Source organism: Scyliorhinus torazame, chromosome 8 (genome assembly GCF_047496885.1).
Source record: "Scyliorhinus torazame isolate Kashiwa2021f chromosome 8, sScyTor2.1, whole genome shotgun sequence".
NCBI lineage: Eukaryota > Metazoa > Chordata > Chondrichthyes > Carcharhiniformes > Scyliorhinidae > Scyliorhinus > Scyliorhinus torazame.
This window is the reverse complement of record NC_092714.1, coordinates 8,781,065-8,925,243: the sequence shown is the minus strand read 5'-3', so window position 1 is coordinate 8,925,243 and position 144,179 is coordinate 8,781,065.

Genomic DNA, 144,179 nt, shown 5'->3' with positions numbered 1-144,179 from the left:
GTATGTGTGTGTATCTGTCTGTATGTGTGTATCTGTCTGTATGTGTGTATATGTCTGTATGTGTGTGTATATGTCTGTATGTGTGTATCTGTCTGTATGTGTGTATCTGTCTGTACTGTGTGTATCTGTCTGTATGTGTGTATCTGTCTGTATGTGTGTGTATCTGTCTGTATGTGTGTATCTGTCTGTATGTGTGTGTATCTGTCTGTATGTGTGTATCTGTCTGTATGTGTGTGTATATGTCTGTATGTGTGTATCTGTCTGTATCTGTCTGTATGTGTGTATCTGTCTGTACTGTGTGTATCTGTTTGTATGTGTGTATCTGTCTGTATGTGTGTATCTGCCTGTATGTGTGTATCTGCCTGTATGTGTGTATCTGTCTGTATGTGTGTATCTGTCTGTATGCGTGTATCTGTTTGTACTGTGTGTATCTGTCTGTATGTGTGAATCTGTCTGTATGTGTGTATCTGTCTGTATGTGTGTATCTGTCTGTATGTGTGTGTATCTGTCTGTATGTGTGTATCTGTCTGTATGTGTGTATCTGTCTGTATGTGTGTGTATATGTCTGTATGTGTGTATCTGTCTGTATGCGTGTATCTGTTTGTACTGTGTGTGTCTGTATGTGTGAATCTGTCTGTATGTGTGTGTATCTGTCTGTATGTGTGTATCTGTCTGTATGTGTGTGTATCTGTCTGTATGTGTGTATCTGTCTGTATGTGTGTATCTGTCTGTATGTGTGTATCTGTCTGTACTGTGTGTATCTGTCTGTATGTGTGTATCTGTCTGTATGTGTGTATCTGTACTGTATCTGTCTGTATGTGTGAATCTGTCTGTATGTGTGTATCTGTCTGTATGTGTGTGTCTGTCTGTATGTGTATATCTGTCTGTATATGTGTGTATCTGTCTGTATGTGTGTATCTGTCTGTATGTGTGTATCTGTCTGTATGTGTGAATCTGTCTGTATGTGTGTATCTGTCTGTATATGTGTGTATCTGTCTGTATGTGTGTATCTGTCTGTATGTGTGTATCTGTCTGTATGTGCGTATCTGTCTGTATCTGTCTGTATGTGTGTATCTGTCTGTATGTGTGTATCTGTCTGTATGTGTGAATCTGTCTGTATGTGTGTATCTGTCTGTATGTGTGTATCTGTCTGTATGTGTGTATCTGTCTGTATATGTGTGTATCTGTCTGTATTTGTGTATCTGTCTGTATGTGTGTATCTGTCTGTATCTGTCTGTATGTGTGTATCTGTCTGTATGTGTGTATCTGTCTGTATATGTGTGTATCTGTCTGTATTTGTGTATCTGTCTGTATGTGTGTATCTGTCTGTATCTGTCTGTATGTGTGTATCTGTCTGTATGTGTGTATCTGTCTGTATGTGTGTATCTGTCTGTATGTGTGAATCTGTCTGTATGTGTGTATCTGTCTGTATGTGTGTATCTGTCTGTATGTGTGTATCTGTCTGTATGTGTGAATCTGTCTGTATGTGTGTATCTGTCTGTATGTGTGTATCTGTCTGTATGTGTGTATCTGTCTGTATATGTGTGTATCTTTGTGCTGACTTTGAGCTTCATTTTAGTGCAAATGTGAGAGTTTTGTGATTGAAGGAAATTAAGGGTTAATTTCTGTCTAAAGTCTAGTCTTTCTTTTATTTAGTAATTACCTTAAAAGTTGCTGTTTGGATTGGAAGGATTGCCTTTAAAGCAGGGTTGAAACAGACTTGCTTGCAGCTGCAACTTGTTAATTAGATAACTGGCTTAAACCCGTTTTCAGAGGCTAGAGTCAGACAGTCTCACAGTGGGCAATCTGACAGTGCTGACTTCATTTGCACTGGAGTGCTGACCTTGGGCTGCATTGGAGTGCTAAAATGGGAGTTTTGTGACTGAGGGAGTGGGGTGAGGAGGGAACAAGGTCCTCCTTTAATTTCCGACCTGTCCTCAAAGATCGTAGCTGGGAGCTTACAAAGAGCGCAGCTGACTGGTGTAAGTCCTGATGGGTATTTTTCAAACTTGATTGAATTGTAAGTCATTGTTTTAGCAAGGGTAGGGACTTAGATGATTTTTTAAAAAATATAATAGTCTTCTAAAGTTTTAAATTTAAAGGTTTTACACATGCCAGGAGAGCTCAGAGCCATGGTTTGCTGCTCTTGCTCAATGTGGGAATCCGGGAACATTCCAGTCCCCGGGACCTGCATGTGTGCAGGGAGTGTGTCCAGCTGCAGCTCCTGGAAGCTCGGGGTTCCGAGCTGGAGCGGCGGCTGGAGGCACTGCGGAGCACCCTTCAGTCTGAGAGCATTGGGGATCGCGCATATAGAGAGGTGGTCACACCGCAACTGAAGGAACCTGAGGAAAGAAGGGAAGTGCTGACCACCAGGCAGTCTAAGCGAAACAGGCAGGTGCTTCAGGAGTCCCCCGAGGACCAGCCGCAAATCGGTATTCCATTTTGGAGGCTAATGAGGGTGTTGGTTCCTTCAGGCAGTGCTTTCAGAGTCAAGCTCCTGGCACCACCGGCAGCTTATCTGCACAGGAGGGGAGAAAGAGAGGAAGAGCAATAGTAATAGAGAATTCTATAGTCAGGGGAACACATAGGCACTACTGTGGTCATCAATGTGACTCCAAGATGGTGTGTTACCTCCCTGGTGCCAAGGTCTGAGGTGGCACTGAACGGCTGCAGGGTATCCTGAAGGGGGAGGGAGATTAGGCCGAGGTCATGGTACATGTTGGTACCAATAACATCGGTAGAAAGAGAGATGAGCTCTTGCATCCTGAATTCAGGGAGTCAGACAATAGACTAAAAAGCAGGACGTCTTGGGTTGTAATTTCTGGATTACTCCCAGTGCCACGTGCTACTGGGTACAGGAATAGGAGAACAGCGCAGGTGAATGCATGGCTTAAGAGTTGGTGCAGGATGGAAGGCTTTAGATCCCTGGACCATTAGGACTGTTTCTGGGGAAGGTGGGACCTGTACAAGTGGGAAGGTCTACATCTGAACCAGAGCGGGACTGACATCCTTGCTGGCGGATTTGTGAGTGCTGATGGGAGGAATTTAAACTACTTTGGCAGGGGGAGGGGCGCAGGCTGATAGCAGAATAGGGACACAGTATAACATAGACAAGCAATCAGCTCAGAGTGAATACAATGGTAGTAAGGTTCAAGGGAGTAAGACAATGCTGGATGGCCTCTACTTTAATGCCGGGAGTATTACAGGTAAAACAGATGAGTTAAGGGTGATGATTGACCCGTGAAATTGTGATATAGTAGCCATGATGGAGACATGGTTCAGGGAGGGGCAGGATTGGCAGCTCAACATTCCAGGATATAGAATCTTCAGGCGAGACAGAGGAAGGGGCAAAAGTGGAGGAGGAGGCATTGTATTATCAGTTAACGAGTCAGTTACTGCAGTAAGGAGAGATGATATCTTGGAGGGGCATCAAATTAAGCTTTGTGGGTAGAGCTTAGGAATAAAAAACGGACAGCCACATTGCTAGGTGTTTATTATAAACACTCAGATAGTCAGTGGGAAATTGAGGAGCAAATATGTGCACAATTCGCAGAGATGCGTAAAAATAATAATAATAATATTCTTTATTAGTGTCACAAGGAGTTTAGACAGGGATCATGATTGGCACAGGCTTGGAGAGCTGAAGGGCCTGTTCCTCCGCTGTATTGTTCTTTGTTCTTTGTGACAGAACTCTTTGAAACTGATTAATTTGTCAAACATGATTTCTCATTCACAAAATCATGCTAATTCCATCACAATTAATTCTAGCATTTTCCCAATGACAGGTGTTAAACTAACTGCCCATAGTTCCCTGCTTCCTGTCTCCCTCCTTTCTTGAATAAAGTAAAGTCGCCAGAGTCTCAGGTGACCATGGGCTGCTTTCCCCTTTGAGGGGGAGAGCTGACTGGTGGCGATTTAACCTGACGACACAAAGGTTGGTGGAATTGCGGATAGCGATGAGGACTGTCAGAGGACACAGCAGGGTTTAGATCGTTTGGAGACTTGGGCAGACAGATGGCAGATGGAGTTTAATCCGGACAAATGTGAGGTAATGCATTTTGGAAGGTCTAATGCAGGTAGGGAATATACAGTGAATGGTAGAACCCTCAAGAGTATTGAAAGTCAAAGAGATCTAGGAGTACAGGTCCACAGGTCACTGAAAGGGGCAACACAGGTGGAGGAGGTAGTCAAGAAGGCATACGGCATGCTTGCCTTCATTGGCCGGGGCATTGAGTATAAGAATTGGCAAGTCATGTTGCATCTGTATAGAACCTTAGTTAGGCCACACTTGGAGTATTGTGTTCAATTCTGGTCTCCACGCTACCAGAAGGATGTGGAGACTTCAGAGAGGGTGCAGAACAGATTTACCAGAATGTTGCCTGGTATGGAGGGCATTAGCTATGAGGAGCGGTTGAATAAACTCGGTTTGTTCTCACTGGAACGAAGGAGGTTGAGGGGCGACCTGATAGAGGTCTACAAAATTATGAGGGGCATAGACAGAGTGGATAGTCAGAGGCTTTTCCCCGGGGTAGAGGGATCAATTACTAGGGGGCATAGGTTTAAGGTGAGAGGGGCAAGGTTTAGAGTAGATGTATGAGGCAAGTTTTTTACGCAGCGGGTAGTGGGTGCCTGGAACTCGCTACCGGAGGAGATGGTGGAAGCAGGGACGATAGTGACATTTAAGGGGCATCTTGACAAATACATGAATAGGATGGGAATAGAGGGATACGGACCCAGGAAGTGTAGAAGATTGTAGTTTAGTCGGGCAGCATGGTCGGCACGGGCTTGGAGGGCCGAAGGGCCTGTTCCTGTGCTGTACATTTATTTGTTCTTTGTTCTTTGTTCTTTGGGGGCCGCCACACCTCAGGCAAGGTTGAATGCAGGCATTTCAGATATATCGTATTCTATGTATTTGGTGCAGTAAGGGTTAACAGTCTGGGTTGGTGTGTATGATTGCTGCAGTCATGTTTAAAAAAATCCTGGTTTGAAAGGCCGGAGGCTTTTTGGAGACAGAGTTGCAATCAAAGCATCGTAAAAGTTGGGCTAGGGACTTTTATTTCTATAAAAAGGGTACCCTGGGGATTGGATAATTAGTGACATTGTGTTTGGTCTTCGTCAGATGCTATAACTAATAGGAGGAGCTAGGGCTTTACCAGGGCTCTAGTAGGCAGACAGCGTTTAGTTTCGGATGAACGGTGAGCTAAGAAGCAGTTTCTGAAGAATACAGCCAGCAATTCAGCATTATTCTGATAGGTCTCTTTCTTTCAAGCAGTCTCCAAAGATCTTGCTCTCTCAAAGTGGTTTATCGAAAACATCTCTTGACAGCAAGTACTCCTGGGTTGGTTAACTGTATTTAAAAGTGAATTTTGACCTGAGATGGACTTTGCTTAAGTGGAGATAAAAGATAGCAGTTGGGAGCATTTGATTGTACTGTTAAGCATTGCTTAATGGTCAGTTGTAAACTACTTACACTGTGATGCTCAAGTTAGCAATATTGCGTTGGCAATGAAGTTTGTTTTCCTGTCCCATATCCCTATTTGTGCGTGGAATCAATCCTGGAGCGAAGTATCCTTTCCTCACAGTCTTACAAATTAAATAAAATATTCGGATTTCTGTTTGGTAACCCAGCAACTATTGGGGTCTGGTCCAAGATTGTAATAGTGCACCTTCATGAAAAGCATCAGCTGGTACGGGAATTGAACCCATGCTGTTGGCCTCACTCTTCATCACACGCCAGCTGTCCGGCCAATTGAGCTAAACCATATGGATGCTACAGTTGCAGTTTTCCTGGGACTTTGGTAGAATCTAAGGAATTTTGGAAGATTGCAATTAATGCGTCCACTATCACTGCAGACATTTCCATTAAGACCCTCGGATGCAGGTCACCTGGTCCAGGAGATTGTCAGTCTATAGTCCGATTCATTTCCTAGTGCTTTTCCTCTAGGATTGCGATTGCTTTATGTTTCTCCCTCTCTTTTGCCTCCTGATTATCGATTATTCTTGGGGGTCTTTCTGTGTCTTTTACTGTGAAGACAGATAACTAAATACTCGTCCAAAGTCTCTGCCATTTCTTTGTTTCCCGTTATTACTTCCCCAGTCTCACGCTCTGAAAGGACCAGCAGTCCCCTTCACAACTCTTTCCCCGTGTCCGTGGGAAGCTTTCGCTGTCTGGGTTTTGTACATTTCTTGCACTTTTCTCTGACACGCCACATTTTCCTCACAATCATTATTTTTAGTCATCCTTTGTTGGTTTCTAAAAGCTTCCCAATCTTCTGACCCACCACTAACTTTTGCAGCGTCGTACACCTATTTCAATTTGATGCCATTCTTAACTTCCCTGGCTAGTTACAGATGGTGCATTCGTGTCCTGTAATGTCTGTTCGACTGCCTCACATTTTAGTTGATTTTCCCATTCCACTTTAGCCAGATCTGCCTTCCTGCCATTATAATTGCCGATATTTAAATTCCAGCCAGTGGTTTGACATCTCTTTATCTGCCTTACTAGCCACATCTTCAAGAAACTAATAAGTTTGTTCTATTTCCATAGTCTGATTTCCAAGTGCATTGTTACAACTTCCCTTATGAATAGGTTCCAGCATGTTCCTGATGACTGATGTCTGGTTCACTGGTCCGCAGTTCCCATTTGCACTCTCCCCCTCTCTCCTGACTCGCAGTCTTACCTTTACCAACTTTCAATCAGTTGGGACTGTTCCAGAATCCAGGGGATTGTGGTAAAATCATAGCCAGAGTATCCTCCGTCCCTGCAGCCACTTCTTTCAGAACAGCAGGGTGCAGGGTCCTGGGGATTTGTCAGCTGCCAGTGCCATAGATTTCTCTAAATGCCTTTCCTCCGCTGATGTTAATTACTGAAGGTTCTTCACTCGAATTAGCTCCTTGGCTGGCCTCGATTTCTGCTATGTAACTTGTGTCTTCCACTGTGAAGGCAGACACAAAAACATTTGTTCAACATCTCTGCTGTTCCCTTGTTCCCCATGATAATGCCTCCCCTCTCTGCCACTTTGCACCAATGTTTATTTTAGCCGCTCTCCTCTTTTTCATATCTTGTAAGTCTAAACCCTCAGCAAGAAGAAACACACAAATATGTACACATTGTTCGAATAGCCCGTGCATCAGTCAAAGGGCTCATTTTATTTTGACTGCCGATAGTCCAGCAGGATGAAACACGGCGATAGATGGAGGACGGAGATGACCTCGGATGTGACTTACCAGCCGCGTCCCGCTGGAAGCGGGATGGGAGACCTCTCCTGGGATCCCCGCCAGCCATTATGCCTTGTGGGATCTAACCAGATCCCGCGAGACGGGGCGATCTGGATGCCGCCCACAATGGGCGGGACCCAGTCTCTCACGGTTAACTGAGTTTAAGAACCCACTGAGCCATGCTGACACCGGATCGAACGACCACCCAGCATTTATCGGCCTCTCGAGGAGACCCTAACCGAACGCCGGTTAGTACTGCTCCCCACAAACAGGAACCAAGTGTACCAACAATTGGGGGGGGGTCTCCCAGGCGATTGAAGGCCCCTAGGTAGTCGGCCTCTGGCCAGGCTGGCACCCTGGCACTGCTGATACCACCTGGGTACCCTGGCAGTGCCACCTGGGCACCCTGGCAGTGCCACCTGGGCACCCTGGCAGTGCCACCTGGGCACCCTGGCAGTGCCACCTGGGCACCCTGGCAGTGTCACCTGGGCACCCTGGCAGTGTCACCTGGGCACCCTGGCAGTGTCACCTGGGCACCTTAACAGTGTCACCTGGGCACCTTGGCAAGGTGATCAAGGTTAAGAAGGGTGCTGATGGTGGCACAATAATTCAAAGAACAAAGAACAATACAGAGGAACAGACCCTTCGGCCCTCCAAGCCTGTACCGGTCATGATACCACCCTTGGCCAAAACCCTCAGCACTTCCTTGTGCCGTAACCCTCTATACCCATCCTATCCATGTATCTAATTCGCCCCCCCCACCCCCAGACAGTATGAATCTGACCCTATTTCCAGTTCTCTCCAGCTTTGACAAAGAATCATCCAGACTCGGAACGTTAGCTCCATTCCCTCTCCACAGATGCTGTCAGGCCTGCTGAGATTGTCCAATGTTTTCTGTTTCGTATCGATAAGTGAAGTTTCTTGTGAGTTGCACCTGGGTGAGCTGCCCTCTTTATGGTTCCTCTTGCCTCTCTTTCTGGATGAATTTCACTCTTGGCCGCGTTTAACAGTGAGACATGAAGCTGTACATCTGTCATTCAGGGGATCATCCCCAGAAACTAGCAGCAGAGCACCATATTTCACCAACAGCAGGGCTCACTATCCAATCACGTGAACAACTTTCAAATAACCGCTGTAACATTTCAGGGGCCCATTGTCATAAATATTTTGACGAATGTTTTCATTCGTTATTGGATTCATTCAAAATCCTCTGCTACAGATAATAAAGGGTCTGGTTTAGCTCACTGGGCTAAATCGCTGGCTTTTAAAGCAGACCCAGGCAGGCCAGCAGCACGGTTCAATTCCCGTACCAGCCTCCCCGAACTGGTGCCGGAATGTGGCGACTAGGGGCTTTTCACAGTAACTTCATTGAAGCCTACTTGTGACAATAAGCGATTTTCATTTTCATATTAAGACACACGTCAGACACACATATAGATCCTGGCTATAGAAAGAAAGGTGACTGAATTGAGAGTCACTGTCTTGGAATCACTTTTGAACAACTTCCTGTTTAATATCAACTTGGAGATTGCGTCACCAACGCCAGTGTCTCCTCCATTGGTGATGTGCCATCAATTAACACAAGACGAGTAGCGAACGAAACTGTGGTTTTCATAAGCTAAACCGAAAGCCTCCTGGCCACTGATCCCGAACTGGGGCAGGGCCGGAGGTCAGCCACCTTTATACTGAGCCCAGGGAGAGGCGGAGCCAGCAGGCAGTGGTTTACCACAATACATGTAGTACAGTAACAGTTTACCACAATACATATAATACACTAAAAGTGGTTTACCACAATTGGTCTGCTTTCAACATGGGAGAATCTGGAAGGTTCCTTGAGGTACTCTTGTGTAATAATAATCTTTATTAGTGTCATAAGTAGGCTTACATTAACCCTGCAATGAAGTTACTGTGGAAAGCCCCTAGTCACCACATTCCGGCACCTGCTCAGGTACACAGAGGGAGAATTCAGAATGTCCAATTCACCTAACAAGCACGTCTTTTGGGACTTGTGGTAGGACTTCTGGATAGGGCAGCACGGTGGCACAGTGGTTAGCACTGTGGCTCCACAGCGCCAGGGTCCCAGGTTCGATTCCCTGCTGGGTCACTGTCGGTGCGGAGTCTGCACATTCTCCCCGTGTGTGCGTGGGTTTCCTCCGGGTGCTCCGGTTTCCTCCCACAGTCCAAAGACGTGCATGTTAGGTGGATAGACCATGCTAAATTGCCCTTAGTGTCCAAAAAAGGTTAGGAGGGGTTATTGGCTTACGGGGATAGGGTTGAAGTGAGGACTTAAGTGGGTCGGTGCAGACGCGATGGGCTGAATGGCCCCCTTCTGCACTGTATGTTCTATGTTCTGTGAAACCGGAGCACCTGGAGGAAAGCCACGCAGACACGGGGAGAACGTGCAGACTCCACACAGACAGTGACCCAGCGGGAATCGAACCTGGGACCCTGGCGCTGTGAAGCAACAGTGCTAACCACTGTGCTACCGTGCTGCCCATCCTTAATATCCTGTTTTTATCAGCAAACATCAATCTAGAATTGCATTTTAATCCCTCATCTGCGATCATTTATTTCAATCGATAACTTTTGCTGTGGATCTACATCAAAGGCTTTCTGAAATCCAACTTTGATGTCAACTGTACTTCTATAATTATAATATTGTATCTGACGATCAGATAACGTTATTCAAGGAGTTATTCAAAAATAAAATAAACAAATAAATTCCTTTTGAAGTCTGCATTAGGGCAGCACAGATATACATAATGTATGCTTGGAGAATGCCAACATGGCATTACTGATAGGAGACACAATAGTTAAGGGGAGAGACAGGCCACGGACGTGATTTCAGGATGGTATGTTGGTACCAGGGTCCAAGATGTTAGAGTGACTGCAGAATGGGGATGTTGGTTGATTGCACAAATGTTCAGTACCATTCTCAGCTTTCCTAATGCTGAAGCAATCTGTACCCACAACCAGCACGATCTGGGCAACATTCAGGTTTGGATTGCTGTGCAGTGTGGGTGTCACACCCCATTTAAGTGCCAGGCAGTGGTCACCTCCGACAGGAGAGGGTCTATCTAACCATCTCCCCTTGACATTCAAACACCAAATCCTTACTATTAACATCCTGGAGGTTACCACTGGCCAGGAACTGAACTGGACTAGCCACATAAATACTGCAGTAGATACATGGGGACACCACAAGTTGTGCTGGAAGTCACACATTGACTTGACTTGGAACTATATCCTATATCCCCATTCTCTCATCACTGCTGGGTCAAATTCCTGGAACTCCCTCCCACACAATACTGCGGGTGTACATTCCCCACAGGAACCCGAGTGGTTCAAGAAGATGGACTGCCACTCAGGGGCAATGAGGGATGGTGCCAGAAACACTTATACCAGGGAGTAAAATATCTCCAATAGAGAAATGAGACATTGACTCAAGGTGATGAGAATGTGAAAGCGATCAACAGTAGTTGAAGCAAGTTGTTCAGACATTTTCAAAAGCAATCTAGGCAGGTGTGTGAGGGCAAATACAATAGGCATGGTGCTAGGCTGAGATGGAATGGGAGAAGACTCACGTGGAATACAAACAACAGCATAGACGAGGTGGATTGAATTGTCCATTTGTAGTGAGGGGTTTGAGTGACTTGTAGCACTTCCTGACCACTAGTTCCAACAGGAAGGCCTGTAGGAGAGATGGCCAACAAGGAATCCGTGTGATTGAGAGCTATACATTCCATGGGTAGGGAAAGTGGTTTAGCCCCAATAAAGCATATTGTAAGCTCTTTTATCATTATTCCTGCCTCCAATTGTCAATTTAGGGGCTAACAGAACGGTGGAGTCAAAGGCCATTTAAAAAGAAAACTGGGTTTCACTGTAGTAACCGGGGCCAACATGGGGTTGGCATCATTGGGGTCTTCAGGGACTTCTACGAGGAATTGTACCGATCCGAGCCCCCACGGGAGGAGGGAGGGATGGGCCGTTTCCTGGACCAATTGAGGTTTCCAAAGGTGGAAGAGGGACTGGTGGCGGGACTGGGGCCCCGATTGGGCTGGAGGAGCTGATCAAAGGGATAGGAAGCATGCAGGCGGGGAAGGCACCGGGGCCGGACGGTTTCCCGGTCAAGTTTTATAAAAAATATATATGATCCTGTTGGGCCCGCTGTTAGTTAGGACCTTTAATGAGGCAAGGGAGGGGGTGCTTTACCCCCGACGATGACCCGAGCACTGATCTCCTTGATCCTGAAGCAGGACAAGGATCCCCTGCAATGTGGGTCTTACAGACCGATTTCCTTGCTAAATGTAGATGCCAAGGTGCTGGCGAAGATCTTAGCCACGAGGATTGAGGATTGTGTGCCGCAGATCATCCTTGAAGACCAGACGGGGTTTGTGAAGGGGAAACAGTTATATATAGAAATATAGTATATAGAATTTACAGTGCAGAAGGAGGCCATTCGGCCCATCGAGTCTGCACCGGCTCTTGGAAAGAGCACCCCACCCAAGGTCCACATCTCCACCCTATTCCCATAACCCAGTAACCCCACCCAACATTAAGAGCAATTTTGGACACTAAGGTGCAATTTATCATGGCCAATCCACCTAACCTGCACATCTTTGGACTGTGGGAGGAAACCGGAGCACCCGGAGAAACCCACGCACACACGGGGAGGATGTGCAGACTCCGCACAGACAGTGACCCAAGCCGGAATCGAACCTGGGACCCTGGAGCTGTGAAGCAATTGTGCTATCCACAATGCTCCCGCGAATGTGCGGAGGCTTTTGAACGTTATCATGATGCCAGCGAGGGAGGGGGAGGCGGAGATAGTGGTGGCGATGGACACTGAGAAAGCCTTCGATAGGGTAGAGTGGGAGTACCTGTGGGAGGTGCTGAAGAGGTTCAGGTTTGGGAGGGGTTTGTCAGGTGGGTTAGGCTGTTGTATGAGGTCCCGATGGCGAGTGTGGCCACAAATAGGAGGAGGTCCGAGTACTTTTGGTTGCACCGAGGGACGAGACAGGGGTGTCCCCTGTCTCCCCTGCTCTTCGGACTGGCGATTGAACCCCTGGCTATGGCACTGGGGGAGTCGAGGAACTGGAGGGGGTTGGTGCGGGGTGGGGAGGAGCATAGGGTGTCGCTTTATGCGGACGACCTGCTGCTGTATGTGGCGGACCCGGTGGGAGGAATGCCAGAGGTAATGAGGAACCTTATGGAATTCGGGGACTTTTCGGGGAACAAGCTCAACATGGGGAAGAGCGAGCTGTTCGTAGTTCAGCTAGGGGACCAGGAGAGGGGGATTGGCGAGCTCCTACTAAAAAGGGCGGAGAGGAGCTTCAGATATTTGGGGGTCTAGGTGGCCAGGAGCTGGGGGGCCCTGCATAGGCTTAACTTTACAAGGCTGGTGGAGCAAATGGAGGAGGAGTTCAAGAGGTGGGACGCGTTGCCGCTGTCCTTGGTGGGTAGGGTGCAGTCAATCAAAATTACGGTGCTCCCAAGGTTTTTGTTCCTGTTCCAGTGCCTCCCCGTGTTTATCCCGAAGGCTTTTTTCAGGCGGGTTAACAGGAGTATAATGGGGTTTGTGCGGGCGCGTGGGACTCTGTGGGTGAGAAGGGTGTTCCTGGAGCGGAGTTGAGATAGGGGGAGGCTGGCGCTGCCCAACCTCTGTGGGTACTACTGGGCCGCCAATGCGACGATGGTGCACAAGTGGGTGATGCAGGGGGAGGGGGCTGCATGGAAGAGGCTGGAGACGGCGTCCTGTGTGGGTACGAGTCTGGGGGTGCTGGCAACGGTGCCGCTGCCGCTCCCTCCAAGGAGGTATAGCACGAGACCGGTGGTGGTGGTGGCCCTCAAAATTTGGGGGCAGTGGAGGCGGCATAGGGTGGAAGTTGGTGCCTCGGCGTGGACCCCATTACAGGGGAAGCACTGGTTCGCCCCAGGAAGAACAGGTGGAGGGTTTTCGGGGTGGCACAGGGCAGGGATACGAAAGTTGGGAGACCTGTTTGTGGACGGAAAGTTCACGAGCTTGGGTGAGCTGGAGGAGAAGTACGGGCTCCCCCCGGGGAACACCTTCAGGTACTTACCGGTAAGGGCGTTTTCCAGATGGCAGGTGGTTGAATTCCCGCGGCTACTGCCACACACAGTACAGGACAGGGTGCTCTCGGGGGGGGGGGGGGGGGTGAGAGTGGGGAAGATCTCGGAAACTTACCAGGTGATGCAAGAGAAGGAGGAGGCCTCGGTGGTGGAGTGGAAAGGTAAGTGGGAGGAGGAGTTGGGAGAGGAGATCGAAGAGGGGACGTGGGCAGATGCCCTAGGGAGGGTGAACTCTTCCTCTTCGTGCACGAGGCTCATCCTCATACAGTTTAAGGTGCTGCACATGACGAATGTGATATAAAATAGTTACTTTAGAGATATTAGTTACTGTAATGTAGAGATAGGCCAGTCTCATCCTGGTGAGTTCACAGACAAAGGATTTCAGACCGCATGGCAAAGCAAGGAGGAGGTGTGTCCAGCTACGGAGGGGAAAAGGATGCTGGATAATAGGGGCCAGAGGAAGGGATTGTAAGTGAGCCAATTAGAGTGTATGGCCAGGTCAGGAGGGGTATAGGATGACCTATGGGAATCGTGTCTGTGAAACTTGATGCCAGTTGTGTGATTAGTAGAGATCCCTTTGTCCTACAGACTCACTTGATTCCAGAGGTGTACGAAGCAAGATGTGTTTTGTACCGCTGTGAACTGAGAAAGACTTGCAAGTCAAATAAAATAACTAATGCTGTACCTGCAAATCCATCTCGACTTTTATTGAGGCCAGACTGACGGGTAAAGAAATTTGGAATTTGTCACACAGGGCACACATGACCGGGACAAGGACGAGCCGGTTCTTTGGGGGTGAGGACAGGTGTGTTAGGTGCTCAGGGAGCCCAGCAAATCACACCCATATGTTCTGGGCATGCCCAGCACTGGAGGAATTTTGGAAGGGCGTAGCGAGGACGGTGTCGAGGGTGGTAGGATCCAGGTCAAACCGGGCTGGGGGCTCGCAATATTTGGGGTGGCAGAGGAGCCGGGAATGCAAGAGGCGAAAGAGGCCAGAATTCTGGCCTTTGCGTCCCTGGTAGCCCGGCGAAGGATTCTCCTTCAGTGGAAAGATACGAGGCCCCCAAGCGTGGAATCCTGGATCAGCGATATGGCGGGGTTCGTTAAATTGGAGAGGGTGAAATCCGCCTTGAGAGGGTCGGTACAAGGGTTCTTTCGGCGGTGGCAACCGTTCTTAGACTTTCTGGCAGAACGATAGATATTGGTCAATGGCAGCAGCAGCTCGGGGTGGGGGGGGGCGGTTTACTTTATTTTTGTTTATGTTATTTACACTGGAGGGTCTGAGGGGGTGTATACACCTGTTGTGTTAAGCTGGGGTGTTAATGTTAATTTATTATTTATGTACAGGGGGGGAGGGGTTTGGGGCTTTGCTTTTTTAGATTGTGTTTTGTACTTAACCCTGTTGGGTTCTTTTTTCTTTCTCATTTTGTTATTGATATTTTATGAAAACCTTTAATTAAAATTATTTTAAAAAAAATAAGTGTGGCACACCACTCGTTGTCCGGGTTAATGCTCATCACTGGGAGTTGTTTCACCTTCTTCGCTGAAAGCATCGTATACTTGGTGATGATGCCCACCCGGAATGGGGATGTGAGGCCCTCGGTGTCGGAACCTGGAACCATGTCGCAGTCGGAGTCTGCAACGGGTTGCTGTACTGATCGGACGTTCCTGCGCTGCGACTGGGATCGCTGTGTATTGTTGAGCAGACCTGCACAGGGCTGCGTAGTGGCCAAGCTTGCCACACTGGAGACAGCGTCGAGATTTTACGGGACATTGCCGCTTTAAATGGGCGGAGCCACAGTTGTTGCACATCATGGCATCGACGTCAGGACGCTCCGTGCTCCACCGCGCATGCGTAGTGTGGTCGAATGATGTGCGCACCTGCACAGTTCGGTCGTCGACCTCGCCGTCCCCTTGGTCGGGTGCGCATGCGCAGGAGGCCTTGACAAGCGCGTGAAATGGCCGCCCTCACCCAGACTCAGGCCTTGGAGCTGTTTTACGGCCTGCACCCGCTCCGCATCGTGGGGGCCTTTCCGCGCCATCTCTGCCGCCTTGATATGGGAGTACCGGTTGTTAGCGTGCTCGTGGAGGACGCAGGTTTCGATGGCGATGGTAAGGGCGAGCTGCTTAACTTTAAGGAGCTGCTGGCGAAGGGGATCGGAGTGGACCCCGAAAACGATCTGGTCATGGATCATGGAGTCTGAAGTGGAGCCGTAGTTGCAGGACTGCGCGAGGATACGGAGATGTGTCAAAAAGGACTGAAAAGGTTCATCCTTACCCTGCAGCCTCTGCTGGAACACACAGCGTTCAAAGCTCTCGTTGACTTACATGTCGGACATCAGCAGGACAGTTTTAAACTTTGTCTTGTCCTCGCCTTCAGCAAAGGTGAAGGAGTTGAAGATGTGGATAGCGTGGTCCCCGGCTGTAGGGAGGAAGACAGCGATCTTCCTGGCATCCGATGCGGTTTTGTCAAGATACAGCTGAAACTTCAGCTTGAAAGTCTTCCAGTTCGCACCGAGGTTGCCGGCGATGCGGAGCTGCGGGGGAGGGCGGACGCAGTGCATGTTACCGGATGGCTGATCGCTGGTCAAAGGCCGACTATCTCAAGGTGGGTCCGTCAAACTCGAGCATGACTGCAGCTCCTCACAGACCGCATGGTTCGGTTGGAGCAGCAATTGGATGCACTTAGGAGCATGCAGGTGGCGGAAAGCGTCATAGATCGCAGTTATGTAAGTGTGGTCACACCCAAGGTGCAGGCAGAGAAATGGGTGACCACCAGAAAGGGCAGGCAGTCAGTGCAGGAATCCCCTGTGGTTGTCCCCCTCTCGAACAGATATACCCCTTTGGATACTGTCGGGGGGGATAGCCTATCAGGGGAAAACAGCAGCAGCCAGAGCAGTGGCACCACGGCTGGCTCTGATGTTCAGAAGGGAGGGTCAAAGCGCAGAAGAGTAATAGTTATAGGGGACTCTATAGTCAGGGGCACAGATAGGCGCTTCTGTGGACGTGAAAGAGACTCCAGGATGGTATGTTGCCTCCCTGGTGCCAGGGTCCAGGATGTCTCCGAACGGGTAGAGGGAATCCTGAAGGGGGAGGGCAAACAGGCAGAGGTCGTTGTACATATTGGTACTAACGACATAGGCAGGAAGGGGCATGAGGTCCTGCAGCAGGAGTTCAGGGAGCTAGGCAGAAAGTTAAAAGACAGGACCTCGAGGGTTGTAATCTCGGGATTACTCCCTGTGCCACGTGCCAGTGAGGCTAGAAATAGGAAGATAGAGCAGACAAACACGTGGCTAAACAGCTGGTGTAGGAGGGAGGGTTTCTGTTATCTGGACCACTGGGAGCTCTTCCGGGGCAGGTGTGACCTGTATAAGATGGACGGGTTGCATCTAAACCGGAGAGGCATAAATATCCTGGCCGCGAGGTTTGCTAGTGTCACACGGGAGGGTTTAAACTAGTATGGCAGGGGGGTGGGCACGGGAGCAATAGGTCAGAAGGTGAGAGCATTGAGGGAGAACTAGGGAATAGGGACAGTGTGGCTCTGAGGCAGCGCAGACGGGGAGAAGTTGCTGAACACAGCGGGTCTGGTGGCCTGAAGTGCATATGTTTTAATGCAAGGAGCATTACGGGTAAGGCAGATGAACTTAGAGCTTGGATTACTACTTGGAACTATGATGTTGTTGCCATTACAGAGACCTGGTTGAGGGAAGGGCAGGATTGGCAGCTAAACGTTCCAGGATTTAGATGTTTCAGGCGGGATAGAGGGGGATGTAAAAGGGGAGGCGGAGTTGCGCTACTTGTTCAGGAGAGTATCACAGCTATACAGCGAGAGGACACCTCAGAGGGCAGTGAGGCTATATGGGTAGAGATCAGGAATAAGAAGGGTGCAGTCACAATGTTGGGGGTATACTACAGGCCTCCCAACAGCCAGCGGGAGATAGAGGAGCAGATAGGTAGACAGATTTTGGAAAAGAGTAAAAACAACAGGGTTGTGGTGATGGGAGACTTCAACTTCCCCAATATTGACTGGGACTCACTTAGTGCCAGGGGCTTAGACGGGGCAGAGTTTGTAAGGAGCATCCAGGAGGGCTTCTTAAAACAATATGTAAACAGTCCAACTAGGGAAGGGGCGGTACTGGACCTGGTATTGGGGAATGAGCCCGGCCAGGTGGTAGATGTTTCAGTAGGGGAGCATTTCGGTAACAGTGACCACAATTCAGTAAGTTTTAAAGTACTGGTGGACAAGGATAAGAGTGGTCCGAGGATGAATGTGCTAAATTGGGGGAAGGCTAATTATAACAATATTAGGCGGGAACTGAAGAACATAGATTGGGGGCGGATGTTTGAGGGCAAATCAACATCTGACATGTGGGAGGCTTCAGTAAGGCCTTTGACAAGGTCCCTCATGGTAGACTAGTACAAAAGGTGAAGTCACACGGGATCAGGGGTGAACTGGCAAGGTGGATACAGAACTGGCTAGGCCATAGAAGGCAGAGGGTAGCAATGGAGGGATGCTTTTCTAATTGGAGGGCTGTGACCAGTGGTGTTCCACAGGGATCAGTGCTGGGACCTTTGCTCTTTGTAGTATATATAAATGATTTGGAGGAAAATGTAACTGGTCTGATTAGTAAGTTTGCAGACGACACAAAGGTTGGTGGAATTGCGGATAGCGATGAGGACTGTCTGAGGATACAGCAGGATTTAGATTGTCTGGAGACTTGGGCGGAGAGATGGCAGATGGAGTTTAACCTGGACAAATGTGAGGTAATGCATTTTGGAAGGGCTAGTGCAGGTAGGGAATATACAGTGAATGGTAGAACCCTCAAGAGTATTGAAAGTCAAAGAGATCTAGGAGTACAGGTCCACAGATCACTGAAAGGGGCTACACAGGTGGAGAAGGTAGTCAAGAAGGCATACGGCATGCTTGCCTTCATTGGCCGGGGCATTGAGTATAAGAATTGGCAAGTCATGTTGCAGCTGTATAGAACCTTAGTTAGGCCACACTTGGAGTATAGTGTATAGTTGAGTCTGGAGAAGGGGGTGTAGATAGCCTGGGTCACATTGTGATCCAAAAAGACGAGGTGTTGGGTGTCTTAAAAAATATTAAGGTAGATAAGTCCCCAGGGCCGGATGGGATCTACCCCAGAATACTGAAGGAGGCTGGAGAGGAAATTGCTGAGGCCTTGACAGAAATCTTTGGATCCTCGCTGTCCTGGGAGTGTTTGATGGGGACAGTGTAGAGGGAGCTTTACTCTGTATCTAACCCCGTGCTGTACCTGTCCTGGGAGTGTTTGATGGGGACAATGTAGAGGGAGCTTTACTCTGTATCTAACCCCATGCTGTACCTGTCCTGGGAGTGTTTGATGGTGACAGTGTAGAGGGAGCTTTACTCTGTATCTAACCCCGTGCTGTACCTGTCCTGGGAGTGTTTGATGGGGACAGTGTAGAGGGAGCTTTACTCTGTATCTAACTCCGTGCTGTACCTGTCCTGGGAGTGTTTGATGGGGACAGTGTAGAGGGAGCTTTACTCTGTATCTAACCCCGTGCTGTACCTGTCCTGGGAGTGTTTGATGGGGACAATGTAGAGGGAGCTTTACTCTGTATCTAACCCCATGCTGTACCTGTCCTGGGAGTGTTTGATGGTGACAGTGTAGAGGGAGCTTTACTCTGTATCTAACCCCGTGCTGTACCTGTCCTGGCAGTGTTTGATGGGGACAGTGTAGAGGGAGCTTTACTCTGTATCTAACCCCGTGCTGTACCTGTCCTGGGAGTGTTTGATGGTGACAGTGTAGAGGGAGCTTTACTCTGTATCTAACCCTGTGCTGTACCTGTCCTGGGAGTGTTTGATGGTGACAGTGTAGAGCGAGCTTTACTCTGTATCTAACCCTTAGCTGTACCTGTCCTGGGAGTGTTTGGTGGGGACAGTGTTGAGGGAGCTTGACTCTGTATCTAACCCTTAGCTGTACCTGTCCTGGGAGTGTTTGATGGGGACAGTGTAGAGGGAGCTTTACTCTGTATCTAACCCCGTGCTGTACCTGTCCTGGGAGTGTTTGATGGTGACAGTGTAGAGGGAGCTTTACTCTGTATCTAACCCTTAGCTGTACCTGTCCTGGGAGTGATTGATGGGGACAGTGTAGAGGGAGCTTTACTCTGTATCTAACCCTCAGCTGTACCTGTCCTGGGAGTGTTTGATGTGGACAATGTACAGGGAGCTTTACTCAGTATCCAACCCCGTGTTGTACCTGTCCTGGGATTGCTGGTAGTGACAGTGTAGAGGTAGCTTCACTCTGTATCTAACCCCGTGCTGTACCTGCCCTGGGAGTGTTTGATGCAGACAGTGTAGAGGGAGCTTTACTCTGTATCTAACCCCGTGTTGTACCTGTCCTGGGATTGCTGGTAGGGACTGTGTTGAGGTAGCTTCACTCTGTATCTAATGCCGTGCTGTACCTGTCCTGGGAGTGTTTGATGGGGACAGTGTAGAGGGAGCTTTACTCTGTATCTAACCCCGTGCTGTACCTGTCCTGGCATTACTGGTAGGGACTGTGTAGAGGTAGCTTCACTCTGTATCTAACCCCGTGTTGTACCTGTTCTGGGAGAGTTTGATGGGGACAGTGTAGAGGGAGCTTCACTCTGTATCTAACCCTTAGCTGTACCTGTCCTGGGAGTGATTGATGGGGACAGTGTAGAGGGAGCTTTACTCTGTATCTAACCCCGTGCTGTACCTGTGTTGGGAGTGTTTGATGGGGACAGTGTAGAGGGAGCTTTACTCTGTATCTAACCCCATGCTGTACCTGTCCTGGGAGTGTTTGCTGGGGGCAGTGTAGAGGGAGCTTTACTCTGTATCTAACCCCGTGCTGTACCTGTCCTGTGAGTGTTTGATGGGGGCAGTGTAGAGGGAGCTTTACTCTGTATCTAACCCCGTGCAGTATCTGTCCTGGGAGTGTTTGATGGGGGCAGTGTAGAGGGAGCTTTACTCTGTATCTAACCTCGTGCAGTATCTGTCCTGGGAGTGTTTGATGGGGGCAGTGTAGAGGGAGCTTTACTCTGTATCTAACCCCGTGCTGTACCTGTCCTGGGAGTGTTTGATGAGGACAATGTAGAGGGAGCTTTACTCTGTATCTAACCCCGTGCTGTACCTGTCCTGGGAGTGTTTGATGGGTCAGTGTAGAGGGAGCTTTACTCTGTATCTAACCCCGTGCAGTATCTGTCCTGGGAGTGTTTGATGGGGACAGTGTAGAGGGAGCTTTACTCTGTATCTAACCCCGTGCTGTACCTGTCCTGGGAGTGTTTGATGGGGACAGTGTAGAGGGAGCTTTACTCTGTATCTAACCCCGTGCTGTACCTTTCCTGGGAGTGTTTGATGGGGACAGTGTAGAGGGAGCTTTACTCTGTATCTAACCCCGTGCTGTCCCTGTCCTGGGAATGTTTGATGGGGGCAGTGTAGAGGGAGCTTTACTCTGTATCTAACCCCGTGCTGTACCTGTCCTGGGAGTGTTTGATGGGGGCAGTGTAGGTGGAGCTTCACTGAGTATCTTTACTCTGTGTTAGCTGTGCCTGGCCTGGCAATATTTGCTGACAATGGTTGAATTACCAACTATGCTAATCCCTCGCACCAACGCCTTTACTCAAGTTAACCCTGAAACGTCTCTCTGTTAAATGCGCCAATATGTTCCTCTGACGGTTTCTGTCATCTTTCTGCTTCGCTTTTACTCAATTGTTTTTCCATAAACATTAATAAAACCCACTTTTCCCTTTTTTCTGAGGCAAGAAATGAAATTTGAAGTAATGAGGATTCTTTAAGATCTCCTTCTTTTGAAGTTGAACTGGCCTCCCATCCCTTCCCTTGAAGGAAAGGAATTCGAGGCTGGGTTTTGAAGTGAGGAGCTGACCCCAATATTCTGTCCAAACCAATTAAATACAGGCTGAGCTTTGTGCTTTGAGCGTAGTCAAAAATGCTACCCTCTGGAATTCGGGAATACAGAGTATAATGTAGAGCACACATGAGAAGGTGGACCCACATTCATTAGAGTGATGATGGTGGTTAACACAAGGAGACTAAGGACTATTTGGCAGGCATCAGCCTAACAGTTGACACTCCTCAGGCACCCCAATCGTAATGAGCTGGTTTTCAAAATCAGCACATTTAGAAATTCAGCTTGTTGGGACTGCTCTCTCCTATTTCCATTCTTACCCATCCAGTAGCAGTCAACGTATCTCCAGCAAGGCTTTTCTCCCCCACTACTGAACATCACACCCTCCCCAGCCATGTGTGACGGACGCTCAGGGCACAGAAGGTGGTGGGCTTGCATATCAGTGCGAACTCTTTGATTGAGTTCAATCATCAAACTCTCCCTGCTCTGCACCAGAGCCCGACAAGTACACACATAAGAATATGTGAATTAGTAAAAGTAGGCCATTCGGCCCCTCGAGCATGCTGTGCCATTTGAAAAGATGACGACTGATTGGATTGTGGTCTCAATCCCACTTTCCTTTCTACCCCCTGTAGAATACATTCTGACATAGAAAGGATTAGCGTCCGTTCATGCGTGTCCTCCGCGTGCTCCACCCTGCGATGCTCGAGGGGATTGGTGCCTTCGCAGATGCCTCTTCAGTTTGTGCGTTCTCAGGCAATCGATTCCCACATGTCAGTGGGGATGTTGCATTTATTTAGAGAGACTTTCAGGGTGCACTGGTAGCATTTCCTCCTACCTCCTCGTGATCACTTACCACTGCAAGAAACCTCAATGAGAGGAAGCGGACTGCAACGCCATCCTGTAATTCCAAACTGCGTTTAAAGCACCACCTCAAAGGACAAAGCGGCCTACGGTCATCTGGGACGATGGCGACTTTACTTACTAAAGTCTGTGTCAATCTATATATTGCAGGCAGCGCAATAAGTTCTTCCTCATTTAAGAGTCTCAGGTGGTTTCAAACAACATCAGGCCTTCAAACCCTTTCGGTCAGCTGCCTGAGTGATGGATCCTGGATAACAGTTAACAACTCGTCTCTAGGCAGAGACTTCCTGTTTTATTTTAAACATGTTGGTTATTTATCATGTTGGGTTTGACCACAAATTTGTCTGGAAGGCATAAAATCCAACACTGCAAGCAGAACGTGCAGAATTCAGGGACCAGATTCGAGCCTCCTCTCACTGGAATTGTCCATAACCTTCTCACCTTCTCCCTCTGACTCAGGGGAGGTTGGGAGGGGCCAAAAAGGAATTGCTGTCTCCGCATCCCCCCCCCTCCCCTCCCCCCAAACATATCCCATCTGTTGTCTGTGAAGCACTTTCAAGCTTTCTGACCACGTGTCTTTAAAATGCACGCAAGCCATTCGAGCTCAGATCTATTAATCATCGGGCATAATGGATTATTGATCAAATAATCGTTTATTTTGCTTGGCCTTTATTTCCACTAGCGCAAGTCAACACTTTGAAATATTTTCACTGAGATCTCTCCGCTTGAAGAGGGTTTTATCTTCGAGCGCCGGTCCCCGCATTTAAAAAAAAAGGGACAAAGAGGCATTGGAAAAGGCGCAAAGGTGACTGATGGGGATGGTGTCCGAACTGAGAGCTTTTACCTAGCAGGGCAGGCTGAACATGCTGGGGCTCGACTTCCTGGAAAAGCAAAGGCTGAGGGGGTGGCCTGATACAGGACTTCAACACTATAAAGGGGTTCAAGAGGGAATGGGCAGGTGGTGGTGGTACCCAGAGAGTGATACAAATGTGCAACCACAGAGAGAGGTTAAGACGAACAGTATAAATGCATTGGAAGGAAGCTGGATACACACATGGGGGAGATAGAAATAGAAGGAAATACTGATAGAGTGAAATGAGCTGGACTGAAGGAGACTCGAGTGAAGTATAAAAATTGGCTTGGACCAATTGGGCCAAATAAGCTGTTGGTGTTGTGTAAATTCTACAATGACGCATTCCTGCTACCATCAGGTATAACCATCCACAGCAGTCTGAGTCAATGCCACTCCATTTGGAGATTATTCCTGGATACATTCTGCGACTTTCAGAACAAAGTTGAATTATCTCCGGTACCGGTGCTGAAGTAATTGTTGCCAGTTTCTGACAGTGGGGGCTCCGAAGCCTGATTGATTACTATTAAGCCGTAAAAAGTTTATTGCAAACTTGTCAGCCCGTACAATTCAAAATCAATACAGACCGCAACAAAGGTCTCTTAAGGAGCGCACTATGAAGCAAAAAGCTCTTAGATCAGATGAAAGGAAGTCGGCCTCACTCGCACACTCTGAATATAAATTCACATCGCGTTAATCGACAGCTTCTGTTTCTGAAAATCTCGCTCCTTTTTAATTGAAACTGCATGCAGCTAATCTGTGTGTGTGTGTCTGTGTATGTATGTGTAAGTGTGTGCAGGGTAGCACGGTGGCACAGTGGGTCAGCCCTGCAGCCTCACGGCATCGAGGTCCCGGGTTCGATCCCGGCTCTGGGTCACTGTCCGTGTGGAGTTTGCACATTCTCCCCGTGTCTGCGTGGGTTTCGCCCCCACAACCCAAAGATGTGCAACGTAGGTGGATTAAACATGCTAAATTGCCCCTTAATTGGAAAAATAAATGAATTGGGTACACTAAATTTTTTTTTTACGTGCGCGTGTGTGTGTATATGCCTGTATGTGTGTATATGTGTGTGTATATGTGTGTGTGTATATGTGCGTGTATGTATGTTTGGATATGTGTGTGTATGTATATGTGTGTTTGTGTGTGCATATATGTGTGTGTATGTTTATGTATGTGTGTGTGTATGTGTATTTGTCTGTGTGCGTGTCTGCGTGGAAATGTATTTGTATATGTGCATGTGTGTGTGTGTTTGTGTATAGGTGTTTGTGTGTGCCTGTGTGTGTGTTTGTTTGTATGTGTGCGTGTGTATATGTGTTGGCGTGTGTCTGTGTGTTTGTGTGTGTATATGTGTTGGTGTGCGTATGTGTGTTTGTGTGTGTGTCTGTGTGTATATGTGTTGGTGTGTGTTTGTGTGTGTGTATATGTGTCTGCGTGTGTGTGTGTCTGTGGGGCACATTTAATTCATCATATAGAAACATGAATTGTGAGGCTGCACATGGGTGTTTAGATTAAAGTCATAAGATGCAATCGGCGTAATAATGAATTGCAATTGGTTAAAAAAAATCTCCAGAGATTTCCCTTTGTATCAGCTATAATTGGACAAGGAATGAGAGGTCTCTGATTTTTGATGGGTTGAGATACCTCAATAGTCAGGCTGTGCATTGGGTGAATTTGTCTTGGCAGAATTGTAATGAAATCGAGCACCTTGGGGACCCCAAATGCAGGTATTTTGCAGCTGGAGAGTTTATGTTGTGTTTTGATGTGGGCAAACGCACTTGCTTATTTCACAGAGAAATGCAGAGCACTTGCAGCTCTCAAACAGTACTGTCTGCCCATTCTATCCCCGCTGCAGTTTCTGCTTCACACGAGTCTCCCCGCTGTCACTCCACCCCTCCTCATCTCGCCCTCTCAGCCTCTCCTGCTATTCCTTCCTCGCTCTTCTACTTATTTAGCCTCCCCTTAAATTTACGCTATTGCGATGTTCAAAATTACCCGGAGTTTTGATGAATTAGAAAGGGAGGAACTGTTTCGACGGGTGCTCGAGTCGGTAACTAGAGGGCGCAGATTGAAAATAATTGGCAAAATAACCCCAGAGCCGGAGGGGAGGTTTTCCACGCAGAGAGCTGTAATGATCTGGGACCTGCTGCCTGAAAGGGTTGTGGAAGATAATTCAATCGTCATTTTCAAAAGGGAATTGAATGAATACCTGAAGGATGAAAAATTGCCGGGTTTGGGGAACGGACAGGGGTGTAGGACTACCCAGCTGGATCTCCCAAACAGCTGGAACAGGTGTGATGGGCTAAATGGCCCCCTTCTGTTCTGTGTGAGTCTACCATTCAAACCAACTGTTACTTAGTCCAAGCCTTGGCTGTGATACATCTCTCTGTCAGTAATATCCACTCGAGATTGCAGATGTGGCCATCTGTAGTGCGGCACAGTAGCGCAGTGGTTAGCACTATTGGTTCACAACGCCAGTGCCCCAGGTTCGATTCCCGGCTTGGGTCACTGTCTGTGCGGAGTCAGCACATCCTCCCCGTGTGTGCGTGGGTTTCCTCCGGGTGCTCCGGTTTCCTCCCGCAAGTCCCGATAGGCATGCTGTTAGGTGAATTGGACATTCTGAATTCTCCCTCAGTGTACCCGAACAGGCGCCGGAGTGTGGCGACTAGGGGCTTTTCACAGTAACTACATTGCAGTGTTATTGTAAGCCTACTTGTGACAATAATAAAGATTATTATTATCTTACCAGTAGATTAATAAATCTGGATGTTCACCTGCACTGCACGCCTTGTCACTTTGTCCAGACATGTTTCATGCCACGCAGATTGGAGTTTGTGAAAGGGACAAGCCATTACATATCTCCCACTCACTCCAGCTGAGGGATCGCACTAACTTGGCACGCAGGTAGTCATAGAATTATAGACTTCCAACAGTGCCGAAAGAAGCCATTCGGCCCATTGAGTCTACACTGACCCTTTGAAAGAGCAGTCCGTCCAAGCCCACTCCCTCACCCTATCCCAATAACCCCTTAACCTAACCTACAAATCTTTGGACACTAAGGGGCAATTTAGCACGGTCAATACACCTAACCTGCACATCTTTGAACTTCGGTCCCGAGGCGTGGCACCATGCAGACGCTGTGACAGATAAACGGACATCGCGCGACAATCACCAGGTAGGAATGTTCCCTTCCAGTCGGGGAACACTTCAGCAGTCAAGGGCATTCAGTCTCTGACCTCCGGGTAAGCGTTCTCCAAGGCAGCCTTCAGGACGTGCGACAACGCAGAATTGCCGAGCAGAAACTGATAGCCATGTTCCGCACACATGAGTACGGCCTCAACCGGGACCTTGGATTCATGTCGCATTACATTCATCCCCCACCATCTGGCCTGAGCTTGCAAAATCTGTCCTGGCTTGAGACAATTCACACCTCTTTAACCTGGGGTTACCCCTCTCTCCAGTTGCATAGTCTGGACTTGTAAAGACTTAATTACCTCACATTCAAAGTATCATCTTGCATCATTTGCTTTGTCTTTATATGCTGTGTTTGTGTAACCTACCTCTTCACTCACCTGATGAGAACTGTACAGAACTCTGGCACGGCCGCATTTGGAGTATTGCGTACAGTTCTGGTCACCGCATTATAGGAAGGACGTGGAGGCTTTGGAACGGGTGCAGAGGAGATTTACCAGGATGTTGCCTGGTATGGAGGGAAAATCTTATGAGGAAAGGCTGATGGACTTGAGGTTGTTTTCGTTGGAGAGAAGAAGATTAAGAGGAGACTTAATAGAGGCAGACAAAATGATCAGGGGGTTGGATAGGGTGGACAGTGAGAGCCTTCTCCCGCGGATGGAAATGGCTGGCACGAGGGGACATAGCCTTAAACTGAGGGGTAATAGATATAGGACAGAGGTCAGGGGTAGGTTCTTTACGCAAAGAGTAGTGAGGCCGTGGAATGCCCTACCTGCTACAGTAGTGAACTCGCCAACATTGAGGGCATTTAAAAGTTTATTGGATAAACATATGGATGATAATGGTATAGTGTAGGTTAGATGGCTTTTGTTTCGGTGCAACATCGTGGGCCGAAGGGCCTGTACTGCGCTGTATTGTTCTATGTTCTATGTTCTATGAAGGAGCTACACTCCGAAAGCTAGTGATTCCAAATGAGCCTGTTTTACTTTAACCTGGTGTTGTAAGAACATAGAACATAGAACATAGAACAATACAGCACAGTACAGGCCCTTCGGCCCACAATGTTGCACCGAAACAAAAGCCATCTAACCTACACTATGCCATTATCATCCATATGTTTATCCAATAAACTTTTAAATGCCCTCAATGTTGGCAAGTTCACTACTGTAGCAGGTAGGGCATTCCACGGCCTCACTACTCTTTGCATAAAGAACCTACCTCTGAACTCTGTCCTATATCTATTACCCCTCAGTTTAAAGCTATGTCCCCTCGTGCCAGCCATTTCCATCCGCGGGAGAAGGCTCTCACTGTCCACCCTATCCAACCCCCTGATCATTTTGTATGCCTCTATTAAGTCTCCTCTTAACCTTCTTCTCTCCAACGAAAACAACCTCAAGTCCATCAGCCTTTCCTCATAAGATTTTCCCTCCATACCAGGCAACATCCTGGCAAATCTCCTCTGCACCCGCTCCAAAGCCTCCACGTCCTTCCTATAATGCGGTGACCAGAACTGTACGCAATACTCCAAATGCGGCCGTACCAGAGTTCTGTACAGCTGCAACATGACCTCCTGACTCCGGAACTCAATCCCTCTACCAATAAAGGCCAACACTCCATAGGCCTTCTTCACCACCCTATCAACCTGGGTGGCAACTTTCAGGGATCTATGTACATGGACACCTAGATCCCTCTGCTCATCCACACTTTCAAGAACTTTACCATTAGCCAAATATTCCGCATTCCTGTTATTCCTTCCAAAGTGAATCACCTCACACTTCTCTACATTAAACTCCATTTGCCACCTCTCAGCCCAGCTCTGCAGCTTATCTATATCCCTCTGTAACCTGCTACATCCTTCCACACTATCGACAACACCACCGACTTTAGTATCGTCTGCAAATTTACTCACCCACCCTTCTGTGCCTTCCTCTAGGTCATTGATAAAAATGACAAACAGCAACGGCCCCAGAACAGATCCTTGTGGTACTCCACTTGTGACTGAACTCCATTCTGAACATTTCCCATCAACCACCACCCTCTGTCTTCTTTCAGCTAGCCAATTTCTGATCCACATCTCTAAATCACCCTCAATCCCCAGCCTCCGTATTTTCTGCAATAGCCTACCGTGGGGAACCTTATCAAACGCTTTGCTGAAATCCATATACACCACATCAACTGCTCTACCCTCGTCTACCTGTTCAGTCACCTTCTCAAAGAACTCGATAAGGTTTGTGAGGCATGACCTACCCTTCACAAAGCCATGCTGACTATCCCTGATCATATTATTCCTATCTAGATGATTATAAATCTTGTCTCTTATAATCCCCTCCAAGACTTTACCCACAACAGACGTGAGGCTCACCGGTCTATAGTTGCCGGGATTGTCTCTGCTCCCCTTTTTGAACAAAGGGACCACATTTGCTATCCTCCAGTCCTCTGGCACTATTCCTGTAGCCAATGATGACATAAAAATCAAAGCCAAAGGTCCAGCAATCTCTCCCCTGGCCTCCCATAGAATCCTAGGATAAATCCCATCAGGTCCCGGGGACTTATCTATTTTCAGCCTGTCCAGAATTGCCAACACCTCTTCCCTACGGACCTCAATGCCATCTAATCTATTAGCCTGGGGCTCAGCATTTTCCTCCACAACATTATCTTTTTCCTGAGTGAATAATGACAAAAAATATTCATTTAGTATCTCGCCTATCTCTTCAGACTCCACACGCAACTTCCCATCCCTGTCCTTGACTGGTCCTACTCTTTCCCTAGTCATTCGCTTATTCCTGACCTATAGAAAGCTTTTGGGTTTTCCTTGATCCTTCCTGCCAAATACTTCTCATGTCCCCTCCTTTCTCGTCTTAGCTCTCTCTTTAGATCCTTCCTCGCTACCTTGTAACTATCCATCGCCCCAACTGAAACTTCACACCTCATCTTCACATAGGCCTCCTTCTTCCTCTTAACAAGAGATTCCACTTCTTTGGTAAACCACGGTTCCCTCGCTCGGCGCCTTCCTCCCTGCCTGACCGGTACATACTTATCAAGAACATGCAGTAGCTGATCCTTGAACAAGCTCCACTTATCCAGTGTGCCCAACACTTGCAGCCTACTTCTCCACCTTATCCCCCCCAAGTCACGTCTAATGGCATCATAATTGCCCTTCCCCCAGCTATAACTCTTGCCCTGCGGTGTATACTTATCCTTTTCCAGCATTAACGTAAACGGCACCGAATTGTGGTCACTGTCCCCAAAGTGCTCTCGTACCTCCAAATCCAACACCTGGCCTGGTTCATTACCCAAAACCAAATCCAACGTGGCCTCGCCTCTTGTTGGCCTGTCAACAAACTGTGTCAGGAAACCCTCCTGCACACACTGTACAAAAAACGACCCATCTAATGTACTCGAACTATATCTTTTCCAGTCAATATTTGGAAAGTTAAAGTCTCCCATAATAACTACCCTGTTACTTTCGCTCTTATCCAGGATCATCCTCGCCATCCTTTCCTCTACATCCCTAGAACTATTTGGAGGCCTATAGAAGATTCCCAACAGTGTGACCTCTCCTTTCCTGTTTCTAACTTCAGCCCATACTACCTCGGAAGATGAGTCCCCATCTAGCATCCTCTCAGCCACCGTAATACTGCTCTTGACTAGCAGCGCCACACCTCCCCCTCTTTTGCCTCCTTCTCTGAGCTTACTAAAACACCTAAACCCCGGAACCTGCAACATCCATTCCTGTCCCTGCTCTATCCATGTCTCCGAAATGGCCACAACATCGAAGTCCCAGGTACCAACCCATGCTGCCAGTTCCCCTACCTTATTTCGTATACTCCTGGCATTGAAGTAGACACACTTCAAACCACCTACCTGAACACTGGCCCCCTCCTGCGACGTCAAATCTGAGCTCCTGACCTCTATACTCTCATTCTCCCGTACCCTAAAACTACAATCCAGGTTCCCATGCCCCTGCTGCATTAGTTTAAACCCCCCCAAAGAGCACTAACAAATCTCCCCCCCAGGATATTTGTGCCCCTCAGGTTCAGATGTAGACCATCCTGTCTGTAGAGGTCCCACCTTCCCCAGAAAGAGCCCCAGTTATCCAGAAATCTGAATCCCTCCCGCCTGCACCATCCCTGTGCAGGGATTCTGTGCAGACTTCTTACTGTGCCCATCTTTGGACTGTGGGAGGAAGCCAGACCACCCGGAGGAAAGCCACGCAGACACGGAGAGAAAGTGCAAACTCCACACAGACAGCCACCCAAGGTCGGAATTGAACCTGGAACCCTGGTGCTGTGAGGCAGCGGTGCTAACCACTGCGCCACCGTGCCGCCTCATCTGACACGATCTGACCTCTGTTCACAAACTGTCAGGTGGCAGAACCACCGGGCTCAGTGTCTTCTGGTAGCGCCGCTGAAAGGTAGTTGACAGGAAGAATCACTGAAACTCAGCCCCCATTCATTGGAGGGAGTGAATGGGCATCTGAAATCTGACACCTGACATTGGGGTTCAGGGTCTAATCTAGTTCCATTTGCCGGGGGGTCAGTCTAAGAATATTACAATCATGGCTCTCAACTTCATTTTCTGTCCTTATCACAATAAAATGGAAGCTGCCTTTCTGTTCCAGAAGTTTCTGAATGGCTCCACCAATCACAATTGAAAACAGGGGCTGACACAGAATCCCAGAGAGCTGATTGGCTGCTTGCCAAGTCCATCAAAATGACGTCACGGGTCAAGCCACAGAGCATACTGAATCAAAATGCCTGCCCGGCCACTCCAAATAACAGCCGGGTGGGGGGTGGGGGGTGAGGGGCATTCAGTTCAAAACCAAAAGGCTGCAATTTAAAAGCAAGGTTTACAATTCTGGGACAGCCAGCAAGGCAGGAATTAACCACGGAAAGCAAGGATTGGAAAGAGGTTCCTTACAGTACGTATCAAGGAATGATTGTGCAGGAGATGCAGACTCTTTGCAATGCCACACTTTAATTGCCAGAGAAGAGGGCACCCAATGACAGGGAGAGAAGCAGGAGCAGCAATCATCACAGCAATAGGGGAGGTGGTGCTGGACCTTACGGAAAATGAGTGCAGCCGGTGCATTGGTAGGAGGCGAGATAGGAGGCAGGCCTTGGGGTGGTGAGACTGAAAGGGGAATTCTTTGCAATTGAAAGAGAGGTGTGTTGAGAGGGTTGGGGAGGGGAGGGTTAATGATGTCTAGGATGCTGTGCAGAATGGGCCATTGATGTTTGAGGTTTTGAATGCTCTCATGAATTGGGAAGTAAAGACTGACGCCATGTTGAAAGTTGTAAAATGCAAACAATGTAACATCTCACATTGCTTGCAGTGCTTCCAATGCCGACATCCGCCTCTACGGTTGAGGACTCTGGGTCTGTACTCGTTGGAGTTTAGAAGGATGAGGGGGGGATCTTGTTGAAACTTCCAAGATACTGCGAGGCCTGGATGGAGTGGACGTGGAGAGAATGTTTCCACTTGTAGGAGAAACTAGAACCAGAGGACACAATCTCAGAATAACGGGACGATCCTTTAAAACAGAGACGAGGAGGAATTTCTTCAGCCAGAGGGTGGTGAATCTGTGGAACGCTTTGCCGCAGATGGCTGTGGACCCAAATCACTAAGTGTCTTTAAGACAGAGATAGATAGGTTCTTGATTAATACGGGAATCAGGAGTTATGGGGAGAAGGCAGGAGAATGGGGATGAGAAAATATCAGCCATGGTTGAATGACGGAGCAGACTCGATGGGCCGAGTGGCCTAATTCTGCTCCTATGTCTTATGGTCTTATGGTCTACGCACTCCCCTCGGAGGAAGGAGATGGCCTTAACCTTCACTATTTTTGTCTCCGACGCAGATGCATCATCGACTGCTGCTGCACAAGCCACACAAACCTCTGAGGAAGAAGAGGGAGCCTCAGAGTGTACAACGTCACACCCTTCCTCCACACCCAGCTCCAGCACAGGCACACTTTGCTGGGGCATCGCATCTCGGCAGTAAAACTGGGGAAAGTCCATCACACAAAGGTGGAACAGGCCACTGGCAGCCACCCACAGGAGTGCTGGGTGGGAGCCACATACTGATAAGCCTTTGCAGTCGTCCGTAAGACAGTAGATGCTAGACATCCAGGGCAATGTGTGTGGAGGGTTGGTGGAGGTACCGGAGAGGTTCTGTGTTGCGGTGTGGACTTTGGAGGTGTCCATTAAGACCGTGAGCACCTGTGGTCACCCATCCAAGAAGGTACAGCTTCCTCCATCGGCAGACTAGCAACCGTCTTGGAGAGTCAAACCCAGCAGATTACTGAAGCATTTACACTTCACCGACTTGATAGCTCAGAGGTCCAGATTTATTTAGGATCTCATCAATCTCTTGTGGATCCGCACATAGATGGCCTTGTAGATCCTGAAGAGGCCCTACTCTCTCCCTTGTTACTCTTTTTGCCCTTTATGTATTTGTAGAAGCTCTTTGGATTCTCCTTTGCCTTATCTGCCAAAGCAATCTCATGTCCCCTTTTTGCTCTCCTGATTTCTCTCTCACCTCTACTCCGACAATCTGTATATTCTTCAAGGGATCCACTTGATCCCAGCTGCCGATGCATGTCATGTGCCTCCTCCTTCTTTTTGACCAGGGCCTCAATATCCTCAGTCATCCAGGGTGCCCTCCTTCTCCCAGCCTTGCCCTACACTCTAAGAAGAATGTGCTTACCCTGAATCCTGGTTAACACACTTTTGAAAGCCTCCCACTTACCAGTTGTCCCTTTGCTTGTAAACAGGCTCCCCCCCCAATCAACTTTTGAAAGTTCCCGCCTAATAATCGAAATTGGCCTTGCCCAAATTTAGAATTTTAAATTTTGGGCCAGACCTATCATTCTCCGTAGCTATCTTAAAACTAATGGAATTATGGTCACTGGTCCCAAAGTGATCCCTCACTAACACGTCTGTCACCTGCCCTTCCTTATTCCCCAAGACGAGGTCAAGTTTTGCCCCTGTCTAGTCGGGCCATCCACATACTGAATGAGAAATTCCTCTTGAATACACTCAACAAATTTCTCTCCAGCCAAGCCCCTAATGCTTTGCCTGTCCCAGTCAATGTTGGGAAAATTAAAGTCCCCAACTATTACCACCCTATTGTTCCGGCAGCTATCTGTAATCTCCACAGATATTTGCTCCTCAATTTCCCGCTGACTATTTGGGGGCCTCAATTACAGTTCTATCAAAGTGATCTCACCCTTCTTATTTTTTAGTTCTACCCATATACTCAGTGGGCGAACCCTCGGATATATCTCCTCTCTGAACCGCCGCGATATTCTCCCCAAACAAAAACGCAACTCCCCCTCCTCTCTTACCTCATGTTCTATCTTTCCAATAGCGTCTGCAGCAGGATTTTCCGATCCCCTGCCAGGTCGGATAATCCCCGGCGGACGGCGGTAATCCCGCCCTGCCGCCGGCTGCCGTATTCGGCGGCGCAGGTTTTCAGGTGGGGTTGGAGTCCACGCCACGCCGGCTGGGTGCCGTTGGCAGCGGTCCCACCGGGAATTCTCCGGGCCCCAATGGGCTGAGCGGCCGTCCATTTTTGGCCAGTCCCGCCGACGTGGGTTACACATGGTCCCACACGGCTGGACCTGCAGGTAAGTCGTCTGGGGTGGTCCTCGGGGAGGGGGGGTGCGGGGGGGGGATCCGACCCAGGGGGCCCCCCCACGGTGGCCTGGCCCGCGATCAGGGCCCACCAGTCTGCGGGCGGGCCTATGCCATGGGGGCACTCCTTCCTTCCGCACCAGCCACCAGCCCCTGTCGGGCTCCGCCATGGCCGGCGCGGAGAAGACAACACTCTGCGCATGCGCCAGAATACGCCGGCCGGTCTGCGCATGCGCGGTACCACACCGGCTGTTCCACACATGCGCGAGATCGCACAGTCCCTTCGCCGCCAGTTGGAGTGGCGCCAACCCCACCAGCGCCCACCTAACCCCCGGAAGTGCGGAGAATTCCGCACTTTCGGGGGCTGTTGATGCCGGAGTGGTTGGCGCCGGTTCTCCCGTCGGCATGGGGACTTAGTCCCCGGAAAGGAGAATCCTGCCCCTGTACTCTGGAACTTTGAGCTGCCAGTCCTGTCCCTCCCTGTCCCATGTTTCAGTAATAGCTATACTATCTCAGTCCCATGTACCTACCCATGCCCTGAGTTCATCTGCCTTGCCCATTAGACCTCTTGCATTGAAATAAATGCGATTTAACTGCGAGGACTGTCGGAGGATACAGCAGGATTTAGATTGTCTGGAGACTTGGGCGGAGAGATGGCAGATGGAGTTTAATCCGGGCAAATGTGAGGTAATGCATTTTGGAAGGTCTAATGCAGGTAGGGAATATGCAGTGAATGGTAGAACCCTCAAGAGTATTGAAAGTCAAAGAGATCTAGGAGTACAGGTCCACAGGTCATTGAAAGGGGCAACACAGGTGGAGAAGGTAGTCAGGAAGGCATACGGCATGCTTGCCTTCATTGGCCGGGGCATTGAGTATAAGAATTGGCAAGTCATGTTGCAGCTGTATAGAACCTTAGTTAGGCCACACTTGGAGCATAGTGTTCAATTCTGGTCGCCACACTACCAGAAGGATGTGGAGGCTTTAGAGAGGGTGCAGAAGAGATTTACCAGAATGTTGCCTGGTATGGAGGGCATTAGCTATGAGGAGCGGTTGAATAAACTCGGTTTGTTCTCACTGGAATGAAGGAGGTTGAGGGGAGACCTGATAGAGGTATACAAAATTATGAGGGGCATAGACAGAGTGGATAGTCAGAGGCTTTTCCCCAGGGTAGAGGGGTCAATTACTAGGGGGCATAGGTTTAAGGTGAGAGGGGCAAGGTTTAGAGTAGATGTACGAGGCAAGTTTTTTACACAGAGGGCAGTGGGTGCCTGGAACTCACTACCGGAGGAGGTGGTGGAAGCAGGGACGATAGGGACATTTAAGGGGCATCTTGACAAATATATGAATAGGATGGGAATAGAAGGATACGGACCCAGGAAGTGTAGAAGATTGTAGTTTAGTCGGGCAGCATGGTCGGCACGGGCTTGGAGGGCCGAAGGGCCTGTTCCTGTGCTGTACATTTCTTTGTTCTTTGTTCTTTGTCTTTGTAATCTAGACTTCCCTTGCTCTCTGCCCTGCTTTCTCAGACCATCGGGCCGGTCATGTTTTGTACACTCTCCCTGTGTTTTATTTCTCTGAACCTCACTGGGCCCATTCGCTGAGTTCTCCACTGTCTCTATACTGAACCTCACTGGACCCATTCGCTGAGTTCTCCACTGGCTCTATACTGAACCTCACTGGACCCATTCGCTGAGTTCTCCACTGTCTCTATACTGAACCTCACTGGACCCATTCGCTGAGTTCTCCACTGTCTCTGTACTGAACCTCACTGGACCCATTCGCTGAGTTCTCCACTGTCTCTGTACTGAACCTCACTGGACCCATTCGCTGAGTTCTCCACTGTCTCTGTACTGAACCTCACTGGACCCATTCGCTGAGTTCTCCACTGTCTCTATACTGAACCTCACTGGACCCATTCGCTGAGTTCTCCACTGTCTCTGTACTGTGGCCCTTTTTGATTTTTGACTTTGGTTTCTCTGCCATTCACTTTTACCCTTGTTGCCTTCTGTTTCTGTCCCCACTTTACTTCCCTCCAACTTCCTGCACCAGTTCCCATCCCCCTGCCACATTAGTTTAAGTCTTCCCAACAGCACCCTCAGACATTGATTCCAGTCCTGCCCTGGACATTCCAGGTTTTTATTTCAATTCAAATTTCGCCATCTGCCATGGTGGGATTCGAACCCGGGTCCCCAGAGTGTTGTCTTGTGTGTCTGGATGACTAGACCAGTGACAGTACCACTAAGCGACCACCTCCCCGTTGCTACCTTGTATCCTCCTCCCTCTCCTCCTCCTCCTCCCTCTCCTCCTCCTCCACCCTCTGCTCCTCCTCCTCCCTCTCCTCCGCTTCTCTTCCGTCTCCTCTGCTCCTCCTCCTCCTTCTCCCTCTCCTCCTCCTCCATCTCCCTCACCTCCTCCTCCCTCTCCACCTCGCTGGGGAAGGGGTAGACCATTTAGGACAGAGATGAGGAGAAATGTCTTCCCGCCGAGAGGTGGTGAGCCTGTGGAATTCGTTACCACAGGAAGTAGTTCAGTCCAAGACATTGTATGGTTTCAGGAAGCAGTTCGATACAGCTCTTCGGGCGAAAGGGATGGAAGGATATGAGGGGGAAAGCGGGATTAAGCTATTGAGTTGGATGAAAGCCATGATCATAATGAATGGCGGAGCAGGCTCGAAGGGCCGAATGGACACCTCCAGCTGCTAATTTTCCTTTATTTCTATGTTTCTATGTCTACACCATGCCCACTAAGAATTATCTACATCATTTTTGGGAGGGCAATAAACGTTGGCCTTGCCAGTAACACCCACATCTCATGAACCTATCAGATAAAAAACCTCTAATTTCTCCACACTCCCCAAAATAGCCTTTGCAGCCAGGATGGTCCAAATGGCCTGCTTCTGCGCTGCAACAATTCTGTGGTTTGAATATCAATGCATTCTACCAACCTCCCAATTGTCCCGGCACCCATTTGTTTGAGCGGGGGAGGGGGGGTGGGTCAGTGAGGTAGAAGGAAGGGGGATTGAATTGACCCAAGTTGCACAAAGTGCATCGGGTCAAACTCTACGACAAACGTGACAAAGACCAGTTTTACTCTGAACCTGTATCAGCAAGAGCTGCTCAATGTTTTAGTGCGGCTAGGGTTGTTTTCTTTGAGATAGATTGCAGCCACCTCGACATGGATTTGAATGGTAAATACCCCAAATTTTGAGCAAGGCTTACGAGATTAAACAAACACAATTAAAAATCAAGTTAAATCAGATTTTTAATAGGATAATGGATTGAATAGATTTAAATGTGTTTCGTTTCATTAAATCTCATTCATGTAATCTCATCCCACAAGCCCCTGGGACATTGCAAATAACTGCAGTGCGAGAGAGTCCAATCAACTTGTTCTTTCTGAAACTGCAATCAAATTGATTAACAGGGAAGAGGTGAGTTTGGGGGGTGGGGGGGGGGGGTGTTGAATGAGGGTAAGTTCAGAGTAAACATCACCCACAACAGTTGTCCTGCGGTCTGATTGTCTGGTTTTGGGATGTGTCACGGGGTTACTATGTGCCCCCCGCCCCCCACCCCTCCCGCCGCTGGATCTGGCTTTTCTGACCTTTCTGTGAGACACAGGCCGGGAGAATTTGTACTGATTCAACACCTCATCACAGCTCCCCTGATGTCCCACGTCCCACTTTACCATCTGTCAGCTTAGTAGTGACGCTGGATTCACTCCACCGCTGTCACTTCTGAACTGGCCTGGCAACTTTGGTCATCAGTCAGCCCCACATCACAACGGTGAACACACTTCGGAAATACTTTATGGGCGGTAAAGTGCTCTGGGACATCCTGAGGTCCTCTTTTTGGGTGAAGTGTACACTTTCAGGTCTTTGGATATGATACATGAGACAATGAAGGGTGTTCACACTAACATGCATCCATTAGATTCTTTTCCTTTTGGTCTTTCCCTCTTATTCATTTTGTGCTCTTTGTATTTGTTGCAAGAATAAGGATAGCAGTCTTCGTCAGCGAGGAGTCTTTATTGAACCGGTCTCAGGATATCTGCCTTCAGAGGCAGCCTCATGGCGAAGTCGCATGACTACAGTAAGCCAGAGATGTCAGACTGGTTACATTTCAAAACCACATTGAGCTGAAGATACAAGCATCTCTATTTTCTTAGCGAACTAGTGACACATTTGCATGCACGAACTTATTATCCAACATACATCCACTGTTCTCATGCATGAACAATTGTTTGGTTTACTGGTCAGTCCCTACACATATCAATTTAGCTCAGTTGGCTGGACAGCTGGTTCGTGATGCAGAGCGAGGCCAGTAGCGTGGGTTCCATTCCCGTACCGGCTGAGGTCATTCATGAGGGCCCCGCCTTCTCAACCTTGCCCCTCGCCTGAGGTGTGGTGACCCTCAGGTTAAACCAGCATCAGTCAGCGCCCCCCCCCCCTCAAAGGGGAAAGCAGTCTATGGTCATCTGGGACTGTGGCGACTTTACTTTACACATGCATTGCACACATTCTCTTTAAATCATACAAGCCGGTTCAGGGAGCCCGTGCATGTTGACATTGCCTGTTCTTTTGCGAGTTCTGCCTTGTCCGGAATGTGTCAGTCCCGTGGCCCCTGTTGCCTTGGTGAATGTTGTTTCATTTTGGTTGTTGGGGACTCATGGACCTCTGGGTTTGATGATAGCTCTGCATTCAGTGAAGCTGGTGACCCCTGGTTGTGGCGAAGGAGCTGCTTCGCTCGTTGAGCGTAGATATCTGCGACTATGCCTGTATATCTGCTTGAGCTTTTCCAGCTCCTGCTTTGATTTGCCAACTGTGGAATTGTGACTCCTTCTTCCCTCCTGGTACCTTTGTCTTGTCCCTTGACATTTTTTTGGTCAGACCTCGCACAGCTTGGTTCATTGAAGAATTCACTTTATCGTGCGTTTTCAAAAGTATAGACTCAGCTGGAATCTTACTCTTCAAATATTCCAGTTCAGCTGTGAGGTGAACACTTTCCTGGAGAACATTTACCTTCAGCTCGTTACACTGGCGTGGCCGGCAACCATCTTGCGGTTTACTTGAATATTGGCCGGGATTCTCCCGCAATTGGTGGACAGCCCGACGCCGGCAGCAAGAGCGGCGCGAACCACTCCGGTGTTGGGCCGTCCGGAAGTTGCAGAATCCTCCGTACTTCCGGGGGCTAGGCCGGCGCTGGCGGGGTTGGCGTCGCACGAACTGGCGGCGAAGGGCCGCTGTGGGCCGGCGCGAGTTGGCACATGCGCAGAACCACCGGCGTGTTTCCTGCGCATGCGCAGGGGGTTTCTTCTCCGCGCCGGCCATGGCGGAGCCTTACAGAGGCCGGCGTGGAGGGAAAGAGTGCCCCCCACGGCACAGGCCCACCCACAGATCGGTGGGCCCCCCCAGGGTCGGATCCCCCTGCGCCCCCCCTGAGGACTCCCCTAGCCACCCTCCAAGCCAGGTCCTGCCGGGACGGACCATATCCATTGCACGCCGGCGGGACTGGCCGAAAACGGGCGGCCGGGGCCCGGAGAATTGCCGGGGGGGGGGCGCTGCCAATGGCCCCCGACCGGCGCGGTTCCCCCCCCCCCCCGAAAACCGGGGCCGGAATATTCGGCAGCCAGCATCGGAGTGGCGGGGCGGGATTCACCCTTGCCCCCCCGGTGATTCTCCGACCCGGTCGGAGAATCCCGCCCATTGTCTCTCTCTCTCTGGGTTTTCTGTCTCTCTCTCCCTGGAGTCTTGTGTTTCCCTCTCTCTGGGGTATTTTTCTGCCCTCTCTCTGGAGGCTTTTCTAATCTGTGCTGGCAGACTATTTGTCCTCTCGTTATGAGCATTGCGCCGTCACATCGCCTCAATCTTATTTTGGAGGGCTGCATTCTCAGATCTCCATGTTGAGCCCCTTCCCACATATCTGTGACGGCCATTATGTGGCATGACGCACCTGCGTCAATCTGACATTTCTTGTTCGCTTGATGCCTTCCCTCTGTGACCAACATTGTGACAATCACAAACCATTGTTGTCTATGGCCTTGACTGAACCAACTGTTGTTTGGTGTATCAGACGTAGCCACTGACATCTCTCCAGTGGCCATCCAAACTGACTTGTTTTGCTTGTTTCTGGACAAGCGCTTGTGTGTGGAATGGTTTTGTTCTGTGAAGTTACAACATTGCTACCCCCATGCTGAACAATCCTTCTCTTCCTGTGCCTGCTGTGCTCCGCAGTATTTTCACCCTGAGCTTTGTCTGCAGCTACTGAGCTCTTTCGGCCTGCACCATCTCTCAGCATAATGTATCTCCTGGTCTGCTCTGCCACAAATATGCTCCAGCGGGGACGTTTCACATTTCCCACATTTTGACACGTGTCTATCGCTTTCTTTAACCTGAGTTTCTCATCTTTCAGTCGACTTGCTTTCACTGAGGGGTGTCTCACACCTAGAACCTCCCATAGGGCGGCACGGTAGCACCGTGGTTAGCACTGTTGCTTCACAGCGTCAGGGTCTCAGGTTCGATTCCCGGCTTGGGTCACTGTCTGTGTGGAGTCTGCACTTTCTCCCGGCGTCTCCGTGGGTTTCCTCCGGGTGCTCCGGTTTCCTCCCACAAGTCCCGAAAGACATGCCGGTAGGTATTCTGAATTCTCCCTCTGTGTACCCGAATCGGCACCGGAAAGTGACGACTAGGGGCTTTTCACAGTAATTTTGTTGCCGTGCTAATGTAAGCCTACTTGTGACTCTAATAAAGATTATTATTATTAACCCCAATCTGATCAGATCATCCTTTAGCAGTCCAAAATCACATGATCCGGCTGGCTGCATTTCTGCATTCACTTTTCCCATTTTCACTTTGAACCCTAACGTTGAATACATAATGTTCATATGAAACATGAAAATGAAATGAAATGAAAATCGCTTATTGTCACGAGTAGGCTTCAATGAAGTTACTGTGAAAAACCCCTAGTCGCCACATTCCGGCGCCTGTTCGGGGAGGCTGGTACGGGAATCAAACCGTGCTGCTGGCCTGCCTTGGTCTGCTTTAAAAGCCAGCGATTTAGCCCAGTGTGCTAAGCCAGCACCTGGAACATTCAGTCAAGGTTCAAAATGCGCTTAGAAGGTTTTCAAAATCTCTGTTGTCTTTTATCTGTGCTGGTCTGTTAGATGGCAACCACACACACTGTGGCAGTCTTCCCCCAACACTGCTAATGTTATGGCCATTCTTATTGGTTCAAACTTGTTCAATGAGTCAGCTGCAATCTCGCAGTTTTACCACTGGAAGTGGAAAAAACTGTCTGAAATGCCACGTTTCACTGCGCAATTTTGCTGGAGATGGGGACGGGAAAGTGTACTGGGTCCAATTCACCTAATAGTGGAGAGCGGGGAAGTTCTCCCGGGGCCTGGGCTGCACGTTAGGGCTCCTCAGTTACTGTTAATAAACATCTGCGCTTGTTAGTTCCTGGTTGTCAATTATTGGAACCCAATACTTTGATGTGGAGAATAATTTATATCAGAACTGAGAATGAGTCAATACCGCGACTGCATGACTGCTGGATGACAGTATCCCAATCGCGTATGTAAATATTCACGTTGGTGTACAAGATGCTCACTCGGACCTGAGAGACTCACAATGATAAACATAAAGAGTGGGTTGTGGGCTGTTTGACAATCACACAACACCTCTCATCACAACATTGAGAAACTTGACAACACTGCAGGAGAATACAAGACTTTGACTGCCATGTTCTAGGCTGAGGCAGGCGGCCATTTTGTACACACGCAGTGGTAGAGTCGAGTTAGCGTTGGCGGGTTGGCCAGGCAAGTGTGAGAACTCTCTGCTCTTTAACTGGGTAGTGGGATGGTGGGGGCGAGGGGGGGGGGAGGGGGGCCGTGAGATTCAATTCCCCCCCCCACTGGGTGGTCCCTGGAGCACAGTCCGTCGTGTTCACCCCAGTCAAACTCAAGCAGCCACAGGAAGTGACCCCACAGCTTTCCCAGAACAGGGTTTCCAACTCTCATATGATGTAATCCTGGAGGTTTCAGCCTTTGACCTCCTTCAGCCAACCACCCCACCCCCACACTCCCACATGGCCACCAATGGCCCAATGGGATCGTTCCTGCCTGTCTGTCAAATGCCCTTTTTCTTTCCCAGCTCCAAAAGTTTGATTTTGGGCTGGATTCTACATTTGGGAGAGTTTGGGAAGGATACTCTGTTGCCTGACGGCGATAACATAATCGGCGATCGGGCGGAGAATCCCTTCAAACACCTCAATCAGGGGCGTTTTGTTGCCGGTTTTCTATTCTGTGCCCCCTCCGAAATGGCGCCATTGCGAGGCACGGCGCATGCCGTCAGAATGCCGTTGGCGCGTCATCAGAAGGCCCTCCCCTGCTGCTCTGTCCCCGATGGGCCGAGTTCCCGACCGCGCGGTTGATGTGTGGTCTGAGCGATCGGAAACCCGGCGTGGTGGCTGCGGACTGTGCCCAGTGCCGCTGGCCGGGAGGGGGGGTGGGGGGGCTTCCGCAAGGGCTGGGGGGACTGGTGGGGGGTGGGCAGGGTTGGTCAGGGGGCAGGGCGGGTCCGTGCACGGCCGGTGCCATGTTGCGGCCATGGAGCCGGCCGTTTTCCAGCCGTTTGTGTTGTGGGAGCCGGGGATTTTACCCAGGGCCGCTGCTGGCCTCTCACCGGTCCCAGGATCGGTGAGGGTTCGGCACCGATTTTGGCGCCATAAAGCGCCACAGTTCCCACGCCGGGAATTAGCCGCAAAATCGGAGAATCCAGCCCTTTGTTCTGAATCGCTTCTTTTCCGCGCTGCTGCTGGGAGGGGTGCCCAGAAACGATTCACTCCCCCTACCATGCAAATTTATGCAAGGTGGGGATCGCAAGGGATTCCTTTCTGAATTCCCCGACTGGACAGACTTTAAAAAAAAATTTAGAGTACCCAAATCATTTTTTCCAATTAAGGGGCAATGTAGCGCGGCCAATCCACCTACCCTGCACATTTTTTGGGTTGTGGGGGCGAAAGCCACGCAGACACGGGGAGAATGTGCAAACTCCACACGGACGGACAGTGACCCAGAGCCGGGATCGAACCTGGGACCTCGGCGCCGTGAGGCAGTAGGGCTAACCCACTGTGCCACCGTGATGCCCAGGCATTTTGAGTGGGTGGCACCGATTGCGAGGTCCGCTGACTGGCACCACTAGCCACAAAAATAAATTCCTGTCCCCGCCCCTGACAAGTGGGGGCATCCTATCCCCCCCCCCCCACAGCTATCCCTTACACATGCTGCCTCAGACAGATATCCAGAAAGCAGCAGATGTTACTTCATGGAGAGCCAAAACCACATCACAAAGTTTCAAATCCTCTCAAGTTCTTTGATCTGCAAGGCTTCTATTCCCTTCAAAGATACATGGCTTTTATAGGCAGCCAGATGTCTGGATTGTTGATTTTCATTTCCTTTCATGCTTGAATGCATCTCAAGTAGCCGGCAGTGAACTTAACCACAATATTTGCATCCTCCCACTGGCGCAGGTGGAGAACCTCAATGCCGCCGCCAGTGGGGGATGGGAGCATCAGTATGGGATTGGTGCCCAACGCGAGATTCTTCACCATATCGGGAATTCCGCGACAGTGGCAGGCAGCAGAGAATCCAGCCCTTTATTTCTTTGACATCTGCAAAGGAAGAGTGCTGGATAAGGCAAGAAAACCGACATGCAGCTCACCTGCTACACAGCCGACCTTTCTTGTCACATGGTGCAGCGCTCTGTACAAAGTGTGGCCCGCGCTGTTAGGCTGGTCGGGTGGGGGTGGGGCTGGAAAAATCCAGCAATGCCGGGAATCCCGAGATTGTATTGCATTGTTGTCAGGCGTCCCAATTTCTAATTCCAAAAAACAAAAACTCGCCCACCGTACTACCTCCCCCCGATGGTCATGGAGACCCCCCCCCCACTCATATATAGAGGCAACCCTCCTCCCCATGGGAGGGGGAAACCCTCCAATGGAACTCACCAGAGGGCCTCCTCTGCACTGCCCCTGGCACTCATGAATTAGTGCCAGAGTGATGGGGGGCAATGTCATGCGCCAGTGCTATGGGGCAGTGCCAGGGGGCGGTGCCAGGGAGCAGTGCCAGAGGGCAGTGCCAGAGGGCAGTGCCAGGGAGCAGTGCCAGGGGGCAGTGTCAGGGGGCAGTGCCAGGGGGCAGTGCCAGGGAGCAGTGCCAGGGGGCAGTGTCAGAGGGCAGTGCCAGGGGGCAGTGTCAGAGGGCAGTGCCAGAGGGCAGTGCCAGGGGGCAGTGTCATGGGGCAGTGTCATGGGGCAGTGTCAGAGGGCAGTGTCAGAGGGCAGTGCCATGGGGCAGTGCCAGGTGGGCAGTGCCAGAGGGCAGTGCCAGGGGGCAGTGTCAGAGGGCAGTGCCAGGGGGCAGTGTCAGAGGGCAGTGCCAGGGGGTAGTGCCAGGGGCAGTGCCGGGGCAGTGCCAGGGGACAGTGTCTGAGGGCAGTGCCAGGGTGCAGTGCCAGGGGGCAGTACCAGGGGGCAGTGCCAGGGCCAGTGCCAGGGAGAAGTGCCAGGGGGCAGTGCCAGGGGGCAGTGCCAGGGGGCAGTGCCAGGGAGCAGTGCCAGGGGGCAGTGCCAGTGTGCAGTGTCAGGGGGCAGTGCCAGGGGGCAGTGCCAGGGGGCAGTACCAGGGGGCAGTGCCAGGGGACAGTGCCAGGGAGAAGTGCCAGGGAGCAGAGCCAGGGGGCAGTGCCAGTGGGCAGTGCCATGAGGCAGTGCCGGGGCAGTGCCAGGGGCAGTGCCAGGGGGCAGTGCCAGGGAGCAGTGCCAGGGGGCAGTGCCAGGGGGCAGTGCCAGGGGACAGTGCCAGGGGCAGTGCCAGGGTACAGTGCCAGGGGGCAGTGCCAGAGGCATTGCCATTGGGCAGTGCCAGGGGGCAGTGCCAGGGTGCAGTGCCAGGGGGCAGTACCAGGGGGCAGTGCCAGGGCCAGTTCCAGGGAGCAGTGCCAGGGGGCAGTACCAGGGGCCAGTGCCAGGGAGCGGTGCCAGGGGGCAGTGCCAGGGGGCAGTACCAGGGGGCAGTGCCAGGGTGCAGTGCCAGGGGGCAGTACCAGGGGCAGTGCCAGGGCCAGTGCCAGGGCCAGTGCCAGGGAGCAGTGCCGGGGGCAGTGCCATGAGGCAGTGCCGGGGCCTATCATAGATTCTATGATAATCTATGATAAGAGCAGACACACTATAAAACGGGGCACTTCCCGCTCATTTCAGCAAGAGACAGCTCAGGTCACAGAGCTCACAGCAAGCCACTCAGACATTCCCCATGTGCTGAGTGCTTCTCCAAGATAGTGTTAGGGCTAGGTCCACAGATTAGAGAGTAATGAACGAACCACAGTAACAAGTTTACAGATGTTATTATTGTTAGTAATAAAACTGAGTTGTACCATCCGCAACCGTGTTGGTTCGTCTATGTAGCAGAGCACCCAACACGACATAGTACCAGGATTGGAACCCAGTACCTGTGAGGCCTACCTACGCTCCTTAAGGAATCCGCCATCCTGCGCCATGGACACCATCAGCCCGCCGCAGCCGCTCCAAATCGCTGGAAACCTCGGCGTCAACTGGAAGCTGTTTAAACAGCGCTTCCAGTTCTTCCTAGAAGCCACAGACAGGGAGAATGCTTCGGACACCAGGAAAATCGCCCTCCTCCTCTCCACGGCGGGGCAACACGCCATTCACATCTACAACTCCCTGGTGTTCGCGGAAGGTGAGGACAAGACGAAGTACAAGACGGTCCTTCTCAAACTCGAGCAACACTTCAGCGTTGAGGTAAACGAGAGTTTTGAGCGGTACATCTTCCAGCAGCGCCTGCAGGGTAAGGATGAGCCTTTTCAATCTTTCCTGACACACCTCCGTATCCTCGCGCAGTCCTGCGGTTACGAGGCCACCTCCGATTCCAGGATTCGGGACCAGATTGTTTTTGGGGTCACCTCGGGCACCCTACGCCAACAGCTCCTCAAAATTAAAAGCCTCACCCTAGCCACCGCCATCGAAGCCTGCGTCCTCCATGAAAACGCGACCAGCCGCTACTCCCAATTCCAGGCGGCCGAATCGGCACGGCAGGGGTCCTACGAGGCCGAGCGGGTCCAGGCGATCGAGTTCCTCCCGGCCCAAGGCCCGGACGAGGGCGGCCATTTCGCCCGCTTTCCGCGGCCTCCCGCGCTTGTACGTGCCAAAAGAGACCATAAGACCATAAGACCATAAGACATAGGAGTGGAAGTAAGGCCATTCGGCCCATCGAGTCCACTCCACCATTCAATCATGGCTGATTTCAACTCCATTTACCCGCTCTCTCTCCATAGCCCTTAATTCCTCGAGAAATCAAGAATTTATCAACTTCTGTCTTAAAGACACTCAACGTCCCGGCCTCCACCGCCCTCTGTGGCAATGAATTCCACAGACCCACCAGTCTCTGGCTGAAGAAATTTCTCCTCATCTCTGTTCTAAAGTGACTCCCTTTTATTCTAAGGCTGTGCCCCCGGGTCCTGGTCTCCCCTGCTAATGGAAACAACTTCCCTACGTCCACCCTATCTAAGCCATTCATTATCTTGTAAGTTTCTATTAGATCTCCCCTCAACCTCCTAAACTCCAATGAATATAATCCCAGGATCCTCAGACGTTCATCGTATGTTAGGCCTACCATTCCTGGGATCATCCGTGTGAATCTCCGCTGGACCCGCTCCAGTGCCAGTATGTCCTTCCTGAGGTGTGGGGCCCAAAATTGCTCACAGTATTCTAAATGGGGCCTAACTAATGCTTTATAAAGCTTCAGAAGTACATCCCTGCTTTTATATTCCAAGCCTCTTGAGATGAATGACAACATTGCATTTGCTTTCTTAATTACGGACTCAACCTGCAAGTTTACCTTTAGAGAATCCTGGACTAGGACTCCCAAGTCCCTTTGCACTTCAGCATTATGAATTTTGTCACCGTTTAGAAAATAGTCCATGCCTCTATTCTTTTTTCCAAAGTGCAAGACCTCGCACTTGCCCACGTTGAATTTCATCAGCCATTTCTTGGACCACTCTCCTAAACTGTCTAAATCTTTCTGCAGCCTCCCCACCTCCTCCATACTACCTGCCCCTCCACCTATCTTTGTATCATCGGCAAACTTAGCCAGAATGCCCCCAGTCCCGTCATCTAGATCGTTAATATATAAAGAGAACAGCTGTGGCCCCAACACTGAACCCTGCGGGACACCACTCGTCACCGGTTGCCATTCCGAAAAAGAACCTTTTATCCCAACTCTCTGCCTTCTGCCTGACAGCCAATCGTCAATCCATGTTAGTACCTTGCCTCGAATACCATGGGCCCTTATTTTACTCAGCAGTCTCCCGTGAGGCACCTTATCAAAGGCCTTTTGGAAGTCAAGATAGATAACATCCATTGGCTCTCCTTGGTCTAACCTATTTGTTATCTCTTCAAAGAACTCTAACAGGTTTGTCAGACACGGCCTCCCCTTACTAAATCCATGCTGACTTGTCCTAATCCGGTGTCGACGCAGAGGGACGTGACGCGCAGGCGCGCTCTACGCAGGACCGAACTGCGCATGCGCGATGGCGCAACGAACGCCATGAAGTCACGACGTGCAGCAACTGTGGATCAGCACATTTAAAGCGGCAATGTCCGGCAAAGAACCGACAATGCCTCCGCTGTGGCAAGATGGGCCACTACGCTGCCCGCTGTCGAGCAGCTCAACCTGCCAACGCTCCCCAATTCTGACAGCCTCGCAGGGACGTGCGGACCATTCAGCCTCCGTAGTCCGAGTCATACCCGGACGATATACAAACCGGTGATACAGACGACCGGGAAGCCTTCCGTGTTGCGGTCATTGACAGGAACCGGATGTCTCCAAGCAGGCCCCACCAGCCGATGCCAGTGAACAGTGTCAATCCGGGTGATGAATGGTGTGCCACCCTAACGGTTAACCCAAATTCATCGCCCACCTGCGAGGCTGGACTTATGAGCCTGTTTGAACATTGAACTCACTGACGTATTATGCCACAATATTAATGTTTCTCTTTTTGTCGTTACAGGAGTTTGTTTTGATGCTTAATGTTTACACGTGTTTTGTTTATCATAAAATCATAGAACTTACAGTGCAGAAGGAGGCCATTCGGCCCATCGTGTCTGCACCGGCTCTTGGAAAGAGCACCCTACCCAAGATCAACACCTCCACCCTATTCCCATAATCCAGTAACCCCACCCAACACTAAGGGCAATTTTGGACACTAAGGGCAATTTATCATGGCCAATCCACCTAACCTGCACATCTTTGGGCTGTGGGAGGAAACCGGAGCACCCGGAGGAAACCCACGCACACACAGGGAGGATGTGCAGACTCCACACAGACAGTGACCCAAGCCGGAATTGAACCTGGGACCCTGGAGCTGTGAAGCAATTGTTCTAACCACCATGCTACCGTGCTGCCCAATTATGGTACAACCTCATTGCTATGTTGCACCTGACACCTTCCTATATATATAATTTAGCCTCATGTACATGTTGTAGATATTGCACACACACATTCAGCTGCACTCAGTACACATCTATATTTATTACCACATAGGCACATATTCGTGTAATAAAAGGGGGATGTCATGATATTCAGATAAACATCATGGTGCAAACATACATACACACTGATGGACAGATCAACGGACCAATCAATACACACACATCACAGCCAATCACAGGCAAGAGCATACACACTATAAAACAGGGAACACGACACTTCCCGCTCATTCCAGCAGGAGACAGCTCAGGGCACAGAGCTCACAGCAAGCCACTCAGACATTCACCATGTGCTGAGTGCTTCTCCAAGATAGTGTTAGGGCTAGGTCCACAGGTTAGAGGGTAATGAACGAACCACAGTAACCAGTTTACAGATGTTGTTATTGTTAGTAATAAAACTGAGTTGTACCATCCGCAACCGTGTTGGTTCGTCTATGTAGCAGAGCACCCAACACGACAGGGGGCAGTGCCAGGGTAAAGTGCCAAGGTACAGTGCCAGGGTGCAGTGCCAGGGAGCAGTGCCAGGGGGCAGTGCCAGGGAGCAGTCATTGTGCCAGTGCCAAAGGATTGCCCGGGCATGTCCCTCTCCCCCAGGACTATACTTACCTGTGCTCTCCCAATGGCTTCCCTCCACCTGATTAACATTTTTAATATCCTGTTCTCAATGTCGCCGGGGAGGAGGGACGTCCCGATGTGAGGGGACAGTACGGTGGGGAAGCCATTTAATGCCATTAGAATTTATTAAAGTGAATCCTGAAGTATCTGGGCGGGAACAATTTTAAAAAATATATATTTTTTATTCAAATTTTTCGGTCAAACAAAGACAGTACAAAATTTTCCCTTTTGCAACTTTAAAACAATATAAATAATGATGGTGACTGTTTTTTTTAAAGAATAAATAATATATTAACTAGACGGCAACTGCCAGCAACAAAAATAAAAACTAGCCAATATCCAAAATAATAAAGTCACAAAAACCAAAATAAATAACTCATATACAAACACCTGTACAAAACCCCTGAGGGCCCGGATGGGCCCTCCCCTCCCCCCCCTCCCCCCTCCCCCCCTCCTCCCTGGGTTGCTTCTGCTACCTTTCCCATTTCCCTTATCGTTCTGCGAGATAGTCGAGGAATGGTTGCCACCGCCTGGTGAACCCTCGAGCCGAACCTCTTAGTGCGTATTTTATTCGCTCCAATTTTATATAGCCAACCCCCAGCCTGGCTCGACCCGGACCCCCACCACCCTTGAAAGCACATTCGCCACCCCCACCCAGAACCCATGCAGTACCGGGCATGACCAAAACATGTGGGTGTGGTTCGCTGGGCTTCCCGCGCATCTCCCGCACCTATCCTCCACTCCAAAAAATCTACTTAACCTTGCTCCAGTCATGTGCGCCCTATGTAGAACCTTGAATTGTATCAGGCTGAGCCTGGCGCATGAGGACGAAGAGTTTACCCTACTTAAGGCATCTGCCCACAGCCCCTCCTCAATCTCTTCCCCCAGCTCCTCTTCCCATTTTCTCTTCAGCTCCTCTACCATCGTCTCCCCCTCGTCTCTCATTTCTCTGTATATATCTGACACCCTACCATCCCCCACCCATGCCCCCGAAATCACTCTGTCCTGAATCTCTTGCGCCGGGAGCGGTGGAAATTCCCTCACCTGTTGCCTCGCAAAAGCCCTCATTTGCATATATCGAAATGCATTCCCCGGTGGCAACCCATATTTTTCTGTCAGTGCTCCCAGACTCGCAAACGTCCCGCCTAGGAACAAATCCTTCAATTTCACAATCCCTGCTCTCTGCCAAGGTTTAAATCCCCCATCTATCTTCCCCGGGACGAACCTGTGGTTGTTCCTTATCGGGGACCTCTCCGAGGCACCCGTCACTCCCTTATGTCGTCTCCACTGCCCCCAGATTTCCAGCGTTGCCACCACCACTGGACTTGTGGTGTATTTGTTCGGGGAGAACGGTAAAGGTGCCGTCGCTAATTCTTTTAGGCTGGTTCCCCTACAGGACGCCATCTCTCGTCGGGAACAATTTTATTATGTCACCGGTGTTGCGGATGGGGAAATTCTGGGATCTGTCGCCGGTGGCATTCACATTTTGTGACTCGCGCAGGACTTTGTGCTCATGTTGTCATTTGCGCCTGCGGCAAACACAGGTGCGAAATCGCGGCCAAAGATTTTTAACCCTTGTTCTGCTCACAGGATTGTGCTGGAGATTAATCTTCAATCTGCAGAGGCTCCAGGGCAATCCTGGAGTGGTTGGCACCTCGGACTAAGGGAGTGAGGGCTCTGATATTACACTGGAAGACCTGGCGGAGATGCTGAATGCGCGTTTGGCTGCAATTCAAATCAGACAGATTCCATAAAATGTACAGATGGGTTCTGGAAGGTTAAACAAGGTGACGGGGCAGGGGGCAAGGGTCAAAGGGCAGGTCAAGTGTCAAAGCTTAAGTCGAAGATTAACCGGTAGCTTGGGTTAAATGAAACCAAATTTCTATCAATACAAATTCCACTTAATATTGACTCAGAAGAGTTAGATCTTTAATTGTTCAGCACTATTCATGACAGAATGCGGCAGGACTGCAGAGTTTTGACCTGATTTGTTGCTTGTGGGATTGCTGAGCTGTCTGTCGCATGCTCCTCACACTGATTGGCAAACAGGTTGTCCTGTGTTGCAGCTCCTCCAGATTGCTGCTGGCCAAGGGCCGATCCCTGCTTTGACAGTAGCCACAGAACCGTTACGACACAGAAGGCCATTCGGCCCATTGTGTCTGTGCTAGCTCCCTGAAGGAGTGAGTCAACGAGTCAGTCTCTCCCCCAGCCTCTCCCTGTAACCCTGCACATTGTTCTTTTCCAGATAATAATCCAATTGCCTCTTGATTGCCTCATTTGAACCAGTCCCTTGCAAACCCGCAGGCAGTGCCTTCCGTACATTTAGCGGTAATGGTAGGTTTTTAAAATATAATTGTTTCTTTTTGTAAAGTTTATTTTGACAGGATGGGGGTGTCACTGGCTTGGCCAGAATGTGTTGCCCATCCCTAATTGCCCTTCTGAAGGTGGGGGTGAGCCGCTTCCTTGAACCGCTGCAGTCCATGTGGTGTAGGTACACCCACTGTGCTGTTAAGGAGGGATCCAGGATTTTGCCCCAGCGACATTGAAGGAGCGGCTGATATATTTCCAAGTCAGGGTGGTGAGTGACTTGGAGGGGAACAATTGGTTGTGGTGGGGTTCCCAGGTATCTGCTGCTCTTGTCCTTCTAGATGGGAGTGGTCAGGGATTTGGAACTACTACAGTGATGTCCCGGAGCTGAGATGATTGACTTCTGACCACCACAACCATCTTCCTTTGTGCCGGGTATGACTCCAACCAGCAGAGAGTTTCCCCCCTGATTCCCATTGACTCCAGTTTAGCTCAGGCTCCTTGATGCCACACTCCGTCAAATGCTGCCTTGATGTCAACGGCAGTCACTCTCACCTCACCTCTGGCATTCAGTTTTTTGATTTGATTTGATTTATTACTGTCACATGTATTAGTATACAGTGAAAAGTGTTGTTTCTTGCCTGCTGTACAAACAATGCACATCGTACATAGGGAAGGAAGGAGAGACTGCAGAATATAATGTTACAGTTATAGCAAGGTGTAGCGAAAATATCAACTTAATACGAGGTAGGTCCATTCTAAAGTCTGATGGCAGCAGGGAAGAAGCTGTTCTTGAGTCGGTTGGTGCGTGACCTCAAACTTTGGTATCTTTTTCCTGACGGAAGAAGGTGGAAGAGAGAATGTCCGGGGTGCGCGGGGTCCTTAATTATGCTGGCTGCCTTTCCGAGGCAGCGGGAATTGTAGACAGTCGATGGATGGGAGGCTGGTGTGCGAGATGGACTGGGCTACATTCACGGCCTTTTGTAATTTCCTGCGGTCTTGGGCAGAGCAGGCTCCATACCAAGCTGTGATACAACCAGAAAGAATGCTTTCTATGATGCATCTGTAGAGGTTGGTGAGGGTCGTAGCTGACATGCCAAATTTCCTTAGTCTCCTGAGAAAGTAGAGTCGTTGGTGGGCTTTCTTAACTATCGTATCGGCATGGGGGGACCAGGACAGGCTGTTGATGATCTGTACACCTAAGAACTTGAAGCTCTCGACCCTTTCTACTTCGTTCCCATTGATGTAGACAAGGGCATGTTCTCCACTACACTTCCTGAAGTCAATGACAATCTCCTTCGTTTTTGTCCATGTTTGAACCAAGGCTGTAATGAGGTCAGGAGCTGAGTGACCCTGGTGGAACCCAAACTGAGCGTCTGCGAGCAGGTTATTGCCGAACAATTGTTCCTTGATCGCACTGTTGATGACTCCTTCCATCACTTTGCTGATGATGGAGAGTAGATTGATAGGGTGGTAATTGGCCGGGTAGAATTTATCCTGTTTCTTGTGTACAGGACACACCTGGACAATTTCCACATTACCAGGTAGATGCCAGTGTTGTATCTGTACTGGAACAGCTTGGCTGGGGGTGTGGCAAGTTCTGGAGCACAAGTCTTCAGCACTATTGCCGGGATGTTGTCAGGATCCATAGCCTTTGCAGTATCCAGTGCCTTCAGCCATTTCTTGATATCACCTGGAGTGAATCAAATTGTCTGAAGACTGACAGCTGTGATGCTGGGGACCTCGGGAGGAGACCGAGGTGGATCATCCACTCGGCACTCCTGGCTGAAGATTGTTGCGAATGCCTCAGCCTTGTCTTTTACATTGTTGTGCTGGGTTCCTCCATCACTGAGGATGGGGATACTTGTGAAGCCTGTTCGTCCAGTGAGCTGTTTAATTCCGCACCACTATTCACAGCTGGATGTGGCAGGGCTGCAAAGCTTAGATCTGATGTGTTTGTTGTGGAATCGCTTAGCTCTGTCTATTACTTGCTGCTTGTATTGTTTGACACAGAAATAGTTCTGAGTTGTAGCGTCACCAGGTTTACACCTCATTTTTCGGTATGCCTGGTGGTGCTCCTTGGCATGCTCTCCTGCACTCTTCATTGATCCCCTGGCTTGGTGGTGGTGGTAGAGTGGGGGATACGCCGGGCCGTGAGGTTACGGGATTGTGGCTGAGTACAATTCGGCTGCTGCTGATGGCCCCCAGCGCCTCGTCGATGTCCAGTTTTGAGCTGTCACAGATCAGCTGAAAGGAACGGGGTGGAGATTGGGAAGCCGGTCATGGCTGCCCAGGGAATTACTAGCCCCATAAGAGGGGCAGAGGGGGAAAATGATCCGCACTTGGTAAGGAGGTGTCCTTGGCATTACGCAGGTGACGGGGAGAACGGGCATTGAATGGGGTCAACATCACGGAGCGTAAGAGCGAAGGGCAAGGCTGCCAGGGAGGGGTAGGCTGATCTGCCCAAATTGAAAGCTGCAGTTGGCTTCGCAAACTTGACTGTTAGATTCTGGGCTCAGTGACGATAAGGAACAATACTTTCTGCAGGATGGACAGAGCCGAGAGTATCAGAAGGACAAAGAGAGGAAGGAAGGACCGGAAGATGATGGATCTTATAGAGACCTATAAAATAATGAGAGTCATAGATAAGGTAGATAGTCAACATCTTTTCCCAAAATGTGGAGATGCCGGCGTTGGACTGGGGTGAGCACAGTAAGAAGTCTTACAACACCAGGTTAAAGTCCAACAGGCCTGTTTCAAATCACTAGCTTTCGGAGCCCTGCTCCTTCCTCAGGTGAATGAAGAGGTGCGTTCCAGAAACATACATATAGACAAAGTCAAAGATGCAAGACGATACTTTGAATGCGAGCATTTGCAGGTAATTAAGTCTTTACAGGTCCAGGTGGAGCAACTGGAGATAGGGGTAACCCCAGGTTAAAGAGGTGTGAATTGTCTCAAGCCAGGACAGTTGGTAGGATTTCGCAGGCCAGATGGTGGGGGATGAATGTAATGTGACATGAATCCCAGGTCCCGGTTGAGGCCGCACTCATGTGTGCGGAACATGGCTATAAGTTTCTGCTCGGCGATTCTGCGTTGTCGCGCGTCCTGAAGGCCGTCTTGGAGAACGCTTACCCGGAGATCAGAGGCTGAATGCCCTCGACTGCTGAAGTGTTCCCCGACTGGAAGGCAGGAATGTTCGGAGTACTCCGCAAACACACCGATTCTCAGGTCCTGGAAAATCGGCGGATTGGCGCAGGGCCTGATTTCGGCATGAAATTGGATTATCTGCCCCCTATATTTTACCTTGATTTCTTGTATAATGGAGCTGTTTTTGTGTGGATCTGCGGGGCGCCCCCTCTTGGGAGGAGAGGGTTTTTCTCTCTCTTTCTCCCTCTCTCCTCTCTCGTGGTCTTTGCTGCTCTTTTGGGCGTCTTTCCACTGATGCAAGGCTACTGTTGGGGCAGTGGGGGGGGGGGGGGGGCTACTGTTGGGGCAGTGGGGGGGCTACTGTTGGGACAGTGGGGGGGGGCCACTGTTGGGGCAGTGGGGGGGGCTACTGTTGGGGCGGGGGGAGGGTGGGGCTACTGTTGGGGCAGTGAGGGAGGCTGGGGCTACTGTTGGGGCAGTGGGGGGGGCTACTGTTGGGGCAGTGGGGGAGGGTGGGGCTACTGTTGGGTCAGTGGGGGGGCTACTGATGGGGTAGTGGGGGGCGCTACTGTTGGGGTGGTGGGGGAGGGTGGGGCTACCGTTGGGGCGGTGGGGGAGGGTGGGGCTACTGTTGGGGCAGTTGGGGGGGCTACTGATGGGGCAGTGGGGGGGCTACTGATGGGGCAGTGGGGGGGCTACTGATGGGCAGTGGGGGGGCTACTGTTGGGGCAGTGGGGGGGGCTACTGTTGGGACAGTGGGGGGGGCTACTGTTGGGCCAGTGGGGGAGGGTGGGGCTACTGTTGGGGCGGTGAGGGGGCTACTGTTGGGGCAGTGAGGGGGCTACTGATGGGGCAGTAGGGGGGGCTACTGTTGGGGCAGTGGGGGGGCTACTGATGGGGCAGTCGGGGGGGCTACTGTTGGGGCAGTGGGGGGGCTACTGATAGGGCAGTGGGGGGGCTACTGTTGGGGCAGTGGGGGGGCTACTGTTGGGACAGTGGGGGGACCACTGTTGGGGCAGTGGGGGGGGGCAACTGTTGGGGCGGGGGAGGGTGGGGCTACTGTTGGGGCGGTGGGGGAGGGTGGGGCTACTGTTGGGGCGGTGGGGGAGGGTGGGGCTACTGCTGGGGCGGTGGGGGGAGGTTGGGGCTACTGTTGGGGCAGTGGGGGAGGATGGGGCTACTGTTGGGGTGGTGGGGGAGGGTGGGGCTACTATTGGGGCAGTGGGGGAGGGTGGGGCTACTGGTGGGGCGGTGGAGGGAGGGTGGGGCTACTGTTGGGGTAGTGGGGGGCTACTGTTGGGGCAGTGGGGGGCTACAGTTCGGACAGTGGGGGGGCTACTGTTGGGGCAGTGGGGGGGGCTACTGTTGGGGCAGTGGGGGTGGGGCTACTGTTGGGACAGTGGGGGGGCTACTGTTGGGACAGTGGGGGGAGGGTGGGGCTACTGTTGGGGTAGTGGGGGGTTACATTTGGGGCAGTGGGGGGCTACTGTTGGGGCAGTGGGGGGAAGGTGGGGCTACTATTGGGGCAGTGGGGGAGGGTGGGGCTACTGTTGGGGCAGTGGGGGGAAGGTGGGGCTACTATTGGGGCAGTGGGGGAGGGTGGGGCTACTGTTGGGGCTTGGGGGGGGTTACTTTTGGGGCAGTGGGGGGGCTACTGTTGGGGCAGTGGGCGGGGGCTACTGTTGTGGCAGTGGGGGTGGCTACTGTTGGGGCAGTGGGCGGGGGCTACTGTTGTGGCAGTGGGGGTGGCTACTGTTGGGGCAGTGGGGGGGGCTACTGTTGGGACAGTGGGGGGGGGCTACTGTTGGGGCAGTGGGGGAGGGTGGGGCTACTGTTGGGGCAGTGGGGGAGGGTGGGGCTACTGTTGGGGTGGTGGGGAGGGTGGGGCTACTGTTGGGGCAGTGGGGGAGGGTGGGGCTACTGTTGGGGCAGTGGGGGGAGGGTGGGGCTACTGTTGGAGTAGTGGGGGGGCTACTTTTGGGGCAGTGGGGGGGGCTACTGTTGGGGCAGTGGGGGTGGCTACTGTTGGGGTAGTGGGGGTGGCTACTGTTGGGGCAGTGGGGGGGGCTACTGTTGGGACAGTGGGGGGCTACTGTTGGGGTAGTGGGGGGGCTACTGTTGGGACAGTGGGCGGGGGCTCCTGTTGGGGCTGTTGGGGGGGCTACTGTTGGGTCAGTGGGTGGGGGCTACTGTTGGGGCTTGGGGGGGGCTACTGTTGGGGCAGTGAGGGGGCTACTGTTGGGGCAGTGGGCGGGGGCTCCTGTTGGGGCTGTTGGGGGGGCTACTGTTGGGTCAGTGGGTGGGGGCTACTGTTGGGGCTTGGGGGGGGCTACTGTTGGGGCAGTGAGGGGGCTACTGTTGGGACAGTGGGCGGGGGCTCCTGTTGGGGCTGTTGGGGGGGCTACTGTTGGGTCAGTGGGTGGGGGCTACTGTTGGGGCTTGGGGGGGGCTACTGTTGGGGCAGTGGGGGGGCTACTGTTGGGGCAGTGGGGGGGCTACTGTTGGGACAGTGGGCGGGGGCTCCTGTTGGGGCTGTTGGGGGGGCTACTGTTGGGTCAGTGGGTGGGGGCTACTGTTGGGGCTTGGGGGGGGCTACTGTTGTGGCAGTGAGGGGGCTACTGTTGGGGCAGTGGGGGGGGCTACTGTTGGGACAGTGGGGGGGCTACTGTTGGGGCAGTTGGGGGAGGGTGGGGCTACTGTTGGGGCGGTGGGGGAGGGTGGGGCTACTGTTGGGGCAGTGGGGGGAGGGTGGGGCTACTGTTGGGGCGGTGGGGGAGGGTGGGGCTACTGTTGGGGCAGTGGGGGAGGGGGGGGCTACTGTTGGGGCAGTGGGGGAGGGGGGGGCTACTGTTGGGACAGTGGGGAGGGCTACTTTTGAGGCAGTGGGCGGGGCTACTGTTGGGGCAGTGGGGGGGGCTACTGTTCGGACAGTGGGGGAGGGCTACTGTTGGGGCAGTGGGGGGGGACTACTGTTGGGGCAGTGGGCGGAGGCTACTGTTGGGGCAGTGGGGGGGGCTACTGTTGGGGCAGTGGGTGGAGGCTACTGTTGGGGCAGTGGAGGGGCTACTGTTGGGACAGTGGGGGGCTACTGTTGGGGCAGTGGGGGGGCTACTGTTGGGGCGGTGGGGGGGCTACTGTTGGGGCATTGGGGGGGGCTACTGTTGGGACAGTGGGGGGGCTACTGTTGGAGCAGTGGGGGGAGGGTGGGGCTACGATTTGGGCAGTGGGGGGAGGGTGGGGCTTTTGTTGGGGCAGTGGGGAGGGTGGGGCTTCTGTTGGGGTAGTGGGGGGAGGGTGGGGCTTCTGTTGGGGTGGGGGAGGGTGGGGCTACTGTTGGGGTGGTGGGGAGGGTGGGGCTGCTATTGGGGCAGTGGGGGGAGGGTGGGGCTTCTGTTCGGGTGGTGGGGGAGGGTGGGGCTACTATTGGGTCAGTGGGGGAGGGTGGGGCTACTATTGGGGCAGTGGGGGAGGGTGGGGCTTCTGTTGGGGTGGTGAGGGAGGGTGGGGCTACTATTGGGGCAGTGGGGGAGGGTGGGGCTACTATTGGTGCAGTGGCGGGAGGGTGGGGCTGCTATTGGGGCAGTGGGGGAGGGTGGGGCTTCTGTTGGGGCAGTGGGGGAGGGTGGGGCTACTGTTGGGGCAGTGGGGGGAGGGTGGGGCTTCTGTTGGGGCAGTGGGGGAGGGTGGGGCTACTGTTGGGGTGGTGAAGAGGGTGGGGCTACTGTTGGGGTGGGGGAGGGTGGGGCTACTGTTGGGGTGGGGAGGGTGGGGCTACTGTTGGGGTGGGGAGGGTGGGGCTACTGTTGGGGTGGGGAGGGTGGGGCTACTGTTGGGGTGGGGAGGGTGGGGCTACTGTTGGGGTGGGGAGGGTGGGGCTACTGTTGGGGTGGGGAGGGTGGGGCTACTTTTGGGGTGGGGAGGGTGGGGCTACTGTTGGGGTGGTGGGGGGAGTGTGGGGCTACTGTTGGGGTGGGGAGGGTGGGGCTACTGTTGGGGTGGGGAGGGTGGGGCTACTGTTGGGGTGGGGAGGGTGGGGCTACTGTTGGGGTGGTGTGGGGAGTGTGGGGCTACTGATGGGGTGGGGAGGGTGGGGCTACTGTTGGGGTGGGGAGGGTGGGGCTACTGATGGGGTGGGGAGGGTGGGGCTACTGTTGGGGTGGGGAGGGTGGGGCTACTGATGGGGTGGGGAGGGTGGGGCTACTGTTGGGGTGGGGAGGGTGGGGCTACTGTTGGGGTGGGGAGGGTGGGGCTACTGTTGGGGTGGGGAGGGTGGGGCTACTGTTGGGGTGGGGAGGGTGGGGCTACTGTTGGGGTGGGGAGGGTGGGGCTACTGTTGGGGTGGGGAGGGTGGGGCTACTGTTGGGGTGGGGAGGGTGGGGCTACTGTTGGGGTGGGGAGGGTGGGGCTACTGTTGGGGTGGGGAGGGTGGGGCTACTGATGGGGTGGGGAGGGTGGGGCTACTGTTGGGGTGGGGAGGGTGGGGCTACTGTTGGGGTGGGGAGGGTGGGGCTACTGTTGGGGTGGGGAGGGTGGGGCTACTGTTGGGGTGGGGAGGGTGGGGCTACTGTTGGGGTGGGGAGGGTGGGGCTACTGTTGGGGTGGGGGAGTGCGTGTATTGGCTTGTGGTTGTTTTGTATTGTGGATGTTTTTAGAACATTCCTGATAGTTTTGAATTCGGCTGTGTTCCTTTGTATGACGGAGTTGTTAATAATCTCACCATGGGGACTTCCGGTTGCGGCGATGCACTGCTAAGCCGCACGTTTCGGCAGCTCCCGTTCTAACGGACTTTTGGGCTCTTTTTGGGAGCCCCAACGGAAATTTTTTTCAGACCAAACCCAGTGTGGGGTGACGAAGGAAGGTGTCCCCCCGGGTGTGTATGGAAAAGATCGGCGGCAGTGGACAGATTGCGAAGGATCCTCTGGAGCGGCAGAGAAGAGAAGGGAGAAGCAAGATGGCGGCGGATGGAGCCCAGACGACATGGGGCCCGGACCAGAAGGAATTCCTTAGACCGTGGGTGGAGGAATTAAAGAAGGAGGTGCTGGTGCCGATGTTATTGGCAATCGAAGGGCTAAAAGAAACGCAAAAGGCCCAGGCGATAGAGCTCCGTGGGGTGAAGGCGAAGGCAGCTGAGAATGAGGATGAGATTCTGGGCCTAGCGGTAAAAATGGAGACGCACGAGGCGCTACACAAGAGGTGTATCGAAAGGCTCGAATCCTGGAGAACAGATTGAGGAGAAAGAACCTCCGGATTCTGGGTCTCCCCGAGGGAGTGGAGGGAGCTGACGCTGGGGCTTATGTGAGCACGATGCTCCATACGCTAATGGGAGCTGAGGTCCCCTCGGGCCCCCTGGAGGTGGAAGGGGCTCACCGGGTCCTTGCGAGGAGACCCAAGGCTGGAGAACCACCAAGGGCGATAGTGGTGAGATTTCACCGCTTCACCGACAGAGAGGCTGTTTTGAGCTGGGCCAAGAAGGTACGGGGTAGCAGGTGGGAGAATGCGGTGATACGACTGTATCAGGACTGGAGCGCGGAGGTGGCGAGAAGGAGGGCGAGCTTTAATCGGGCCAAGGCGGCACTTCACAAGAAGTAAGGTTTGGGATGCTGCAGCCGGCCGATTGTGGGTCACGTACCAAGACAGACACTACTATTTTGAAACGTCGGAAGAGGCATGGACCGTCATTCAAAAAGAGAAATTGGACCAGAACTGAGGGACTGATGCTGTGGGGAGATGACGATGTTGATGTACAGAAATGTAAATTGGGAAATGGGAGGTTCACCGTATCGGGACGATAGATGGGGAGGGGAAAGGGAAGAGAAGAATCCCTTTTCTCTTTGACGGGGGGACACTGAGAAATGTGGCCGCTGGTGGAAAAAGGGACATAGGTGGGGGATGGGGAATGGGAACGGGGCTGTAGGGGGAGCTGCGCCATAGGGGGCGGGGCTGATCCAGGAAAGCGCGGGTTTTTTCCCGCGCTCGGGAGATGATGGCGGGAAGATAGGCGCAAGGAGGATGAGAGCTCCACACACGGGGGGTCTAGGAGAGAGCGGGGGAAGCCGGGGTCAGTTGGAGTCAGCTGACTTTCAGAAGCATTATGGGGGGAGTAACCATGCTAGATGGGGATCTAGCGGGGGGGGGGGGGGACAATGGGTTGCTGCTGCTGGGAGCGAGAGGGAGCTGGCAAGGGAAGAGGTGGTCGGGACGGGGGTGCGCCGCCTGGGGGACTGGTGGGTGCGCGGGACCTGGACGTGGGACTGGCCTAGAGTAGGTGATGGCTGGTCAGCGGGGGGGGGGGGGGGGGGGGAGGGGGCGGGGCGGCAGCCCCCCAATCCGGCTGATCACGTGGAATGTGAGAGGCCTAAATGGGCCGATTAAGAGGGCCCGGGTGTTCACACACTTAAAAGGACTGAAGGCAGACGTGGTCATGCTTCAGGAGACGCATCTGAAGGTGGCGGATCAGGTTAGGCTAAGGAAAGGATGGGTGGGACAGGTGTTCCACTCAGGGTTGGACGCGGAAAATAGCGGGGTGGCTATATTGGTGGGGAAACGGGTGTCGTTCGAGGCTAGGAACATTGTAGCGGACAGCGGGGGCAGATATGTGATGGTGAGTGGCAGACTGCAGAGAATGGAGGTCGTGCTGGTCAATGTATTACCAGGGGCTGTTTAGCACAGGGCTAAATCGCTGGCTTTTAAAGCAGACCAAGGCAGGCCAGCAGCACGGCTCGATTCCCGTAACAGCCTCCCCGAACAGGCGCCGGAATGTGGCGACTAGGGGCTTTTCACAGTAACTTCATTTGAAGCCTACTTGTGACAATAAGTGATTTTCATTTCATTTTCATTTCATTTCATATGCCCCGAACTGGGATGATGCGGGATTTATGAAGCGGATGCTGGGAAGTATCCCGGACCTGGAGGTGGGAAGCCTGGTAATGGGGGGGGGGGGGGGGGGGGGGGGGGGGGATTTCAATACTGTGCTGGATCCAGGGTTAGATCGGTCTAGGTTCAGGACCGGAAGAAGGCCGGCAGCGGCCAAGGTGCTCAGGGGGTTTATGGAGCAAATGGGGGGAGTGGATCCGTGGAGATTTGCTAGGCCGTTGGCCAAAGAGTTTTCCTTTTTCTCCCATGTCCACAAGGTATACTCCCGAATAGACTTCTTTGTTTTGGGTAGGTCACTGATCTTGAAGGTGGCAGGAACGGAGTACTCGGCCATAGCCGTTTCAGACCATGCCCCGCACTGGGTGGATCTGGAATTAGGAGAGGAGAGGGAGCAGCGCCCACTCTGGCGACTGGATGTGGGACTATTGGCGGATGAGGGGGTCTGTGGAAGGGTGCGGGGATGTATTGAAAGGTACCTGGAGGCCAATGATGATGGTGAGGTCCAGGTGGGGGTAGTACGGGAAGCGCTGAAGGCGGTGGTTAGGGGAGAGTTGATCTGCATTAGAGCTTACAAGGAGAAACAAGAGGGCAAAGAAAGGGAGAGATTAGTGGGGGAGATTTTGAGTGTGGATAAAAGATATGCGGAGGCCCCGGACAAAGGACTATATAGGGAGAGGCGAAGACTCCAGACGGAGTTTGACTTGCTGACCACAGGGAGGGCAGAGGCACAGTGGAGGAAGGCACAGGGGATGAGATCGAATATGGGGAAAAGGTGAGTCGGCTGCTGGCCCACCAGCTTCGTAAGAGGATAGCGGCGTGGGAAATAGGGGGAGTTAGGGCTGAAACGGGAACTACGGTGCGGAGTGCAGGGAAGGTAAATGAGGTGTTTAAGACCTTTCATGAGAGGCTATATAAGTCCCAATCCCCAGAGGGAAAAGAGGGGATGCAACAGTTTTTGGACCAACTAAGGTTCCCGAAGGTGGAGGAACAGGAAGTGGCAGGTCTGGGGGCGCCAATTGGGGTGGACGAGGTGACCAAAGGGCTGGGGAACATGCAGGCAGGGAAGGCCCCGGGACCAGACGGGTTCCCGGTGGAATTGTATAGGAAGTATGTGGACTTGTTGGCCCCGCTGTTGGCGAGAAACTTTAACGAGGCCAGAGAAGGGGGGACCCTACCCCCGACAATGTCGGAGGCAGCGATATCATTAATCCTGAAGCGGGATAAAGATCCGCTGCAATGCGGGTCATATAAGCCTATCTCGCTCCTGAATGTGGACGCCAAGTTGCTGGCAAAAGTGCTGTTGATGAGGATCGAGGATTGTGTCCCGGGGGTGGTGCATGAAGACCAGACAGGGTTTGTAAAGGGGAGACAACTGAATGTTAACGTGCGACGGCTGTTGGGGGTGATAATGATGCCCCCAGCGGAGGGGGAGGCAGAGATAGTGGCAGCGATGGATGCAGAGAAGGCATTTGATAGGGTAGAGTGGGAGTATTTATGGGAGGTGCTGAGGAGGTTTGGGTACGGGGAGGGGTTTGTCAGTTGGGTTAAACTCCTCTATGGGGCCCCAGTGGCAAGTGTGGTCACAAATCAGCAGAGATCGGAGTATTTTCGGTTACATAGGGGAACAAGGCAGGGGTGCCCCCTGTCCCCATTACTGTTCGCGCTGGCAATTGAACCACTGGCGATAGCATTGAGAGACTCCAGGAAATGGAGGGGGGTGGTTAGAGGGGGAGAGGAACATCGAGTGTCACTCTACGCAGATGACCTACTGCTGTATGTGGTGGATCCTGTGGAGGGGATGACAGAGGTTATGCAGATATTGAGGGAGTTTGGAGATTTTTTGGGATATAGGCTTAATATGGGGAAGAGTGAGCTTTTCGTAGTACACCCCGGGGATCAGGGAAGAGGAATAGACGCCCTGCCGTTAAGGAGAGTGGAAAGGAGTTTCCGATATTTGGGGATTCAGGTAGCCAGGAGCTGGGGAACTTTACACAAACTCAATCTGACGCGGCTGGTGGAGCAGATGGAGGAGGATTTCAAGAGGTGGGATATGCTGCCACTCTCACTGGCGGGCAGAGTGCAGGCGGTAAAAATGATGGTTCTCCCAAGGTTTCTTTTTGTGTTTCAATGTCTCCCCATTCTGATCACTAAGGCCTTTTTTAAGAAAATAGACAGGAGCATTATGAGTTTTGTGTGGGCAGGGAAGACCCCGAGGGTAAGGAGGGGGTTCCTGCAGCGCAGCAGGGACAGAGGGGGACTGGTGTTGCCGAATCTGGATGATTATTACTGGGCCGCCAATGTGGCAATGGTTTGTAAGTGGATGAGTGAGGGAGAGGGGGCGGCGTGGAAGAGACTGGAGATGGCATCCTGTAAAGGAACGAGCCTCAAGGCGCTGGTGACGGCGCCGCTACCGCTCTCCCCGAAAAGGTATACCACAAACCCAGTGGTGGCGGCAACCTTAAGGATCTGGGGGCATTGGAGGCGACATAGGGGTGTGACGGGTGCCTCGTTGTGGTCCCCGATCAGGAACAACCATAGGTTTGTCCCAGGAAGGATGGACGGAGGGTTCCACAGCTGGCAACGGGCAGGAATTAGGAGATTGAGAGATTTGTTTATTGACGGGACGTTTGCGAGCCTGGGAGCGCTGGAGGAAAAGTATGAGTTGCCCCCGGGGAATATCTTTAGATACATGCAAGTGAGGGCGTTTACGAGGCAACAGGTGAGGGAATTTCCGTTGCTCCCGACACAGGGGATCCAGGATAGAGTGATTTCGGGGGTATAGGTCGGAGAGGGCAAAGTGTCCGAAATATATCAGGAGATGAGAGACGAGGGAGAGGCGCTGGTGGAGGAGCTGAAGGGAAAATGGGAAGAAGAGCTGGGGGAGGAGATTGAGGAGGGTCTGTGGGCTGATGCCCTAAGTAGGGTAAATTCCTCATCCTCGTGTGCCAGGCTTAGCCTGATACAATTCAAGGTTCTACACAGAGCACACATGACGGGAGCGAGGCTGAGCAGGTTCTTCGGGGTGGAGGACAGGTGCGGGAGGTGCTTGGGAAGCCCGGCGAACCTCACACATATGTTTTGGTCGTGTCCGGCACTGGATGAGTACTGGAGGGGAGTGGCAAGAGTAATTTCAAAGGTGGTGAAGGTCCGGGTCAAGCCAGGTTGGGGGTTAGCTATATTTGGGGTAGCGGATGAGCCGGGTGTGCAGGAGGCGAAAGAGGCCGATATTCTGGCCTTTGCATCCCTGGTAGCCCGGCGAAGGATCTTACTCATGTGGAAGGAAGCGAAACTCCCCGGCGTGGAGGCCTGGACAAACGATATGGCAGGGTTCATAAAACTGGAACGGATGAAGTTTGCGTTGAGAGGATCGGTTCAGGGGTTCTCCAGGCGGTGGCAACTTTTTTGGATTTCGGCGGCAGCGGTGCGCAGGGGCCTTCTGGGAGGTGAGTAGTGAGTTTAAAAAGCCTTACCTTTACAGGAGCAGCCCTTTGGATTTCGGCGGCAGCGGTGCGCAGGGGCCTTCTGGGAGGTGAGTAGTGAGTTTAAAAAGCCTTACCTTTACAGGAGCAGCCCTTTGGATTTCGGCGGCAGCGGTGCGCAGGGGCCTTCTTGGAGGTGAGTAGTGAGTTTAAAAGCTCTTACCTTTACAGGAGCAGCCCTTTGGATTTCGGCGGCAGCGGTGCGCAGGGGCCTTCTTGGAGGTGAGTAGTGAGTTTAAAAGCTCTTACCTTTACAGGAGCAGCCCTTTGGATTTCGGCGGCAGCGGTGCGCAGGGGCCTTCTGGGAGGTGAGTAGTGAGTTTAAAAGCTCTTACCTTTACAGGAGCAGCCCTTTGGATTTCGGCGGCAGCGGTGCGCAGGGGCCTTCTGGGAGGTGAGTAGTGAATTTAAAAAGCCTTACCTTTACAGGATCAGCCCTTTGGATTTCGGCGGCAGCGGTGCGCAGGGGCCTTCTTGGAGGTGAGTAGTGAGTTTAAAAGCTCTTACCTTTACAGGAGCAGCCCTTTGGATTTCGGCGGCAGCGGTGCGCAGGGGCCTTCTGGGAGGTGAGTAGTTAGTTTAAAAGCTCTTACCTTTACAGGAGCAGCCCTTTGGATTTCGGCGGCAGCGGTGCGCAGGGGCCTTCTGGGAGGTGAGTAGTTAGTTTAAAAGCTCTTACCTTTACAGGAGCAGCCCTTTGGATTTCGGCGGCAGCGGTGCGCAGGGGCCTTCTTGGAGGTGAGTAGTGAGTTTAAAAAGCCTTACCTTTACAGGAGCAGACCTTTGGATTTCGGCGGCAGCGGTGCGCAGGGGCCTTCTGGGAGGTGAGTAGTGAGTTTAAAAGCTCTTACCTTTACAGGAGCAGCCCTTTGGATTTCGGCGGCAGCGGTGCGCAGGGGCCTTCTTGGAGGTGAGTAGTGAGTTTAAAAACCTTACCTTTACAGGAGCAGCCCTTTGGATTTCGGCGGCAGCGGTGCGCAGGGGCCTTCTTGGAGGTGAGTAGTGAGTTTAAAAACCTTACCTTTACAGGAGCAGCCCTTTGGACTTCGGCGGCAGCGGTGCGCAGGGGCCTTCTTGGAGGTGAGTAGTGAGTTTAAAAACCTTACCTTTACAGGAGCAGCCCTTTGGACTTCGGCGGCAGCGGTGCGCAGGGGCCTTCTTGGAGGTGAGTAGTGAGTTTAAAAACCTTACCTTTACAGGAGCAGCCCTTTGGATTTCGGCGGGAACCGGAAGTTCGACCTCTGGCAAGTCCCCCCCCCCCCCCCCCCAATAAATTCTGGTGGAGAGGAAACCCGAGACACTACACGTGTAGTGTCTCCCACCCACCCTCCTCCTCTAACCTAATAATAAGACCCATTGGTGTAAGGTAAGTGCCATATTATATTATTAGCATTGTGCAGGTCAAGGATTGGAGGTGGAGGAGCAGTCTCTGTCAGCGAGAGAACCTGAGAACATCTCAGAAGGTAAGCAAGTGATTTTTACTTTTATACCTTTTTTTCAAATTGTGTGTGTCGGGGGGAAACTGAAGTGACATCACAGAAAAGCTGTGACCTGAGTGGCTGGTTGGGATTCGAACCTAAATTTTTTTGAGTATTTGGGAACTAATTAAACATAATAACTTAATTATAATTTAGAGGATATCTAAGCCAGAGATCGGAGGATATTATAGTTAGCTATCGCATTTCTATTAGAAATCTAGTGCTAGGAAACAGATAGTTGACAGTAACTTTGTAATTTAAAAAAAGTATTTATAAAAAAAAAAAAAGACAAATTGTAATTTTAATTAATTGACGCAATGTCAGTTAGAGGGGTGCTGTGCTCTGACTGTGAGATGTGGCAGGTCCGGGAGGCTTCCAGCGTCCCGGATGGCTTCATCTGCAGAAAGTGCACCCAACTGCAGCTCCTCACAGACCGCATGGTTCGGTTGGAGCAGCAATTGGATGCACTTAGGAGCATGCAGGTGGCGGAAAGCGTCATAGATCGCAGTTATGTAAGTGTGGTCACACCCAAGGTGCAGGCAGAGAAATGGGTGACCACCAGAAAGGGCAGGCAGTCAGTGCAGGAATCCCCTGTGGTTGTCCCCCTCTCGAACAGATATACCCCTTTGGATACTGTCGGGGGGGATAGCCTATCAGGGGAAAACAGCAGCAGCCAGAGCAGTGGCACCACGGCTGGCTCTGATGTTCAGAAGGGAGGGTCAAAGCGCAGAAGAGTAATAGTTATAGGGGACTCTATAGTCAAGGGAACAGATAGGCGCTTCTGTGGACGTGAAAGAGACTCCAGGATGGTATGTTGCCTCCCTGGTGCCAGGGTCCAGGATGTCTCCGAACGGGTAGAGGGAATCCTGAAGGGGGAGGGCAAACAGACAGAGGTCCTTGTACATATTGGTACTAACGACATAGGCAGGAAGGGGCATGAGGTCCTGCAGCAGGAGTTCAGGGAGCTAGGCAGAAAGTTAAAAGACAGGACCTCGAGGGTTGTAATCTCGGGATTACTCCCTGTGCCACGTGCCAGTGAGGCTAGAAATAGGAAGATAGAGCAGACAAACACGTGGCTAAACAGCTGGTGTAGGAGGGAGGGTTTCTGTTATCTGGACCACTGGGAGCTCTTCCGGGGCAGGTGTGACCTGTATAAGATGGACGGGTTGCATCTAAACCGGAGAGGCATAAATATCCTGGCCGCGAGATTTGCTAGTGTCACACGGGAGGGTTTAAACTAGTATGGCAGGGGGGTGGGCACGGGAGCAATAGGTCAGAAGGTGAGAGCGTTGAGGGAGAACTAGGGAATAGGGACAGTGTGGCTCTGAGGCAGAGCAGACGGGGAGAAGTTGCTGAACACAGCGGGTCTGGTGACCTGAAGTGCATATGTTTTAATGCAAGGAGCATTACGGGTAAGGCAGATGAACTTAGAGCTTGGATTACTACAAAGAACAAAGAACAAAGAAATGTACAGCACAGGAACAGGCCCTTCGGCCCTCCAAGCCCGTGCCGACCATACTGCCCGACTAAACTACAATCTTCTACACTTCCTGGGTCCGTATCCTTCTATTCCCATCCTATTCATATATTTGTCAAGATGCCCCTTAAATGTCCCTATCGTCCCTGCCTCCACTACCTCCTCCGGTAGTGAGTTCCAGGCACCCACTACCCTCTGCGTAAAAAACTTGCCTCGTACATCTACTCTAAACTTTGCCCCTCTCACCTTAAACCTATGCCCCCTAGTAATTGACCCCTCTACCCTGGGGAAAAGCCTCTGACTATCCACTCTGTCTATGCCCCTCATAATTTTGTATACCTCTATCAGGTCGCCCCTCAACCTCCTTCGTTCCAGTGAGAACAAACCGAGTTTATTCAATCGCTCCTCATAGCTTATGCCCTCCATACCAGGCAACATTCTGGTAAATCTCTTCTGCACCCTCTCTAAAGCCTCCACATCCTTCTGGTAGTGTGGCGACCAGAATTGAACACTATACTCCAAGTGTGGCCTAACTAAGGTTCTATACAGCTGCAACATGACTTGCCAATTCTTATACTCAATGCCCCGGCCAATGAAGGCAAGCATGCCGTATGCCTTCTTGACTACCTTCTCCACCTGTGTAGCCCCTTTCAGTGATCTGTGGACCTGTACTCCTAGATCTCTTTGACTTTCAATACTCTTGAGGGTTCTACCATTCACTGTATATTCCCTACCTGCATTAGCCCTTCCAAAATGCATTACCTCACATTTGTCCAGGTTAAACTCCATCTGCCATCTCTCCGCCCAAGTCTCCAGACAATCTAAATCCTGCTGTATCCTCAGACAGTCCTCATCGCTATCCGCAATTCCACCAACCTTTGTGTCGTCTGCAAACTTACTAATCAGACCAGTTACATTTTCCTCCAAATCATTTATATATACTACAAAGAGCAAAGGTCCCAGCACTGATCCCTGTGGAACACCACTGGTCACAGCCCTCCAATTAGAAAAGCATCCCTCCATTGCTACCCTCTGCCTTCTATGGCCTAGCCAGTTCTGTATCCACCTTGCCAGTTCACCCCTGATCCCGTGTGACTTCACCTTTTGTACCAGTCTACCATGAGGGACCTTGTCAAAGGCCTTACTGAAGTCCATATAGACAACATCTACTGCCCTACCTGCATCAATCATCTTAGTGACCTCCTCGAAAAACTCTATCAAGTTAGTGAGACACGACCTCCCCTTCACAAAACCGTGCTGCCTCTCACTAATACGTCCATTTGCTTCCAAATGGGAGAAGATCCTGTCTCGAAGAATTCTCTCCAGTAATTTCCCTACCACTGAAGTAAGGCTCACCGGCCTGTAGTTCCCGGGATTATCCCTGCCACCCTTCTTAAACAGAGGAACAACATTGGCTATTCTCCAGTCCTCCGGGACATCCCCTGAAGACAGCGAGGATCCAAAGATTTCTGTCAAGGCCTCAGCAATTTCCTCTCCAGCCTCCTTCAGTATTCTGGGGTAGATCCCATCCGGCCCTGGGGACTTATCTACCTTAATATTTTTTAAGACACCCAACACCTCGTCTTTTTGGATCACAATGTGACCCAGGCTATCTACACCCCCTTCTCCAGACTCAACATCTACCAATTCCTTCTCTTTGGTGAATACTGATGCAAAGTATTCATTTAGTACCTCGCCCATTTCCTCTGGCTCCACACATAGATTCCCTTGCCTATCCTTCAGTGGGCCAACCCTTTCCCTGGCTACCCTCTTACTTTTTATGTAAGTGTAAAAAGCCTTGGGATTTTCCTTAACCCTATTTGCCAATGCCTTTTCATGACCCCTTCTAGCCCTCCTGACTCCTTGCTTAAGTTCCTTCCTACTTGGAACTATGATGTTGTTGCCATTACAGAGACCTGGTTGAGGGAAGGGCAGGATTGGCAGCTAAACGTTCCAGGATTTAGATGTTTCAGGCGGGATAGAGGGGGATGTAAAAGGGGAGGCGGAGTTGCGCTACTTGTTCAGGAGAGTATCACAGCTATACAGCGAGAGGACACCTCAGAGGGCAGTGAGGCTATATGGGTAGAGATCAGGAATAAGAAGGGTGCAGTCACAATGTTGGGGGTATACTACAGGCCTCCCAACAGCCAGCGGGAGATAGAGGAGCAGATAGGTAGACAGATTTTGGAAAAGAGTAAAAACAACAGGGTTGTGGTGATGGGAGACTTCAACTTCCCCAATATTGACTGGGACTCACTTAGTGCCAGGGGCTTAGAAGGGGCAGAGTTTGTAAGGAGCATCCAGGAGGGCTTCTTAAAACAATATGTAAACAGTCCAACTAGGGAAGAGGCGGTACTGGACCTGGTATTGGGGAATGAGCCCGGCCAGGTGGTAGATGTTTCAGTAGGGGAGCATTTCGGTAACAGTGACCACAATTCAGTAAGTTTTAAAGTACTGGTGGACAAGGATAAGAGTGGTCCGAGGATGAATGTGCTAAATTGGGGGAAGGCTAATTATAACAATATTAGGCGGGAACTGAAGAACATAGATTGGGGGCGGATGTTTGAGGGCAAATCAACATCTGACATGTGGGAGGCTTTCATGTGTCAGTTGATAGGAATACAGGACAGGCATGTTCCTGTGAGGAAGAAAGATAAATACGGCAATTTTCGGGAACCTTGGATGACGAATGATATTGTAGGCCTCGTCAAAAAGAAAAAGGAGGCATTTGTCAGGGCTAAAAGGCTGGGAACAGACGAAGCCTGTGTGGCATATAAGGAAAGTAGGAAGGAACTTAAGCAGGGAGTCAGGAGGGCTAGAAGGGGTCATGAAAAGTCATTGGCAAATAGGGTTAAGGAAAATCCCAAGGCTTTTTACATTTACATAAAAAGCAAGAGGGTAGCCAGGGAAAGGGTTGGCCCACTGAAGGATAGGCAAGGGAATCTATGTGTGGAGCCAGAGGAAATGGGCGAGGTACTAAATGAATACTTTGCATCAGTATTCACCAAAGAGAAGGAATTGGTAGATGTTGAGTCTGGAGAAGGGGGTGTAGATAGCCTGGGTCACATTGTGATCCAAAAAGACGAGGTGTTGGGTGTCTTAAAAAATATTAAGGTAGATAAGTCCCCAGGGCCGGATGGGATCTACCCCAGAATACTGAAGGAGGCTGGAGAGGAAATTGCTGAGGCCTTGACAGAAATCTTTGGATCCTCGCTGTCTTCAGGGGATGTCCCGGAGGACTGGAGAATAGCCAATGTTGTTCCTCTGTTTAAGAAGGGTGGCAGGGATAATCCCGGGAACTACAGGCCGGTGAGCCTTACTTCAGTGGTAGGGAAATTACTGGAGAGAATTCTTCGAGACAGGATCTACTCCCATTTGGAAGCAAATGGACGTATTAGTGAGAGGCAGCACGGTTTTGTGAAGGGGAGGTCGTGTCTCACTAACTTGATAGAGTTTTTCGAGGAGGTCACTAGGATGATTGATGCAGGTAGGGCAGTAGATGTTGTCTATATGGACTTCAGTAAGGCCTTTGACAAGGTCCCTCATGGTAGACTGGTACAAAAGGTGAAGTCACACGGGATCAGGGGTGAACTGGCAAGGTGGATACAGAACTGGCTAGGCCATAGAAGGCAGAGGGTAGCAATGGAGGGATGCTTTTCTAATTGGAGGGCTGTGACCAGTGGTGTTCCACAGGGATCAGTGCTGGGACCTTTGCTCTTTGTAGTATATATAAATGATTTGGAGGAAAATGTAACTGGTCTGATTAGTAAGTTTGCAGACGACACAAAGGTTGGTGGAATTGCGGATAGCGATGAGGACTGTCTGAGGATACAGCAGGATTTAGATTGTCTGGAGACTTGGGCGGAGAGATGGCAGATGGAGTTTAACCTGGACAAATGTGAGGTAATGCATTTTGGAAGGGCTAATGCAGGTAGGGAATATACAGTGAATGGTAGAACCCTCAAGAGTATTGAAAGTCAAAGAGATCTAGGAGTACAGGTCCACAGATCACTGAAAGGGGCTACACAGGTGGAGAAGGTAGTCAAGAAGGCATACGGCATGCTTGCCTTCATTGGCCGGGGCATTGAGTGTAAGAATTGGCAAGTCATGTTGCAGCTGTATAGAACCTTAGTTAGGCCACACTTGGAGTATAGTGTTCAATTCTGGTCGCCACACTACCAGAAGGATGTGGAGGCTTTAGAGAGGGTGCAGAAGAGATTTACCAGAATGTTGCCTGGTATGGAGGGCATAAGCTATGAGGAGCGATTGAATAAACTCGGTTTGTTCTCACTGGAACGAAGGAGGTTGAGGGGCGACCTGATAGAGGTATACAAAATTATGAGGGGCATAGACAGAGTGGATAGTCAGAGGCTTTTCCCCAGGGTAGAGGGGTCAATTACTAGGGGGCATAGGTTTAAGGTGAGAGGGGCAAAGTTTAGAGTAGATGTACGAGGCAAGTTTTTTACGCAGAGGGTAGTGGGTGCCTGGAACTCACTACCGGAGGAGGTAGTGGAGGCAGTGACGATAGGGACATTTAAGGGGCATCTTGACAAATATATGAATAGGATGGGAATAGAAGGATACGGACCCAGGAAGTGTAGAAGATTGTAGTTTAGTCGGGCAGTATGGTCGGCACGGGCTTGGAGGGCCGAAGGGCCTGTTCCTGTGCTGTACATTTCTTTGTTCTTTGTTTGTTCTTTGTTCCTTGACTATCTCGCGGAACGTTAAGGGAAAATAGATCAGCAGCAGCAGCAGCCCAGGGGGGGGGGGGGGGGGGGGGGGTGGAGGGAAGGGGGGGGGCAACCTGTTTTGTTCTGGTTGGGATGGAGGGGGGGAGCACTATTTTTTGTTACTTTGTTATATCACTATTTTATTTAAATTATGTTATTTATTAGTGATTGTGTTATCTTTGTTGTTGATTTGTAAGGTGGAAAAATTGTGTTTGAAAACTTTAATAAAATATATATTTTTTTAAACTCACCACGGGCAGTATTCTCCAACTTTAATATAATAATAATAAAAATCGCTTATTGTCACAAGTAGGCTTCAATGAAGTTACTGTGAAAAGCCCCTAGTCGCCACATTCCGGCGCCTGTTCGGGGAGGCCGGTACGGGAATTGAACCGTGCTGCTGGCCTTGTTCTGCATTACAAGCAAGCTTGTTAGCCCACTGTGCTAAACCAGCCCCAGACTTTGGGGCCATGTCCGGATGATCCGTGGCGTTTTACATGGGAAAAATTGGTGAGGCCCCAGCAACGATCTTCCAACCGGGGAGGGGCTAGGAGCCACACCACGTAAAACGAATGGCCTTCCCAACATAAATGGCTGGAGACTTGCCGACTCCGTGGCCGCGCATGCGGACGTTGGCGACCTGCAGTGGTCGCGCCGTACAACATGGCGCCGGCTGTGTGCGATCCCGACCTGACAGATAGTGCACCCCTCGACACCCCCAGGTCACCCCCCCCACCACAAATCCCCCCAGTCCTCGCTTAACACCCCCCGGCCAGCGGAACGTCCCCTGCCTGACTGTGGTGGCGCTGGACCCAGTCCACAGCCGCCATGCCAGTTTCCCGACCTCTGAGAGCACACATGCCCTGCGCAGTCAGGAGCACAGACCATCGGGGGTGGAGGATCAGCGGAGGGCCTTGTGGTAACATCCTGAGGCCGTCCCAATGGTGGTGTGCCGCGTACTCCTCGATGGTGCCGTTCTGGAGAGGACGGATCATCCGGAAAATGGTGCCGCCACCGATTCGGTCGTAAAAAAGGATTCTTCGTCCAATTGCGGAGGACCCCGCCCACGATCTCGCACAGCAGTGAACAGGCAGCTTTACTCTGTATCTCGCACCATCTCGCACAGGAGTGAACAGGCAGCTTTACTCTGTATCTCGCACAGTCTCGCACAGGAGTGAACAGGCAGCTTTACTCTGTATCTCGCACAGTCTCGCACAGCAGTGAACAGGCAGCTTTACTCTATATCTCGCACGATCTCGCCCAGCAGTGAACAAGCAGCTTTACTCTATATCTCGCACCATCTCGCACAGCAGTGAACAGGCAGCTTTACTCTGTATCTCGCACCATCTCGCACAGCAGTGAACAGGCAGCTTTACTCTATATCTCGCACCATCTCACACAGCAGTGAACAGGCAGCTTTAGTCTGTATCTCGCACCATCTCGCACAGCAGTGAACAGGCAGCTTTACTCTATATCTCGCACGATCTCGCCCAGCAGTGAACAAGCAGCTTTACTCTGTATCTCGCACAATTTCGCACAGCAGTGAACAGGCAGCTTTACTCTGTATCTCGCACCATCTCGCACAGGAGTGAACAGGCAGCTTTACTCTGTATCTCGCACAGTCTCGCACAGGAGTGAACAGGCAGCTTTACTCTGTATCTCGCACCATCTCGCACAGCAGTGAACAGGCAGCTTTACTCTGTATCTCGCACCATCTCGCACAGCAGTGAACAGGCAGCTTTACTCTATATCTCGCACCATCTCACACAGCAGTGAACAGGCAGCTTTACTCTGTATCTCGCACCATCTCGCACAGCAGTGAACAGGCAGCTTTACTCTATATCTCGCACGATCTCGCCCAGCAGTGAACAAGCAGCTTTACTCTGTATCTCGCACAATTTCGCACAGCAGTGAACAGGCAGCTTTACTCTGTATCTCGCACCATCTCGCACAGGAGTGAACAGGCAGCTTTACTCTGTATCTCGCACAGTCTCGCACAGGAGTGAACAGGCAGCTTTACTCTGTATCTCGCACCATCTCGCACAGCAGTGAACAGGCAGCTTTACTCTGTATCTCGCACCATCTCGCACAGGAGTGAACAGGCAGCTTTACTCTGTATCTCGCACAGTCGCGCACAGCAGTGAACAGGGAGCTTTACTCTGTATCTCGCACAATTTCGCACAGCAGTGAACAGGCAGCTTTACTCTGTATATCGCACCATCTCGCACAGGAGTGAACAGGCAGCTTTACTCTGTATCTCGCACAGTCTCGCACAGGAGTGAACAGGCAACTTTACTCTGTATCTCGCACCATCTCGCACAGCAGTGAACAGGCTGCTTTACTCTGTATCTCGCACAGTCTCGCACAGCAGTGAACAGGCAGCTTTACTCTGTATCTCGCTCAATTTCGCACAGCAGTGAACAGGCAGCTTTAGTCTGTATCTCGCACAGTCGCGCACAGCAGTGAACAGGCAGCTTTACTCTGTATCTCGCACCATCTCGCACAGCAGTGAACAGGCAGCTTTACTCTGTATCTCGCACAGTCGCGCACAGCAGTGAACAGGCAGCTTTACTCTGTATCTCGCACAATTTCGCACAGCAGTGAACAGGCAGCTTTAGTCTGTATCTCGCACAGTCGTGCACAGCAGTGAACAGGCAGCTTTACTCTGTATCTCGCACCATCTCACACAGCAGTGAACAGGCAGCTTTACTCTGTATCTCGCACAGTCGCGCACAGCAGTGAACAGGCAGCTTTACTCTGTATCTCGCACAATCTCGCAGAGCAGTGAACAGGCAGCTTTACTCTGTATCTCACACAGTCGCGCACAGCAGTGAACAGGCAGCTTTTCTCTGTATCTCGCACCATCTTGCAGAGCAGTGAACAGGCAGCTTTACTCTGTATCTCGCACAGACGCGCACAGCAGTGAACAGGCAGCTTTACTCTGTATCTCGCACAGTCGCGCACAGCAGTGAACAGGCAGCTTTACTCTGTATCTCGCACCATCTCGCACAGCAGTGAACAGGCAGCATTACTCTGTATCTCGCACAGTCGCGCACAGCAGTGAACCGGCAGCTTTACTCTGTATCTCGCACCATCTCGCACAGCAGTGAACAGGCAGCTTTATTGTATCTCGCACCATCTCGCAGAGCAGTGAACAGGCAGCTTTACTCTGTATCTCGCACAGTCGCGCACAGCAGTGAACAGGCAGCTTTACTCTGTATCTCGCACCATCTTGAAGAGCAGTGAACAGGCAGCTTTAGTCTGTATCTCGCACAGTCGCGCACAGCAGTGAACAGGCAGCTTTACTCTGTATCTCGCACAGTCGCGCACAGAAGTGAACAGGCAGCTTTACTCTGTATCTCGCACCATCTCGCAGAGCAGTGAACAGGCAGCTTTACTCTGTATCTCGCACAGTCGCGCACTGCAGTGAACAGGCAGCTTTACTCTGTATCTCGCACAGTCACGCACAGAAGTGAACAGGCAGCTTTACTCTGTATCTCACACCATCTCGCAGAGCAGTGAACAGGCAGCTTTACTCTGTATCTCGCACAGTCGCGCACAGCAGTGAACAGGCAGCTTTACTCTGTACCTCGAACTATCTCGCACAGCAGTGAACAGGCAGCTTTAGTCTGTATCTCGCACAGTCGCGCACAGCAGTGAACAGGCAGCTTTACTCTGTATCTCGCACAGTCGCGCACAGAAGTGAACAGGCAGCTTTACTCTGTATCTCGCACAATCTTGCACAGCAGTGAACAGGCAGCTTTACTCTGTATCTCGCACAATTTCGCACAGCAGTGAACAGGCAGCTTTAGTCTGTATCTCGCACAGTCGCGCACAGCAGTGAACAGGCAGCTTTACTCTGTATCTCGCACCATCTCGCACAGCAGTGAACAGGCAGCTTTACTCTGTATCTCGCACAGACGCGCACAGCAGTGAACAGGCAGCTTTACTCTGTATCTCGCACAGTCGCGCACAGCAGTGAACAGGCAGCTTTACTCTGTATCTCGCACCATCTCGCACAGCAGTGAACAGGCAGCATTACTCTGTATCTCGCACAGTCGCGCACAGCAGTGAACAGGCAGCTTTACTCTGTATCTCGCAACATCTCGCACAGCAGTGAACAGGCAGCTTTACTCTGTATCTCGCACCATCTCGCAGAGCAGTGAACAGGGAGCTTTACTCTGTATCTCGCACAGTCGCGCACAGCAGTGAACAGGCAGCTTTAATCTGTATCCCGCACCATCTCGCAGAGCAGTGAACAGGCAGCTTTAGTCTGTATCTCGCACAGTCTCGAACAGCAGTGAACAGGCAGCTTTACTCTGTATCTCGCACAGTCGCGCACAGCAGTGAACAGGCAGCTTTACACTGTATGTCGCACAGTCACGCACAGAAGTGAACAGGCAGCTTTACTCTGTATCTCACACCATCTCGCAGAGCAGTGAACAGGCAGCTTTACTCTGTATCTCGCACAGTCGCGCACAGCAGTGAACAGGCAGCTTTACTCTGTATCTCGCACAGTCGCGCACAGAAGTGAACAGGCAGCTTTACTCTGTATCTCACACCATCTCGCAGAGCAGTGAACAGGCAGCTTTACTCTGTATCTCGCACAGTCGTGCACAGCATTGAGCAGGCAGCTTTACTCTGTATCTCGCACTATCTCGCAGAGCAGTGAACAGGCAGCTTTAGTCTGTATCTCGCACAGTCGCGCACAGCAGTGAACAGGCAGCTTTACTCTGTATCTCGCACAGTCGCGCACAGAAGTGAACAGGCAGCTTTACTCTGTATCTCGCACAATTTCGCACAGCAGTGAACAGGCAGCTTTAGTCTGTATCTCGCACAGTCGCGCACAGCAGTGAACAGGCAGCTTTACTCTGTATCTCGCACCATCTCGCACAGCAGTGAACAGGCAGCTTTACTCTGTATCTCGCACAGTCGCGCACAGCAGTGAACAGGCAGCTTTACTCTGTATCTCGCACCATCTCGCACAGGAGTGAACAGGCAGCTTTACTCTGTATCTCGCACAGTCTCGCACAGGAGTGAACAGGCAGCTTTACTCTGTATCTCGCACCATCTCGCACAGCAGTGAACAGGCAGCTTTACTCTGTATCTCGCACCATCTCGCACAGGAGTGAACAGGCAGCTTTACTCTGTATCTCGCACAGTCGCGCACAGCAGTGAACAGGGAGCTTTACTCTGTATCTCGCACAATTTCGCACAGCAGTGAACAGGCAGCTTTACTCTGCATATCGCACCATCTCGCACAGGAGTGAACAGGCAGCTTTACTCTGTATCTCGCACAGTCTCGCACAGGAGTGAACAGGCAACTTTACTCTGTATCTCGCACCATCTCGCACAGCAGTGAACAGGCTGCTTTACTCTGTATCTCGCACAGTCTCGCACAGCAGTGAACAGGCAGCTTTACTCTGTATCTCGCACAATTTCGCACAGCAGTGAACAGGCAGCTGTAGTCTGTATCTCGTACAGTCGCGCACAGCAGTGAACAGGCAGCTTTACTCTGTATCTCGCACCATCTCGCACAGCAGTGAACAGGCAGCTTTACTCTGTATCTCGCACAGTCGCGCACAGCAGTGAACAGGCAGCTTTACTCTGTATCTCGCACAATTTCGCACAGCAGTGAACAGGCAGCTTTAGTCTGTATCTCGCACAGTCGTGCACAGCAGTGAACAGGCAGCTTTACTCTGTATCTCGCACCATCTCACACAGCAGTGAACAGGCAGCTTTACTCTGTATCTCGCACAGTCGCGCACAGCAGTGAACAGGCAGCTTTACTCTGTATCTCGCACAATCTCGCAGAGCAGTGAACAGGCAGCTTTACTCTGTATCTCACACAGTCGCGCACAGCAGTGAACAGGCAGCTTTTCTCTGTATCTCGCACCATCTTGCAGAGCAGTGAACAGGCAGCTTTACTCTGTATCTCGCACAGACGCGCACAGCAGTGAACAGGCAGCTTTACTCTGTATCTCGCACAGTCGCGCACAGCAGTGAACAGGCAGCTTTACTCTGTATCTCGCACCATCTCGCACAGCAGTGAACAGGCAGCATTACTCTGTATCTCGCACAGTCGCGCACAGCAGTGAACCGGCAGCTTTACTCTGTATCTCGCACCATCTCGCACAGCAGTGAACAGGCAGCTTTATTGTATCTCGCACCATCTCGCAGAGCAGTGAACAGGCAGCTTTACTCTGTATCTCGCACAGTCGCGCACAGCAGTGAACAGGCAGCTTTACTCTGTATCTCGCACCATCTTGAAGAGCAGTGAACAGGCAGCTTTAGTCTGTATCTCGCACAGTCTCGAACAGCAGTGAACAGGCAGCTTTACTCTGTATCTCGCACAGTCGCGCACAGCAGTGAACAGGCAGCTTTACTCTGTATCTCGCACAGTCGCGCACAGAAGTGAACAGGCAGCTTTACTCTGTATCTCGCACCATCTCGCAGAGCAGTGAACAGGCAGCTTTACTCTGTATCTCGCACAGTCGCGCACTGCAGTGAACAGGCAGCTTTACTCTGTATCTCGCACAGTCACGCACAGAAGTGAACAGGCAGCTTTACTCTGTATCTCACACCATCTCGCAGAGCAGTGAACAGGCAGCTTTACTCTGTATCTCGCACAGTCGCGCACAGCAGTGAACAGGCAGCTTTACTCTGTACCTCGAACTATCTCGCACAGCAGTGAACAGGCAGCTTTAGTCTGTATCTCGCACAGTCGCGCACAGCAGTGAACAGGCAGCTTTACTCTGTATCTCGCACAGTCGCGCACAGAAGTGAACAGGCAGCTTTACTCTGTATCTCGCACAATCTTGCACAGCAGTGAACAGGCAGCTTTACTCTGTATCTCGCACAATTTCGCACAGCAGTGAACAGGCAGCTTTAGTCTGTATCTCGCACAGTCGCGCACAGCAGTGAACAGGCAGCTTTACTCTGTATCTCGCACCATCTCGCACAGCAGTGAACAGGCAGCTTTACTCTGTATCTCGCACAGACGCGCACAGCAGTGAACAGGCAGCTTTACTCTGTATCTCGCACAGTCGCGCACAGCAGTGAACAGGCAGCTTTACTCTGTATCTCGCACCATCTCGCACAGCAGTGAACAGGCAGCATTACTCTGTATCTCGCACTGTCGCGCACAGCAGTGAACAGGCAGCTTTACTCTGTATCTCGCAACATCTCGCACAGCAGTGAACAGGCAGCTTTACTCTGTATCTCGCACCATCTCGCAGAGCAGTGAACAGGGAGCTTTACTCTGTATCTCGCACAGTCGCGCACAGCAGTGAACAGGCAGCTTTAATCTGTATCCCGCACCATCTCGCAGAGCAGTGAACAGGCAGCTTTAGTCTGTATCTCGCACAGTCTCGAACAGCAGTGAACAGGCAGCTTTACTCTGTATCTCGCACATTCTCGCACAGCAGTGAACAGGCAACTTTACACTGTATGTCGTACAGTCACGCACAGAAGTGAACAGGCAGCTTTACTCTGTATCTCACACCATCTCGCAGAGCAGTGAACAGGCAGCTTTACTCTGTATCTCGCACAGTCGCGCACAGCAGTGAACAGGCAGCTTTACTATGTATCTCGCACTATCTCGCAGAGCAGTGAACAGGCAGCTTTAGTCTGTATCTCGCACAGTCGCGCACAGCAGTGAACAGGCAGCTTTACTCTGTATCTCGCACAGTCGCGCACAGAAGTGAACAGGCAGCTTTACTCTGTATCTCGCACAATTTCGCACAGCAGTGAACAGGCAGCTTTAGTCTGTATCTCGCACAGTCGCGCACAGCAGTGAACAGGCAGCTTTACTCTGTATCTCGCACCATCTCGCACAGCAGTGAACAGGCAGCTTTACTCTGTATCTCGCACAGTCGCGCACAGCAGTGAACAGGCAGCTTTACTCTGTATCTCGCACCATCTCGCACAGGAGTGAACAGGCAGCTTTACTCTGTATCTCGCACAGTCTCGCACAGGAGTGAACAGGCAGCTTTACTCTGTATCTCGCACCATCTCGCACAGCAGTGAACAGGCAGCTTTACTCTGTATCTCGCACCATCTCGCACAGGAGTGAACAGGCAGCTTTACTCTGTATCTCGCACAGTCGCGCACAGCAGTGAACAGGGAGCTTTACTCTGTATCTCGCACAATTTCGCACAGCAGTGAACAGGCAGCTTTACTCTGCATATCGCACCATCTCGCACAGGAGTGAACAGGCAGCTTTACTCTGTATCTCGCACAGTCTCGCACAGGAGTGAACAGGCAACTTTACTCTGTATCTCGCACCATCTCGCACAGCAGTGAACAGGCTGCTTTACTCTGTATCTCGCACAGTCTCGCACAGCAGTGAACAGGCAGCTTTACTCTGTACCTCGCACAATTTCGCACAGCAGTGAACAGGCAGCTTTAGTCTGTATCTCGCACAGTCGCGCACAGCAGTGAACAGGCAGCTTTACTCTGTATCTCGCACCATCTCGCACAGCAGTGAACAGGCAGCTTTACTCTGTATCTCGCACAGTCGCGCACAGCAGTGAACAGGCAGCTTTACTCTGTATCTCGCACAATTTCGCACAGCAGTGAACAGGCAGCTTTAGTCTGTATCTCGCACAGTCGTGCACAGCAGTGAACAGGCAGCTTTACTCTGTACCTCGCACCATCTCACACAGCAGTGAACAGGCAGCTTTACTCTGTATCTCGCACAGTCGCGCACAGCAGTGAACAGGCAGCTTTACTCTGTATCTCGCACAATCTCGCAGAGCAGTGAACAGGCAGCTTTACTCTGTATCTCACACAGTCGCGCACAGCAGTGAACAGGCAGCTTTTCTCTGTATCTCGCACCATCTTGCAGAGCAGTGAACAGGCAGCTTTACTCTGTATCTCGCACAGACGCGCACAGCAGTGAACAGGCAGCTTTACTCTGTATCTCGCACAGTCGCGCACAGCAGTGAACAGGCAGCTTTACTCTGTATCTCGCACCATCTCGCACAGCAGTGAACAGGCAGCATTACTCTGTATCTCGCACAGTCGCGCACAGCAGTGAACCGGCAGCTTTACTCTGTATCTCGCACCATCTCGCACAGCAGTGAACAGGCAGCTTTATTGTATCTCGCACCATCTCGCAGAGCAGTGAACAGGCAGCTTTACTCTGTATCTCGCACAGTCGCGCACAGCAGTGAACAGGCAGCTTTACTCTGTATCTCGCACCATCTTGAAGAGCAGTGAACAGGCAGCTTTAGTCTGTATCTCGCACAGTCTCGAACAGCAGTGAACAGGCAGCTTTACTCTGTATCTCGCACAGTCGCGCACAGCAGTGAACAGGCAGCTTTACTCTGTATCTCGCACAGTCGCGCACAGAAGTGAACAGGCAGCTTTACTCTGTATCTCGCACCATCTCGCAGAGCAGTGAACAGGCAGCTTTACTCTGTATCTCGCACAGTCGCGCACTGCAGTGAACAGGCAGCTTTACTCTGTATCTCGCACAGTCACGCACAGAAGTGAACAGGCAGCTTTACTCTGTATCTCACACCATCTCGCAGAGCAGTGAACAGGCAGCTTTACTCTGTATCTCGCACAGTCGCGCACAGCAGTGAACAGGCAGCTTTACTCTGTACCTCGAACTATCTCGCACAGCAGTGAACAGGCAGCTTTAGTCTGTATCTCGCACAGTCGCGCACAGCAGTGAACAGGCAGCTTTACTCTGTATCTCGCACAGTCGCGCACAGAAGTGAACAGGCAGCTTTACTCTGTATCTCGCACAATCTTGCACAGCAGTGAACAGGCAGCTTTACTCTGTATCTCGCACAATTTCGCACAGCAGTGAACAGGCAGCTTTAGTCTGTATCTCGCACAGTCGCGCACAGCAGTGAACAGGCAGCTTTACTCTGTACCTCGCACCATCTCGCACAGCAGTGAACAGGCAGCTTTACTCTGTATCTCGCACAGACGCGCACAGCAGTGAACAGGCAGCTTTACTCTGTATCTCGCACAGTCGCGCACAGCAGTGAACAGGCAGCTTTACTCTGTATCTCGCACCATCTCGCACAGCAGTGAACAGGCAGCATTACTCTGTATCTCGCACAGTCGCGCACAGCAGTGAACAGGCAGCTTTACTCTGTATCTCGCAACATCTCGCACAGCAGTGAACAGGCAGCTTTACTCTGTATCTCGCACCATCTCGCAGAGCAGTGAACAGGGAGCTTTACTCTGTATCTCGCACAGTCGCGCACAGCAGTGAACAGGCAGCTTTAATCTGTATCCCGCACCATCTCGCAGAGCAGTGAACAGGCAGCTTTAGTCTGTATCTCGCACAGTCTCGAACAGCAGTGAACAGGCAGCTTTACTCTGTATCTCGCACAGTCGCGCACAGCAGTGAACAGGCAGCTTTACACTGTATGTCGCACAGTCACGCACAGAAGTGAACAGGCAGCTTTACTCTGTATCTCACACCATCTCGCAGAGCAGTGAACAGGCAGCTTTACTCTGTATCTCGCACAGTCGCGCACAGCAGTGAACAGGCAGCTTTACTATGTATCTCGCACAGTCGCGCACAGAAGTGAACAGGCAGCTTTACTCTGTATCTCACACCATCTCGCAGAGCAGTGAACAGGCAGCTTTACTCTGTATCTCGCACAGTCGTGCACAGCATTGAACAGGCAGCTTTACTCTGTATCTCGCACTATCTCGCAGAGCAGTGAACCGGCAGCTTTAGTCTGTATCTCGCACAGTCGCGCACAGCAGTGAACAGGCAGCTTTACTCTGTATCTCGCACAGTCGCGCACAGAAGTGAACAGGCAGCTTTACTCTGTATCTCGCACAATTTCGCACAGCAGTGAACAGGCAGCTTTAGTCTGTATCTCGCACAGTCGCGCACAGCAGTGAACAGGCAGCTTTACTCTGTATCTCGCACCATCTCGCACAGCAGTGAACAGGCAGCTTTACTCTGTATCTCGCACAGTCGCGCACAGCAGTGAACAGGCAGCTTTACTCTGTATCTCGCACAATTTCGCACAGCAGTGAACAGGCAGCTTTAGTCTGTATCTCACACAGTCGCGCACAGCAGTGAACAGGCAGCTTTACTCTGTATCTCGCACCATCTCGCACAGCAGTGAACAGGCAGCTTTACTCTGTATCTCGCACAGTCGCGCACAGCAGTGAACAGGCAGCTTTACTCTGTATCTCGCACAATCTCGCAGAGCAGTGAACAGGCAGCTTTACTCAGTATCTCGCACAATCGCGCACAGCAGTGAACAGGCAGCTTTACTCTGTATCTCACACCATCTTGCAGAGCAGTGAACAGGCAGCTTTACTCTGTATCTCGCACAGTCGGGCACAGCAGTGAACAGGCAGCTTTACTCTGTATCTCGCACAGTCGCACACAGCAGTGAACAGGAGCTTTACTCTGTATCTCGCACCATCTCACACAGCAGTGAACAGACAGCATTACTCTGTATCTCGCACAGTCGCGCACAGCAGTGAACAGGCAGCTTTACTCTGTATCTCGCACCATCTCGCACAGCAGTGAACACGCAGCTTTACTCTGTATCTCGCACTATCTCGCACAGCAGTGAACAGACAGCTTTACTCTGTATCTCGCACAGTCGCGCACAGCAGTGAACCGGCAGCTTTACTCTGTATCTCGCACCATCTCGCACAGCAGTGAACAGGCAGCTTTACTCTGTATCTCGCACAGTCGCGCACAGCAGTGAACAGGCAGCTTTACTCTGTATCTCGCACAATTTCGCACAGCAGTGAACAGGCAGCTTTAGTCTGTATCTCGCACAGTCGTGCACAGCAGTGAACAGGCAGCTTTACTCTGTATCTCGCACCATCTCACACAGCAGTGAACAGGCAGCTTTACTCTGTATCTCGCACAGTCGCGCACAGCAGTGAACAGGCAGCTTTACTCTGTATCTCGCACAATCTCGCAGAGCAGTGAACAGGCAGCTTTACTCTGTATCTCACACAGTCGCGCACAGCAGTGAACAGGCAGCTTTTCTCTGTATCTCGCACCATCTTGCAGAGCAGTGAACAGGCAGCTTTACTCTGTATCTCGCACAGACGCGCACAGCAGTGAACAGGCAGCTTTACTCTGTATCTCGCACAGTCGCGCACAGCAGTGAACAGGCAGCTTTACTCTGTATCTCGCACCATCTCGCACAGCAGTGAACAGGCAGCATTACTCTGTATCTCGCACAGTCGCGCACAGCAGTGAACCGGCAGCTTTACTCTGTATCTCGCACCATCTCGCACAGCAGTGAACAGGCAGCTTTATTCTATCTCGCACCATCTCGCAGAGCAGTGAACAGGCAGCTTTACTCTGTATCTCGCACAGTCGCGCACAGCAGTGAACAGGCAGCTTTACTCTGTATCTCGCACCATCTTGAAGAGCAGTGAACAGGCAGCTTTAGTCTGTATCTCGCACAGTCTCGAACAGCAGTGAACAGGCAGCTTTACTCTGTATCTCGCACAGTCGCGCACAGCAGTGAACAGGCAGCTTTACTCTGTATCTCGCACAGTCGCGCACAGAAGTGAACAGGCAGCTTTACTCTGTATCTCGCACCATCTCGCAGAGCAGTGAACAGGCAGCTTTACTCTGTATCTCGCACAGTCGCGCACTGCAGTGAACAGGCAGCTTTACTCTGTATCTCGCACAGTCACGCACAGAAGTGAACAGGCAGCTTTACTCTGTATCTCACACCATCTCGCAGAGCAGTGAACAGGCAGCTTTACTCTGTATCTCGCACAGTCGCGCACAGCAGTGAACAGGCAGCTTTACTCTGTACCTCGAACTATCTCGCACAGCAGTGAACAGGCAGCTTTAGTCTGTATCTCGCACAGTCGCGCACAGCAGTGAACAGGCAGCTTTACTCTGTATCTCGCACAGTCGCGCACAGAAGTGAACAGGCAGCTTTACTCTGTATCTCGCACAATCTTGCACAGCAGTGAACAGGCAGCTTTACTCTGTATCTCGCACAATTTCGCATAGCAGTGAACAGGCAGCTTTAGTCTGTATCTCGCACAGTCGCGCACAGCAGTGAACAGGCAGCTTTACTCTGTATCTCGCACCATCTCGCACAGCAGTGAACAGGCAGCTTTACTCTGTATCTCGCACAGACGCGCACAGCAGTGAACAGGCAGCTTTACTCTGTATCTCGCACAGTCGCGCACAGCAGTGAACAGGCAGCTTTACTCTGTATCTCGCGCCATCTCGCACAGCAGTGAACAGGCAGCATTACTCTGTATCTCGCACAGTCGCGCACAGCAGTGAACAGGCAGCTTTACTCTGTATCTCGCAACATCTCGCACAGCAGTGAACAGGCAGCTTTACTCTGTATCTCGCACCATCTCGCAGAGCAGTGAACAGGGAGCTTTACTCTGTATCTCGCACAGTCGCGCACAGCAGTGAACAGGCAGCTTTAATCTGTATCCCGCACCATCTCGCAGAGCAGTGAACAGGCAGCTTTAGTCTGTATCTCGCACAGTCTCGAACAGCAGTGAACAGGCAGCTTTACTCTGTATCTCGCACAGTCGCGCACAGCAGTGAACAGGCAGCTTTACACTGTATGTCGCACAGTCACGCACAGAAGTGAACAGGCAGCTTTACTCTGTATCTCACACCATCTCGCAGAGCAGTGAACAGGCAGCTTTACTCTGTATCTCGCACAGTCGCGCACAGCAGTGAACAGGCAGCTTTACTATGTATCTCGCACAGTCGCGCACAGAAGTGAACAGGCAGCTTTACTCTGTATCTCACACCATCTCGCAGAGCAGTGAACAGGCAGCTTTACTCTGTATCTCGCACAGTCGTGCACAGCATTGAACAGGCAGCTTTACTCTGTATCTCGCACTATCTCGCAGAGCAGTGAACAGGCAGCTTTAGTCTGTATCTCGCACAGTCGCGCACAGCAGTGAACAGGCAGCTTTACTCTGTATCTCGCACAGTCGCGCACAGAAGTGAACAGGCAGCTTTACTCTGTATCTCGCACAATTTCGCACAGCAGTGAACAGGCAGCTTTAGTCTGTATCTCGCACAGTCGCGCACAGCAGTGAACAGGCAGCTTTACTCTGTATCTCGCACCATCTCGCACAGCAGTGAACAGGCAGCTTTACTCTGTATCTCGCACAGTCGCGCACAGCAGTGAACAGGCAGCTTTACTCTGTATCTCGCACAATTTCGCACAGCAGTGAACAGGCAGCTTTAGTCTGTATCTCACACAGTCGCGCACAGCAGTGAACAGGCAGCTTTACTCTGTATCTCGCACCATCTCGCACAGCAGTGAACAGGCAGCTTTACTCTGTATCTCGCACAGTCGCGCACAGCAGTGAACAGGCAGCTTTACTCTGTATCTCGCACAATCTCGCAGAGCAGTGAACAGGCAGCTTTACTCAGTATCTCGCACAATCGCGCACAGCAGTGAACAGGCAGCTTTACTCTGTATCTCACACCATCTTGCAGAGCAGTGAACAGGCAGCTTTACTCTGTATCTCGCACAGTCGGGCACAGCAGTGAACAGGCAGCTTTACTCTGTATCTCGCACAGTCGCACACAGCAGTGAACAGGAGCTTTACTCTGTATCTCGCACCATCTCACACAGCAGTGAACAGACAGCATTACTCTGTATCTTGCACAGTCGCGCACAGCAGTGAACAGGCAGCTTTACTCTGTATCTCGCACCATCTCGCACAGCAGTGAACACGCAGCTTTACTCTGTATCTCGCACTATCTCGCACAGCAGTGAACAGACAACTTTACTTTGTATCTCGCACCATCTCGCACAGCAGTGAACAGACAGCTTTACTCTGTATCTCGCACCATCTCGCACAGCAGTGAACAGGCAGCTTTACTCTGTATCTCGCACAGTCGCGCACAGCAGTGAGCAGGCAGCTTTACTCTGTATCTCGCACCATCTCGCAGAGCAGTGAACAGGCAGCTTTAGTCTGTATCTCGCACAGTCTCGAACAGCAGTGAACAGGCAGCTTTACTCTGTATCTCGCACAGTCGCGCACAGCAGTGAACAGGCAGCTTTACTCTGTATCTCGCACAGTCGCGCACAGAAGTGAACAGGCAGCTTTACTCTATATCTCGCACCATCTCGCAGAGCAGTGAACAGGCAGCTTTACTCTGTATCTCGCACAGTCGCGCACAGCAGTGAACAGGCAGCTTTACTCTGTATCTCGCACAGTCGCGCACAGAAGTGAACAGGCAGCTTTACTCTGTATCTCGCACAATTTTGCACAGCAGTGAACAGGCAGCTTTACTCTGTATCTCGCACAATCTCGCACAGCAGTGAACAGGCAGCTTTACTCTGTATCTCGCACAGTCTCGCACAGCAGTGAACAGGCAGCTTTACTCTGTATCTCGCACCATCTCGCAGAGCAGTGGACAGGCAGCTTTACTCTGTATCTCGCACAGTCGCGCACAGCAGTGAACAGGCAGCTTTACTCTGTATCTCGCACCATCTCGCAGAGCAGTGAACAGGCAGCTTTAGTCTGTATCTCGCACAGTCTCGAACAGCAGTGAACAGGCAGCTTTACTCTGTATCTCGCACAGTCGCGCACAGCAGTGAACAGGCAGCTTTACTCTGTATCTCGCACAGTCGCGCACAGCAGTGAACAGGCAGCTTTACTCTGTATCTCGCACAGTCTCGCAGAGCAGTGAACAGGCAGCTTTACTCTGTATCTGGCACAGTCGCGCACAGGAGTGAACAGGCAGCTTTACTCTGTATCTCGCACAGTCGCGCACAGCAGTTAACAGGCAGCTTTACTCTGTATCTCGCACAGTCTCGCACAGGAGTGAACAGGCAGCTTTACTCTGTATCTCGCACAGTCGCGCACAGCAGTTAACAGGCAGCTTTACTCTGTATCTCGCACAATCCCGCAGAGCAGTGAACAGGCAGCTTTACTCTGTATCTCGAACAATCTCGCAGAGCAGTGAACAGGCAGCTTTACTCTGTATCTGGCACTATCTCGCACAGCAGTAAACAGGCAGCTTTACTCTGTATCTCGCACAGTCTCGCACAGGAGTGAACAGGCAGCTTTACTCTGTATCTCGCACAGTCGTGCACAGCAGTGAACAGGCAGCTTTACTCTGTATCTCGCACCATCTCGCACAGCAGTGAAGAGGCAGCTTTACTCTGTATCTCGCACCATCTCGCACAGCAGTGAACAGGCAGCTTTACTCTGTATCTCGCACAGTCGCGCACAGCAGTGAACAGGCAGCTTTACTCTGTATCTCGCACAGTCTCGCACAGCAGTGAACAGGCAGCTTTACTCTGTATCTCGCACCGCCTGGCACAGCAGTGACCAGGCAGCTTTACTCTGTATCTCGCACCATCTCGCACAGCAGTGAACAGGCAGCTTTACTCTGTATCTCGCACAGTATCGCACAGCAGTGAACAGGCAGCTTTACTCTGTATCTCCCACAGTCGCGCACAGCAGTGAACAGGCAGCTTTACTCTGTATCTCGCACACTCACGCACAGCGGTGAACAGGCAGCTTTACTCTGTATCTCGCATAGTCTCGCACAGCAGTGAACAGGCAGCTTTACTCTGTATCTCGCACAGCAGTAAACAGGCAGCTTTACTCTGTATCTCGCACCATCTCGCAGAGCTGTGAACAGGCAGCTTTACTCTGTATCTCGCACAGTCTCGCAGAGCAGTGAACAGGCAGCTTTCCTCTGTATCTTGCACAGTCTCGCACAGGAGTGAACAGGCTGCTTTACTCTGTATCTCGCACAGTCGCGCCCAGCAGTGAACAGGCAGCTTTACTCTGTATCTTGTACAGTCTCGCACAGCAATGAACACGCAGCTTTACTCTGTATCTCGCACAATCTTGCACAGCAGTGAACAGGCAGCTTTACTCTGTATCTCGCAACATCTCGCACAGCAGTGAACAGGCAGCTTTACTTTGTATCTCGCACTGTCTCGCACAGTAGTGAACAGGCAGCTTTACTCTTTATCTCGCACAATTTCGCAGAGCAGTGAACGGGCAGCTTTACGCTGTATCTCGCACAGCAGTGAACAGGCAGCTTTACTCTGTATCTCGTATCATCTCGCAGAGCAGTGAACAAGCAGCTTTACTTTGTATCTCGCACAGTCTCGCATAGCAGTGAACAGGCAGCTTTACTCTGTATCTCGCACAGTCTCACACAGCAGTGAACAGGCAGCTTTACTCTGTATCTCGCACAGTCTCACACAGCAGTGAACAGGCAGCTTTACTCTGTACCTCGCACCATCTCGCACAGCAGTGAACAGGCAGCTTTACTCTGTATCTCGCACAGTTGCGCACAGCAGTGAACAGGCAGCTTTACTCTGTATCTCCCACAGTCGCGCACAGCAGTGAACAGGCAGCTTTACTCTGTATCTCGCTCAATCTCGCACAGCAGTGAACAGGCAGCTTTACTCTGTATCTCGCACAATCTCGCACAGCAGTGAACAGGCAGCTTTACTCTGTATCTCGCACAGTCTCGCACAGCAGTGAACAGGCAGCTTTACTCTGTATCTCGCACAGTCTCGCACAGCAGTGAACAGGCAGCTTTACTCTGTATCTCGCACAGTCTCGCACATCAGTGAACAGGCAGCTTTACTCTGTATCTCGCACAGTCTCGCACAGCAGTGAACAGGCAGCTTTACTCTGTATCTCGCACCGCCTGGCACAGCAGTGACCAGGCAGCTTTACTCTGTATCTCGCACCATCTCGCACAGCAGAGAACAGGCAGCTTTACTCTGTATCTCGCACAGTCTCGCACAGGAGTGAACAGGCAGCTTTACTCTGTATCTCCCACAGTCGCGCACAGCAGTGAACAGTCAGCTTTACTCTGTATCTCGCTCAATCTCACACAGCAGTGAACAGGCAGCTTTACTCTGTATCTCGCACAATCTCGCACAGCAGTGAACAGGCAGCTTTACTCTGTATCTCGCACAGTCTCGCACAGCAGTGAACAGGCAGCTTTACTCTGTATCTCGCACAGTCTCGCACAGCAGTGAACAGGCAGTTTTACTCTGTATCTCGCACAGTCTCGCACAGGAGTGAACAGGCAGCTTTACTCTGTATCTCGCACAATCTCGCACAGCAGTGATCAGGCAGCTTTACTCTGTATCTCGCACAGTCGCGCACAGCAGTGAACAGGCAGCTTTACTCTGTATCTCGCACAGTCACGCACAGCAGTGAACAGGCAGCTTTACTCTGTATCTCGCACAGTCGCGCACAGCAGTGAACAGGCAGCTTTACTCTGTATCTCGCACAGTCTCGCACAGCAGTAGACAGGCAGCTTTACTCTGTATCTCACACCATCTCGCACAGCAGTGAACAGGCAGCTTTACTCTGTATCTCGCACAGTCTCGCAGAGCAGTGAACAGGCAGCTTTCCTCTGTATCTCGCACAGTCTCGCAGAGCAGTGAACAGGCAGCTTTACTCTGTATCTCGCACAGTCGCGCACAGCAGTGAACAGGCAGCTTTACTCTGTATCTCGCACAGTCGCGCACAGAAGTGAACAGGCAGCTTTACTCTGTATCTCGCACAATTTTGCACAGCAGTGAACAGGCAGCTTTACTCTGTATCTCGCACAATCTCGCACAGCAGTGAACAGGCAGCTTTACTCTGTATCTCGCACAGTCTCGCACAGCAGTGAACAGGCAGCTTTACTCTGTATCTCGCACCATCTCGCAGAGCAGTGAACAGGCAGCTTTACTCTGTATCTCGCACAGTCGCGCACAGCAGTGAACAGGCAGCTTTACTCTGTATCTCGCACCATCTCGCAGAGCAGTGAACAGGCAGCTTTAGTCTGTATCTCGCACAGTCTCGAACAGCAGTGAACAGGCAGCTTTACTCTGTATCTCGCACAGTCGCGCACAGCAGTGAACAGGCAGCTTTACTCTGTATCTCGCACAGTCGCGCACAGCAGTGAACAGGCAGCTTTACTCTGTATCTCGCACAGTCTCGCAGAGCAGTGAACAGGCAGCTTTACTCTGTATCTGGCACAGTCGCGCACAGGAGTGAACAGGCAGCTTTACTCTGTATCTCGCACAGTCGCGCACAGCAGTTAACAGGCAGCTTTACTCTGTATCTCGCACAGTCTCGCACAGGAGTGAACAGGCAGCTTTACTCTGTATCTCGCACAGTCGCGCACAGCAGTTAACAGGCAGCTTTACTCTGTATCTCGCACAATCCCGCAGAGCAGTGAACAGGCAGCTTTACTCTGTATCTCGAACAATCTCGCAGAGCAGTGAACAGGCAGCTTTACTCTGTATCTGGCACTATCTCGCACAGCAGTAAACAGGCAGCTTTACTCTGTATCTCGCACAGTCTCGCACAGGAGTGAACAGGCAGCTTTACTCTGTATCTCGCACAGTCGTGCACAGCAGTGAACAGGCAGCTTTACTCTGTATCTCGCACCATCTCGCACAGCAGTGAAGAGGCAGCTTTACTCTGTATCTCGCACCATCTCGCACAGCAGTGAACAGGCAGCTTTACTCTGTATCTCGCACAGTCGCGCACAGCAGTGAACAGGCAGCTTTACTCTGTATCTCGCACAGTCTCGCACAGCAGTGAACAGGCAGCTTTACTCTGTATCTCGCACCGCCTGGCACAGCAGTGACCAGGCAGCTTTACTCTGTATCTCGCACCATCTCGCACAGCAGTGAACAGGCAGCTTTACTCTGTATCTCGCACAGTATCGCACAGCAGTGAACAGGCAGCTTTACTCTGTATCTCCCACAGTCGCGCACAGCAGTGAACAGGCAGCTTTACTCTGTATCTCGCACACTCACGCACAGCGGTGAACAGGCAGCTTTACTCTGTATCTCGCATAGTCTCGCACAGCAGTGAACAGGCAGCTTTACTCTGTATCTCGCACAGCAGTAAACAGGCAGCTTTACTCTGTATCTCGCACCATCTCGCAGAGCTGTGAACAGGCAGCTTTACTCTGTATCTCGCACAGTCTCGCAGAGCAGTGAACAGGCAGCTTTCCTCTGTATCTTGCACAGTCTCGCACAGGAGTGAACAGGCTGCTTTACTCTGTATCTCGCACAGTCGCGCCCAGCAGTGAACAGGCAGCTTTACTCTGTATCTTGTACAGTCTCGCACAGCAATGAACACGCAGCTTTACTCTGTATCTCGCACAATCTTGCACAGCAGTGAACAGGCAGCTTTACTCTGTATCTCGCAACATCTCGCACAGCAGTGAACAGGCAGCTTTACTTTGTATCTCGCACTGTCTCGCACAGTAGTGAACAGGCAGCTTTACTCTTTATCTCGCACAATTTCGCAGAGCAGTGAACGGGCAGCTTTACGCTGTATCTCGCACAGCAGTGAACAGGCAGCTTTACTCTGTATCTCGTATCATCTCGCAGAGCAGTGAACAAGCAGCTTTACTTTGTATCTCGCACAGTCTCGCATAGCAGTGAACAGGCAGCTTTACTCTGTATCTCGCACAGTCTCACACAGCAGTGAACAGGCAGCTTTACTCTGTATCTCGCACAGTCTCACACAGCAGTGAACAGGCAGCTTTACTCTGTACCTCGCACCATCTCGCACAGCAGTGAACAGGCAGCTTTACTCTGTATCTCGCACAGTTGCACACAGCAGTGAACAGGCAGCTTTACTCTGTATCTCCCACAGTCGCGCACAGCAGTGAACAGGCAGCTTTACTCTGTATCTCGCTCAATCTCGCACAGCAGTGAACAGGCAGCTTTACTCTGTATCTCGCACAATCTCGCACAGCAGTGAACAGGCAGCTTTACTCTGTATCTCGCACAGTCTCGCACAGCAGTGAACAGGCAGCTTTACTCTGTATCTCGCACAGTCTCGCACAGCAGTGAACAGGCAGCTTTACTCTGTATCTCGCACAGTCTCGCACATCAGTGAACAGGCAGCTTTACTCTGTATCTCGCACAGTCTCGCACAGCAGTGAACAGGCAGCTTTACTCTGTATCTCGCACCGCCTGGCACAGCAGTGACCAGGCAGCTTTACTCTGTATCTCGCACCATCTCGCACAGCAGAGAACAGGCAGCTTTACTCTGTATCTCGCACAGTCTCGCACAGGAGTGAACAGGCAGCTTTACTCTGTATCTCCCACAGTCGCGCACAGCAGTGAACAGTCAGCTTTACTCTGTATCTCGCTCAATCTCACACAGCAGTGAACAGGCAGCTTTACTCTGTATCTCGCACAATCTCGCACAGCAGTGAACAGGCAGCTTTACTCTGTATCTCGCACAGTCTCGCACAGCAGTGAACAGGCAGCTTTACTCTGTATCTCGCACAGTCTCGCACAGCAGTGAACAGGCAGTTTTACTCTGTATCTCGCACAGTCTCGCACAGGAGTGAACAGGCAGCTTTACTCTGTATCTCGCACAATCTCGCACAGCAGTGATCAGGCAGCTTTACTCTGTATCTCGCACAGTCGCGCACAGCAGTGAACAGGCAGCTTTACTCTGTATCTCGCACAGTCACGCACAGCAGTGAACAGGCAGCTTTACTCTGTATCTCGCACAGTCTCGCACAGCAGTGAACAGGCAGCTTTACTCTGTATCTCGCACAGTCTCGCACAGCAGTAGACAGGCAGCTTTACTCTGTATCTCACACCATCTCGCACAGCAGTGAACAGGCAGCTTTACTCTGTATCTCGCACAGTCTCGCAGAGCAGTGAACAGGCAGCTTTCCTCTGTATCTCGCACAGTCTCGCACAGGAGTGAACAGGCAGCTTTACTCTGTATCTCGCACAGTCGCGCACAGCAGTGAACAGGCAGCTTTACTCTGTATCTCGTACAGTCTCGCACAGCAATGAACAGGCAGCTTTACTCTGTATCTCGCACAATCTCGCACAGCAGTGAACAGGCAGCTTTACTCTGTATCTCGCACCATCTCGCACAGCAGTGAACAGACAGCTTTAATCTGTATCTCGCACTGTCTCGCACAGTAGTGAACAGGCAGCTTTACTCTTTATCTCGCATAATCTCGCAGAGCAGTGAACGGGCAGATTTACGCTGTATCTCGCACAGTCTCGCACAGCAGTGAACAGGCAGCTTTACTCTGTGTCTCGCATCATCTCGCAGAGCAGTGAACAAGCAGCTTTACTCTGTATCTCGCACAGTCGCGCACAGCAGTGAACAGGCAGCTTTACTCTGTATCTCCCACAGTCTCGCACAGCAGTGAACAGGCAGCTTTACTCTGTATCTCGCACAGTCGCGCACAGCAGTGAACAGGCAGCTTTACTCTGTATCTCGAACAATCTCGCACAGCAGTGAACAGGCAGCTTTACTCTGTATCTCGCACCATCTCGCACAGCAGTGAACAGGCAGCTTTACTCTGTATCTCGCAACATCTCGCACAGCAGTGAACAGGCAGCTTTACTCTGTATCTCGCACCATCTCGCAGAGCAGTGAACAGGGAGCTTTACTCTGTATCTCGCACAGTCGCGCACAGCAGTGAACAGGCAGCTTTAATCTGTATCCCGCACCATCTCGCAGAGCAGTGAACAGGCAGCTTTAGTCTGTATCTCGCACAGTCTCGAACAGCAGTGAACAGGCAGCTTTACTCTGTATCTCGCACAGTCACGCACAGCAGTGAACAGGCAGCTTTACTCTTTATCTCGCACAGTCACGCACAGAAGTGAAGAGACAGCTTTACTCTGTATCTCACACCATCTCGCAGAGCAGTGAACAGGCAGCTTTACTCTGTATCTCGCACAGTTGCGCACAGCAGTGAACAGGCAGCTTTACTATGTATCTCGCACAGTCGTGCACAGAAGTGAACAGGCAGCTTTACTCTGTATCTCACACCATCTCGCAGAGCAGTGAACAGGCAGCTTTACTCTGTATCTCGCACAGTCGTGCACAGCATTGAACAGGCAGCTTTACTCTGTATCTCGCACTATCTCGCAGAGCAGTGAACAGGCAGCTTTAGTCTGTATCTCGGACAGTCGCGCACAGCAGTGAACAGGCAGCTTTACTCTGTATCTCGCACAGTCGCGCACAGAAGTGAACAGGCAGCTTTACTCTGTATCTCGCACAATCTTGCACAGCAGTGAACAGGCAGCTTTACTCTGTATCTCGCACAATTTCGCACAGCAGAGAACAGGCAGCTTTAGTCTGTATCTCGCACAGTCGCGCACAGCAGTGAACAGGCAGCTTTACTCTGTATCTCGCACCATCTCGCACAGCAGTGAACAGGCAGCTTTACTCTGTATCTCGCAAAGTCGCGCACAGCAGTGAACAGGCAGCTTTACTCTGTATCTCGCACAATTTCGCACAGCAGTGAACAGGCAGCTTTAGTCTGTATCTCACACAGTCGCGCACAGCAGTGAACAGGCAGCTTTACTCTGTATCTCGCACCATCTCGCACAGCAGTGAACAAGCAGCTTTACTCTGTATCTCGCACAGTCGCGCACAGCAGTGAACAGGCAGCTTTACTCTGTATCTCGCACAATCTCGCAGAGCAGTGAACAGGCAGCTTTACTCAGTATCTCGCACAGTCGCGCACAGCAGTGAACAGGCAGCTTTACTCTGTATCTCACACCATCTTGCAGAGCAGTGAACAGGCAGCTTTACTCTGTATCTCGTACAGTCGGGCACAGCAGTGAACAGGCAGCTTTACTCTGTATCTCGCACAGTCGCACACAGCAGTGAACAGGAGCTTTACTCTGTATCTCGCACCATCTCACACAGCAGTGAACAGGCAGCATTACTCTGTATCTCGCACAGTCGCGCACAGCAGTGAACAGGCAGCTTTACTCTGTATCTCGCACCATCTCGCACAGCAGTGAACACGCAGCTTTACTCTGTATCTCGCACCATCTCGCACAGCAGTGAACAGACAGCTTTACTCTGTATCTCGCACCATCTCGCACAGCAGTGAACAGGCAGCTTTACTCTGTAACTCGCACAGTCGCGCACAGAAGTGAACAGGCAGCTTTACTCTGTATCTCGCACCATCTCGCAGAGCAGTGAACAGGCAGCTTTAGTCTGTATCTCGCACAGTCTCGAACAGCAGTGAACAGGCAGCTTTACTCTGTATCTCGCACAGTCGCGCACAGCAGTGAACAGGCAGCTTTACTCTGTATCTCGCACAGTCGTGTACAGAAGTGAACAGGCAGCTTTACTCTATATCTCGCACCATCTCGCAGAGCAGTGAACAGGCAGCTTTACTCTGTATCTCGCACAGTCGCGCACAGCAGTGAACAGGCAGCTTTACTCTGTATCTCGCACAGTCGCGCACAGAAGTGAACAGGCAGCTTTACTCTGTATCTCACACCATCTCGCAGAGCTGTGATCAGGCAGCTTTACTCTGTATCTCGCACAATTTCGCACAGCAGAGAACAGGCAGCTTTAGTCTGTATCTCGCACAGTCGCGCACAGCAGTGAACAGGCAGCTTTACTCTGTATCTCGCACCATCTCGCACAGCAGTGAACAGGCAGCTTTACTCTGTATCTCGCAAAGTCGCGCACAGCAGTGAACAGGCAGCTTTACTCTGTATCTCGCACAATTTCGCACAGCAGTGAACAGGCAGCTTTAGTCTGTATCTCACACAGTCGCGCACAGCAGTGAACAGGCAGCTTCACTCTGTATCTCGCACCATCTCGCACAGCAGTGAACAAGCAGCTTTACTCTGTATCTCGCACAGTCGCGCACAGCAGTGAACAGGCAGCTTTACTCTGTATCTCGCACAATCTCGCAGAGCAGTGAACAGGCAGCTTTACTCAGTATCTCGCACAGTCGCGCACAGCAGTGAACAGGCAGCTTTACTCTGTATCTCACACCATCTTGCAGAGCAGTGAACAGGCAGCTTTACTCTGTATCTCGCACAGTCGGGCACAGCAGTGAACAGGCAGCTTTACTCTGTATCTCGCACAGTCGCACACAGCAGTGAACAGGAGCTTTACTCTGTATCTCGCACCATCTCACACAGCAGTGAACAGGCAGCATTACTCTGTATCTCGCACAGTCGCGCACAGCAGTGAACAGGCAGCTTTACTCTGTATCTCGCACCATCTCGCACAGCAGTGAACACGCAGCTTTACTCTGTATCTCGCACCATCTCGCACAGCAGTGAACAGACAGCTTTACTCTGTATCTCGCACCATCTCGCACAGCAGTGAACAGGCAGCTTTACTCTGTAACTCGCACAGTCGCGCACAGCAGTGAACAGGCAGCTTTACTCTGTATCTCGCACCATCTCGCAGAGCAGTGAACAGGCAGCTTTAGTCTGTATCTCGCACAGTCTCGAACAGCAGTGAACAGGCAGCTTTACTCTGTATCTCGCACAGTCGCGCACAGCAGTGAACAGGCAGCTTTACTCTGTATCTCGCACAGTCGTGTACAGAAGTGAACAGGCAGCTTTACTCTATATCTCGCACCATCTCGCAGAGCAGTGAACAGGCAGCTTTACTCTGTATCTCGCACAGTCGCGCACAGCAGTGAACAGGCAGCTTTACTCTGTATCTCGCACAGTCGCGCACAGAAGTGAACAGGCAGCTTTACTCTGTATCTCACACCATCTCGCAGAGCTGTGATCAGGCAGCTTTACTCTGTATCTCGCACAGTCGCGCACAGCAGTGAACAGGCAGCTTTACTCTGTATCTCGCACTATCTCGCAGAGCAGTGAACAGGCAGCTTTAGTCTGTATCTCGCACAGTCAAGCACAGCAGTGAACAGGCAGCTTTACTCTGTATCTCGCACAGTCGCGCACAGAAGTGAACAGGCAGCTTTACTCTGTATCTCGCACAATTTTGCACAGCAGTGAACAGGCAGCTTTACTCTGTATCTCGCACAATCTCGCACAGCAGTGAACAGGCAGCTTTACTCTGTATCTCGCACAGTCTCGCACAGCAGTGAACAGGCAGCTTTACTCTGTATCTCGCACCATCTCGCACAGCAGTGAACAGGCAGCTTTACTCTGTATCTCGCACAGTCGCGCACAGCAGTGAACAGGCAGCTTTACTCTGTATCTCGCACCATCTCGCAGAGCAGTGAACAGGCAGCTTTAGTCTGTATCTCGCACAGTCTCGAACAGCAGTGAACAGGCAGCTTTACTCTGTATCTCGCACAGTCGCGCACAGCAGTGAACAGGCAGCTTTACTCTGTATCTCGCACAGTCGCGCACAGCAGTGAACAGGCAGCTTTACTCTGTATCTCGCACAGTCTCGCAGAGCAGTGAACAGGCAGCTTTACTCTGTATCTGGCACAGTCGCGCACAGGAGTGAACAGGCAGCTTTACTCTGTATCTCGCACAGTCGCGCACAGCAGTTAACAGGCAGCTTTACTCTGTATCTCGCACAGTCTCGCACAGGAATGAACAGGCAGCTTTACTCTGTAACTCGCACAGTCGCGCACAGCAGTTAACAGGCAGCTTTACTCTGTATCTCGCACAATCTCGCAGAGCAGTGAACAGGCAGCTTTACTCTGTATCTCGAACAATCTCGCAGAGCAGTGAACAGGCAGCTTTACTCTGTATCTGGCACTATCTCGCACAGCAGTGAACAGGCAGCTTTACTCTGTATCTCGCACAGTCTCGCACAGGAGTGAACAGGCAGCTTTACTCTGTATCTCACACAGTCGTGCACAGCAGTGAACAGGCAGCTTTACTCTGTATCTCGCACCATCTCGCACAGCAGTGAAGAGGCAGCTTTACTCTGTATCTCGCACCATCTCGCACAGCAGTGAACAGGCAGCTTTACTCTGTATCTCGCACAGTCGCGCACAGCAGTGAACAGGCAGCTTTACTCTGTATCTCGCACAGTCTCGCACAGCAGTGAACAGGCAGCTTTACTCTGTATCTCGCACCGCCTGGCACAGCAGTGACCAGGCAGCTTTACTCTGTATCTCGCACCATCTCGCACAGCAGTGAACAGGCAGCTTTACTCTGTATCTCGCACAGTCTCGCACAGCAGTGAACAGGCAGCTTTACTCTGTATCTCCCACAGTCGCGCACAGCAGTGAACAGGCAGCTTTACTCTGTATCTCGCACACTCACGCACAGCGGTGAACAGGCAGCTTTACTCTGTATCTCGCATAGTCTCGCACAGCAGTGAACAGGCAGCTTTACTCTGTATCTCGCACAGTCTCGCACAGCAGTAAACAGGCAGCTTTACTCTGTATCTCGCACCATCTCGCACAGCAGTGAACAGGCAGCTTTACTCTGTATCTCGCACAGTCTCGCAGAGCAGTGAACAGGCAGCTTTCCTCTGTATCTTGCACAGTCTCGCACAGGAGTGAACAGGCAGCTTTACTCTGTATCTCGCACAGTCGCGCACAGCAGTGAACAGGCAGCTTGACTCTGTATCTCGTACAGTCTCGCACAGCAATGAACAGGCAGCTTTACTCTGTATCTCGCACAATCTCGCACAGCAGTGAACAGGCAGCTTTACTCTGTATCTCGCAACATCTCGCACAGCAGTGAACAGGCAGCTTTACTCTGTATCTCGCACTGTCTCGCACAGTAGTGAACAGGCAGCTTTACTCTTTATCTCGCACAATCTCGCAGAGCAGTGAACGGGCAGCTTTACGCTGTGTCTCGCACAGTCTCGCACAGCAGTGAACAGGCAGCTTTACTCTGTATCTCGTATCATCTCGCAGAGCAGTGAACAAGCAGCTTTACTCTGTATCTCGCACAGTCTCGCACAGCAGTGAACAGGCAGCTTTACTCTGTATCTCGCACAGTCTCACACAGCAGTGAACAGGCAGCTTTACTCTGTATCTCGCACAGTCTCGCACAGGAGTGAACAGGCAGCTTTACTCTGTATCTCCCACAGTCGCGCACAGCAGTGAACAGGCAGCTTTACTCTGTATCTCGCTCAATCTCGCACAGCAGTGAACAGGCAGCTTTACTCTGTATCTCGCACAGTCTCGCACAGCAGTGAACAGGCAGCTTTACTCTGTATCTCGCACAGTCTCGCACAGCAGTGAACAGGCAGCTTTACTCTGTATCTCGCACAGTCTCGCACAGCAGTGAACAGGCAGCTTTACTCTGTATCTCGCACAGTCACGCACAGCAGTGAACAGGCAGCTTTACTCTGTATCTCGCACAATCTCGCACAGCAGTGAACAGGCAGCTTTACTCTGTATCTCGCACAGTCTCGCACAGCAGTGAACAGGCAGCTTTACTCTGTATCTCGCACAGTCTCGCACAGCAGTGAACAAGCAGCTTTACTCTGTATCTCGCACCGCCTGGCACAGCAGTGACCAGGCAGCTTTACTCTGTATCTCGCACAGCAGAGAACAGGCAGCTTTACTCTGTATCTCGCACAGTCTCGCACAGGAGTGAACAGGCAGCTTTACTCTGTATCTCCCACAGTCGCGCACAGCAGTGAACAGTCAGCTTTACTCTGTATCTCGCTCAATCTCACACAGCAGTGAACAGGCAGCTTTACTCTGTATCTCGCACAATCTCGCACAGCAGTGAACAGGCAGCTTTACTCTGTATCTCGCACAGTCTCGCACAGCAGTGAACAGGCAGCTTTACTCTGTATCTCGCACAGTCTCGCACAGCAGTGAACAGGCAGTTTTACTCTGTATCTCGCACAGTCTCGCACAGGAGTGAACAGGCAGCTTTACTCTGTATCTCGCACAATCTCGCACAGCAGTGATCAGGCAGCTTTACTCTGTATCTCGCACAGTCGCGCACAGCAGTGAACAGGCAGCTTTACTCTGTATCTCGCACAGTCACGCACAGCAGTGAACAGGCAGCTTTACTCTGTATCTCGCACAGTCTCGCACAGCAGTGAACAGGCGGCTTTACTCTGTATCTCGCACAGTCTCGCACAGCAGTAAACAGGCAGCTTTACTCTGTATCTCACACCATCTCGCACAGCAGTGAACAGGCAGCTTTACTCTGTATCTCGCACAGTCTCGCAGAGCAGTGAACAGGCAGCTTTCCTCTGTATCTCGCACAGTCTCGCACAGGAGTGAACAGGCAGCTTTACTCTGTATCTCGCACAGTCGCGCACAGCAGTGAACAGGCAGCTTTACTCTGTATCTCGTACAGTCTCGCACAGCAATGAACAGGCAGCTTTACTCTGTATCTCGCACAATCTCGCACAGCAGTGAACAGGCAGCTTTACTCTGTATCTCGCACCATCTCGCACAGCAGTGAACAGACAGCTTTAATCTGTATCTCGCACTGTCTCGCACAGTAGTGAACAGGCAGCTTTACTCTTTATCTCGCACAATCTCGCAGAGCAGTGAACGGGCAGCTTTACGCTGTATCTCGCACAGTCTCGCACAGCAGTGAACAGGCAGCTTTACTCTGTGTCTCGCATCATCTCGCAGAGCAGTGAACAAGCAGCTTTACTCTGTATCTCGCACAGTCGCGCACAGCAGTGAACAGGCAGCTTTACTCTGTATCTCCCACAGTCTCGCACAGCAGTGAACAGGCAGCTTTACTCTGTATCTCGCACAGTCGCGCACAGCAGTGAACAGGCAGCTTTACTCTGTATCTCGAACAATCTCGCACAGCAGTGAACAGGCAGCTTTACTCTGTATCTCGCACAGTCTCACACAGCAGTGAACAGGCAGCTTTACTCTGTATCTCGCACAGTATCGCACAGCAGTGAACAGGCAGCTTTACTCTGTATCTCGCACCGCCTGGCACAGCAGTGACCAGGCAGCTTTACTCTGTATCTCGCACCATCTCGCACAGCAGTGAACAGGCAGCTTTACTCTGTATCTCGCACAGTCTCGCACAGGAGTGAACAGGCAGCTTTACTCTGTATCTCCCACAGTCTCGCAGAGCAGTGAACAGGCAGCTTTAGTCTGTATCTCGCACAGTCGCGCACAGCAGTGAACAGGCAGATTTACTCTGTATCTCGCACAGTCGCGCACAGAAGTGAACAGGCAGCTTTACTCTGTATCTCGCACAATTTTGCACAGCAGTGAACAGGCAGCTTTACTCTGTATCTCGCACAATCTCGCACAGCAGTGAACAGGCAGCTTTACTCTGTATCTCGCACAGTCTCGCACAGCAGTGAACAGGCAGCTTTACTCTGTATCTCGCACCATCTCGCAGAGCAGTGAACAGGCAGCTTTACTCTGTATCTCGTACAGTCGCGCACAGCAGTGAACAGGCAGCTTTACTCTGTATCTCGCACCATCTCGCAGAGCAGTGAACAGGCAGCTTTAGTCTGTATCTCGCACAGTCTCGAACAGCAGTGAACAGGCAGCTTTACTCTGTATCTCGCACAGTCGCGCACAGCAGTGAACAGGCAGCTTTACTCTGTATCTCGCACAGTCGCGCATAGCAGTGAACAGGCAGCTTTACTCTGTATCTCGCACAGTCTCGCAGAGCAGTGAACAGGCAGCTTTACTCTGTATCTGGCACAGTCGCGCACAGGAGTGAACAGGCAGCTTTACTCTGTATCTCGCACAGTCGCGCACAGCAGTTAACAGGCAGCTTTACTCTGTATCTCGCACAGTCTCGCACAGGAGTGAACAGGCAGCTTTACTCTGTATTTCGCACAGTCGCGCACAGCAGTTAACAGGCAGCTTTACTCTGTATCTCGCACAATCTCGCAGAGCAGTGAACAGGCAGCTTTACTCTGTATCTCGAACAATCTCGCAGAGCAGTGAACAGGCAGCTTTACTCTGTATCTGGCACTATCTAGCACAGCAGTGAACAGGCAGCTTTACTCTGTATCTCGCACAGTCTCGCACAGGAGTGAACAGGCAGCTTTACTCTGTATCTCGCACAGTCGTGCACAGCAGTGAACAGGCAGCTTTACTCTGTATCTCGCACCATCTCGCACAGCAGTGAAGAGGCAGCTTTACTCTGTATCTCGCACCATCTCGCACAGCAGTGAACAGGCAGATTTACTCTGTATCTCGCACAGTCGCGCACAGCAGTGAACAGGCAGCTTTACTCTGTATCTCGCACAGTCTCGCACAGCAGTGAACAGGCAGCTTTACTCTGTATCTCGCACCGCCTGGCACAGCAGTGACCAGGCAGCTTTACTCTGTATCTCGCACCATCTCGCACAGCAGTGAACAGGCAGCTTTACTCTGTATCTCGCACAGTCTCACACAGCAGTGAACAGGCAGCTTTACTCTGTATCTCCCACAGTCGCGCACAGCAGTGAACAGGCAGCTTTACTCTGTATCTCGCACACTCACGCACAGCGGTGAACAGGCAGCTTTACTCTGTATCTCGCATAGTCTCGCGCAGCAGTGAACAGGCAGCTTTACTCTGTATCTCGCACAGTCTCGCACAGCAGTAAACAGGCAGCTTTACTCTGTATCTCGCACAATCTCGCACAGCAGTGAACAGGCAGCTTTACTCTGTATCTCGCACAGTCTCGCAGAGCAGTGAACAGGCAGCTTTCCTCTGTATCTTGCACAGTCTCGCACAGGAGTGAACAGGCAGCTTTACTCTGTATCTCGCACAGTCGCGCACAGCAGTGAACAGGCAGCTTTACTCTGTATCTCGTACAGTCTCGCACAGCAATGAACAGGCAGTTTTACTCTGTATCTCGCACAATCTCGCACAGCAGTGAACAGGCAGCTTTACTCTGTATCTCGCAACATCTCGCACAGCAGTGAACAGGCAGCTTTACTCTGTATCTCGTACTGTCTCGCACAGTAGTGAACAGGCATCTTTACTCTTTATCTCGCACAATCTCGCAGAGCAGTGAACGGGCAGCTTTACGCTGCATCTCGCACAGTCTCGTACAGCAGTGAACAGGCAGCTTTACTCTGTATCTCGCACAGTCTCACACAGCAGTGAACAGGCAGCTTTACTCTGTATCTCGCACAGTCTCACACAGCAGTGAACAGGCAGCTTTACTCTGTACCTCGCACCATCTCGCACAGCAGTGAACAGGCAGCTTTACTCTGTATCTCGCACAGTTGCGCACAGCAGTGAACAGGCAGCTTTACTCTGTATCTCCCACAGTCGCGCACAGCAGTGAACAGGCAGCTTTACTCTGTATCTCGCTCAATCTCACACAGCAGTGAACAGGCAGCTTTACTCTGTATCTCGCACAATCTCGCACAGCAGTGAACAGGCAGCTTTACTCTGTATCTCGCACAGTCTCGCACAGCAGTGAACATGCAGCTTTACTCTGTATCTCGCACAGTCTCGCACAGCAGTGAACAGGCAGTTTTACTCTGTATCTCGCACAGTCTCGCACAGGAGTGAACAGGCAGCTTTACTCTGTATCTCGCACAATCTCGCACAGCAGTGATCAGGCAGCTTTACTCTGTATCTCGCACAGTCGCGCACAGCAGTGAACAGGCAGCTTTACTCTGTATCTCGCACAGTCACGCACAGCAGTGAACAGGCAGCTTTACTCTGTATCTCGCACAGTCTCGCACAGCAGTGAACAGGCAGCTTTACTCTGTATCTCGCACAGTCTCGCACAGCAGTAAACAGGCAGCTTTACTCTGTATCTCACACCATCTCGCACAGCAGTGAACAGGCAGCTTTACTCTGTATCTCGCACAGTCTCGCAGAGCAGTGAACAGGCAGCTTTCCTCTGTATCTCGCACAGTCTCGCACAGGAGTGAACAGGCAGCTTTACTCTGTATCTCGCACAGTCGCGCACAGCAGTGAACAGGCAGCTTTACTCTGTATCTCGCACAGTATCGCACAGCAGTGAACAGGCAGCTTTACTCTGTATCTCGCACCGCCTGGCACAGCAGTGACCAGGCAGCTTTACTCTGTATCTCGCACCATCTCGCACAGCAGTGAACAGGCAGCTTTACTCTGTATCTCGCACAGTCTCGCACAGGAGTGAACAGGCAGCTTTACTCTGTATCTCCCACAGTCTCGCAGAGCAGTGAACAGGCAGCTTTAGTCTGTATCTCGCACAGTCGCGCACAGCAGTGAACAGGCAGATTTACTCTGTATCTCGCACAGTCGCGCACAGAAGTGAACAGGCAGCTTTACTCTGTATCTCGCACCATCTCGCAGAGCAGTGAACAGGCAGCTTTAGTCTGTATCTCGCACAATCTCGCACAGCAGTGAACAGGCAGCTTTACTCTGTATCTCGCACAGTCTCGCACAGCAGTGAACAGGCAGCTTTACTCTGTATCTCGCACCATCTCGCAGAGCAGTGAACAGGCAGCTTTACTCTGTATCTCGCACAGTCGCGCACAGCAGTGAACAGGCAGCTTTACTCTGTATCTCGCACCATCTCGCAGAGCAGTGAACAGGCAGCTTTAGTCTGTATCTCGCACAGTCTCGAACAGCAGTGAACAGGCAGCTTTACTCTGTATCTCGCACAGTCGCGCACAGCAGTGAACAGGCAGCTTTACTCTGTATCTCGCACAGTCTCGCAGAGCAGTGAACAGGCAGCTTTACTCTGTATCTGGCACAGTCGCGCACAGGAGTGAACAGGCAGCTTTACTCTGTATCTCGCACAGTCGCGCACAGCAGTTAACAGGCAGCTTTACTCTGTATCTCGCACAGTCTCGCACAGGAGTGAACAGGCAGCTTTACTCTGTATTTCGCACAGTCGCGCACAGCAGTTAACAGGCAGCTTTACTCTGTATCTCGCACAGTCTCGCACAGCAGTGAACAGGCAGCTTTACTCTGTATCTCGCACCATCTCGCAGAGCAGTGAACAGGCAGCTTTACTCTGTATCTCGCACAGTCGCGCACAGCAGTGAACAGGCAGCTTTACTCTGTATCTCGCACCATCTCGCAGAGCAGTGAACAGGCAGCTTTACTCTGTATCTCGCACCATCTCGCAGAGCAGTGAACAGGCAGCTTTACTCTGTATCTCGCACAGTCGCGCACAGCAGTGAACAGGCAGCTTTACTCTGTATCTCGCACCATCTCGCAGAGCAGTGAACAGGCAGCTTTAGTCTGTATCTCGCACAGTCTCGAACAGCAGTGAACAGGCAGCTTTACTCTGTATCTCGCACAGTCGCGCACAGCAGTGAACAGGCAGCTTTACTCTGTATCTCGCACAGTCGCGCACAGCAGTGAACAGGCAGCTTTACTCTGTATCTCGCACAGTCTCGCAGAGCAGTGAACAGGCAGCTTTACTCTGTATCTGGCACAGTCGCGCACAGGAGTGAACAGGCAGCTTTACTCTGTATCTCGCACAGTCGCGCACAGCAGTTAACAGGCAGCTTTACTCTGTATCTCGCACAGTCTCGCACAGGAGTGAACAGGCAGCTTTACTCTGTATTTCGCACAGTCGCGCACAGCAGTTAACAGGCAGCTTTACTCTGTATCTCGCACAATCTCGCAGAGCAGTGAACAGGCAGCTTTACTCTGTATCTCGAACAATCTCGCAGAGCAGTGAACAGGCAGCTTTACTCTGTATCTGGCACTATCTAGCACAGCAGTGAACAGGCAGCTTTACTCTGTATCTCGCACAGTCTCGCACAGGAGTGAACAGGCAGCTTTACTCTGTATCTCGCACAGTCGTGCACAGCAGTGAACAGGCAGCTTTACTCTGTATCTCGCACCATCTCGCACAGCAGTGAAGAGGCAGCTTTACTCTGTATCTCGCACCATCTCGCACAGCAGTGAACAGGCAGCTTTACTCTGTATCTCGCACAGTCGCGCACAGCAGTGAACAGGCAGATTTACTCTGTATCTCGCACAGTCGCGCACAGCAGTGAACAGGCAGCTTTACTCTGTATCTCGCACAGTCTCGCACAGCAGTGAACAGGCAGCTTTACTCTGTATCTCGCACCGCCTGGCACAGCAGTGACCAGGCAGCTTTACTCTGTATCTCGCACCATCTCGCACAGCAGTGAACAGGCAGCTTTACTCTGTATCTCGCACAGTCTCACACAGCAGTGAACAGGCAGCTTTACTCTGTATCTCCCACAGTCGCGCACAGCAGTGAACAGGCAGCTTTACTCTGTATCTCGCACACTCACGCACAGCGGTGAACAGGCAGCTTTACTCTGTATCTCGCATAGTCTCGCGCAGCAGTGAACAGGCAGCTTTACTCTGTATCTCGCACAGTCTCGCACAGCAGTAAACAGGCAGCTTTACTCTGTATCTCGCACCATCTCGCACAGCAGTGAACAGGCAGCTTTACTCTGTATCTCGCACAGTCTCGCAGAGCAGTGAACAGGCAGCTTTCCTCTGTATCTTGCACAGTCTCGCACAGGAGTGAACAGGCAGCTTTACTCTGTATCTCGCACAGTCGCGCACAGCAGTGAACAGGCAGCTTTACTCTGTATCTCGTACAGTCTCGCACAGCAATGAACAGGCAGTTTTACTCTGTATCTCGCACAATCTCGCACAGCAGTGAACAGGCAGCTTTACTCTGTATCTCGCAACATCTCGCACAGCAGTGAACAGGCAGCTTTACTCTGTATCTCGCACTGTCTCGCACAGTAGTGAACAGGCAGCTTTACTCTTTATCTCGCACAATCTCGCAGAGCAGTGAACGGGCAGCTTTACGCTGCATCTCGCACAGTCTCGTACAGCAGTGAACAGGCAGCTTTACTCTGTATCTCGTATCATCTCGCAGAGCAGTGAACAAGCAGCTTTACTCTGTATCTCGCACAGTCTCGCACAGCAGTGAACAGGCAGCTTTACTCTGTATCTCGCACAGTCTCACACAGCAGTGAACAGGCAGCTTTACTCTGTATCTCGCACAGTCTCACACAGCAGTGAACAGGCAGCTTTACTCTGTACCTCGCACCATCTCGCACAGCAGTGAACAGGCAGCTTTACTCTGTATCTCGCACAGTTGCGCACAGCAGTGAACAGGCAGCTTTACTCTGTATCTCCCACAGTCGCGCACAGCAGTGAACAGGCAGCTTTACTCTGTATCTCGCTCAATCTCACACAGCAGTGAACAGGCAGCTTTACTCTGTATCTCGCACAATCTCGCACAGCAGTGAACAGGCAGCTTTACTCTGTATCTCGCACAGTCTCGCACAGCAGTGAACATGCAGCTTTACTCTGTATCTCGCACAGTCTCGCACAGCAGTGAACAGGCAGTTTTACTCTGTATCTCGCACAGTCTCGCACAGGAGTGAACAGGCAGCTTTACTCTGTATCTCGCACAATCTCGCACAGCAGTGATCAGGCAGCTTTACTCTGTATCTCGCACAGTCGCGCACAGCAGTGAACAGGCAGCTTTACTCTGTATCTCGCACAGTCACGCACAGCAGTGAACAGGCAGCTTTACTCTGTATCTCGCACAGTCTCGCACAGCAGTGAACAGGCAGCTTTACTCTGTATCTCGCACAGTCTCGCACAGCAGTAAACAGGCAGCTTTACTCTGTATCTCACACCATCTCGCACAGCAGTGAACAGGCAGCTTTACTCTGTATCTCGCACAGTCGCGCAGAGCAGTGAACAGGCAGCTTTCCTCTGTATCTCGCACAGTCTCGCACAGGAGTGAACAGGCAGCTTTACTCTGTATCTCGCACAGTCGCGCACAGCAGTGAACAGGCAGCTTTACTCTGTATCTCGTAAAGTCTCGCACAGCAATGAACAGGCAGCTTTACTCTGTATCTCGCACAATCTCGCACAGCAGTGAACAGGCAGCTTTACTCTGTATCTCGCACCATCTCGCACAGCAGTGAACAGACAGATTTACTCTGTATCTCGCACTGTCTCGCACAGTAGTGAACAGGCAGCTTTACTCTTTATCTCGCACAATCTCGCAGAGCAGTGAACGGGCAACTTTACGCTGTATCTCGCACAGTCTCGCACAGCAGTGAACAGGCAGCTTTACTCTGTGTCTCGCATCATCTCGCAGAGCAGTGAACAAGCAGCTTTACTCTGTATCTCGCACAGTCGCGCACAGCAGTGAACAGGCAGCTTTACTCTGTATCTCCCAGAGTCTCGCACAGCAGTGAACAGGCATCTTTACTCTGTATCTCGCACAGTCGCGCACAGCAGTGAACAGGCAGCTTTACTCTGTATCTCGCACCATCTCGCACAGCAGTGATCAGGCAGCTTTACTCTGTATCTCGCACAGTCTCGCACAGGAGTGAACAGGCAGCTTTACTCTGTATCTCCCACAGTCGCGCACAGCAGTGAACAGGCAGCTTTACTCTGTATCTCGCTCAATCTGACACAGCAGTGAACAGGCAGCTTTACTCTGTATCTCGCACAATCTCGCACAGCATTGAACAGGCAGCTTTACTCTGTATCTCGCACAGTCTCGCACAGCAGTGAACAGGCAGCTTTACTCTGTATCTCGCACAGTCTCGCACAGCAGTGAACAGGCAGTTTTACTCTGTATCTCGCACAGTCTCGCACAGGAGTGAACAGGCAGCTTTACTCTGTATCTCGCACAATCTCGCACAGCAGTGATCAGGCAGCTTTACTCTGTATCTCGCACAGTCGCGCACAGCAGTGAACAGGCAGCTTTACTCTGTATCTCGCACAGTCACGCACAGCAGTGAACAGGCAGCTTTACTCTGTATCTCGCACAGCAGTGAACAGGCAGCTTTACTCTGTATCTCGCACAGTCTCGCACAGCAGTAAACAGGCAGCATTACTCTGTATCTCGCACAATCTCGCACAGCAGTGAACAGGCAGCTTTACTCTGTATCTCGCACAGTCGCGCACAGCAGTGAACAGGCAGCTTTCCTCTGTATCTCGCACAGTCTCGCACAGGAGTAAACAGGCAGCTTTACTCTGTATCTCGCACAGTCGCGCACAGCAGTGAACAGGCAGCTTTACTCTGTATCTCGCACTCTCTCGCACAGTAGTGAACTGGCAGCTTTACTCTTTATCTCGCACAATCTCGCAGAGCAGTGAACGGGCAGCTTTACGCTGTATCTCGCACACTCTCGCACAGCAGTGAACAGGCAGCTTTACTCTGTGTCTCGCATCATCTCGCAGAGCAGTGAATAAGCAGCTTTACTCTGTATCTCGCACAGTCGCGCACAGCAGTGAACAGGCAGCTTTACTCTGTATCTCGCACAGTCGCGCACAGCAGTGAACAGGCAGCTTTACTCTGTATCTCGCACAGTCGCGCACAGCAGTGAACAGGCAGCTTTACTCTGTACCTCGCACAGTCACTCCCAGCAGTGAACAGGCAGCTTTACTCTGTATCTCGCACAGCAGTGAACAGGCAGCTTTACTCTGTATCTCGCACAATCTCGCACAGCAGTGAACAGGCAGCTTTAGTCTGTATCTCGCACAGTCGCGCACAGCAGTGAACAGGCAGCTTTACTCTCTATATCGCACAGTCGCGCACAGCAGTGATCAGGCAGCTTTATTCTGTACCTTGCACCATCTCGCACAGTAGTGAATAGGCAGCTTTACTCTATATCTCGCATAGTCGCACACAGCAGTGAACAGGCAGCTTTACTCTGTATCTCGCACAGTCGCGCACAGCAGTGAACAGGCAGCTTGACTCTGTATCTCGCACAATCTCGCACAGCAGTGAACAGGCAGCTTTACTTTGTATCTCGCACAGTCTCGCACAGCAGTGAACATGCCGCTTTACTCTGTATCTCGCACAATCTCGCCCAGCAGTGATCAGGCAGCTTTACTCTGTATCTCGCACAGTCGCGCACAGCAGTGAACAGGCAGCTTTACTCTGTACCTCGCACAGTCACGCACAGCAGTGAACAGGCAGCTTTACTCTGTATCTCGCACAGCAGTGAACAGGCAGCTTTACTCTGTATCTCGCACAGTCTCGCACAGCAGTAAACAGGCAGCATTACTCTGTATCTCGCACCATCTCGCACAGCAGTGAACAGGCAGCTTTACTCTGTATCTCGCACAGTCGCGCACAGCAGTGAACAGGCAGCTTTCCTCTGTATCTCGCACAGTCTCGCACAGGAGTAAACAGGCAGCTTTACTCTGTATCTCGCACAGTCGCGCACAGCAGTGAACAGGCAGCTTTACTCTGTATCTCGTACAGTCTCGCACAGCAATGAACAGGCAGCTTTACTCTGTATCTCGCACAATCTCGCACAGCAGTGAACAGGCAGCTTTACTCTGTATCTCGCACCATCTCGCACAGCAGTGAACAGGCAGCTTTACTCTGTATCTCGCACTCTCTCGCACAGTAGTGAACAGGCAGCTTTACTCTTTATCTCGCACAATCTCGCAGAGCAGTGAACGGGCAGCTTTACGCTGTATCTCGCACACTCTCGCACAGCAGTGAACAGGCAGCTTTACTCTGTGTCTCGCATCATCTCGCAGAGCAGTGAATAAGCAGCTTTACTCTGTATCTCGCACAGTCGCGCACAGCAGTGAACAGGCAGCTTTACTCTGTATCTCGCACAGTCGCGCACAGCAGTGAACAGGCAGCTTTACTCTGTATCTCGCACAGTCGCGCACAGCAGTGAACAGGCAGCTTTACTCTGTACCTCGCACAGTCACTCCCAGCAGTGAACAGGCAGCTTTACTCTGTATCTCGCACAGCAGTGAACAGGCAGCTTTACTCTGTATCTCGCACAATCTCGCACAGCAGTGAACAGGCAGCTTTAGTCTGTATCTCGCACAGTCGCGCACAGCAGTGAACAGGCAGCTTTACTCTCTATATCGCACAGTCGCGCACAGCAGTGATCAGGCAGCTTTATTCTGTACCTTGCACCATCTCGCACAGTAGTGAACAGGCAGCTTTACTCTATATCTCGCATAGTCGCACACAGCAGTGAACAGGCAGCTTTACTCTGTATCTCGCACAGTCGCGCACAGCAGTGAACAGGCAGCTTGACTCTGTATCTCGCACAATCTCGCACAGCAGTGAACAGGCAGCTTTACTTTGTATCTCGCACAGTCTCGCACAGCAGTGAACATGCCGCTTTACTCTGTATCTCGCACAATCTCGCCCAGCAGTGAACAGGCAGCTTTACTCTGTATCTCGCACAGTTGCGCACAGCAGTGAACAGGCAGCTTTACTCTGTATCTCGCACAGTCTCGCACAGCAGTAATCAGGCAGCTTTAGCCTGTATCTCACACAGTTTCGCAGAGCAATGAACAGGCAGCTTTTGTCTGTATCTCGCACAGTCTCGCAGAGCAGTGAACAGGCAGCTTTACTCTGTATCTCGCACCATCTCGCACGGCAGTGAACAGGCAGCTTTACTCTGTATCTCGCACAGTCGCGCACAGCAGTGAACAGGCAGCTTTACTCTGTATCTCGCACAGTCGCGCACAGCAGTGAACAGGCAGCTTTACTCTGTATCTCACACAGTCGCGCACAGCAGTGAACAGGCAGCTTTACTCTGTATCTCGCACCATCTTGCGCAGCAGTGAACAGGCAGCATTAGTCTGTATCTCGCACAGTCTCGCAGAGCAGTGAACATGCGGCTTTAGTCTATATCTCGCACAGTCTCGCACAGCAGTGAACAGATAGCTTTTCTCTGCATCTCGCACAATGTCGCACAGCAGTGAACAGGCAGCTTTAGTCTATATCTCGCACAGTCTCGCACAGCAGTGAACAGGCAGCTTTACTCTGTATCTCGCACAGTCTCGCACAGCAGTGAACAGGCAGCTTTACTCTGTATCTCGCAGAGCAGTGAACAGGCATCTTTACTCTGTATCTCGCACAATCTTGCACAGCAGTGAACAGGCAGCTTTACTCTGCATCTCGCACAGTCTCGCACAGCAGTGAACAGGCAGCTTTACTCTGTATCTCGGAAAATCTGGCACAGCAGTGAACAGGCAGCTTTACTCTGTATCTCGCACAGTCTCGCCCAGCAGTGAACAGGCAGCTTTACTCTGTATCTCGCACAACCTCGCACAGCAGTGAACAGGCAGCTTTACTCTGTATCTCGCACAATCTCGCACAGCAGTGAACAGGCAGCTTTACTCTGTATCTCGCACAGCAGTGAAGAGGCAGCTTTACTCTGTATCTCGCACAGCCTCGCACAGCAGTGAGCAGGCAGCTTTACTCTGTATCTCGCACAGTCGCGCACAGCAGTGAACAGGCAGCTTTACTCTGTATCTCGCACAGTCTCGCACAGCAGTGAACAGGCAGCTTTACTCTGTATCTCGCACAGTCGCGCACAGCAGTGAACAAGCAGCTTTACTCTGTATCTCGCACAGTCTCGCACAGCAGTGAGCAGGCAGCTTTACTCTGTATCTCGCACAGTCTCGCAGAGCAGTGAACAGGCAGCTTTACTCTGTATCTCGCACCATCTCGCAGAGCAGTGAACAGGCAGCTTTACTCTGTATCCCGCACAGTCTCGCACAGCAGTGAGCAGGCAGCTTTACTCTGTATCTCGCACAGTCTCGCACAGCAGTGAACAGGCAGCTTTACTCTGTATCTCGCACAGTCTCGCACAGCAGTGAGCAGGCAGCTTTACTCTGTATCTCGCACAGTCTCGCACAGCAGTGAACAGGCAGCTTTACTCTGTATCACGCACAGTCTCGCACAGCAGTGAACAGGCAGCTTTACTCTGTATCTCGCACAGTCGCGCACAGCAGTGGACAGGCAGCTTTACTCTGTATCTCGCACAGTCTCGCACAGCAGTGAACAGGCAGCTTTACTCTGTATCTCGCACAATCTCGCACAGCAGTGAACAGGCAGCTTTACTCTGTATCTCGCACAACCTCGCACAGCAGTGAACAGGCAGCTTTACTCTGTATCTCGCACAGCAGTGAAGAGGCAGCTTTACTCTGTATCTCGCACAGCCTCGCACAGCAGTGAGCAGGCAGCTTCACTCTGTATCTCGCACAGTCGCGCACAGCAGTGAACAGGCAGCTTTACTCTGTATCTCGCACAGTCTCGCACAGCAGTGAACAGGCAGCTTTACTCTGTATCTCGCACAGTCGCGCACAGCAGTGAACAAGCAGCTTTACTCTGTATCTCGCACAGTCTCGCACAGCAGTGAGCAGGCAGCTTTACTCTGTATCTCGCACAGTCTCGCAGAGCAGTGAACAGGCAGCTTTACTCTGTATCTCGCACCATCTTGCAGAGCAGTGAACAGGCAGCTTTACTCTTTATCTCGCACAGTCTCGCACAGCAGTGAGCAGACAGCTTTACTCTGTATCTCGCACAGTCGCGCACAGCAGTGAACAGGCAGCTTTACTCTGTATCTCGCACAGTCTCGCACAGCAGTGAACAGGCAGCTTTACTCTGTATCTCGCACAATCTCGCACAGCAGTGAACAGGCAGCTTTACTCTGTATCTCGCACAACCTCGCACAGCAGTGAACAGGCAGCTTTACTCTGTATCTCGCACAGCAGTGAAGAGGCAGCTTTACTCTGTATCTCGCACAGCCTCGCACAGCTGTGAGCAGGCAGCTTCACTCTGTATCTCGCACAGTCGCGCACAGCAGTGAACAGGCAGCTTTACTCTGTATCTCGCACAGTCTCGCACAGCAGTGAACAGGCAGCTTTACTCTGTATCTCGCACAGTCGCGCACAGCAGTGAACAAGCAGCTTTACTCTGTATCTCGCACAGTCTCGCACAGCAGTGAGCAGGCAGCTTTACTCTGTATCTCGCACAGTCTCGCAGAGCAGTGAACAGGCAGCTTTACTCTGTATCTCGCACCATCTCGCAGAGCAGTGAACAGGCAGCTTTACTCTTTATCTCGCACAGTCTCGCACAGCAGTGAGCAGGCAGCTTTACTCTGTATCTCGCACAGTCTCGCACAGCAGTGAGCAGGCAGCTTTACTCTGTATCTCGCACAGTCTCGCACAGCAGTGAACATGCAGCTTTACTCTGTATCTCGCACAGTCTCGAACAGCAGTGAACAGGCAGCTTTACTCTGTATCTCGCACAGTCGCGCACAGCAGTGAACTGGCAGCTTTACTCTGTATCTCGCACAGTCTCGCACAGCAGTGAGCAGGCAGCTTAACTCTGTATCTCGCACAATCTCGCACAGCAGTGAGCAGGCAGCTTTACTCTGTATCTCGCACAGCAGTGAAGAGGCAGCTATACTCTGTATCTCGCACAACCTCGCACAGCAGTGAGCAGGCAGCTTTACTCTGTATCTCGCACAGCAGTGAAGAGGCAGCTTTACTCTGTATCTCGCACAACTTCGCACAGCAGTGAACAGGCAGCTTTGCTCTGTATCTCGCACAGTCTCACACAGCAGTGAACAGGCAGCTTTACTCTGTATCTCGCACAGTCGCGCACAGCAGTGAACAGGCAGATTTACTCTGTATCTCGCACAGTCGCGCACAGCAGTGAACAGGCAGCTTTACTCTGTATCTCGCACAGTCTCGCACAGCAGTGAACAGGCAGCTTTACTCTGTATCTCGCACCGCCTGGCACAGCAGTGACCAGGCAGCTTTACTCTGTATCTCGCACCATCTCGCACAGCAGTGAACAGGCAGCTTTACTCTGTATCTCGCACAGTCTCACACAGCAGTGAACAGGCAGCTTTACTCTGTATCTCCCACAGTCGCGCACAGCAGTGAACAGGCAGCTTTACTCTGTATCTCGCACACTCACGCACAGCGGTGAACAGGCAGCTTTACTCTGTATCTCGCATAGTCTCGCGCAGCAGTGAACAGGCAGCTTTACTCTGTATCTCGCACAGTCTCGCACAGCAGTAAACAGGCAGCTTTACTCTGTATCTCGCACCATCTCGCACAGCAGTGAACAGGCAGCTTTACTCTGTATCTCGCACAGTCTCGCAGAGCAGTGAACAGGCAGCTTTCCTCTGTATCTTGCACAGTCTCGCACAGGAGTGAACAGGCAGCTTTACTCTGTATCTCGCACAGTCGCGCACAGCAGTGAACAGGCAGCTTTACTCTGTATCTCGTACAGTCTCGCACAGCAATGAACAGGCAGTTTTACTCTGTATCTCGCACAATCTCGCACAGCAGTGAACAGGCAGCTTTACTCTGTATCTCGCAACATCTCGCACAGCAGTGAACAGGCAGCTTTACTCTGTATCTCGCACTGTCTCGCACAGTAGTGAACAGGCAGCTTTACTCTTTATCTCGCACAATCTCGCAGAGCAGTGAACGGGCAGCTTTACGCTGCATCTCGCACAGTCTCGTACAGCAGTGAACAGGCAGCTTTACTCTGTATCTCGTATCATCTCGCAGAGCAGTGAACAAGCAGCTTTACTCTGTATCTCGCACAGTCTCGCACAGCAGTGAACAGGCAGCTTTACTCTGTATCTCGCACAGTCTCACACAGCAGTGAACAGGCAGCTTTACTCTGTATCTCGCACAGTCTCACACAGCAGTGAACAGGCAGCTTTACTCTGTACCTCGCACCATCTCGCACAGCAGTGAACAGGCAGCTTTACTCTGTATCTCGCACAGTTGCGCACAGCAGTGAACAGGCAGCTTTACTCTGTATCTCCCACAGTCGCGCACAGCAGTGAACAGGCAGCTTTACTCTGTATCTCGCTCAATCTCACACAGCAGTGAACAGGCAGCTTTACTCTGTATCTCGCACAATCTCGCACAGCAGTGAACAGGCAGCTTTACTCTGTATCTCGCACAGTCTCGCACAGCAGTGAACATGCAGCTTTACTCTGTATCTCGCACAGTCTCGCACAGCAGTGAACAGGCAGTTTTACTCTGTATCTCGCACAGTCTCGCACAGGAGTGAACAGGCAGCTTTACTCTGTATCTCGCACAATCTCGCACAGCAGTGATCAGGCAGCTTTACTCTGTATCTCGCACAGTCGCGCACAGCAGTGAACAGGCAGCTTTACTCTGTATCTCGCACAGTCACGCACAGCAGTGAACAGGCAGCTTTACTCTGTATCTCGCACAGTCTCGCACAGCAGTGAACAGGCAGCTTTACTCTGTATCTCGCACAGTCTCGCACAGCAGTAAACAGGCAGCTTTACTCTGTATCTCACACCATCTCGCACAGCAGTGAACAGGCAGCTTTACTCTGTATCTCGCACAGTCGCGCAGAGCAGTGAACAGGCAGCTTTCCTCTGTATCTCGCACAGTCTCGCACAGGAGTGAACAGGCAGCTTTACTCTGTATCTCGCACAGTCGCGCACAGCAGTGAACAGGCAGCTTTACTCTGTATCTCGTAAAGTCTCGCACAGCAATGAACAGGCAGCTTTACTCTGTATCTCGCACAATCTCGCACAGCAGTGAACAGGCAGCTTTACTCTGTATCTCGCACCATCTCGCACAGCAGTGAACAGACAGATTTACTCTGTATCTCGCACTGTCTCGCACAGTAGTGAACAGGCAGCTTTACTCTTTATCTCGCACAATCTCGCAGAGCAGTGAACGGGCAACTTTACGCTGTATCTCGCACAGTCTCGCACAGCAGTGAACAGGCAGCTTTACTCTGTGTCTCGCATCATCTCGCAGAGCAGTGAACAAGCAGCTTTACTCTGTATCTCGCACAGTCGCGCACAGCAGTGAACAGGCAGCTTTACTCTGTATCTCCCAGAGTCTCGCACAGCAGTGAACAGGCATCTTTACTCTGTATCTCGCACAGTCGCGCACAGCAGTGAACAGGCAGCTTTACTCTGTATCTCGCACCATCTCGCACAGCAGTGATCAGGCAGCTTTACTCTGTATCTCGCACAGTCTCGCACAGGAGTGAACAGGCAGCTTTACTCTGTATCTCCCACAGTCGCGCACAGCAGTGAACAGGCAGCTTTACTCTGTATCTCGCTCAATCTGACACAGCAGTGAACAGGCAGCTTTACTCTGTATCTCGCACAATCTCGCACAGCATTGAACAGGCAGCTTTACTCTGTATCTCGCACAGTCTCGCACAGCAGTGAACAGGCAGCTTTACTCTGTATCTCGCACAGTCTCGCACAGCAGTGAACAGGCAGTTTTACTCTGTATCTCGCACAGTCTCGCACAGGAGTGAACAGGCAGCTTTACTCTGTATCTCGCACAATCTCGCACAGCAGTGATCAGGCAGCTTTACTCTGTATCTCGCACAGTCGCGCACAGCAGTGAACAGGCAGCTTTACTCTGTATCTCGCACAGTCACGCACAGCAGTGAACAGGCAGCTTTACTCTGTATCTCGCACAGCAGTGAACAGGCAGCTTTACTCTGTATCTCGCACAGTCTCGCACAGCAGTAAACAGGCAGCATTACTCTGTATCTCGCACAATCTCGCACAGCAGTGAACAGGCAGCTTTACTCTGTATCTCGCACAGTCGCGCACAGCAGTGAACAGGCAGCTTTCCTCTGTATCTCGCACAGTCTCGCACAGGAGTAAACAGGCAGCTTTACTCTGTATCTCGCACAGTCGCGCACAGCAGTGAACAGGCAGCTTTACTCTGTATCTCGTACAGCCTCGCACAGCAGTGAACAGGCAGCTTTACTCTGTATCTCGCACCATCTCGCACAGCAGTGAACAGGCAGCTTTACTCTGTATCTCGCACTCTCTCGCACAGTAGTGAACTGGCAGCTTTACTCTTTATCTCGCACAATCTCGCAGAGCAGTGAACGGGCAGCTTTACGCTGTATCTCGCACACTCTCGCACAGCAGTGAACAGGCAGCTTTACTCTGTGTCTCGCATCATCTCGCAGAGCAGTGAATAAGCAGCTTTACTCTGTATCTCGCACAGTCGCGCACAGCAGTGAACAGGCAGCTTTACTCTGTATCTCGCACAGTCGCGCACAGCAGTGAACAGGCAGCTTTACTCTGTATCTCGCACAGTCGCGCACAGCAGTGAACAGGCAGCTTTACTCTGTACCTCGCACAGTCACTCCCAGCAGTGAACAGGCAGCTTTACTCTGTATCTCGCACAGCAGTGAACAGGCAGCTTTACTCTGTATCTCGCACAATCTCGCACAGCAGTGAACAGGCAGCTTTAGTCTGTATCTCGCACAGTCGCGCACAGCAGTGAACAGGCAGCTTTACTCTCTATATCGCACAGTCGCGCACAGCAGTGATCAGGCAGCTTTATTCTGTACCTTGCACCATCTCGCACAGTAGTGAATAGGCAGCTTTACTCTATATCTCGCATAGTCGCACACAGCAGTGAACAGGCAGCTTTACTCTGTATCTCGCACAGTCGCGCACAGCAGTGAACAGGCAGCTTGACTCTGTATCTCGCACAATCTCGCACAGCAGTGAACAGGCAGCTTTACTTTGTATCTCGCACAGTCTCGCACAGCAGTGAACATGCCGCTTTACTCTGTATCTCGCACAATCTCGCCCAGCAGTGATCAGGCAGCTTTACTCTGTATCTCGCACAGTCGCGCACAGCAGTGAACAGGCAGCTTTACTCTGTACCTCGCACAGTCACGCACAGCAGTGAACAGGCAGCTTTACTCTGTATCTCGCACAGCAGTGAACAGGCAGCTTTACTCTGTATCTCGCACAGTCTCGCACAGCAGTAAACAGGCAGCATTACTCTGTATCTCGCACCATCTCGCACAGCAGTGAACAGGCAGCTTTACTCTGTATCTCGCACAGTCGCGCACAGCAGTGAACAGGCAGCTTTCCTCTGTATCTCGCACAGTCTCGCACAGGAGTAAACAGGCAGCTTTACTCTGTATCTCGCACAGTCGCGCACAGCAGTGAACAGGCAGCTTTACTCTGTATCTCGTACAGTCTCGCACAGCAATGAACAGGCAGCTTTACTCTGTATCTCGCACAATCTCGCACAGCAGTGAACAGGCAGCTTTACTCTGTATCTCGCACCATCTCGCACAGCAGTGAACAGGCAGCTTTACTCTGTATCTCGCACTCTCTCGCACAGTAGTGAACAGGCAGCTTTACTCTTTATCTCGCACAATCTCGCAGAGCAGTGAACGGGCAGCTTTACGCTGTATCTCGCACACTCTCGCACAGCAGTGAACAGGCAGCTTTACTCTGTGTCTCGCATCATCTCGCAGAGCAGTGAATAAGCAGCTTTACTCTGTATCTCGCACAGTCGCGCACAGCAGTGAACAGGCAGCTTTACTCTGTATCTCGCACAGTCGCGCACAGCAGTGAACAGGCAGCTTTACTCTGTATCTCGCACAGTCGCGCACAGCAGTGAACAGGCAGCTTTACTCTGTACCTCGCACAGTCACTCCCAGCAGTGAACAGGCAGCTTTACTCTGTATCTCGCACAGCAGTGAACAGGCAGCTTTACTCTGTATCTCGCACAATCTCGCACAGCAGTGAACAGGCAGCTTTAGTCTGTATCTCGCACAGTCGCGCACAGCAGTGAACAGGCAGCTTTACTCTCTATATCGCACAGTCGCGCACAGCAGTGATCAGGCAGCTTTATTCTGTACCTTGCACCATCTCGCACAGTAGTGAACAGGCAGCTTTACTCTATATCTCGCATAGTCGCACACAGCAGTGAACAGGCAGCTTTACTCTGTATCTCGCACAGTCGCGCACAGCAGTGAACAGGCAGCTTGACTCTGTATCTCGCACAATCTCGCACAGCAGTGAACAGGCAGCTTTACTTTGTATCTCGCACAGTCTCGCACAGCAGTGAACATGCCGCTTTACTCTGTATCTCGCACAATCTCGCCCAGCAGTGAACAGGCAGCTTTACTCTGTATCTCGCACAGTTGCGCACAGCAGTGAACAGGCAGCTTTACTCTGTATCTCGCACAGTCTCGCACAGCAGTAATCAGGCAGCTTTAGCCTGTATCTCACACAGTTTCGCAGAGCAATGAACAGGCAGCTTTTGTCTGTATCTCGCACAGTCTCGCAGAGCAGTGAACAGGCAGCTTTACTCTGTATCTCGCACCATCTCGCACGGCAGTGAACAGGCAGCTTTACTCTGTATCTCGCACAGTCGCGCACAGCAGTGAACAGGCAGCTTTACTCTGTATCTCGCACAGTCGCGCACAGCAGTGAACAGGCAGCTTTACTCTGTATCTCACACAGTCGCGCACAGCAGTGAACAGGCAGCTTTACTCTGTATCTCGCACCATCTTGCGCAGCAGTGAACAGGCAGCATTAGTCTGTATCTCGCACAGTCTCGCAGAGCAGTGAACATGCGGCTTTAGTCTATATCTCGCACAGTCTCGCACAGCAGTGAACAGATAGCTTTTCTCTGCATCTCGCACAATGTCGCACAGCAGTGAACAGGCAGCTTTAGTCTATATCTCGCACAGTCTCGCACAGCAGTGAACAGGCAGCTTTACTCTGTATCTCGCACAGTCTCGCACAGCAGTGAACAGGCAGCTTTACTCTGTATCTCGCAGAGCAGTGAACAGGCATCTTTACTCTGTATCTCGCACAATCTTGCACAGCAGTGAACAGGCAGCTTTACTCTGCATCTCGCACAGTCTCGCACAGCAGTGAACAGGCAGCTTTACTCTGTATCTCGGAAAATCTGGCACAGCAGTGAACAGGCAGCTTTACTCTGTATCTCGCACAGTCTCGCCCAGCAGTGAACAGGCAGCTTTACTCTGTATCTCGCACAACCTCGCACAGCAGTGAACAGGCAGCTTTACTCTGTATCTCGCACAATCTCGCACAGCAGTGAACAGGCAGCTTTACTCTGTATCTCGCACAGCAGTGAAGAGGCAGCTTTACTCTGTATCTCGCACAGCCTCGCACAGCAGTGAGCAGGCAGCTTTACTCTGTATCTCGCACAGTCGCGCACAGCAGTGAACAGGCAGCTTTACTCTGTATCTCGCACAGTCTCGCACAGCAGTGAACAGGCAGCTTTACTCTGTATCTCGCACAGTCGCGCACAGCAGTGAACAAGCAGCTTTACTCTGTATCTCGCACAGTCTCGCACAGCAGTGAGCAGGCAGCTTTACTCTGTATCTCGCACAGTCTCGCAGAGCAGTGAACAGGCAGCTTTACTCTGTATCTCGCACCATCTCGCAGAGCAGTGAACAGGCAGCTTTACTCTGTATCCCGCACAGTCTCGCACAGCAGTGAGCAGGCAGCTTTACTCTGTATCTCGCACAGTCTCGCACAGCAGTGAACAGGCAGCTTTACTCTGTATCTCGCACAGTCTCGCACAGCAGTGAGCAGGCAGCTTTACTCTGTATCTCGCACAGTCTCGCACAGCAGTGAACAGGCAGCTTTACTCTGTATCACGCACAGTCTCGCACAGCAGTGAACAGGCAGCTTTACTCTGTATCTCGCACAGTCGCGCACAGCAGTGGACAGGCAGCTTTACTCTGTATCTCGCACAGTCTCGCACAGCAGTGAACAGGCAGCTTTACTCTGTATCTCGCACAATCTCGCACAGCAGTGAACAGGCAGCTTTACTCTGTATCTCGCACAACCTCGCACAGCAGTGAACAGGCAGCTTTACTCTGTATCTCGCACAGCAGTGAAGAGGCAGCTTTACTCTGTATCTCGCACAGCCTCGCACAGCAGTGAGCAGGCAGCTTCACTCTGTATCTCGCACAGTCGCGCACAGCAGTGAACAGGCAGCTTTACTCTGTATCTCGCACAGTCTCGCACAGCAGTGAACAGGCAGCTTTACTCTGTATCTCGCACAGTCGCGCACAGCAGTGAACAAGCAGCTTTACTCTGTATCTCGCACAGTCTCGCACAGCAGTGAGCAGGCAGCTTTACTCTGTATCTCGCACAGTCTCGCAGAGCAGTGAACAGGCAGCTTTACTCTGTATCTCGCACCATCTTGCAGAGCAGTGAACAGGCAGCTTTACTCTTTATCTCGCACAGTCTCGCACAGCAGTGAGCAGACAGCTTTACTCTGTATCTCGCACAGTCGCGCACAGCAGTGAACAGGCAGCTTTACTCTGTATCTCGCACAGTCTCGCACAGCAGTGAACAGGCAGCTTTACTCTGTATCTCGCACAATCTCGCACAGCAGTGAACAGGCAGCTTTACTCTGTATCTCGCACAACCTCGCACAGCAGTGAACAGGCAGCTTTACTCTGTATCTCGCACAGCAGTGAAGAGGCAGCTTTACTCTGTATCTCGCACAGCCTCGCACAGCTGTGAGCAGGCAGCTTCACTCTGTATCTCGCACAGTCGCGCACAGCAGTGAACAGGCAGCTTTACTCTGTATCTCGCACAGTCTCGCACAGCAGTGAACAGGCAGCTTTACTCTGTATCTCGCACAGTCGCGCACAGCAGTGAACAAGCAGCTTTACTCTGTATCTCGCACAGTCTCGCACAGCAGTGAGCAGGCAGCTTTACTCTGTATCTCGCACAGTCTCGCAGAGCAGTGAACAGGCAGCTTTACTCTGTATCTCGCACCATCTCGCAGAGCAGTGAACAGGCAGCTTTACTCTTTATCTCGCACAGTCTCGCACAGCAGTGAGCAGGCAGCTTTACTCTGTATCTCGCACAGTCTCGCACAGCAGTGAGCAGGCAGCTTTACTCTGTATCTCGCACAGTCTCGCACAGCAGTGAACATGCAGCTTTACTCTGTATCTCGCACAGTCTCGAACAGCAGTGAACAGGCAGCTTTACTCTGTATCTCGCACAGTCGCGCACAGCAGTGAACTGGCAGCTTTACTCTGTATCTCGCACAGTCTCGCACAGCAGTGAGCAGGCAGCTTAACTCTGTATCTCGCACAATCTCGCACAGCAGTGAGCAGGCAGCTTTACTCTGTATCTCGCACAGCAGTGAAGAGGCAGCTTTACTCTGTATCTCGCACAACCTCGCACAGCAGTGAGCAGGCAGCTTTACTCTGTATCTCGCACAGCAGTGAAGAGGCAGCTTTACTCTGTATCTCGCACAACTTCGCACAGCAGTGAACAGGCAGCTTTGCTCTGTATCTCGCACAGTCTCACACAGCAGTGAACAGGCAGCTTTACTCTGTATCTCGCACAGTCGCGCACAGCAGTGAACAAGCAGCTATACTCTGTATCTCGCACAGTCTCGCACAGCAGTGAGCAGGCAGCTTTACTCTGTACCTCGCAGAGCAGTGAACAGGCATCTTTACTCTGTATCTCGCACAATCTTGCACAGCAGTGAACAGGCAGCTTTACTCTGCATCTCGCACAGTCTCGCACAGCAGTGAACAGGCAGCTTTACTCTGTATCTCGGAAAATCTGGCACAGCAGTGAACAGGCAGCTTTACTCTGTATCTGGCACAATCTCGCAGAGCAGTGAACGTGCAGCTTTCGTCTGTATCTCGCACAATCTCGCACAGCAGTGAACAGGCAGCTTTACTCTGTATCTCGCACAGTCTCGCCCAGCCGTGAACAGGCAGCTTTACTCTGTATCTCGCACAACCTCGCACAGCAGTGAACAGGCAGCTTTACTCTGTATCTCGCACAATCTCGCACAGCAGTGAACAGGCAGCTTTACTCTGTATCTCGCACAGCAGTGAAGAGGCAGCTTTACTCTGTATCTCGCACAGCCTCGCACAGCAGTGAGCAGGCAGCTTTACTCTGTATCTCGCACAGTCGCGCACAGCAGTGAACAGGCAGCTTTACTCTGTATCTCGCACAGTCTCGCACAGCAGTGAACAGGCAGCTTTACTCTGTATCTCGCACAGTCGCGCACAGCAGTGAACAAGCAGCTTTACTCTCTATCTCGCACAGTCTTGCACAGCAGTGAGCAGGCAGCTTTACTCTGTATCTCGCACAGTCTCGCAGAGCAGTGAACAGGCAGCTTTACTCTGTATCTCGCACCATCTCGCAGAGCAGTGAACAGGCAGCTTTACTCTGTATCCCGCACAGTCTCGCACAGCAGTGAGCAGGCAGCTTTACTCTGTATCTCGCACAGTCTCGCACAGCAGTGAACAGGCAGCTTTACTCTGTATCTCGCACAGTCTCGCACAGCAGTGAGCAGGCAGCTTTACTCTGTATCTCGCACAGTCTCGCACAGCAGTGAACAGGCAGCTTTACTCTGTATCACGCACAGTCTCGCACAGCAGTGAACAGGCAGCTTTACTCTGTATCTCGCACAGTCGCGCACAGCAGTGAACAGGCAGCTTTACTCTGTATCTCGCACAGTCTCGCACAGCAGTGAACAGGCAGCTTTACTCTGTATCTCGCACAATCTCGCACAGCAGTGAACAGGCAGCTTTACTCTGTATCTCGCACAACCTCGCACAGCAGTGAACAGGCAGCTTTACTCTGTATCTCGCACAGCAGTGAAGAGGCAGCTTTACTCTGTATCTCGCACAGCCTCGCACAGCAGTGAGCAGGCAGCTTCACTCTGTATCTCGCACAGTCGCGCACAGCAGTGAACAGGCAGCTTTACTCTGTATCTGGCACAGTCGCGCACAGGAGTGAACAGGCAGCTTTACTCTGTATCTCGCACCATCTTGCGCAGCAGTGAACAGGCAGCATTAGTCTGTATCTCACACAGTATCGCAGAGCAGTGAACATGCGGCTTTAGTCTATATCTCGCACAGTCTCGCACAGCAGTGAACAGATAGCTTTTCTCTGCATCTCGCACAATGTCGCACAGCAGTGAACAGGCAGCTTTAGTCTATATCTCGCACAGTCTCGCACAGCAGTGAACAGGCAGCTTTACTCTGTATCTCGCACAGTCTCGCACAGCAGTGAACAGGCAGCTTTACTCTGTATCTCGCAGAGCAGTGAACAGGCATCTTTACTCTGTATCTCGCACAATCTTGCACAGCAGTGAACAGGCAGCTTTACTCTGCATCTCGCACAGTCTCGCACAGCAGTGAACAGGCAGCTTTACACTGTATCTCGGAAAATCTGGCACAGCAGTGAACAGGCAGCTTTACTCTGTATCTCGCACAGTCTCGCCCAGCAGTGAACAGGCAGCTTTACTCTGTATCTCGCACAACCTCGCACAGCAGTGAACAGGCAGCTTTACTCTGTATCTCGCACAATCTCGCACAGCAGTGAACAGGCAGCTTTACTCTGTATCTCGCACAGCAGTGAAGAGGCAGCTTTACTCTGTATCTCGCACAGCCTCGCACAGCAGTGAGCAGGCAGCTTTACTCTGTATCTCGCACAGTCGCGCACAGCAGTGAACAGGCAGCTTTACTCTGTATCTCGCACAGTCTCGCACAGCAGTGAACAGGCAGCTTTACTCTGTATCTCGCACAGTCGCGCACAGCAGTGAACAAGCAGCTTTACTCTGTATCTCGCACAGTCTCGCACAGCAGTGAGCAGGCAGCTTTACTCTGTATCTCGCACAGTCTCGCAGAGCAGTGAACAGGCAGCTTTACTCTGTATCTCGCACCATCTCGCAGAGCAGTGAACAGGCAGCTTTACTCTGTATCCCGCACAGTCTCGCACAGCAGTGAGCAGGCAGCTTTACTCTGTATCTCGCACAGTCTCGCACAGCAGTGAACAGGCAGCTTTACTCTGTATCTCGCACAGTCTCGCACAGCAGTGAGCAGGCAGCTTTACTCTGTATCTCGCACAGTCTCGCACAGCAGTGAACAGGCAGCTTTACTCTGTATCACGCACAGTCTCGCACAGCAGTGAACAGGCAGCTTTACTCTGTATCTCGCACAGTCGCGCACAGCAGTGAACAGGCAGCTTTACTCTGTATCTCGCACAGTCTCGCACAGCAGTGAACAGGCAGCTTTACTCTGTATCTCGCACAATCTCGCACAGCAGTGAACAGGCAGCTTTACTCTGTATCTCGCACAACCTCGCACAGCAGTGAACAGGCAGCTTTACTCTGTATCTCGCACAGCAGTGAAGAGGCAGCTTTACTCTGTATCTCACACAGCCTCGCACAGCAGTGAGCAGGCAGCTTCACTCTGTATCTCGCACAGTCGCGCACAGCAGTGAACAGGCAGCTTTACTCTGTATCTCGCACAGTCTCGCACAGCAGTGAACAGGCAGCTTTACTCTGTATCTCGCACAGTCGCGCACAGCAGTGAACAAGCAGCTTTACTCTGTATCTCGCACAGTCTCGCACAGCAGTGAGCAGGCAGCTTTACTCTGTATCTCGCACAGTCTCGCAGAGCAGTGAACAGGCAGCTTTACTCTGTATCTCGCACCATCTTGCAGAGCAGTGAACAGGCAGCTTTACTCTTTATCTCGCACAGTCTCGCACAGCAGTGAGCAGACAGCTTTACTCTGTATCTCGCACAGTCGCGCACAGCAGTGAACAAGCAGCTTTACTCTGTATCTCGCACAGTCTCGCACAGCAGTGAACAGGCAGCTTTACTCTGTATCTCGCACAATCTCGCACAGCAGTGAACAGGCAGCTTTACTCTGTATCTCGCACAACCTCGCACAGCAGTGAACAGGCAGCTTTACTCTGTATCTCGCACAGCAGTGAAGAGGCAGCTTTACTCTGTATCTCGCACAGCCTCGCACAGCAGTGAGCAGGCAGCTTCACTCTGTATCTCGCACAGTCGCGCACAGCAGTGAACAGGCAGCTTTACTCTGTATCTCGCACAGTCTCGCACAGCAGTGAACAGGCAGCTTTACTCTGTATCTCGCACAGTCGCGCACAGCAGTGAACAAGCAGCTTTACTCTGTATCTGGCACAGTCTCGCACAGCAGTGAGCAGGCAGCTTTACTCTGTATCTCGCACAGTCTCGCAGAGCAGTGAACAGGCAGCTTTACTCTGTATCTCGCACCATCTCGCAGAGCAGTGAACAGGCAGCTTTACTCTTTATCTCGCACAGTCTCGCACAGCAGTGAGCAGGCAGCTTTACTCTGTATCTCGCACAGTCTCGCACAGCAGTGAGCAGGCAGCTTTACTCTGTATCTCGCACAGTCTCGCACAGCAGTGAACATGCAGCTTTACTCTGTATCTCGCACAGTCTCGAACAGCAGTGAACAGGCAGCTTTACTCTGTATCTCGCACAGTCGCGCACAGCAGTGAACTGGCAGCTTTACTCTGTATCTCGCACAGTCTCGCACAGCAGTGAGCAGGCAGCTTAACTCTGTATCTCGCACAATCTCGCACAGCAGTGAGCAGGCAGCTTTACTCTGTATCTCGCACAGCAGTGAAGAGGCAGCTTTACTCTGTATCTCGCACAACCTCGCACAGCAGTGAGCAGGCAGCTTTACTCTGTATCTCGCACAGCAGTGAAGAGGCAGCTTTACTCTGTATCTCGCACAACCTCGCACAGCAGTGAACAGGCAGCTTTGCTCTGTATCTCGCACAGTCTCACACAGCAGTGAACAGGCAGCTTTACTCTGTATCTCGCACAGTCGCGCACAGCAGTGAACAAGCAGCTTTACTCTGTATCTCGCACAGTCTCGCACAGCAGTGAGCAGGCAGCTTTACTCTGTACCTCGCAGAGCAGTGAACAGGCATCTTTACTCTGTATCTCGCACAATCTTGCACAGCAGTGAACAGGCAGCTTTACTCTGCATCTCGCACAGTCTCGCACAGCAGTGAACAGGCAGCTTTACTCTGTATCTCGGAAAATCTGGCACAGCAGTGAACAGGCAGCTTTACTCTGTATCTGGCACAATCTCGCAGAGCAGTGAACGTGCAGCTTTAGTCTGTATCTCGCACAATCTCGCACAGCAGTGAACAGGCAGCTTTACTCTGTATCTCGCACAGTCTCGCCCAGCCGTGAACAGGCAGCTTTACTCTGTATCTCGCACAACCTCGCACAGCAGTGAACAGGCAGCTTTACTCTGTATCTCGCACAATCTCGCACAGCAGTGAACAGGCAGCTTTACTCTGTATCTCGCACAGCAGTGAAGAGGCAGCTTTACTCTGTATCTCGCACAGCCTCGCACAGCAGTGAGCTGGCAGTTTTACTCTGTATCTCGCACAGTCGCGCACAGCAGTGAACAGGCAGCTGTACTCTGTATCTCGCACAGTCTCGCACAGCAGTGAACAGGCAGCTTTACTCTGTATCTCGCACAGTCTCGCACAGCAGTGAACATGCAGCTTTACTCTGTATCTCGCACCATCTCGCAGAGCAGTGAACAGGCAGCTTTACTCTTTATCTCGCACAGTCTCGCACAGCAGTGAGCAGGCAGCTTTACTCTGTATCTCGCACAGTCTCGCACAGCAGTGAGCAGGCAGCTTTACTCTGTATCTCGCACAGTCTCGCACAGCAGTGAACATGCAGCTTTACTCTGTATCTCGCACAGTCTCGAACAGCAGTGAACAGACAGCTTTACTCTGTATCTCGCACAGTCGCGCACAGCAGTGAACTGGCAGCTTTACTCTGTATCTCGCACAGTCTCGCACAGCAGTGAGCAGGCAGCTTAACTCTGTATCTCGCACAATCTCGCACAGCAGTGAGCAGGCAGCTTTACTCTGTATCTCGCACAGCAGTGAAGAGGCAGCTTTACTCTGTATCTCGCACAACCTCGCACAGCAGTGAGCAGGCAGCTTTACTCTGTATCTCGCACAGCAGTGAAGAGGCAGCTTTACTCTGTATCTCGCACAACCTCGCACAGCAGTGAACAGGCAGCTTTGCTCTGTATCTCGCACAGTCTCACACAGCAGTGAACAGGCAGCTTTACTCTGTATCTCGCACAGTCGCGCACAGCAGTGAACAAGCAGCTTTACTCTGTATCTCGCACAGTCTCGCACAGCAGTGAGCAGGCAGCTTTACTCTGTATCTCGCAGAGCAGTGAACAGGCATCTTTACTCTGTATCTCGCACAATCTTGCACAGCAGTGAACAGGCAGCTTTACTCTGCATCTCGCACAGTCTCGCACAGCAGTGAACAGGCAGCTTTACTCTGTATCTCGGAAAATCTGGCACAGCAGTGAACAGGCAGCTTTACTCTGTATCTGGCACAATCTCGCAGAGCAGTGAACGTGCAGCTTTAGTCTGTATCTCGCACAATCTCGCACAGCAGTGAACAGGCAGCTTTACTCTGTATCTCGCACAGTCTCGCCCAGCCGTGAACAGGCAGCTTTACTCTGTATCTCGCACAACCTCGCACAGCAGTGAACAGGCAGCTTTACTCTGTATCTCGCACAATCTCGCACAGCAGTGAACAGGCAGCTTTACTCTGTATCTCGCACAGCAGTGAAGAGGCAGCTTTACTCTGTATCTCGCACAGCCTCGCACAGCAGTGAGCAGGCAGTTTTACTCTGTATCTCGCACAGTCGCGCACAGCAGTGAACAGGCAGCTGTACTCTGTATCTCGCACAGTCTCGCACAGCAGTGAACAGGCAGCTTTACTCTGTATCTCGCACAGTCGCGCACAGCAGTGAACAAGCAGCTTTACTCTCTATCTCGCACAGTCTCGCACAGCAGTGAGCAGGCAGCTTTACTCTGTATCTCGCACAGTCTCGCAGAGCAGTGAACAGGCAGCTTTACTCTGTATCTCGCACCATCTCGCAGAGCAGTGAACAGGCAGCTTTACTCTGTATCCCGCACAGTCTCGCACAGCAGTGAGCAGGCAGCTTTACTCTGTATCTCGCACAGTCTCGCACAGCAGTGAACAGGCAGCTTTACTCTGTATCTCGCACAGTCTCGCACAGCAGTGAGCAGGCAGCTTTACTCTGTATCTCGCACAGTCTCGCACAGCAGTGAACAGGCAGCTTTACTCTGTATCACGCACAGTCTCGCACAGCAGTGAACAGGCAGCTTTACTCTGTATCTCGCACAGTCGCGCACAGCAGTGAACAGGCAGCTTTACTCTGTATCTCGCACAGTCTCGCACAGCAGTGAACAGGCAGCTTTACTCTGTATCTCGCACAATCTCGCACAGCAGTGAACAGGCAGCTTTACTCTGTATCTCGCACAACCTCGCACAGCAGTGAACAGGCAGCTTTACTCTGTATCTCGCACAGCAGTGAAGAGGCAGCTTTACTCTGTATCTCGCACAGCCTCGCACAGCAGTGAGCAGGCAGCTTCACTCTGTATCTCGCACAGTCGCGCACAGCAGTGAACAGGCAGCTTTACTCTGTTTCTCGCACAGTCTCGCACAGCAGTGAACAGGCAGCTTTACTCTGTATCTCGCACAGTCGCGCACAGCAGTGAACAAGCAGCTTTACTCTGTATCTCGCACAGTCTCGCACAGCAGTGAGCAGGCAGCTTTACTCTGTATCTCGCACAGTCTCGCAGAGCAGTGAACAGGCAGCTTTACTCTGTATCTCGCACCATCTCGCAGAGCAGTGAACAGGCAGCTTTACTCTTTATCTCGCACAGTCTCGCACAGCAGTGAGCAGGCAGCTTTACTCTGTATCTCGCACAGTCTCGCACAGCAGTGAACAGGCAGCTTTACTCTGTATCTCGCACAGTCTCGCACAGCAGTGAGCAGGCAGCTTTACTCTGTATCTCGCACAGTCTCGCACAGCAGTGAACATGCAGCTTTACTCTGTATCTCGCACAGTCTCGAACAGCAGTGAACATGCAGCTTTACTCTGTATCTCGCACAGCAGTGAAGAGGCAGCTTTACTCTGTATCTCGCACAATCTCGCACAGCAGTGAGCAGGCAGCTTTACTCTGTATCTCGCACAGCAGTGAAGAGGCAGCTTTACTCTGTATCTCGCACAACCTCGCACAGCAGTGAACAGGCAGCTTTGCTCTGTATCTCGCACAGTCTCACACAGCAGTGAACAGGCAGCTTTACTCTGTATCTCGCACAGTCGCGCACAGCAGTGAACAAGCAGCTTTACTCTGTATCTCGCACAGTCTCGCACAGCAGTGAGCAGGCAGCTTTACTCTGTATCTCGCACAGTCTCGCAGAGCAGTGAACAGGCAGCTTTACTCTGTATCCCGCACAGTCTCGCACAGCAGTGAGCAGGCAGCTTTACTCTGTATCTCGCACAGTCTCGCACAGCAGTGAACAGGCAGCTTTACTCTGTATCTCGCACAGTCTCGCACAGCAGTGAGCAGGCAGATTTACTCTGTATCTCGCACAATCTCGCACAGCAGTGAACAGGCAGCTTTACTCTGTATCTCGCACACCAGTGAAGAGGCAGCTTTACTCTGTATCTCGCACAGCCTCGCACAGCAGTGAGCAGGCAGCTTTACTCTGTATCTCGCACAGTCGCGCACAGCAGTGAACAGGCAGCTTTACTCTGTATCTCGCACAGTCTCGCACAGCAGTGAACAGGCAGCTTTACTCTGTATCTCGCACAGTCGCGCACAGCAGTGAACAAGCAGCTTTACTCTGTATCTCGCACAGTCTCGCACAGCAGTGAGCAGGCAGCTTTACTCTGTTTCTCGCACAGTCTCGCACAGCAGTGAACAGGCAGCTTTACTCTGTATCTCGCACAGTCGCGCACAGCAGTGAACAAGCAGCTTTACTCTGTATCTCGCACAGTCTCGCACAGCAGTGAGCAGGCAGCTTTACTCTGTATCTCGCACAGTCTCGCAGAGCAGTGAACAGGCAGCTTTACTCTGTATCTCGCACCATCTCGCAGAGCAGTGAACAGGCAGCTTTACTCTTTATCTCGCACAGTCTCGCACAGCAGTGAGCAGGCAGCTTTACTCTGTATCTCGCACAGTCTCGCACAGCAGTGAACAGGCAGCTTTACTCTGTATCTCGCACAGTCTCGCACAGCAGTGAGCAGGCAGCTTTACTCTGTATCTCGCACAGTCTCGCACAGCAGTGAACATGCAGCTTTACTCTGTATCTCGCACAGTCTCGAACAGCAGTGAACATGCAGCTTTACTCTGTATCTCGCACAGCAGTGAAGAGGCAGCTTTACTCTGTATCTCGCACAATCTCGCACAGCAGTGAGCAGGCAGCTTTACTCTGTATCTCGCACAGCAGTGAAGAGGCAGCTTTACTCTGTATCTCGCACAACCTCGCACAGCAGTGAACAGGCAGCTTTGCTCTGTATCTCGCACAGTCTCACACAGCAGTGAACAGGCAGCTTTACTCTGTATCTCGCACAGTCGCGCACAGCAGTGAACAATCAGCTTTACTCTGTATCTCGCACAGTCTCGCACAGCAGTGAGCAGGCAGCTTTACTCTGTATCTCGCACAGTCTCGCAGAGCAGTGAACAGGCAGCTTTACTCTGTATCCCGCACAGTCTCGCACAGCAGTGAGCAGGCAGCTTTACTCTGTATCTCGCACAGTCTCGCACAGCAGTGAACAGGCAGCTTTACTCTGTATCTCGCACAGTCTCGCACAGCAGTGAGCAGGCAGCTTTACTCTGTATCTCGCACAATCTCGCACAGCAGTGAACAGGCAGCTTTACTCTGTATCTCGCACACCAGTGAAGAGGCAGCTTTGCTCTGTATCTCGCACAGCCTCGCACAGCAGTGAGCAGGCAGCTTTACTCTGTATCTCGCACAGTCGCGCACAGCAGTGAACAGGCAGCTTTACTCTGTATCTCGCACAGTCTCGCACAGCAGTGAACAGGCAGCTTTACTCTGTATCTCGCACAGTCGCGCACAGCAGTGAACAAGCAGCTTTACTCTGTATCTCGCACAGTCTCGCACAGCAGTGAGCAGGCAGCTTTACTCTGTATCTCGCACAGTCTCGCAGAGCAGTGAACAGGCAGCTTTACTCTGTATCTCGCACCATCTCGCAGAGCAGTGAACAGGCAGGTTTACTCTGTATCTCGCACAGTCTCGCACAGCAGTGAGCAGGCAGCTTTACTCTGTATCTCGCACAGTCTCGCACAGCAGTGAACAGGCAGCTTTACTCTGTATCTCGCACAGTCTCGCACAGCAGTGAACAGGCAGCTTTACTCTGTATCTCGCACAGTCGCGCACAGCAGTGAACTGGCAGCTTTACTCTGTACCTCGCACAGTCTCGCACAGCAGTGAGCAGGCAGCTTTACTCTGTATCTCGCACAATCTCGCACATTAGTGAGCAGGCAGCTTTACTCTGTATCTCGCACAGTCTCGCAGAGCAGTGAACATGCGGCTTTAGTCTATATCTCGCACAGTCTCGCACAGCAGTGAACAGACAGCTTTTCTCTGCATCTCGCACAATGTCGCACAGCAGTGAACAGGCAGCTTTAGTCTATATCTCGCACAGTCTCGCACAGCAGTGAACAGGCAGCTTTACTCTGTATCTCGCACAGTCTCGCACAGCAGTGAACAGGCAGCTTTACTCTGTATCTCGCAGAGCAGTGAACTGGCATCTTTACTCTGTATCTCGCACAATCTTGCACAGCAGTGAACAGGCAGCTTTACTCTGCATCTCGCACAGTCTCGCACAGCAGTGAACAGGCAGCTTTACTCTGTATCTCGGAAAATCTGGCACAGCAGTGAACAGGCAGCTTTACTCTGTATCTGGCACAATCTCGCAGAGCAGTGAACGTGCAGCTTTAGTCTGTATCTCGCACAATCTCGCACAGCAGTGAACAGGCAGCTTTACTCTGTATCTCGCACAGTCTCGCCCAGCCGTGAACAGGCAGCTTTACTCTGTATCTCGCACAACCTCGCACAGCAGTGAACAGGCAGCTTTACTCTGTATCTCGCACAATCTCGCACAGCAGTGAACAGGCAGCTTTACTCTGTATCTCGCACAGCAGTGAAGAGGCAGCTTTACTCTGTATCTCGCACAGCCTCGCACAGCAGTGAGCAGGCAGCTTTACTCTGTATCTCGCACAGTCGCGCACAGCAGTGAACAGGCAGCTTTACTCTGTATCTCACACAGTCTCGCACAGCAGTGAACAGGCAGCTTTATTCTGTATCTCGCACAGTCGCGCACAACAATGAACAAGCAGCTTTACTCTGTATCTCGCACAGTCTCGCACAGCAGTGAGCAGGCAGCTTTACTCTGTATCTCGCACAGTCTCGCAGAGCAGTGAACAGGCAGCTTTACTCTGTATCTCGCACCATCTCGCAGAGCAGTGAACAGGCAGCTTTACTCTGTATCCCGCACAGTCTCGCACAGCAGTGAGCAGGCAGCTTTACTCTGTATCTCGCACAGTCTCGCACAGCAGTGAACAGGCAGCTTTACTCTGTATCTCGCACAGTCTCGCACAGCAGTGAGCAGGCAGCTTTACTCTGTATCTCGCACAGTCTCGCACAGCAGTGAACAGGCAGCTTTACTCTGTATCACGCACAGTCTCGCACAGCAGTGAACAGGCAGCTTTACTCTGTATCTCGCACAGTCGCGCACAGCAGTGAACAGGCAGCTTTACTCTGTATCTCGCACAGTCTCGCACAGCAGTGAACAGGCAGCTTTACTCTGTATCTCGCACAATCTCGCACAGCAGTGAACAGGCAGCTTTACTCTGTATCTCGCACAACCTCGCACAGCAGTGAACAGGCAGCTTTACTCTGTATCTCGCACAGCAGTGAAGAGGCAGCTTTACTCTGTATCTCGCACAGCCTCGCACAGCAGTGAGCAGGCAGCTTCACTCTGTATCTCGCACAGTCGCGCACAGCAGTGAACAGGCAGCTTTACTCTGTATCTCGCACAGTCTCGCACAGCAGTGAACAGGCAGCTTTACTCTGTATCTCGCACAGTCGCGCACAGCAGTGAACAAGCAGCTTTACTCTGTATCTCGCACAGTCTCGCACAGCAGTGAGCAGGCAGCTTTACTCTGTATCTCGCACAGTCTCGCAGAGCAGTGAACAGGCAGCTTTACTCTGTATCTCGCACCATCTCGCAGAGCAGTGAACAGGCAGCTTTACTCTTTATCTCGCACAGTCTCGCACAGCAGTGAGCAGGCAGCTTTACTCTGTATCTCGCACAGTCTCGCACAGCAGTGAACAGGCAGCTTTACTCTGTATCTCGCACAGTCTCGCACAGCAGTGAGCAGGCAGCTTTACTCTGTATCTCGCACAGTCTCGCACAGCAGTGAACATGCAGCTTTACTCTGTATCTCGCACAGTCTCGAACAGCAGTGAACAGGCAGCTTTACTCTGTATCTCGCACAGTCGCGCACAGCAGTGAACTGGCAGCTTTACTCTGTATCTCGCACAGTCTCGCACAGCAGTGAGCAGGCAGCTTAACTCTGTATCTCGCACAATCTCGCACAGCAGTGAGCAGGCAGCTTTACTCTGTATCTCGCACAGCAGTGAAGAGGCAGCTTTACTCTGTATCTCGCACAATCTCGCACAGCAGTGAGCAGGCAGCTTTACTCTGTATCTCGCACAGCAGTGAAGAGGCAGTTTTACTCTGTATCTCGCACAACCTCGCACAGCAGTGAACAGGCAGCTTTACTCTGTATCTCGCACAGTCTCGCACAGCAGTGAACAGGCAGCTTTACTCTGTATCTCGCACAGTCGCGCACAGCAGTGAACAAGCAGCTTTACTCTGTATCTCACACAGTCTCGCACAGCAGTGAGCAGGCAGCTTTACTCTGTATCTCGCACAGTCTCGCAGAGCAGTGAACAGGCAGCTTTACTCTGTATCCCGCACAGTCTCGCACAGCAGTGAGCAGGCAGCTTTACTCTGTATCTCGCACAGTCTCGCACAGCAGTGAACAGGCAGCTTTACTCTGTATCTCGCACAGTCTCGCACAGCAGTGAGCAGGCAGCTTTACTCTGTATCTCGCACAGTCTCGCACAGCAGTGAACAGGCAGCTTTACTCTGTATCACGCACAGTCTCGCACAGCAGTGAACAGGCAGCTTTACTCTGTATCTCGCACAGTCGCGCACAGCAGTGAACAGGCAGCTTTACTCTGTATCACGCACAGTCTCGCACAGCAGTGAACAGGCAGCTTTACTCTGTATCTCGCACAGTCGCGCACAGCAGTGAACAGGCAGCTTTACTCTGTATCTCGCACAGTCTCGCACAGCAGTGAACAGGCAGCTTTACTCTGTATCTCGCACAATCTCGCACAGCAGTGAACAGGCAGCTTTACTCTGTATCTCGCACAACCTCGCACAGCAGTGAACAGGCAGCTTTACTCTGTATCTCGCACAGCAGTGAAGAGGCAGCTTTACTCTGTATCTCGCACAGCCTTGCACAGCAGTGAGCAGGCAGCTTCACTCTGTATCTCGCACAGTCGCGCACAGCAGTGAACAGGCAGCTTTACTCTGTATCTCGCACAGTCTCGCACAGCAGTGAACAGGCAGCTTTACTCTGTATCTCGCACAGTCGCGCACAGCAGTGAACAAGCAGCTTTACTCTGTATCTCGCACAGTCTCGCACAGCAGTGAGCAGGCAGCTTTACTCTGTATCTCGCACAGTCTCTAAGAGCAGTGAACAGGCAGCTTTACTCTGTATCTCGCACCATCTCGCAGAGCAGTGAACAGGCAGCTTTACTCTTTATCTCGCACAGTCTCGCACAGCAGTGAGCAGGCAGCTTTACTCTGTATCTCGCACAGTCTCGCACAGCAGTGAACAGGCTGCTTTACTCTGTATCTCGCACAGTCTCGCACAGCAGTGAGCAGGCAGCTTTACTCTGTATCTCGCACAGTCTCGCACAGCAGTGAACATGCAGCTTTACTCTGTATCTCGCACAGTCTCGAACAGCAGTGAACAGGCAGCTTTACTCTGTATCTCGCACAGTCGCGCACAGCAGTGAACTGGCAGCTTTACTCTGTATCTCGCACAGTCTCGCACAGCAGTGAGCAGGCAGCTTAACTCTGTATCTCGCACAATCTCGCACAGCAGTGAGCAGGCAGCTTTACTCTGTATCTCGCACAGCAGTGAAGAGGCAGCTTTACTCTGTATCTCGCACAATCTCGCACAGCAGTGAGCAGGCAGCTTTACTCTGTATCTCGCACAGCAGTGAAGAGGCAGCTTTACTCTGTATCTCGCACAACCTCGCACAGCAGTGAACAGGCAGCTTTACTCTGTATCTCGCACAGTCTCGCACAGCAGTGAACAGGCAGCTTTACTCTGTATCTCGCACAGTCGCGCACAGCAGTGAACAAGCAGCTTTACTCTGTATCTCGCACAGTCTCGCACAGCAGTGAGCAGGCAGCTTTACTCTGTATCTCGCACAGTCTCGCAGAGCAGTGAACAGGCAGCTTTACTCTGTATCCCGCACAGTCTCGCACAGCAGTGAGCAGGCAGCTTTACTCTGTATCTCGCACAGTCTCGCACAGCAGTGAACAGGCAGCTTTACTCTGTATCTCGCACAGTCTCGCACAGCAGTGAGCAGGCAACTTTACTCTGTATCTCGCACAGTCTCGCACAGCAGTGAACAGGCAGCTTTACTCTGTATCACGCACAGTCTCGCACAGCAGTGAACAGGCAGCTTTACTCTGTATCTCGCACAGTCGCGCACAGCAGTGAACAGGCAGCTTTACTCTGTATCTCGCACAACCTCGCACAGCAGTGAACAGGCAGCTTTACTCTGTATCTCGCACAATCTCGCACAGCAGTGAACAGGCAGCTTTACTCTGTATCTCGCACACCAGTGAAGAGGCAGCTTTACTCTGTATCTCGCACAGCCTCGCACAGCAGTGAGCAGGCAGCTTTACTCTGTATCTCGCACAGTCGCGCACAGCAGTGAACAGGCAGCTTTACTCTGTATCTCGCACAGTCTCGCACAGCAGTGAACAGGCAGCTTTACTCTGTATCTCGCACAGTCGCGCACAGCAGTGAACAAGCAGCTTTACTCTGTATCTCGCACAGTCTCGCACAGCAGTGAGCAGGCAGCTTTACTCTGTATCTCGCACAGTCTCGCAGAGCAGTGAACAGGCAGCTTTACTCTGTATCTCGCACCATCTCGCAGAGCAGTGAACAGGCAGGTTTACTCTGTATCTCGCACAGTCTCGCACAGCAGTGAGCAGACAGCTTTACTCTGTATCTCGCACAGTCTCGCACAGCAGTGAGCAGGCAGCTTTACTCTGTATCTCGCACAGTCTCGCACAGCAGTGAACAGGCAGCTTTACTCTGTATCTCGCACAGTCTCGCACAGCAGTGAACAGGCAGCTTTACTCTGTATCTCGCACAGTCGCGCACAGCAGTGAACTGGCAGCTTTACTCTATATCTCGCACAGTCTCGCACAACAGTGAGCAGGCAGCTTTACTCTGTATCTCGCACAATCTCGCACAGCAGTGAGCAGGCAGCTTTACTCTGTATCTCGCACAGTCTCGCAGAGCAGTGAACAGGCAGCTCTCCTCTGTATCTCGCACAGTCTCGCACAGGAGTGAACAGGTAGCTTTACTCTGTATCTCGCACAGCCGCGCACAGCAGTGAACAGGCAGCTTTACTCTGTATCTTGTACAGTCTCGCACAGCAATGAACAGGCAGCTTTACTCTGTATCTCGCACAATCTCGCACAGCAGTGAACAGGCAGCTTTACTCTGTATCTCGCACCATCTCGCACAGCAGTGAACAGGCAGCTTTACTCTGTATCTCGCACTGTCTCGCACAGTAGTGAACAGGCAGCTTTACTCTTTATCTCGCACAATCTCACAGAGCAGTGAACGGGCAGCTTTACGCTGTATCTCGCACAGTCTCGCACAGCAGTGAACAGGCAGCTTTACTCTGCATCTCGCACCATCTCGCACAGCAGTGAACAGGCAGCTTTACTCTGTATCTCGCACTGTCTCGCACAGTAGTGAACAGGCAGCTTTACTCTTTATCTCGCACAATCTCACAGAGCAGTGAACGGGCAGCTTTACTCTGTATCTCGCACAGTCGCGCACAGAAGTGAACAGGCAGCTTTACTCTGTATCTCGCACAGTCGCGCACAGCAGTGAACAGGCAGCTTTACTCTGTGTCTCGCATCATCTCGCAGAGCAGTGAACAAGCAGCTTTACTCTGTATCTCGCACAATCTCGCATAGCAGTGAACAGGCAGCTTTAGTCTGTATCTCGCACAGTCGCGCACAGCAGTGAACAGGCAGCTTTACTCTGTACCTCGCACAGTTGCGCACAGCAGTGAACATGCAGCTTTACTCTGTACCTCGCACCATCTCGCACAGCAGTGATCAGGCAGCTTTACTCTGTATCTCGCATCATCTCGCAGAGCAGTGAACAGGCAGCTTTACTCTGTATCTCGCACAGTCTCACACAACAGTGTTCAGGCAGCTTTACTCTGTATCTCGCTAAGTCTCGCACAGCAGTGAACAGGCAGTTTTACTCTGTATCTCGCAGCATCTCGCACAGTAGTGAACAGGCAGCTTTACTCTGTATCTCGCACAGTCGCACACAGCAGTGAACAGGCAGCTTTACTCTGTATCTCGCACAGTCTCGCACAGCAGTGAACAGGCAGCTTTACTCTGTATCTCGCACAATCTCGCCCAGCAGTGAACAGGCAGCTTTACTCTGTATCTCGCACAGTTGCGCACAGCAGTGAACAGGCAGCTTTACTCAGTATCTCGCACAGTCTCGCACAGCAGTAATCAGGCAGCTTTAGTCTGTATCTCGCACAGTCTCGCAGAGCATTGAACAGGCAGCTTTACTCTGTATCTCGCACCATCTCGCACAGCAGTGAACATGCAGCTTTACTCTGTATCTCGCACAGTTGCGTACATCAGTGAACAGGCAGCTTTACTCTGTATCTCGCACAGTCGCGCACAGCAGTGAACAGGCAGCTTTACTCTGTATCTCACACAGTCGCGCACAGCAGTGAACAGGCAGCTTTACTCTGTATCTCGCACCATCTTGCGCAGCAGTGAACAGGCAGCTTTAGTCTGTATCTCGCACAGTCTCGCAGAGCAGTGAACAGGCAGCTTTAGTCTGTATCTCGCACAGTCTCGCACAGCAGTGAACAGGTAGCTTTACTCTGCATCTCGCACAATCTTGCACAGCAGTGAACAGGCAGCTTTAGTCTGTATCTCGCACAGTCTCGCACAGCAGTGAACAGGCAGCTTTACTCTGTATCTCGCACAGTCTCGCACAGCAGTGAACAGGCAGCTTTACTCTGTATCTCGCAGAGCAGTGAACAGGCAGCTTTACTCTGTATCTCGCACAATCTCGCACAGCAGTGAACAGGCAGCTTTACTCTGCATCTCGCACAGTCTCGCACAGCAGTGAACAGGCATCTTTACTCTGTATCTCGGAAAATCTCGCACAGCAGTGAACAGGCAGCTTTATTCTGTATCTGGCACAATCTCGCAGAGCAGTGAACAGGCAGCTTTAGTCTGTATCTCGCACAATCTCGCACAGCAGAGAACAGGCAGCTTTACTCTGTATCTCGCACAGTCTCGCACAGCAGTGAACAGGCAGCTTTACTCTGTATCTCGCACAATCTCGCACAGCAGTGAACAGGCAGCTTTACTCTGTATCTCGCACAGTCGCGCACAGCAGTGAACAGGCAGCTTTACTCTGTATCTCGCACAATCTCGCACAGCAGTGAACAGGCACCTTTACTCTGTATCTCGCACAATCTCACACAGCAGTGAACAGGCAGCTTTACTCTGTATCTCGCACAGCAGTGAAGAGGCAGCTTTACTCTGTATCTCGCACAGCAGTGAACAGGCAGCTTTACTCTGTATCTCGCACAGCAGTGAACAGGCAGCTTTACTCTGTATCTCGCACAGCCTCGCACAGCAGTGAGCAGGCAGCTTTACTCTGTATCTCGCACAGTCGCGCACAGCAGTGAACAGGCAGCTTTACTCTGTATCTCGCACAGTCTCGCACAGCAGTGAACAGGCAGCTTTACTCTGTATCTCGCACAGTCGCGCACAGCAGTGAACAAGCAGCTTTACTCTGTATCTCGCACAGTCTCACACAGCAGTGAGCAGGCAGCTTTACTCTGTATCTCGCAGCATCTCGCACAGTAGTGAACAGGCAGCTTTACTCTGTATCTCGCACAGTCGCACACAGCAGTGAACAGGCAGCTTTACTCTGTATCTCGCACAGTCTCGCACAGCAGTGAACAGGCAGCTTTACTCTGTATCTCGCACAATCTCGCCCAGCAGTGAACAGGCAGCTTTACTCTGTATCTCGCACAGTTGCGCACAGCAGTGAACAGGCAGCTTTACTCAGTATCTCGCACAGTCTCGCACAGCAGTAATCAGGCAGCTTTAGTCTGTATCTCGCACAGTCTCGCAGAGCAGTGAACAGGCAGCTTTACTCTGTATCTCGCACCATCTCGCACAGCAGTGAACAGGCAGCTTTACTCTGTATCTCGCACAGTCGCGTACATCAGTGAACAGGCAGCTTTACTCTGTATCTCGCACAGTCGCGCACAGCAGTGAACAGGAAGCTTTACTCTGTATCTCACACAGTCGCGCACAGCAGTGAACAGGCAGCTTTACTCTGTATCTCGCACCATCTTGCGCAGCAGTGAACAGGCAGCTTTAGTCTGTATCTCGCACAGTCTCGCAGAGCAGTGAACAGGCAGCTTTAGTCTGTATCTCACACAGTCTCGCACAGCAGTGAACAGGCAGCTTTACTCTGCATCTCGCACAATCTTGAACAGCAGTGAACAGGCAGCTTTAGTCTGTATCTCGCACAGTCTCGCACAGCAGTGAACAGGCAGCTTTACTCTGTATCTCGCACAGTCTCGCACAGCAGTGAACAGGCAGCTTTACTCTGTATCTCGCAGAGCAGTGAACAGGCAGCTTTACTCTGTATCTCGCACAATCTCGCACAGCAGTGAACAGGCAGCTTTACTCTGCATCTCGCACAGTCTCGCACAGCAGTGAACAGGCATCTTTACTCTGTATCTCGGAAAATCTCGCACAGCAGTGAACAGGCAGCTTTATTCTGTATCTGGCACAATCTCGCAGAGCAGTGAACAGGCAGCTTTAGTCTGTATCTCGCACAATCTCGCACAGCAGAGAACAGGCAGCTTTACTCTGTATCTCGCACAGTCTCGCACAGCAGTGAACAGGCAGCTTTACTCTGTATCTCGCACAATCTCGCACAGCAGTGAACAGGCAGCTTTACTCTGTATCTCGCACAGTCGCGCACAGCAGTGAACAGGCAGCTTTACTCTGTATCTCGCACAATCTCGCACAGCAGTGAACAGGCACCTTTACTCTGTATCTCGCACAATCTCACACAGCAGTGAACAGGCAGCTTTACTCTGTATCTCGCACAGCAGTGAAGAGGCAGCTTTACTCTGTATCTCGCACAGCAGTGAACAGGCAGCTTTACTCTGTATCTCGCACAGCAGTGAACAGGCAGCTTTACTCTGTATCTCGCACAGCCTCGCACAGCAGTGAGCAGGCAGCTTTACTCTGTATCTCGCACAGTCGCGCACAGCAGTGAACAGGCAGCTTTACTCTGTATCTCGCACAGTCTCGCACAGCAGTGAACAGGCAGCTTTACTCTGTATCTCGCACAGTCGCGCACAGCAGTGAACAAGCAGCTTTACTCTGTATCTCGCACAGTCTCACACAGCAGAGAGCAGGCAGCTTTACTCTGTATCTCGCACTGTCTCGCAGAGCAGTGAACAGGCAGCTTTTCTCTGTATCTCGCACCATCTCACAGAGCAGTGAACAGGCAGCTTTACTCTGTATCTCGCACAGTCTCGCACAGCAGTGAGCAGGCAGCTTTACTCTGTATCTCGCACAGTCTCGCACAGCAGTGAACAGGCAGCTTTACTCTGTATCTCGCACAGTCTCGCACAGCAGTGAACAGGCAGCTTTACTCTGTATCTCGCACAGTCGCGCACAGCAGTGAACAGGCGGCTTTACTCTGTATCTCGCACAGTCTCGCAGAGCAGTGAACAGGCAGCTCTCCTCTGTATCTCGCACAGTCTCGCACAGGAGTGAACAGGCAGCTTTACTCTGTATCTCGCACAGCCGCGCACAGCAGTGAACAGGCAGCTTTACTCTGTATCTTGTACAGTCTCGCACAGCAATGAACAGGCAGCTTTACTCTGTATCTCGCACAATCTCGCACAGCAGTGAACAGGCAGCTTTACTCTGTATCTCGCACTGTCTCGCACAGTAGTGAACAGGCAGCTTTACTCTTTATCTCGCACAATCTCACAGAGCAGTGAACGGGCAGCTTTACGCTGTATCTTGCACAGTCTCGCACAGCAGTGAACAGGCAGCTTTACTCTGCATCTCGCACCATCTCGCACAGCAGTGAACAGGCAGCTTTACTCTGTATCTCGCACTGTCTCGCACAGTAGTGAACAGGCAGCTTTACTCTTTATCTCGCACAATCTCACAGAGCAGTGAACGGGCAGCTTTACTCTGTATCTCGCACAGTCGCGCACAGAAGTGAACAGGCAGCTTTACTCTGTATCTCGCACAGTCGCGCACAGCAGTGAACAGGCAGCTTTACTCTGTGTCTCGCATCATCTCGCAGAGCAGTGAACAAGCAGCTTTACTCTGTATCTCGCACAATCTCGCATAGCAGTGAACAGGCAGCTTTAGTCTGTATCTCGCACAGTCGCGCACAGCAGTGAACAGGCAGCTTTGCTCTGTACCTCGCACAGTTGCGCACAGCAGTGAACATGCAGCTTTACTCTGTACCTCGCACCATCTCGCACAGCAGTGAACAGGCAGCTTTACTCTGTA